Genomic DNA, 124,850 nt, shown 5'->3' on the forward strand with positions numbered 1-124,850 from the left:
TTTTTGGTTGTTGTTTTTTTTGGTGTTTTGTCTACAGATTATATACTGTGCAGTTGTGTCCACTGGGATTTTGTGCAGATAGAGCCATGGGACAGGATGGTATGGTATTGATTTGGCAGACACCCTTTAAATCAGATCCAGCTGCCAAACGGACTCAATTCAGTGTTAAATCAGAGTAAGTACAGTTCAGTTGTTTGAGCATTCACTTTTACAAGGATATACTGATTCAGGCATGTTAATGAACACTGCGAGGATCTACATTTGAGTGTTTTCACGCAGGCCTGAGTATACTTGATGACTACTTTGCATAAGCATTATGTAGAAATAAGTACTTCACAACGCTCTCAACAATCTCAGTACACCCATGGTCAGTTCCCTTTTCACTGATGAGAAGGGCGTTCTTTGAGAAGAAACGTGTGGCATGTTTTTCTATTGAAATCTGGAAGGGGTTGCCTTGTGTATAAGCTCACTGACAACAATAATATCATGGAAATGCACCCACGCTATGCTGTGGTGCACTGAAGCCGTGGGATGTAACCCTATTCAAGAGATGTCACTCATTCACAAATTCCGAGCTTCAGCAATGCAGACCCATAACCACCATTCATAAACTTTTCTCTCTCCCTCTCCATAGAGTTAAAAGGGGACACTGTGCTCGCAATGGATTACAAAGCCCGGGAGATGGCATTGCAATTGGAGGCTCCTAACAAAAGTTGAATGGTTTTTTTCTCTGCTTCAAGATTTATAACAGTCAAGATAGAAGGTGCAATTTTAAAATCAACTGCAAATAAGTATATGCTCCCTTCTGGCGACAGGTGGTGCAAATATGCGCAGTGGAAGAAGGGTGAGCGCAGTTTTCACAGTGTTTTTTTGAAACTAATGAAATCTAGTGAAGACATTAACGACAGATAAATACCAGATTACACACAAAGTTCTCACCCTTTTGGAGCAACGTAATATTGTCATATTGTAATCATATTTTGTACTTTCACATCCTTACCCACTAGCCGAGGATGTGTTAGTTTTTGTATTATTACTACATACAGTATTCTCGATCTCAAGTGATATATTTTCGTTCATTTACTGTATGTGTGTATACTTGTAAAAAAACACACATGCACATACTCTTTATGAATATAAACGTCCTTATTTAAAGAAGGGTTTCTTCTTACCATTAAGCCTATGCCAAGTTTGAAACTTAATGCAATAACCCATGTGCAACCCAAATGTGAGTCCTGAGACAAAACAGGGGAAGTTCAATTATGCGCCAAAATAAATAGAAGTAATGATAATAAATACATATAAAAAACACGAATTGATATCTTTTTCTAATAACTGTGCTCCAGCAGAATGTATATATTCGGACAAAAGCACGATTTCTTACTCACAGTTGTGTAGTGGAGTAACTTGCAGTTGCTGCGTCCAGTGACTCCAGTTATCCTGGCTCCTCTTGCTCCTCTCTGGCTGTGAGCACGCTTTACTTTGTAGTAAAACAGAAAAAAAGTTACAGTACCCCCTCCTTTTAATTGATCTTTAAAAGGAAATTACTAAGTGACGTCATCACCGAGATTCACAGAAAGGCAGACCCTAGGATTCGAGCTGCCCGCCCGCTTTAAAGGGACATGACGTTTTAACAGCAGTGCGAGGCGCCTGTGATTTTTTTAATCATATAGAACAGGACACATTGCAAGAAAAGACCATCTAGCAGTGCGTATTTATTCACTTGTGTTTGCTTCAAATGGACAATAAGAAATGGAAATGGATAAAGTATTAATGCAATGACTTCATTCAGTCATCAATTCATCAATTTGACCAAGTGAGCTTAGGCTAGTCAGACTAAATACAGGTATAACCTTATGGTTAGTGCAATCTAGATGCATCAGAAATTGGTGTTCAGTTACCCCATTGTATGCAGCTGTGCATGTTGTGTCAAATGCAGAGAGAGACAGCAGCTACTTAACAGTTTCATACAGAATAATATAATAATAATTATATTTATGTGTGAAATTAGCTTAACAACATGTACTGTGTTGATACACAATGCGATGCAGCCTTAATTGAAGGATGTACTAAGTTTTAGAGATGTATTTTCCTGAGAGCTGTCACTCCATACTTTGTGAATGTGGACTTGAAAACGTCACTTTAATTACTTACATGTGGAGTCTGTTGTGTGCATATTTTATATTGTTTTTTCTTATAATATGCTAAACAGATATTGACTGTTACACTGTGCTGCACCACTGCTCATTCCACTGCAGATGTAATGCCTGTGTGTCACTACGTTTATTCCTTTCAGTGTTGTTTCTGGCAACATTTAATCATAATTTCAGAGCCGTAGCTGGGCACTGATTGAGAATAAGATATCACATTTTCAGCTCAGCAATCCACACCTGTGCTATGAGTGTAGTGAATAGCCTCCTCTCTGCAGCGTATGTCAGTTTTTACCAGAGTCCCTGTCAAGTTGAGATCCAGTCTTCCCTTCTTTTGTAGCATTGCCTTCAAATAACACCTTGGAAAACAAGATGATTTCATCTGCAAAGGCTTTCCTGGAGAGAGATGTCAACGAACACTGTAAACAAATAATAAAAGAAATTCCATTATTCCCGGAGCCCTTTGAAATCTGTCAATTTTCCACTATAAATAAAAGTTGAACCAAAAAAAAAATGTTGCTAACTCTGCAAACACGAGGTGTTGTGCTATTTAAGTCATAGATTTCCAGCAGGGATTAGTCACAGTACCCTACCAACATGCCATCCGAAGCATCACCTTTGGCCTAGCAGTGTATAGGCCTGGAAACTACTAATTCCCTAAGATCAGGCTTCCTGGAATTCAGAAGGCATTTCCTCCCGGCAGGTGTTATTTTAGTATCAGAATTGTTCTCTTACTGTATTAATAAGGATAATAAATGAGTTTATTGCCTGGCTGCAGTGAGAGGAAAAAGATGATAGGTGGCCTTTTAGTGAATCCAGGATGCTGACTCTGATCTTTGGCCCTGTGCTTTGTAGCTGGATGGCTATTGAGTGTGTCATTGCAAGAGATGAAGGCCTACGGATGCCTCCAGCTATTGATGTTGTTTCTGGATGCATCTGATTTGCTATTTCCCACCTCCTTCTGCAGAAACACGGCTATTACAGACGTGTTTGAAGTGCACTGTCAGTGTGATCGGAAGGCACAGATGAAAGTGTTGGCCCGAGGCTGTAAATACCAGGGCAGTGTGAATAGTAGGGAGCCAGAGGAGGGTATAATTTGTACAATAAACCAAACTCAGAAGAACATTTTATATTGTACACATGTTTAGATGCAGAGGCAAGGGAGATGAGAACAGTACACATCCATGAGCATTCATCCATACAAGATACATACCAGTATTTCAAAATCATATGGTATTGCATTGTGTTTTGCTTTGTGGAACAGGTACTATTTTATCATTTGAGGCAGAGACATTTTCCTATCATATGTGGAAAGGGAGATTTATAGCTTAAAAATAAGAATCTATGTCTCATTTTAAATGCAGGCTAATGACAGGGCCGGGCAAGGGGATGTATGGGAAACAGACTGGAGACAAGAGCAAGAGTCTTGGTATCATCATTGTGCACATAGTGTGGAGATCCTTAGATAGAGAGAGAGTCCTTAAATGGGCATGTCCATCAATCACTATCAAGAACATGAAGGATACTTCTCTTTCAGCCACAGTAATTGCCCTTATCATGTCATCTTTCAGATAACCAAAGTACACATATTGTGGACTATGTTATAAAGTGACAACTAGGCTATAATTCTCAGGGTGTTTTTCAAACAGGGTGTTTACTACAAGGTTGAAATGCCATCATTAGAAAGCCAAAACGTGTAAAATATAACAGAACACAGTATATATTGGGTCATTATCAATGAATAAATTCAAAAAATATTTTCATTAGAAAGTGAAGATACTGTACATGGACAAGTAAATCATCCCCTAAGACTCAGCTGCTCATCTGGACATTTTCATTTACTGTATCATTCTGTCTGTGTCATCTCAGCCATTGTCTCAGAATAAAGGGAAACCCAGAAACCACTTAAAACAGAGTCTAAGATTAGATTACAGACATGACAGGATATCCTTCATTTTCTATTAATCTAGGTCTTGGAATTCATTTCCTCATGTCGATCACTCTACATTTTAAGCGTCCCTTAATAATAATGTTTCTATAGCATTTATTTTTCATTTGTTGATTGGGTATTCTACACAGTGAGTTTAATTTACATTGATTATTCTCTGGGCACATAAATTAGTGCTCAGTGCTTCTTTTACTGGATTAGCACCCGTTTTGGTTGTTACAATCTGTGAAAAAAGGGGAAGACAGGTGATGAGTTGAGATTTGTGAGATGATTGAGGGCGGTTAATGTTATTTTGCCAAAATATCTTCAGATCCTTTGTGCAGGACACATTTAATGACAGGTTTGTGGTACACAAAAAATGCTTTGGTGGCACATACCTGATCAGAAATAGTCTTGTTTTTCAGGAGACAATCCTTCCTCATGAGCCACCCTGGACCTCACCGAGCTTTCCTGCCATTCTTCAGAGCTGAGCCCCTGTGTCTCTGTTCTTTCCTGCCGGGGCCCCTCTGTGCCCAGATACACTGACAGACCGGCCCCAAGTGGGGCCCAGTGCTGACTGACAGTCTGCTCCCTGCCCCGAGTCACATACTAGCTCCTTTAGCACAGACTGGCCCCCAAATCAGTTTCCTCCTGTGCTGTTTGTTCAGCTAATCAAGACCAGGCTTGATTTCTCACTATCAGCATCCTGCCATGTAGCCTGGACCAAACACTCATTGAAATTAATCCTGGAGTATTGGCTAGGGTATGCTAGACTTTCCAAAACATTCACGAGAAGGTATAACTTATTGTATAATACAACTGTCACTTGGAATAAATCATTGTCATCATCAAAGACTGAGTAGTACAAATTTCAATGATGCATGAACTCTATGAGATAAGGAGACTGTCTCAGGTAGTCCTTTAAGCCAGGCAGGCAGCAAAATAAAATTATTCAAAATTAGTACTGGAGAAAAATAGACCACCAGCCAATGTTTTTGACTGTATAGAATAGGGGACAAAATAGAAGTACAAGGAAGAACATAATAGATTAAATTGGAAATCAATTAGATATATGCTGAATTTGCCTGGTTCATTAGCCTGAAAAACTGCCCTCAAGACCAGAAATGATATTATCCCGGTGAGGCACAATACACAAATAACAAAAGCCAGCCCTGGTTTATTAACCTTTAGAAAGTTCCTCTCACTATCTGCACCCCTTGAATTCTCATCCAGAGAACTGGGCTGAGTGGTTACAATAAAAGTCTGTTAATACCCTGTTGTTTCACTACGAATAACATCTCAGTGCAAAACTAGTCTTAAGAATAAATCATGTTCCTTCATTTTTTCCAATGACAACTTAAATGCTGCAAACAAGATTATCTTTCTCTAAAAAGTTTATCTCCCTGATAGTTCTACATAAGGATTATATACCAGCCTTATAAGGGGAGTTAATTGGTTTAATTGCATACAGAAGTGCTGCTGTAGGCAGGGTTTTCTAGCTCTATAGGGATTTAAAGCAGGAAATGTACCCCCCAATGCACTTCACACTATATATATTATTTTCTTCAGAAAATAATTAGTTCTTATTTTGGACTGAACATTAGCATATTGGTAGCCTATATTTATTATTCTTTGTTTTATTTGAAAACATAATAATACTGGAATATAGACACCAGTAACCATTTCCCTAAATGCAGTGTTTTCCTTAATAAACACAAGATCCCTGTCCACACCAATAAATTAAACTTACTTCAACATTTTTAAATTTTATTTTTATTTAAAAGATTTCAAGGGAAAGACCCCAAATTGATGGAGATCAATTTCAAAATCATAAGGAACAAAACATGTAAAAATTAATCAAAATGGTTTTCTAACTTATCATAACACTCCTCCCATTCTTTAACAAAAAATACATCCATTTTTATTAAACATACAAAAAACAAAGCCGGGAAAATTAAGGAGTTGGCTGCAGAGCTGATGAACAAGAACACCTCTGTGCTAAATGAACACGACCAAATCAACACAATTTGTGAAGCAGGGTTACAGGAATCAAACTATTCATGTACCCTTAACAAAACATCACATTGTCCTAGATGACACTCGAACTGTACACCATTACAAATATTTTACAGTGTTTCAAACTCTCCACTTAATTTATACCCTTTAATCTACCGTTATGCACAGCAGAGTGGAATTCACTCCCTTTTTCTCATTCTGTACTCTATATATCCAGCACATCCACGATATTTAAACCTAAATGATTATTGCACAAGCCCTTAATTCTTACTTCACAAGGGGGTGGGGCTCTTTTATTCATGTTAATTAAAGGTCAAAATATGTTCCTTTTAGGAGTTTCATATATCACACATGATGTTGTGGCATATGGTCAAATATATATAGAACGTCATATAAGAGTCCCTTCACTGCAGTGGCTAGTCTCTGGACAGTGCACATCAAAGCAGAGGGATACTGTCGAGCCTGAGAGCCGACTGCGATTCTAGGCAGTCGCCACCATAATACCGCCAGGGGATAAGAAGTGTCTGGATACACAGTAGACTGATATTGAGGTTCACAGCTACGGCAGAACACAGGCACAGGGAGGTCATGTGATGTGCAGGCAGAATGTCCGGGATAGAATTAGGATTTCAGGACTCGTTACGACTGGTAGAAAATGAAAAGTGACACACACAATAGAATGCAAGAAGTTATGTGCCACAGTGCCACTGGTGGGAGTTAAAAGCATCTCTCACTAAGAAGTAACTACCCCATTCCAGGAAAAATACATCCATCATTTAATACATTATATTCTAAGAATCACTGCAATATCATTCCCCGCTGCAAACTAGAATATGTGATGAAGCATGTTAAAAAGCAGAACTACATCAGGACCCCAATAGGCAAAGGAGTGACAATTTTGCAAAACTGCTATGCAATCTAAATAAAATGATACATATAAAAACAGATGGGCACTCGTCAGTAGATCACTCTTGCCATTCAGTCCTAACCTGACCTAAAATGAATTACACTGGATGGCATATTCTTCAGGACGTAGTAGTACTGGACACAGGCCCAGCTGTTGTTAGCACTCTGGGGTAGGATAATGTTATGTTTCCATCAGCCAGGTCTCATAGCAAGTCACACAACAACAGCCAGGTCTTAAATGATCAGTGTTGCAAATACCATCAAAAAATACATTTAAATCAAAAGTAGGAATAGTTACACAGCTTAGCCCATATGAAAAACACATTTCTGTGGATTTATGGTTTTCATTTTAAATGTAGTTGATGTGCAAACTTCTTCTGTGTTGCACTATTATAAATGCCATTTTAGCTAGTTAAAAAAACTAAATCAAAGCACTCTAGTGGGAGTTTTCAAGACAACCCTATTTTTCTTTCCTCCTTGGATTGTATGATCATAACGCTGCATATCAATGGAACTGGCTTGCCCTGAGCAGAATCAGGTTCTGAGACTTTGTCAATGTATTTAAGCATATTTATACCTTTGACCCCTTATCCTCTGACTGTGAGACAGTACTATGTATGGAAATAATAGCAAAATAATCATTATTAGTCTAAAGTTTCAGAATACAATTTCTTTAACTACATTGTAAACATGAGATTCACATTAAGAATCCAAATATGGGCTTCCTTATACAAAATACAAAATCGATATAATTGGACAGCACTGGGTTATGTGAAATGCACTAAATGTCTATCATTTACCATTTATTACATCTTATTGATATGGAGATCAATGTTTCTTTTAACAAGCTACAGAGGACAAGGGTTAAAAGGTGATGCGATTACAGTGGGTCAGCCCACACTGACTTAATTAGTTAGCGAGTGAGGTGCACTGCTGCCCCCTGGTGTAGTGGTAAGGGCAGTGCAGGGCATGGCAGGTGGGCAGAGTTGAGGAGGCGGGGTCTGGCGAGGCGTGGTGCTGGGTGGGGTGAGGTAAGGGGTGTGGCTAATCTAATCATCACAGCCCAGGAGCTCCATGCGCAGTGTGATCCGCTCATGCCACGCCCAGGGGAGGAAGCGCACAAACCGAGCAAAGATGGGTGGCTCGATTTGATTCTTCTTGTGGATGTTATTGTCAATGTTGCCCTGGAACACCTAGGAAAAAAACAAAAAAAAAACAGAAGTGGTTGAGAAAATAATAGGAGCCATTTAGGGAGTTTAGGGAAACATTAATCATGTTACTGAAATACAAATCGTGTTGCAGCAAACAACAAAATACAGAACAAACTACACAATCTGAGGAAGTTTAGCTATTCATATACCTGGGTTTGTTACAACACCGGTCTCTTCTAAAGAACAGACTTTAGAACACTTTGCAATTTGTCTTTAAATGACTGCCGTGAACTTTTACTAGATTTCATTATTTCAGTTTCCAGATATGCAAGTATGGAAAGGCCCAAGGCTGATTCCTGTGTGTGGGTTCGTCCAGAGGCTCGTCTGACTTCTGAGCAGACGAGTGATACAAGCCCAGTCTCTTTCATCCCACCTGGAAGCTGACAAGCCCCAGGACAGTATGGGGTGATAACAAGTTTGGGACAGACGGGGGGTTAAGAGTCAACTTCAAAACGTCAGTGACTGCAGCCTGCTGCCCCTCTCACACAGCTGATCTTTGAAAAGGCTGAAGGGATGGAACAAACTGTCCTACCACCCCTTCCCTCTCCCCCCTTAGGGAAGCTGTGAGCACAGATATCAACTGGATTCTAATCAAGAAGATTCCTTCCCCCGAGTCTCTTTTCATCATCTCCACTGAGCAGGCAAACTAGACATTAATTAGAGTATGTCACAACAAATCAGCAGGAATCGTGACATGGTTCAATTTTGACAGAGAAGGACAAATGCAGAGAAAGCACAGGAAGGTGGAGACAGCTACAGGCGATCTGAACTTCAATTCATGCAGTGCACCGTCTGTCAATCTACAGTGGGATTTTGAATAGAATAGTTAAAAAGGATTTTCGGGAGCCAACCGACCTTGTGGATGGTCATACTAGGTTGTAGGAAGTTTCTAAATAATGGACTGTACAGCAACACAGATTAAAATCATAGGCTGGTTGGATTAAAATTGAAACTAGGTGGATCACCAAACTGAGGAGAACATGGGGAACAAGTAAGATGTACTACTTCAATTAGACAGTAATGATTTTACTGATAAGGAAACAAGCTTGCACAAAATGCACACTAACTTTCTCCGCTCTGGTTTTGTCATCTTTATACACTGTCCAGGACTGGCCATCATCACTGTAGGCAAGCTTAAAGGCCGACACAAACTGGACGTTCCCAAAGTCCTTGGCTCCCTGGGTGATGATCGCCGTGACTCGTTTTGGAGATTGCAAGTCCACCTGTAGCACAGAGAGAGTGAAGGAGATCATGACTGTGAGAGAGTGAGAAAGGTGTGCGATGTACTACATAATAGACTCTCTGTCTGAATATGTAACTTCAAATATCTTTTCATATTTGCTTTAATAGTATGACTGTACAAATGACAGAACCTACAAACTATATATAAATATATATGATGTGGAGGTTGAGTGAGAGATTTATCAACATCCACAGGACAGAGCCCCTACCTGCAGCCACTCAGAGCGGTTGTTGCTAAGTGCCGTCCAGGCGTTGGTCTTGCCCCGCTTGTCAAGGCGGGCGAAGTGGGGATGCCAGGTGAAGGCATCAATGCCCCATGTGCGAAAGGCACTGGAGGCTGACACCTGGCTGTCTGAGATCAGATAGGACTTCATGCCCAGGGGCTCAGAGCAACCTGCCGTGTTTAAATACACTGTGAACAAGACAGTAAAAGAGAGTGATAGACACACAGGGAGCACTGGCACAAGCAAACACAAACGAAAGTGAGTAATGGACTGCGCGTGTGGCATGCGCTGGGGCAACACGGCGAGGCAGGGCAGCGTGGTGCACAGTGAAGCATGCCCCACAGGAAGTCAGCTGTGCGTCTGCAGCAAAATGTCTGGAGTCTTCCTCACACCGAGCACAATCATGGAAGCTGCCCATTGTTTTCAATCCAAACTGGAGTTCTTTGTTATAATATGAATATGCATAATGGTTTTTTTTTTTTTTTCCCAAATTTGGACCCTGTACTGAAATCTGTAATTACTGCAATTTGGACTGAATTATCAAGCTGCCTTTTCACAAAACAGAATTGCTGAAACTTGCCACATTGCTGAGATGTTATGTTATGCATGGATCTGGATTAAAGAGCAATAAGAAACATTTGAAAATGTGCAGATGACACATGGAGGAGTGAAATCAGAAAACCACACAGAATCAGCTGTGAGGGGGTGGTAGGATTAGTGACAAGTCGCAATTGCAGGATGATTTGGTGAGATCAAATCAGGGTAATGTATCGTGCAGTGTAAACAGTGAAGTTGAGCTCTCCTGCGGTTTGTGTATTGCGTTATGCAGAGCCCATCTGTACGGAAATGAGCAGCTTGACACAGAGATAAAATCACAAACAACAACACAAGTACAACACAGAGCAAACACAAACACACCCAGTTTGGGGAGTTAATCTTTGTGAATAACTCAGGGTCTGTTGTAGACGGTCATGCAGAATATGGATATCTATACCACACAGGTGGAAGTATTTTGCACAAAATTGCACAGTACCAAGCATTCAAATAGCAATCAGAGCTGCAGTGACTGTACTGCCTTATAGCTGGCATTGATTTTTCCACATACTCAACAGTTATTACTATTGAAAGCAAAGTAGTCTATATATTTTCTAAAGGCCATAAAAAAAAAAAACAGATTTCCTCAAACTGTAAATCCCAAATTCTATCTGCTTAATTCAGCATTCTGTCAATCCATCATTGATTCTAAATCCCCGGGTGAGTGGGAGAATGTGCTTTTTAATCCACATGTATAAATCTGATCCACCCCCACATGTATCAAATTATAAACCTATCTGTAAATTAGTCTGTCGAAATGTTCTGGGAGTAACTCTCACTGGAACAGAAACAAAGCAGATAGTGTTCTTTCACTTAACTAATATGCACAAAAATTTTAAGCAAAACCGCCGTAGAATCTCAGAACTTTTCCCATTTCGGATCAGCAACAAACCAGAAGCCACAATTCTGCTACCGATTTCTCACACTCCTGAGGGTCAGTGAATGAAGCCCATGTACTTCTACCTCCTTTCCATCCATCCATAACTGCCCAATAAAACTATAACTTTTCCTTACTGTAGGACATTCTCTGTAAAGCACTTTATAACACAGATTAACCTGATTTTTTTGCAACAAAGCAAACGGGTGGTGTTGAACACACCTGCCTCACAATGATCGCTCTCTCACATTTGAAACAAAGGTCTCATCTGAGTGACACTGGAGATTTTAATTAAAAGGGAACTCTACTCTATCCATCCAAGATTGAGTTTTACCATTTAGCTCACAGCCCACAAGCTCCATGCGCAGAGTGCAGGCATGCCGACACACCAACGGTACAATGCGGATGTACTGCGCCACGATGGGCGGGTCAAACAGGTTGGTCTTGGTGCCATCGTTATCCACGTTGCCAACAAACACCTGGCACAGGATAAAAGAGGTTAGTGTTTTGGCTTTTCATTGATTAAAACAAATACTTCGCAAAAAGTCAAGCTGAAAGTGGACTGCTAATGAACTATTTCATAAATATATTGTGTTTAAATTTAAGGATCAATGACACGGCAGCATCAATATGACAATCCTAAAACTTTAATGCGGCACCTAGAAATAAGGATTGAAATTCACAAAACATCTGTTAATTTACATGGACCTTATCTTCAAATCGATCACCTTAGCCTGGCTATTATAATGAACTAAAACTTCACCTTATCTTTCTTCTGCCCTTCGGTCTTGTAAATTGTGTAGGTCTTGCCATCGAAGCTGGATGTCACCTTGAAGGATTTGATGTACTCTGCAGTGCCCATGCGACTGGCACCCTGCGTGATAATCCCAGAGAGACGCATCTTCCTCTGCAGGTTGATCTGGGCACACAGAGAGCAGACGCAATACGATGAAGATTATGCTTCGTGACCAAAAAAAAAACTGTATTTTCCATTGTTTTTCTCCCGTGAATATCACATTACATATATGCCACCCTAAACTAAAATAACAACCAGGTACCCTCACCTCTATCCAGGGGTTCTTATCATGGGTGGCTGAGGTCCAGGCGTTGACAATGCCCTTGTTGTTAAGTCTGGCGAGCTCCGGTCCCCAGCGTTGCAGCCCCAGGAAACCATAGTGCACCGAGGAGGACGAGATCTGAGACTCTGCAATGCCCCCGCCCTCCATCCCCAGCATGGAGATACAGCCTGCAGGACAGATCCACAGACAGAGCACATGGTTGTGACTGGATGCAGAGAAGATATTGTCCAGTTACACCACACCTAACAAAAAGCACATGCCTTCTAAAACCATTGGTAAGAAACCAAGTACATTTCCAAATTTACATTGAGTAACTGGGACTGGGACACCAGCAAAGCACACTGAATCAAACACACCGAGTTGATGATATTGGCTCTAGCTGATGTTTGGAGGGGTTTGGGAGAGAGGTGGTACTCACGCAATTGACAGTTCTTCCCAACGTAGGGTGATGGGCATTTGCACGTAAAATCTCCATCCAGATCGCGACAGGTTCCGCCATTCTTACAGGGTTGCCCTGCACACTCGTTCACATCTAGGGATAAACACCAGCACACGGTCACAAACGTCGCACGCATGTGCTACCCGTCATCCGTCAGGGAAATCACCAATGATCACACCACTCAATGATAACTTTTCATGCCATGGATACAATACATACATGTACACACAACAAAGGTATGGGGACTGCCACTTAGCAGGTGGTTATGCATTTTCTCTGGCTTGGTTAGCAGGCCGATTCTTGAGCTATGTGAAATGAAAAGACGATGGCTTCAGCAGATCTCTTGCAACAGGTAGGAACAGAAGTAAGATTCTGTAACAGCTCACTTTTGAAGTAATAAAAACTACAAATCTCTTAGCACACATTCCTCCCATCATCCACCCTAATCCAGACTCCTCCACAATCCTAGATATTACCTGAGGTTTGGAAATCTGCTTCAAATTGAGCTCACTGGGTCTCACAGAAAACACCCACCAAAAGAGAGACTTTCATTGAAGCCTGAAGCCTGAAGGTTTCTGGCCACTGACAGCGAGAACTGGAGGGCTGTTGTGCTGGTGCAGTCTGCTGGTGGGTTCGATGCAGCAAGAACTTGCTGTGCAAGTTAAATCACGGCCCCCGGCTTGTTGTCTAATTAGTGGAGTGATTGAAGCCTGGAGACGCACAATACTATAACTGTGTGCCTCCCTACCCCCTGTCCTGCCTGCTGCAGGTGCCTTCCTGAACTAACAGAGGTGATGACAGTGGGCTCACCGGGAGAGGGACAGAGGGGAGTCTGTGTGCTGCCAAACATGGAGGGCTAGCAGTCTCTCGGAGCTCCACAGATGCTCAAAGTAGGCCACCTCACAGTACCCTGTCAACCCCGCCAAGGTCAACACACATTGGAAGTGGGGGCTGGCTGATGGGAGGATAAAATTCAAAAATTCAAATCCCAACTCATTTTTTGAAGCTGCCAGGTGGGCAGATGACACACCAAGGCTCTGACAGCCCAGATAAACCAGGCAGGCTGCAATCCTCCATGTATCAGAGAAACCGGCAAGCAGTGGAACTACTCCACTGGGGCCCCACTGTTAGGGGCAAGGAGTGGGAGAGGGGAGATAAAATAAAAGGAACTCTAAAATACCATGTTTAACCACTAGGCCATGCCAAGTTTAACTCAAAAACGACATGAAACAGCACACGATTTAGTATCTGTCTAGTGTATTATCAGAATTAATGTGAACAAAGGTTGCCAAATAACATGTCATTGGAAGATATTTTCTTCTGGTTTCTGACACTTATTTTTGCATGCCTTTGATTTCTCTTTTATCTGCCTATGAGTGGATCTCACCATGTTTTTTTTCCTTTTTGTTTTTGTTTCTTTAACTCCAGGTGACTGACAGTGGCAGGGCAGGCACAGCTGTGTTTGTAGCACCGTGAGGGCTGGGAGATGGTTGTGTAATCTGCTATGAAGGCCTCTGCACCAGCACAGTCGAGGTCTCTCCAGAGCCAGAAAACATTAACAGGAATCCATCCCCCACAGAGCTGTCAGAGGGAGGTCTAGTCAAGTGATCACCCAGACTGACCCCTCTCTTCACTTAAGACACAAGAAGAAGGGCTGCTCCTCTTTACCCCAAACATGGTGCCATCCCAAAATCAATTTTATTTCCCTTTTTAGAATACTTATATCACTAGTAATTAATAGCAGGTCTTGTTGGTTGTCCTCTCCCCAGTATAGCAATTATGTTCTTGTATGAAAATGCAAATTTGTATTTTGTCATGGTTATTTTACATATATTCTAATTTCCCTAAATGACCCAACAGAAAATTCAATGGATCCATCTAGCAGACATTAAAATAAATTAAATTAACCATTCATGCATATATTCACTGCAGTTCCATATCATTCCACTAAGAGGCGCACTTGTCTTCAAAGAATACTGCCACCAGAGGTGACTGAAAATGCTGGCCATTGTAGGTTTATTTATTTTGTACATATTTACACACAATTCAAACAAAAATATACACCTTGAAAAATCATTTGACATATCCACAGTATGCAATTCCTTCATTAAATGCCTGTTTACCAAGTAGTCCATGCATAATTATACCCTATCGGACAGCACATGCTAATTTATGTTTTTATAGGTTTCATAACTATGTTAAGCTTATTTATTAAAATGAAAGATTATTTCCATCTCTACGTTTTAATATCCCACACCACAAAATGTATACTTAATATATATATATATTTTTTTTTAATTTGAGGCTGTAATTACAGTTAACCAAATACTACCTCAATCCTACATACTACCATTAATACTTTGAAAGAAGCTAAATACTTTATTTTTAGAGTTTATTGCATTTTTAAATAGGTATCTTTTTTAAGGCTCTTCAACTTTAAACTTCCTTGAGACACTCATGTTTAGTAATCTGACAACCAGTCATTGTGCATCAACACCAGTGCCTGTTCGCTGCCATTCTGCTTACAAATAAGAGGATTGGTCACCGATCTCAATCCAAACATCCCTCCCTCCCCTCAAACACTGACTCAAACACCATACTTGTAAAGGTATTCAGAGTGTTTAATTATGGTTAGACCAGCATTTTTGTGAGAGGATTATTCCAGTACTAAAAAGTGTACAACTTGCAAAAGGCCTTTAGGCTGTCCTATACAAAAACAGTTGGGAATAAGTGGCTGCGTTAATAATCTCCCAACCCATCAGACAGGAATATTCCTGTGTTTTCAGTACCAGGGAAAGAGGCAACAGAAGGTGATTACAGAGCGAACACACTGACTGGGAGACCAGACTTCCCATTGCAATCTGACTGTGGGCTCCAGGGCTATGCATGGCCTTACCTACTGATCTGTAACATAATTTTCAAGGGAGGCAAACAATGACAAACTGCTATTGATTCGATGGGTAAACACTTTCCAAAATGTGGATCAATACTACATGATACAAGTAGGATGCAGAGGCTATACTGAATACTGGATATACTGAAATCAATACACAGCAAGGTCAGGCTATAAAACTCTGTAGTGCTTTTCCTGACAGGTCTAAAAATAATACTGTAGTGGACTGTATCTGATGAGAACAATATGGAAACAGCTTTTTCAGACCAACTATAAACTCTGCATCTCATTGAATAGTTAATTATTGACCTGAAAAATAAAAAGAATGCTGCCATGAAGCACCCAGCCATGTGATGAGCAGGCGTTACCAGTCAAGCTGTTTCTAGATCATACTGTTCAGAGTCCTTATCAGATTTAATGTTTCTTGGAGTGCCCCTGTCAATCTGTAAAATCAAGGAGGCTAGAGGCCCTCACAATAAACCCTGAGCCCAAATGGATGCCCGAGGCCCAGGGATCAACAAAGGCCTGCTCTGGATGAAGGGTGCAATTCATCTCTCCACACAAAGACTATCCTTTATGAAAGATCAGAAGCATGATGCTCCTCAACAAAGCAAACGCCTTCTATTCAGCATTGTTCCTGTTCTGTGTTCATTTAGATTTTCAATAAACAATTTGCATGTGATGCAATTGATGTAATGGTCAAAACACTAAGAAATAAACCACTGCGGAACGTGGTCATTGAAACAAATCTCAGCCAATATTACTGAATTCACAAATGTTGTGTTTAAACACACAGTTTGAAAGTTAAATAAATGTGTTCTGCATGCATGCCTGAATAATGAAATCATTTATCAAAATAACTGTTCACAAGTGATGAGAATACTGAGAAATTAAGCCAAGAAGAAAGAGCAGGGCACAAAGTGGCCAAGAGTCAGTCAGCAACCTAGACTGGTCATAATAGCAGTATGGTGTGGAGCTCTGACGAGCTGTGAGAAGTGCTTATTCTGTCCCTGGGAAACTGGAGCGAGTTATGCATTAACTTATCCTATACACTGTGGGCAGGGAATGACCATGTTGTAGTTGGAATGAATATGGCATCTGGGAGAACATGTGTCATGCCTGAAACACTGATAGAGACAGCAATCCAACAGGCTGAACTTCGCAGGCCTATGTTTTTCAGATATACACTACCGGTCACAAGTTTTAGAACACCCCCATTTTTCCAGTTTTTATTGACATTTAAGCAGTTCAAGTCCAGTGAATAACCTGAAATGGTACAAAGGTAAGTGGTAAACTGCCAGAGGTTACCAAAAATTGAAAAATAATGTACATTTCAGAGTTATATTCTGTGTTACTACACCCTCTTAAGCATTATTTGGCAGTGTTATGTGCAGCGCCTGTGCATAGAAGTTACACTGTATTCCTACAATGAACACATCGTTAGAAAGTTTATTCTATTGGCTACCAGCACGTTTCATTCTCAAACACATACAATTTAAAGTTTCCGTGTTGCCCACCGTCATTCAGAGCCCAGTGGGTAAACGCGCAGTCTGCTCCCAGGGGGGGAGGGGGGTATCTCATTCAGACAGTGACAGATCACTCAGTTTCGATCGGATTTCTTTGCAAATAGGCTTGTTTTGTTCAGAACAACCTAATGATTAATCCAGTATATAGTATTTGATGTTCTATCAAACGGAGAAGTTCAGAACCCAGGGGGGCAGGGGGGATTGGAGGGGGTTGCAGCGTGAAAGCGAGGGGTGTATAAAAAAAAAAAATCACATCAGAGAATGCTTCACATCATTAGAAAGTGGAGAGTCTCAGCTTTAATGGGATAGCAAACACTTGACAAACAGCAACAGTGAACAGTACACATGGGATTAAAGAGAAGCACACGGATACCAGAGGGATTTGTCAGCTTAAGGGGTTAAATTTTGTTAAAACTATTCCATGACTTCTTTTTTTATCTCCACTTGTTTATTTGTTCTATGCTTTAATTTCAGTGCACATGGAGACATTAAACTGGGTAAATTGGAAAAATTGAAGTGTTTTAAAACTTTTAAACCGGTAGTATAGCTTAACATCAGGGTTAATATGAAGATCCTATGGGCAAAAAGAATGGACATCTTATACAACCAAGCGATTACAGTAAGGGTTTTGCGTGCGGTGTACTGAATGGCAGTTTTCCTGTGTACTGGACACATTACAGTAATGTCTGTGGTGTTTATGGACCGACTCAGTCCGTGTCAGCAATGAGTCAGAGTGAGACACAGGCAGCCCCAGGACTGACTCACTCCCACACTGGAATAGATCAGCCCCAAAGGCCCATGGGTAAGGACTTTGGTCTGTCAGTGCACCACACTTCATTAGCCTGCCACCCCACATCCTGGGCTGGGCCAGAAGTAGTGCAGGACGCACCCAGAGCACAGCACAGAATGTTACGTAACTGACTTCCGAATTAGTATACGTTTTATGGGTGGAAAACATTTAAGCCACCTAAGACCCAATAAACAAACTTGTCTGGGGCTGGATACAGCTGCAGACAGAATTAATAGGTGCTGTTCTAGAACTTGGATATCAATTAGGGAAACTCAGCCAAGCATTGTAATACCAGCCTCTGAAGCTATTTGGATTTTTTCTTTCCATTTGTAATACTATTAAGGCCCCTGATTTGAGTTAATATTAAACACCCTTACAGCTGCCGTGACATTAACAGGATGACTTTAAACAATCCAGAAGAAATATACAAATCTCCTTCTAAGGTTTTATTCAGCCAAGGATTGAAGGCACTTGGAAAGGTACATGATTCTTATTTTATTAGAAATCCGGTTTGAAAAATATTCAGAAAACAAAAGACAAGTTTCTCCAGTTAACCACAATCTTGGTGACAGTTAGCGGTTGTGCCTGTATGTCTCTGGAGTGAAAGGGCATGTGGGGGCATGCATGGGAGCTGCTCTGCCCGTTAAGTAATTAAAGGATTTCGGCTGCTGCTGTGGCTCTATTTATCTGGTGGTTTTGCAGTTCAGAAAAGGGTCACAACAGGCAAGCCATTGTTTTCACGGAGCACCTTTGCGAATAAACGGGTTTTCCCAAGTAAAATCACACATTCAAATTCTAAGGTGGGTTCTTGCAGCTAAAGGCAAAAGTAGTGGCTCCATAAAATCAATCCAGCATCTCTGCACTTCCTTAAATATAGAGAGGGGTGTTGGGTGGGGTGAAAAAGGCAAAAAATAAAACTGGTAATATTTATCTTTTGGAACGCCTACTGAGAGATGAGAATGTTTGAATGAAAGTGTCACTAGGGAAACAATTATTTAAGTTGACTTTTGTTGGTGTTAGGGTTGGGCGATATGACTTTAAAATAATATCTCGATATTTTGGGCGATACACGATATCTCACTATTTATTGTTTTTATCCAATCAAGCCACAAAATAAGACCAAAGACATTCAAACTACAAGTATTTCGTTAATCCTCCAATAAGCAAAACTAACAAATACTACATGCAGGCTGTCATGGTAAATATATGCAGAATGCAACACATTACAGGGCAAGTGTTGTGTGATTACTATTACGTGTGTTATGTTGTTATGGGATATATATATACACACACACACACATATATATATATATATATATATATATATATATATATATATACACTCACCTAAAGGATAATTAGGAACACCATACTAATACTGTGTTTGACCCCCTTTCGCCTTCAGAACTGCCTTAATTCTACGTGGCATTGATTCAACAAGGTGCTGAAAGCATTCTTTAGAAATGTTGGCCCATATTGATAGGATAGCATCTTGCAGTTGGTGGAGATTTGTGGGATGCACATCCAGGGCACGAAGCTCCCGTTCCACCACATCCCAAAGATGCTCTATTGGGTTGAGATCTGGTGACTGTGGGGGCCAGTTTAGTACAGTGAACTCATTGTCATGTTCAAGAAACCAATTTGAAATGATTCGACCTTTGTGACATGGTGCATTATCCTGCTGGAAGTAGCCATCAGAGGATGGGTACATGGTGGTCATAAAGGGATGGACATGGTCAGAAACAATGCTCAGGTAGGCCGTGGCATTTAAACGATGCCCAATTGGCACTAAGGGGCCTAAAGTGTGCCAAGAAAACATCCCCCACACCATTACACCACCACCACCAGCCTGCACAGTGGTAACAAGGCATGATGGATCCATGTTCTCATTCTGTTTACGCCAAATTCTGACTCTACCATCTGAATGTCTCAACAGAAATCGAGACTCATCAGACCAGGCAACATTTTTCCAGTCTTCAACTGTCCAATTTTGGTGAGCTTGTGCAAATTGTAGCCTCTTTTTCCTATTTGTAGTGGAGATGAGTGGTACCCGGTGGGGTCTTCTGCTGTTGTAGCCCATCCGCCTCAAGGTTGTACGTGTTGTGGCTTCACAAATGCTTTGCTGCATACCTCGGTTGTAACGAGTGGTTATTTCAGTCAAAGTTGCTCTTCTATCAGCTTGAATCAGTCGGCCCATTCTCCTCTGACCTCTAGCATCAACAAGGCATTTTCGCCCACAGGACTGCCGCATACTGGATGTTTTTCCCTTTTCACACCATTCTTTGTAAACCCTAGAATGGTTGTGCGTGAAAATCCCAGTAACTGAGCAGATTGTGAAATACTCAGACCGGCCCGTCTGGCACCAACAACCATGCCACGCTCAAAATTGCTTAAATCACCTTTCTTTCCCATTCAGACATTCAGTTTGGAGTTCAGGAGATTGTCTTGACCAGGACCACACCCCTAAATGCATTGAAGCAACTGCCATGTGATTGGTTGGTTAGATAATTGCATTAATGAGAAATTGAACAGGTGTTCCTAATAATCCTTTAGGTGAGTGTATATATATATATATATATATATATATATATATATATATATATATATATATATAAAGTTTAAAAATAACTGGCGTTGCAATAGTTTTAATAAATCTTAAATGCGGGGTGCCTTATCCCTGGGATTTTATATAGAACAATTATCCGGTCAAGGAAGGACAGGAGCTCCCGTCTAAAAACAGTCCATATTCACCGATGTCTCAAAAAAAATTTATTAGAGAAAAAGTGAACATCATAATGCTTACGCGTTTCGACTTATCTTCCTATACATATACACAGTATGATTTACTGTCACATAACAACAATAACACAAGTAATAGTGATCACGCAACACATGCGCTGATAAAGGTTACAGATTCAGGAAGATTTAGCACAGCCGGGTTTATAGTGGCGCATTAACATCTGCTGGACAGAGACATTTCTTCACTGACTGTCGCGTCTCGATTCTACTTACCTATACAGCACGTTAATACAAAATAGTTATAATAATACTAATAATAATACTACTACTACTAATAATAATAATAATACAACGGTTGAACCACTTCACCATCTTAATAAAAAGAAAATGATACTTTCTGCATGTGTTTGCATTGCTTTCCAATTCATTAAAATGCAAACAAACGTTTATTCATTTTATACAAATGATATCAGTCTAAATTAGGGTGCTTGCAGATCGATATAGCATAATATGAAACGATAGACGTTTTTCTATCGTCATACGATATACACTCACCTAAAGGATTATTAGGAACACCATACTAATACTGTGTTTGACCCCCTTTCGCCTTCAGAACTGCCTTAATTCTACGTGGCATTGATTCAACAAGGTGCTGAAAGCATTCTTTAGAAATGTTGGCCCATATTGATAGGATAGCATCTTGCAGTTGATGGAGATTTGTGGGATGCACATCCAGGGCACGAAGCTCCCGTTCCACCACATCCCAAAGATGCTCTATTGGGTTGAGATCTGGTGACTGTGGGGGCCAGTTTAGTACAGTGAACTCATTGTCATGTTCAAGAAACCAATTTGAAATGATTCGACCTTTGTGACATGGTGCATTATCCTGCTGGAAGTAGCCATCAGAGGATGGGTACATGGTGGTCATAAAGGGATGGACATGGTCAGAAACAATGCTCAGGTAGGCCGTGGCATTTAAACGATGCCCAATTGGCACTAAGGGGCCTAAAGTGTGCCAAGAAAACATCCCCCACACCATTACACCACCACCACCAGCCTGCACAGTGGTAACAAGGCATGATGGATCCATGTTCTCATTCTGTTTACGCCAAATTCTGACTCTACCATCTGAATGTCTCAACAGAAATCGAGACTCATCAGAACAGGCAACATTTTTCCAGTCTTCAACTGTCCAATTTTGGTGAGCTTGTGCAAATTGTAGCCTCTTTTTCCTATTTGTAGTGGAGATGAGTGGTACCCGGTGGGGTCTTCTGCTGTTGTAGCCCATCCGCCTCAAGGTTGTACGTTGTAAATGCTTTGCTGCATACCTCGGTTGTAACGAGTGGTTATTTCAGTCAAAGTTGCTCTTCTATCAGCTTGAATCAGTCGGCCCATTCTCCTCTGACCTCTAGCATCAACAAGGCATTTTCACCCACAGGACTGCTGCATACTGGATGTTTTTCCCTTTTCACACCATTCTTTGTAAACCCTAGAAATGGTTGTGCGTGAAAATCCCAGTAACTGAGCAGATTGTGAAATACTCAGACCGGCCCGTCTGGCACCAACAACCATGCCACGCTCAAAATTGCTTAAATCACCTTTCTTTCCCATTCAGACATTCAGTTTGGAGTTCAGGAGATTGTCTTGACCAGGACCACACCCCTAAATGCATTGAAGCAACTGCCATGTGATTGGTTGGTTAGATAATTGCATTAATGAGAAATTGAACAGGTGTTCCTAATAATCCTTTAGGTGAGTGTATATCGTCATATCGCACAGCCCTAGTTGGTGTAATTCAGTGTGCCCTTGTTGAGTCTCTACATTCATAAAGACATTTCTCTAGTGAAAGATCTATCACAATCTCATAGCTTATCTGGACCCATAGCCTCAGGGGTTAGAGGCAACAGAATGAACATTCCTGAACATTTGAAAACACTAACCGTCATCTGTTCACAACAATCTGCTTTTAGGGATGCAGTCACTGAAAAACAGAGACATTTCCAAAACAAAAAGCAGATCCCTATTTAAAGAAAAGATCTCTGAAAACCACCTCAGACCACTTCTACAGCAGTAAACAAGCAGAAAAGCATTATTAAAAAAAAAAAAAAAGATATATATATAATAATCTCACATCTACCTATTTATGTCCTTCTCGGACACTCCCGTTTGATATTCTCTTTATATTGCTTTACTGGCAAACTTATCCACTCTAACATTGTTAGCACTTGGATCGATTTTGGCTTCTGTGTTGCGCAACCCGATGCTGATGACTTGGCAGCTAATGAAAACGCATAGCCAGTAACACAGCTCCGATGCCGAGACTCAAACGACAGAAAACAGGACATGCTCATTGACTAAGCAGAAAGATAAAGCAGACAACCCAGAGTGTTTTAATAATTGCGGATGTGCAGTCTTGCACAATCTCGATGACCTGATGAATGGCACTACAAACATGAGAGCGATTAAAAAGTTAATTAAATCCCCTGATGGAAATCTATGATGCACATAAAAAAGACCATCCTTACTGTTCTGGCAGTGCACTCCAGTGAAGCCCTCAGGACACTTGCAGACGTACTCACTGAACACATCCCCGCGCCGCGAGTGCGCAATGACTTCACAGGGCGCGTTGTTGTGGCAGGGGTTTGGCTGGCACGGGCCTGAAAAGCAACCACAGTATCAGTTTTCCCCTCGCTACAGTTCTATTTAAAACAATTGAATAACAGGCCCTTAATATCACCCCTCCCTAATCCAGGCCCTGCCACAGTGATGATTTACCTGTCTCGGTGGCATTGCACACATCTCCAGTGAAGCCTTCAGAACAGATGCAAAAGTAGGGGGTGTCACCAACCCCCGTCACACAGGTCCCTCCATTTAAACAGTGATTCACCTCACAGTAATCTCCTGAAAAGAACAGAGACAGATAGGAGGTTAATACTCCGAGAACCTGAAAGGAAGAACCTCCCACAGCACCCAGGCATCACTCATGATTCGAACAGCAAATGGCACCCGGTCCCTGGATACTCCTGTCTGGAAGAAAACACCAGGCAGATTTCCCATAAGACAGTGAAATAGATTGCAAGTGGCCCTGGAATCTTCTGGCAACATGTGGAAAAGGAGGCGGTGGTGAGAAAGGCCCCGTTCACTTCTGGATGAACAGGACTACTCTGCTACTGTATAGGGCATCACCCATCACTGTTCTAATGCAAGAGAATAAGAGACCCAAAAGAATGTCCAGCAGCCATCTATACAATTTTTATATCCATATACACTGATCAGCCATAACATTATGACCACCTGCCTAATATTGTGTAGGTCCCCCTTTTGCCACCAAAACAGCCCTGACCCGTCGAGGCATGGACTCCACTAGACCTCTGAAGGTGTGCTGTGGTATCTGGCACCAAGACGTTAGCAGCAGATCCTTTAAGTCCTGTAAGTTGCGAGGTGGGGTCTCCATGGATTGGACTTGTTTGTCCAGCACATCCCACAGATGCTCGATTGGATTGAGATCTGGGAATATGGAGGCCAAGTCAACACTTTGAACTCGTGATTCATTAGACCAGGTCACCTTCTTCCATTGCTCCGTGGTCCAGTTCTGATGCTCACGTGCCCATTGTAGGCACTTTCGGCAGTGGACAGGGGTCAGCATGGGCACCCTGACTGGTCTGCGGCTACGCAGCCCCATACGCAACAAACTGCGATGCACTGTGTGTTCTGACACCTTTCTATCAGAACCAGCATTCACTTTTTCAGCAATTTGAGCTACAGTAGCTGTTGGATCGGACCACACGGGCCAGCCTTCGCTCCCCACCTGCATCAATGAGCCTTAGCCGCCCATGACCCTGTCCCCGGTTCACTGCTTTTCCTTCCTTGGACCACTTTTGATAGGTACTGACCACTGCAGACCGGGAACACCCCACAAGAGCTGCAGTTTTGGAGATGCTCTGACCCAGTCGTCTAGCCATCACAATTTGGCCCTTGTCAAAGTCGCTCAGATCCTTACGCTTGCCCATTTTTCCTGCTTCTAACACATCAACTTTGAGGACAAAATGATCACTTGCTGCCCAATATATCCCACCCACTGACAGGTGCCATGATAACGAGATTATCAGTGTTATTCACTTCACCTGTCAGTGGTCATAATGTTATGGCTGATCAGTGTATATATTATATATTAAGTTCAATCCGTGTAAGATACAGGCCAATGTTTTTTTGGGTTTTTTTTTGTATGAAATGCCCAAGAGCAGATGACACCCCTACAAGATGGTAGCTCAGCTTTTTGCAGCCCCACCTCTATCTGAAAGCTGGAAAGTAAAGCTTGAGAGTCAGCAAGCAAACTTGTTTTCTCCAACACAGCAGAATATCAGAGAGATGCAGCTCACGGAGCGGAAGAAGCTCACTCAGACTGGCTGCGTCAGGGCAGTCCCAGGCGCCAGCTCACTGTGCTGAAGAGCCGAGTAAAAGCCACACTGTCGACACGCAGGTCATGTACAGTCACTCTAGTCTGCTCTGCTGACACAGCTATTTGTGGACGCTGGGAAACTAAGCCCAACTCATACCAGACATTTCTATCAGTATTTGTGTATTGTCTAGAAAGAAAGAAAAAAAAGTGTATCCAGCTTAATGTGAACATGGTAATGGCATATTCAGAACACTTCTAAATAGAAACACTATCAGGTCAATGATTCAGAGAGCTCCTGAACCAAGCTTTGGCCTAGAAGCTGGAGGAGCCTGTCCTTGTATCAACTATGTTCAAATATGCAGACATACATGCCAACTAAAGCAGCATTCTCCAAAGCATTTCCTTATCCTCCAGTGGCATTTGTATGGTCAGAAGCAAATGGCGAGTGCTCGGGTCTTATAAGGAACTCTTAGTGAGACTGGCCAACATTAAGTTCACGGTCCTTGAAGTACAGAAAGTTAGACTCACAAATGCTTCATTGCTAAATTTCCTTTTACAAGAAATGTCCCCTAAAAGCTTGTCCTTATACAGTTCTGCAGTTTGGAGAAGTCCTTAACTTCAAAGATTATTCTTAACCCATTGAAGACTAACATCCTGTTTTGGCCATATAAACAGAACAAAACACTCCCCAGGGCTCTGTTTTGCAGGGAAGGTGAACACAAAGAGCTAGAAAATGCTTCTGCAATATTGTCATTCAGTTTTGGCTGGCACAAACATCTCTTAACCTTATGGACTGTTTTACTTATCTTTCAAGACAGACTGATGCCTCGTTTGCCAAAATCTCTGCTACTTGAAGGCGAAGATCATTTTCCTTCTATTAAGAAAATTAAAAATAAAGATCTGATGTAAGTCAGCTTTAACAACTCTAAAAAAGGTACCCCTTTGGACTGACAATCATGCTTGTTTTATATTTTGTTTTCATATTTTTTGTTGTTGGTTTCTTCTGATATCAAATCATATGGAGATCATTTTTATTTTAGTGTGTGAACCACAGAAAGTAAAAAAAAAACAACATGATAATTAGGCCATTTATAAAGCCTTCAATTAGCAGTATTCCCTCGGGATGCGCGTTTCCACCTCTCACACAGATACACTGCCTCCCATATGCATGAAAATGTTTAGTTGGAAATTAATGTTTCAACACATACACCAAGTTCTGATTTGTGTGAAGCTAAAAGACCATGACCCCAAAAAAAAAAAATATATATATATATATCTAACTTCAACAAGTCAAGGAGTAAAAGCAGTCTTCAAAAATAGATCTGCATTCAGTTACAGGGTTTGTGAAAGGGGTGGGAGTTTGAAGCAAGCAATTTCAATGAACTCGCTGAAGGCATCAACAGTGAAACTTATCATAAAACTTCCCAAGGTCATGAAACTGAGCTTGAGATTCACTTCTGTTTAGAATTAAAAGGTTATGAGCACTGATGCAGAAATGAAACATTGCTTTATTAATCAGAAGTACAGCTTTGAAAGTTGCTTCAATTCACAAAGTCATTTACGAGCAATCCTTGTTCTTTTCAGGAATAGTACTGAAGGGGATATTATATTCTAAAACATGTTAGAGCAGTTACAATCCAACATGACTGATTTACTGGATTCATATTCATAACTATTTTAAAATAGTTGTTTTGTTTGTTTTTTCAGTCTAGTATGAGAAGAATTAAGCTAAAAATTGAGTTATCCAACTTTCGCACAACGCTCAGCTGATCTGTCAATCCGGTCATTGAGATTGCAGTAAAAAAAAACAAAAAAACATTCTAGTCAAATACTTTCTACTCACACAATCTGCACACACAAATAGACAAGCCGATCTGGACCCTCCCTCCAGAAATATTCATGCAGATAAGGATAGTTTAGGTGTACATCATTTAAAAGATATCTTTTCAAAAGGAGCTGAAATAGAGGTAATTAACGTTATCATGAAAAGTTTCTATGACATCACCAGTAAATCCATGTGACTTCTTGGACTACACCCTGACTACCTGTTGGTATTTATAGATTTATTTACTCTCTGAACCCTTATTCAAGAAAGGGTACACCTTTCAATAATCATTTTAGAAGCATTCCCTTTAAATATGAACATGTATTCATTTCTGCTAAGTCTCACTGTCTTCAACACTACAGACACACACCACAACTATTTCCATCCTTATCTGGTGTTCAGAAAACAAGGCTTACACAACATGTGTCTATGATGAGCAGCTCAGGGGGATTTGAAGCACACAGACACTCTGATCTTCTTAAGACTTAACAAGAAAGCAAAAAAGAAAAGAACCCACTTAACAGAATGGACCTGGATACCGCCTTACCCACCCACGAAACCTGCAGAGGCAGGTAGTGGTATTACCTTGGAAAGTGGTGGAAAATATTAAACATACAAAATAATTTTGATAATCTAAACTTTTATGAGAGTGTGATGGTACCACACCATGTTGAACTGCAACCACAATGATGGGGAGCAAGTCTCCATTTACATTTCAATCAGACAGTTATACAAAACTGACAAAAGCAGGATGGTTCAAAAGGAATGGAAAAAAATAGAAAAGCACCACCATGTTCCCTGGCATTAGTTTAACCTCTACCAAATCCACAACATACCGAATCTGGAAGGCCTCGTGCTCAGCACTATGGTGGGAAGGGTCTATCCCAGTTGATGGGCCCGAGTCTCATGCAGAGATAAAGAGGAATTCCACTGCATTATCCTGCCAGCTGATCTGTAAATCATATGGCTCCAGGGAAAGCAAACTCCAGCCAATCATTCAGCCAGTCATTTTTATGATAAGTTCACCATCCTATTCTCAGGATTTTCCTTTCAATTGCTGTGGCTTTACTACCCATTTCAGTTTTTATTCTTCTTTTTGGAACTAATTTATAATATTTCTGGATTAGAAATGCCATTTCTGGGATAAGAGAACATCTGTGGTTTTTATTTTTCTTTAGCAATAACACATAAAGGGCAGTTTTATTTAGAGAGAACTGAAGAGTATTAATTATAAGAATTGTAACGCCAATTTAGAGGAGCAGTACTTCAGAAAGTGAATTACATAAGCCGCTGTTTTGGACCTCCAGCTTGGCCAGGCAGCATTGTAAACAGCGAACCATTTTCAGAGTCATTGAATGAATTGGCCTGTCCAGGGAAGAAAGGATTTTCAGAATGAGCTTAGAAGCCATTGAACCAAGGGCATTAGTTTGTGGGTATGGGAGATGAACAACCTATTTCTGTGTCAACCCTGTGTCAGAGAGGGAAACCTTTCAATGGCAGAGTGTATAATTCTTGAATGCAGTGTGTGCCATTGCAGGGTACTTCCTTTTATGTGCACTAATAATGAATTCTTAAAACCTTCTTTAGTATGCATGTAATACTGCTCAGGAAGTGGGGACAAAAAATTGCAAATGTACTGGATGAGAGTTGATGGGGTACTAGGATACCTGTGGATCTTCCATCTACAGACCTGTCATTAAAGTCACATGGCAGGGACATGAATCAGCCTTATAATCTATTAAAGCAACAGGCAGGCCTATGGATTGGGTACAGGAAAGGCTCCGGGCAAGCTTTTGATAATCTTCAGGCAGAACTCCAGAACAGCACTGCTATTTATTGCTAAAAATAAGCTTGGAAATTTGTCTTAAAATTACTCAGAGCAGCATTTTTAAGGAATCTATCGAAATACCAGATTAAAGGTGGTAATAAAGGTAGATAAGTAACTTCAAAAGAACAAAGCTATGATTAAAATGTATAGTGCCCATAACTGACATGAAGATGTACTGCTTTATATGTAATTGAATAAACAGTAGTTGCATTGTTAACCTCAAAGAATGCGTGCTACATGGCTCACTTACGAACTGCACAACATTTATGTTGCCATTACACCATGTCAGCCACTTGAAAAAGTTGCCCAGAAGAGATTTCTCAGCATGATTTGTTAAACATTACATTACAAACCAGGACGGCCAAAACAAAATCGGTGCAAAACATTCCTAACTAGATATTGCACCAGGTAAAGTAAACAGGGTCAAGGCAACAACAGCTCTCAACAGAAGAGAGATAGAGGGAGTCAGCTTTAGAAAGGGAAAACAAAGGTTATGAACAAGAATAAAAGACCATTCTGCTCATGGTAGCTGGACACAGTCTAAGTGCAGCACCATACATGCAACATACCTTAATATAATAGTTACAGGACAGACAGAATTCAGGAACAGAATGGTAGTGGATAAGAATCTTTGCCCAGTCTTATAATCAGATCTAAGCATACAATCATCTTAAAGGGCAAAAATAAATAGTCAAAACACCAGATGGTATCAGTACATTTAACACCACATTTGAGAAAACGTGCAAGGGGCTATATTGGAATTAGCCGCCACTGGCCAATACAAGCTGGCTGATTACTGTGATATATGCAAGCCCTTCTTACATCCTCCAGATATACAGTAGCCCATAAACATGGAGTTCAATCCCACTTGTCTGACTTGGATTAGTGCTGTCACAGTAAACCCCCCACCTCCAAAGAAATAACAATTCTCAACAATAACATTATGCAACATCAGCTCAGAATCATTATTAAAACATCTATGAAGAAAGTTTTATTGCTATTAAGTAATTCAATATTCCTACCACTTAGCAAAACAACAAAGTGCCTTTACACAGGACTCACCTGATCACTTCACTCTTTTCGTTTTGGCTGAGCTTTTAATTATCCAAATTAATTAACGATCGGACAATTGGATGAATGTAAACTTTTTTCAGGCTTCAGGCCAGTGTTCCTTTCAAAATTGATCTGAAGGTATCTGCCACCACTATGTGAAGACGCACACCGAAAGTCATCCCGTCAGAGCTTGCTATAGGGCCCAATGGTTTGTTTTACAGGAACTGAAAGCGGAATCGAGTCTCAGTCTCAGTTTCTGACCCTGCTGCAGATCTGTGGGGGTTTCCTTACCACTCCCATCTTACTGCAGGAGTAAGAAAGTTCAATCAAAGGTGTGGCAATTTCAATGGATGATATTCAGAAGCCTAACTAAAGAATGGGTGATGAAAGGTTACAAATAAAATGGTAAACTGCACAGAAACAGACATATATACAGACATATAAGCTGCTACACTGGTTCAGGATCCATTGCTGATTGGTTAATTAGACGACTGAGTTTGCTTTTTTAAATAGGCGTGGGATGACAGGGACCAAAATAACAACAACATGGGTGGGTGGTACCTGTGTAGACCCAGTACTTTTGTGTCCCACTTTTTGCTCAAAAGAACAAGTTTAGGAGTAATGTCTGTTGAAATTTCTGGGGTTTATTACGTTTTTAGTGAGCATTTAAAACAATTAATGTGGGCAGTGAAATGATGACAAACCTAAGGTGTAGGCTGCCAGTGTTGGCATGTGTCCAGTCCTGAGCTCCTTAATGCATTCCAGCCTCTGCAGGGAAAAGGGTGGGCGACTGAACTGCAGACTGCAAGCAAAACCAGGACAGGAGCATCTCATTCATCCAGATGTCCTGAGGAGCAGTCGAGTGCCAACAAGTCAACAAAGCGTTGAGCGGATGGCCCATTAACGTGCCACTGTTGTGTGCATAAATACAACTGCATTTTTATCATTCGGTGTCTGCAAGCAGGGCACTCGCAATATTATTAACCCAACTATACCAATTCTTCTCGGTTTCCAAATCCCATGATCTGCATTTATAAGTACACAAGATACGTGCTCACAATATGGATCAAGTTGACGCACACACAGTTAACCGAATTTACGAAAACAACGGGATGTATTGCAATGTAAAACTATAATCTAAGTTAGAGTGCGATCAAAAATACTTAAAATATAGTATCTGAAGTAAGAGTATAGAATAAAAATGCACCGTTTAGGAAAACAAATCTTCCATACTCCACACATGTAGCTCCCACCAAATGTTTATATAACATAAAAGATACAGCCACATACATTGTTGCATTGCATAGAACATTTTTAAATAAATACAATGATGCTCTGCGTCACAAACAAATAAAGAATTTGTAACAAACCGTTGTAATAACAATAACAACTTCAGGCTCCAGCAGTAGTAGTTTAAGTTCAGTAACAAAACAAAAAGAAAAAAAGAAAGGGCGCAGACTTACCATTCACTGTGCAAATGCCACAGACAAACAAAAAGACCAGGACAAGCGGTGGGTAAAGCTGAACAGCGTTAGTTTTCATATTGTGCGGAATCCCGAGTCTGTTTTTCTTTTCTTTTCTCCCACAGTAAGCAAGTTTCAGTGTTTTCTCAGTGGAAACAGATCTGTGTTTGGTCTCCGGCTGAGATTGGAGGGGAGTCACAGCAGCGAGGTCTGCGGATTAACAGCAGCACATGTGTCTGTGCTCCTATCCAATTAGATCCTCTTAGGATAATAAACCCGGCCTTGGGTAGCAGAAAAAAAGCTTCTCGCAAAACGCATCAACGTTGCTGTCAGCAAATACGGAGGGAAGAGAAGCGAGGGGGGCGAAAAAGTGCTTCTGCTTTTGAACTGGTAGAGAATCTAAGATGACACACAAAATATGATGTATTTTAATGTCAGTTTTTGGGATGACAGACTTCATGATTACCTCGTTAGTGTGCTTTGTCATTATGCGGTGTAAACATTTTAGTTTGAAGATTGAGCCTGTTATATTGCCAAAGAGCATGCACTTTTTAAAATGTAATATGAAATGGCATGAGTTTGAAACAAGCTCACCAAAATAAATCCATTATTTTGAATTCCCTTATACTCAAAGGGAATGGATATCAAATTGCGAAAATGTACTCAGTCTGAGAATTATAACCACTTTGATGGAAATTATGATATGGCTGTGTATCATATGACCTAATTTGGGCATGTCTAGCCAGAGTGCAGGGAAACTGACTCCTTCTGCACTGCAGTTGGATTCATTGAAGGGATTTAGGTGTTGCTACATCAATGTATGAAATTAAAATAATTCAACAAGTATTATTTTTTATTTGGTATCCTCCATACAATCTATACAGGAGCCCACAGTTCATCAAACCTCAGGTGGAGTAACTACTGTGCAATGGCTTTCCTGCTGTTGTAGCTGTGTTTTGGAATAAACAGTTGCATGTAAATTACCTTTGGGCTTGGAGTCTTGTTGCATCCACTGGAATTGTTAAGACATGCTGCTGTTGATATGCTTCTGCCCAGGAATGATTGGTTGGGCTAGCATTGCCCAGATGTTAATAATCTTATTCCACATGTCAACACACCATGCTGTTGTTGAAACTCTCTAGCCCTTGTCTTTGAGGCCTTGTTTTCTAAATGTATTCAACTGTATGTTGCATGACATTGCATTCGATCACTGATGCATTTTTCTACAGAATTTGCTGAGCCTACTTTGGAGTAGAGACAGAGAAAGTGCTGGAGACAGAGGTACTCTTCTGCCCCAATAACTACCTCTGTCTCAAGAATAATAATGTTCATCAAACAAAATATCACGGTTGCACTTGTTGATATGGAAATCAGATTTTCATGTTTTTAAGTTATTTGAACAGGTGAGGATTTATTTGTTTGTTTGCTTATTTATTTAATTAATTTTATTTAGTTTAAATTAAGCATAAAACAGTTATATTTGTCTGCTTAAAACTCTGGCATCTGCAGTATAAAAGGTCAAATCCCTGTACTGACAGTTTGTTTGCCAAGGCTAATGATAAAAGAATACATAAGCAAAGATAACACACAAAAAGCATATTGTTCTATCTGAAACAATGAAGAATCACTGTTGTCACATTTTGCATCAGTTTACATCCAAAACAATCCTTGGAGAAAAACTCAGAATCGGAAGTTAAAGGTCAAATGTGGTGAGATCTCAAAACCAATAAACAATCGGGTACATGCAATAAACAAGACTGTATTTAAAAGAAATACATACATAAATAGTCTTGTCTCTGAGAAGGTTGATTGTCCATTGATAGAGTAGCAGCTGGAGAATATATGATGCTACATTTGTAGTGCTTTTTGAGAAATTTCACATTATTGCATCTTATGTTACAACTTGTTTTGGGGAAAAGAAAAAAAAAAGGAGATTTTGATTACAGTGGAGTGTAATGTATCCAACACATTTCACAAACTTTCAAAATACACTTAGAAATGTCTTATCTTTTCCATTTTAATTTCACTCACCTTCAAGAGGTTTACATGAAAAGGTTCTGTCTGAACTAGGAACCAGCAGTGGCACAAAATACATATCATGGTAACATTTGGCTTCTCCTAGAACTCCATAACCTCTTCCATTACTTGCCAGAACTAGGCGTTGTGTTCAGATTTGGGCCTGTGCTTGTTAGAAAAACAAACAAACAAACAAACAAATAGTAATTAGTGGGGACTTGAAACACAGCCTGATCCCGAAGATGGACACTAAATCACAAGAGAGTAGATTGCAGGAACTGGGTGTGGGCCTTTGGGGGAAAAATGAGGGGGAAGAGAAAAATAGGAAAATATGAGTGTTTTTTTTTTTTTATTCGGAAACTCCTCTTTTAATTGCTGATGTGTCACTGCTGTGTCATATGAATAAGAATATAAATATGGGATTTGTTGTGATTACTGACTCATCTACTGTGAGCTATAGCTGTTTTGTTTCTCTCCGAAGCAGTATTATTGTTTAGGGTTCCTACTCTGAGATTGTAGCGACCTGCTCTGAAGTTATAATACCAGATTAAGGTTCAGATTTTAGCCAAGGGGTTTGTTTATCAGCAGCTCACTTGTAAACTGCCCTTTGTGATCAGCAAGGGATGAAGAATAATCTCTTGGGATTCTGGTGTCTCGTTACTATTTCTTTTTAGGAACCCTAAAAGAGTAAGTCACAAGGCAAATCTTCTACTGTACAGACAGCAGTCAGAACTGGAAACGCTTGAATACCTTTAGCTTTCTTTATACTTCAACAGAGCAAAAGCATCTACAACAACTCTGAGAATCGCATAAATTCTTTAATCAAAATGTGGGTCTCCAATTTTATTGAACAGCAGCCTTCTGACTTTATTCCCTCCTCTAACCTCTAAACCAGTCTTTCCAACAATCACGCAGTATTTTTTCAATTTAAACAGAACACCAACAAAGACTTAAATCTGCAAACAAACAAACAAATATAACAACATCATGCGCTTTATGGCTGCACCATCAACTTGCACCCCCACTTTCTTGCTCTATTTAAGACCAGATGCGTGTCTGTTCAGTGAATATTGCCTGACATTTGCTTTTCTTTTATCTGTATGGTGTATCCGGTGGGCAGCAGTCCTTATCATTTAAGATAGCCGCCCATTATCTTCCTTGTTTGTCTCAAGAAAAAACAACTCAGATTGTATTCTTTGCTTCCCCTGCCCTGAAAAGTCACATGACAACAGGGTAAAGAGTTCACCAACAAAAACAAGTTTAACTTGTGTCTCCCTGAGGTATAAAACAAAAAGAAAGCCTGGTATGCAGCTGTATTTAATACTATTGCAAAACCAAAACATATATTTTAATATATACCTAGTGCCAATTGAAATCATACACTGAAACAGACTTGTCTGGACTACACTCAGTCAGCAGTATTACAGAGCTGCTGGGGTGGGGGGAGGCAGATTGTACACAGAGCTGAAAGCCTGCTGGTTGGTCTCTCTGACTGCTGACCTGCAGCTGATGTTTAGAAAGCTGCTCTTTGGGAGTAACTCTATAGGGAATTGCTTTTCAATGATATCTGGGCCCCAGTTTCAGGCTGCGGGGCTGATCCATAGCTTGCAGCAGACTTGGGGAGAGACAAACAGGAGCCTTAAAGTAAAGGAAAGTGTTTTCCATAAAGTTATATATAAAAGGTTATGTATTTTAGAAAAGAATGAGAAGTTGTTCATTATCATACCAGGTGCAGCAGTGTGATTCTGAGAAAGCCTGTAAATTAAGTAAGTTTACAGAAACATTACAAGGACATCCTGGATGGGTACTCTCCCATACCAGTATGAATAAATACTCCTGAGTGTGATCAACAGCAGTGACATCTTCCTTGCCTGACTCTCTCAAACTCTTCAATTCTATGACAAAAAAAATCTAAATTAAATAAAGATATCAGAAGCAGCAACCTTTCCTTTAATTCTTCCATACGATCTCCATCTGTATTGATTTGCTGTCCAAGTTAGACATAACTTTGGACTTAGTCAAGTATCTTTTGATCTACTTTTCTTAACTTTGATTTAATACTGGACACAACAGGTCTTGAAAATACAAACTTTCTTATCATCACTCTTAATTGTATTGCTACAATCATTCTGTCACAAAATGAATTAAAAACATTTATTCAGCATTTATAGATCCTTTGACAGATTTCTAACAACTCAAAGAAAGTTGGTGCAGTTCATGTAATGCATTCTGTAAGCAATTAACATATTTCTAGCTTCTCAATGCCAAAAGATGGCTATGCAGTTATAAATACTGTTATTAAAAAGCCAATAATTTTAGAATGGGAATGTATTCCTCTTAGGATAACATGTACTTTGTACCTGATAGAGAAGGTTGCACTTACAGAAATGAATAGGTGTTTTTATGTCTGTGTGTAAGTGTCTGTTGTGTGTGTGTGTACTCTGTGAAATAAAGCATCTTTAACTGTGTCTATTGCTTATTTAAGAATAAAAATAATTACTGTATAAGAATAGTTTCTGTTGATTCTGTTCATAAGTATAAAAATGACTCAACCGGCTTTTTGCCAAACAGTGCAGGTGGACTCATGGCAAAAACGACATAATGGATCTATAACATGTGGTTAAAGGAGAGTGTTTGTTTAAATGCTCCACCCATGTAGATAACTGACCTACTCTAAACTCTAATTTTAGAAATATTATGTTGTTTTTCAATAATGACCACATCTCCATAGTTTAGAAAGTACCAGTACTGTGGTATTCAGTATAAAAAATTAGATGGCAAACTGACATACTTGCTATGAATTATTGTTTTCTGTCTACTTAGATTTGTAAGTAATTTAGTTGTATTATTTATTAATTATTCGCTCTTTGTGCATTTTAGAAAATGTATTACATTTCAAAGGAAGCAAATTCAGAAAAATAATGTAAAATCTGGCATACTTTCCTAGGCAAGTATGATATATGTCTCGTTTTACTGTGATTTAGGACTGCTTTCACTGTGCCTCTCAAACACAATTATCTGTTTCTATCTCAGTTGCCACTTTTTACATAACAGCATAAATCAAAATCACAACCGACTCCTGCAACAACTTATACATTTGGTATGACATCAGCATATTTACAAATGTCATTACCATTCACCACCAATGATGCACACAAAAGTTATTTTGTTTAGTTACTTTCTAAAATCTGAACATTTTTAACATATCTAAACAGACAAAATGTACTATTTATAAAAAGAATAGAACATACTGTAATTTCAAAGACTTCTCTGAGAAGCAGCTGTCTGGTTTATGTCATACAAACAGCTAGCACATTTGTCCATATGCAAATCAAAAATGTACTAAGGAATGTCGCCTCCTGGTGGCCATTTCTATCTGCGTTAACTCAGCACCACGTAGACTTGAGGTCATATTTATTAGAAAACAATACAAATAAACCAATAAATACCCTTTTCGCTTATCCAAATTATTGAAGATCTTTCAAGAATAAAGAATTGAAGTTCATAATGGGATTAATAGGCTGGATTGGTGTACCATTTTAACTACTAACAATTATTATTATTATTATTATTATTATTATTATTATTATTAATAATAATAATAATAATAACTTTTAATAATAATAAAAACAATAATGTTTTGTTGTTGTTGTTGTTAAATGTTTCTTAAAACAGGAAAATATTCAGTTGATACAGAGACAATTGAGCCTAACAAATAAAAAAGTTCAGACTTCTTATTCTGAAACTTAAAGCACATATCATATCTGATTCTGGGGATGCAAAACGAAATGAAAAACTATTTCCGCTACAGGCATGTAAGTTCAGTGGTACTGAGTGCCTTGTTTGAGGTTTGGATGGGGTATCTGTGAAGAACAGCCCTCAGCAATGCAGGGCAACAAGTCATTCTGGAATGCCTCTTGGGCACCAGAGCCGTCTGCCGAGCATTGACCCTCGTGTGTCTCCAAAAGCTGAGTAGCACCTGTTCCACATACTATAGTGGCAGGTGGTGCTCATATGGTGTCTGCAGGCCTGCAAAGTGAAAAGGCTTAAATTTGCCTGTTCTTATTTAGAATGGTATATTTCTGAATCCACCATGTACATGCATATAGTATACGCTGTATACATATACATATCATTGTTTGTTTATTTATTTTGCTGAAATCTATATTGAAGACACATTCATATTTGTAATGGACATTGTTGCCTATGTTACATTATTTAAGATCAAATTCAGTTCTTCAATTATTCTGACAATGTGTCTGTAGTGATGAGAGAATGAATATATATAATATAAAGCCATATACAGTGGTCATTATTTGTAACAGTCCTGTGTAACAATAACTTATATAATGCATGGCCCAGTGAACAGATTGACCAATGAGGATCACTCTGGTCACGTTTCTCAAGTAACAGTAATTTCTAGACAGTCATGTAGACCGGGCCTACGCCTTCCTTCTACCCAATCACAAGCTAACATGAGCATCTGGGCGGTGATCGGCGCGGCGAGGAGCCAATGGGAGGACAGCACCGGGAAGATGGACAGTCGTGTGTGGTCCAATAGGAGCCAGCAGCCGTTAATGAGCGGGGCTCCTGTAGGAAGTGAGGTCTGTGGTTGCCAAGCATCTGCATGTCTCCGCGGACTGGGAGGAAAATACCAGAAACGGGGTCCAGCAAATGCAATGCACAGATAAATACGGCGCAGAAAAACCGCATGGAAAGACACGGGGTTGTGGCAGGGCAACGGGAAGAAGCAAAGTCTCCACACCGTGAGGGAGGACACGGTATGCATGTGCTGGGTGATTTTTGAATACATCTTGTCATTCTTGTTATTGCTAAATCTCTGGAGTGATGATGTTGATGGACTGTACCTCACCTCACCTCACCTCGACCGTATTTGAATTTAATATCACCATATTAGCCCTAATTGCCTGTGCATCGGTGTGTATTGAACGTATCAATCTGTTGTTCATTTTCAAAGTTCATCCATGAGAAGTTGGCGTTATACAGAAATGAAGCTGTAACCGCGGAAGTCATGAAGAAGAGTCGGGCCTGGGAGAGCTGGGTCTGTCTGTTTAGTGTCTTGCTATGCTTTGCTATTAACGTCAAAGGAAAATAGCATTTGCAAAATTGAAATCATTTGGAAATTATTCTTTCACTTTACAGAAATGCACCCCTCCAATAAACACACGTTTATTTACGTGAAATGACATTTCTAATAAATAACGTCACACACTGAGTGAATATGCACCAATTTGCTGCAGGATACAAAATAAATGCTTTCGAGGATTTATTTTAAGTTGATGTATTTAGCCAATGTAGTCAGTTATCTCCTAACAGACATATCCGTTACAAATGCACCAACTGTGTAAAATACATAAGCAGTGGGAAATGGTAAGATCTTGCAAAATTGGACTGGTTTCCTCTACATTATAAAGACTAGCCCATGCGGATCCCTTTGTAAAACAGACGTAGCTGTATTTTGTACAGTTATATCGTCCCGGGCCAATTTATAACGTCCTGGATATGAGCAGTAGTGTTATTATTAATACTTATTCCCGATGCTGATGATCACGTTAAGTGTCTTTCCTATTTCAATGGGGCGTCAGAGAGGGAATAATAAACTCTTCCTGGTTTTATTCTCTCGCAAATTAAGCAAAATCTAGCGTCGACACCAGCTGACTTATGTTAATATAGACACGGAGACACCCACATACAGAAGCTGTTGTTGTTCAGGTTGGGTGTGGGTTTTATTCTGGCTTTTTCAGGCATCCCTGTTGACCGGGAGTCTTTTCACCAGGTATTGTATTGACGATGACTAGTGCGCACTTACCTGACTGACGCCGAGCAGCCAGCAGTGCTTTTTCTCCCCATCATGCTGGTCGTCTGTGAGTCTGTTTTTGTCTCAGACGTGTACAAAATGGATGCTTATTTTTGTTTAAAAATGTGAAATATTCATTGTGCATCGTTATATTTCCTGTTAAGCCAGTGTTTTTGTGTCCATGTGTGTCGCATGTTATGATTGTTATTCTAAACCAACTAGTAAAGCAATTGAAACTTGATGCCAGTTACCAAAGTTATCGGTAGCATCTTGACTCTTAGGCCTGCCTCTAAGTAAGTGTATTTCTTTTCGATCTGTTGGCTGAATATGCTCTGATGTTTACAGATGTTGGTAATTGAGATGCTTTGAATTAATCAGAGCACATTTAGAATTTAGTATTTTTACTTTTCCTTCAGATTCAATATTGTGTCAGACCTGTGTATTGAAACTCAGTTAATCGTTTTGTTTCTACTACTATCATGTGTGGCTGCCTTTTATCGTACTTTCACCTGTTACTCACCTGAGTACTCCTCTTTTTTTCCACGTTTGACTTTTGATCTTCAGGCTTGACAGTGTTACCTGTTGTACAGTAGTGCCATCACTGTAGTGTGTACAGCAACTAACATTGTTACAGTGTCATTGAACAACAGTGGCTGTGGCTTCATAGTAATCCATTCAAAAGGTTACAAAACCAAAACCAAACAATTCTTTACAAAATGGACTCTCATTTATTTATTTATTGTATGTTTTGTTTGTTAACTGCTTTATACGGTGTATTTGTTATCTTTCTTTAGGATTCATGCTTATCTTATTTAAAATACCCACCAGCCCTTGGAGTTATTATATGTAATATTGATATTTGAAATTCATTAAGGAGTTACTTTACTTTTCAACAAGAAAATAACTTAAAACAGTACATAAATGCCAGGCCTAAGATATATTTATGTAAGGCAAGATGTAGAAGATAATACTTGTTGTTTATTGTCTACTACATCCTATATGTCTAAGCTTTTAGCATTGGATGTTGCTTAAAAGCTGAGCATTGCAGCACTTAAAAATGGAAAGGAGGGTGTTGAATGTGCTTTAGAAACTGTCAATATATCGAAAGGAGTCAAAATGAATCATATTTGCCTGATCAAACGTATTTCCTGCTCTAAAGCCTGCTATCAAGATTTTAAGGAATCCTCCTTAAATATTTAGGCAGCTATACTGACAATCTCATTAAAATATGGTATCAAGATGACAGAAGTGCTTAGAAAATATCTTCAAATATCGAGCATACAGGGGGAGTTATAGGGATTATATTTGTTTAAACTGTTTTCAGTTTTATCAAGTAGACAGCAGGTCCTGGCAACCTAATGTACATATCCCAAACCAAATTCCTTGTTAAAAGTCATCTTTATTCCCAGTACTGTACCAAGATTTGACTACTGGAATAAAGTTGACTTTTAACTAAGTACATGGGTTGAGATATGGCCTTCAATTGATGGCACCTGCTGTCTACTTTCTTGTTGCATGTCCAATTCATGAATTTGAATTCTGACTTTTATTCAGGTCATTCCTCCTGTTTGGGATGGTTGTTATCAGAACAAGTTATAATGAAATGTTTTTATTCTCTCCCATGGATGGGGTAATGTCTTGAAAAGTAGTTCAGACAGGCAGGTTTACATGTGGCTTTTTATTATATTAATTCCTGTCTCTGGCATAGAAATATCATGGACGACTGGGATTAAGGATTTATCTGTAACCTAAAACAGTTTTTCAGACTATTTAATATCAGGTTGACTACAAATGTACTGTGAGAGTCTCTAGGACTAATTATTGAAATCTTATTAGCAGATTTGGTATTTATGTGGATAAGTTGACTTCTCTTTGTTAATGGATCATAATATAATTAGTTAAAGAGACATTTTACACAAACCCGCTTCATCCACCCAGTCCATCTTTGGCTGACTTAATTCTACTTCCCCCAGGAAGGTCTATCCATGTCTGGGCGGTCGCTTGGGTTCCATGTGGTTGAAGCGACTCCAACCCTACAATTTCTGGGATGGCGATGTTCTATATCGTTGCTGGGTTTGGGGTTTTAAGGATCTTCCTTCCTGATGAAACGGTGGGGAAACTCCTCTGCAAGGTCGCTGATCCTCTCAGAGAGAGCGTGTCGATATGATACGGTATGGTACAGCACAGGGGGGGGGGGGGAGTGGGGGGCAGTGTGCTATACACTTTCAGTTTAGCATTGGTGTAGGTGTTGTCATCCCATTCAACTTTTTTCTTTTTCTCCTTATTTTGTTTTTGTCATGCAGTGCAAACATCAGATGTGACAAATGTAATTTGGTGTGAGTGTGTTTGTGCATATGGAGTGAATGAGATCAGGAAAGATCAATGCAAAGATGAGTGAGCTGTACTGTGCCTACAGGATGTTTGAGCCAAATAAAGAAATCTGTCTTTAAAACGTAAACCTCTGTGCATTGAAAACACTGCCTGTGAACACGTGGTTGCATGGAACTGAAGGCATGCAGATTTCCTAACTGTTGTAGAGTCACTGAGTGGAATATTTCTTGCTTGTATGAGTATGGCCTGCCCATTTACATCTGCACACAACAGGGTAACATTTTAAAGCAATTGATTAAATATTCCCTCAGCATATTTGTCTTTCCAACTGTCTCTATTTAAGCATCAATTAGAGAGACCGAAGGAGATGATTAAATATAGATATTAAAAACATCTCCAAGCAAATCTGTGTTTTTCTCCTGAATCTAACCCCCCCCCCCCTCCTCCTCTCCCCAGGGTATTTATAGTCTGACCCAGCTGTTGGAATTGGGGCTGATGTACAGTATTTGTGCTGCCAGAGAGATTAAAGCATGGAGGAAAACAGGGCAGAGGGTCAGAGTGTAGTGGTGTTTTTTTTTTTCTCATTCTGGATGATCAGTTGGCTAGTTATTGATACGTAATGGCCAAGAGCCCTCTTCCTGCTGTTAGAATCCCATATTTATATTTTATATGGTCAATTTTTAAAATTCTCTAATAATAATACAAAAAAAACATTAGACATCACTTGCTCAAAGACACATTACATCAAAACCCTAGATTATAGAAAATACATTCTTTGCAATTGAACAACTTATACTGTTGGTTAATTATTCATAAATAAATAAAATGCATTTCCTATCTTAAAACATTCTGCCTAAGGATAATTAGTTTGGTAGAAGGGTCCAATAAAAAAAGCATGAACCATGAAATAGCAGCCGTTTCCAAAAGAAACATGTTTAAAATTAGATGTACTTTGGTCATTTTCCACTTCTGTCTATTTACCAAGGCGCGGCATTGTTTACACAATGCAAATATGCCTTGTTCTCTATTGAGCCATGCATTGCAGCAGCAGAAGCCTGTGCGCATATATTGAACTGTGGGGTTTTCACACTAACTGAATGCTAAATGAGGAGTTTGAGGTTATATTTTGGAGATGTTGATGTCATACTATAATGGATACATTCCTTGACCTTTTCTAGAGAGAGACTGAAATTTGCTTAATCACTCCATTGTTGCAGCGTCTGTGTAGTGTGCTTGCAACCTGGGAAATCACTGGAACAACAGATGGATCCGTTTCATGGAACAAGCTGTACATAGATCTAAAACACATGACTTCAGTTTATTTACTGTACATTACGGTACTTAATAACTTGAAAAAATAAATTTAAAAAAATGAAATGACTTTTGCCGTTTCTATTGTGAAAATTACTGAGTGGTACTTGACAGCAATCCAAGTTGCAATGGGAAGGAGAATAACACATCCGATTAGGTGTTATGCATTTGTGAATCTCATGAAGGTTTGAACCACAAGATGAAGGATTCTGCAAAAACAAAGAATACTTAAATGCAGATTCTTATTTTTCCAATTGTTGTGAAAACCTGCCTCTTGGCTATGTACAATCAGTCATGACCAGAACCCTAAACAGTATTGTCCTCCAGTGTTCAAGATAATAAATATGAACTTGTGCACATTTTATAACCCCCAATTTGGAATTGGCTGTTAACCTTGGCTAGTTATTGTGATCCTTATACTAAGTATGGGAGAGATGAAGTTAAGGCATCCACTTCATGCTGCATATATTCTAGGCCTTATGTCAATCTTACCCATGAAGCACAAAACCTACAAGTATCCAATAAGCCACTGGGGGTCACAGTGGCATGACAAGCTGTTGAAGAAGGTGGCCAGCTTCTCTCCAGGAACTGAAACTTTTAACGTAGGGACATTCTCAGTTATCTAGTTTTCTGTTATTTCGTTTGTTTTTGTGAGTGTCAGGAAAAAAAAAATTAAGAATAATAAATATTTTTTTGTGCGTAGGTACAATTAGAGCATAACCAAATCCATTATTTCTTGCAGACATTTTTACCTAGATCCAATCTTCTTTAGCCACTTTCCCACTGCACTGTGATTTGTGCACTTTTTTGAAATGCCTACTTCTGACTCGTCCATTTCACATGTTGCCCCCAAAGAAGTTGCCTTGAGGGACACAAGTAACGAGCCAAGCAGGATTTTAAACTTAATTGTCAGTCACTCAAAGCATGTTTCTTTATTTAGAGGGAACTGCATCCAAACATGCTTGTGAAACTAAGTCCATTTAACCTCAAAATATTCTACACATGCCAAGCACACTTTGGTTCAATTTATTTATTGTAAAAAGTGCACATCTTTTAAACAGAAAATGTTTAATTCAGTACAGTGCCAGATAGTTGTGTGCGAAATTGTTTGTCAAGTATATCTTTGAGTGCTATGACTAAGCAAAGTACACCTTAAGTAATGTATTAGTTTCTGGGGAGCAAATAATTTAATTTACACCTCAGATTATGTTGGAATATGGCTTATTGTTATAATTGTACTTCCATAATGCATCTCTAATTTGTAATACAAAAAAAAAAAAATGTCTTGCACTGGGTACAACAGTACAACTCTGATGTTCTTGAAGGTGATACAATAGTACTGTACCTCTCCCTGCTTTCAGCTAGCCTCACCTTAAGTTATTTTTTGCATTACAATGATTATGTAAAGGTTCTTTTGTGTGTTTTACATTGAGGTGATGCAAGATGTAACTGGGGATGCATAGAAACACAGAGTTGACACGCACATTGTGAACATTTATGCCTGTAGTTGTAATTAGTTTCTGTAGCATTTTTGTCTGAGATTATAATACAACCAAATAGCAGTAGGTAGTGGATGGGTAAAGGTTATAGTAGCAGGGCTGTAAGGCTTTTAGGCACGACTTGCAAGTGAGCCTGAAAATGGCAAAAATACAGATTTTTAAGTCAGAGGCATATGTAGAGATGTAAACGGAAAATAGAATAAATTAATCAAGTGCAAAAACCTTTCAGATTTGATAAGAGGAAAAAAAAAAAAAAGCTGTCAATTTGTCCTGTTTTTGGAGCCTATACCTTTAGTTTAATTTTGCTTCTCGTGATGGAGATTTAAAGGCTTCACTTCTAGGGGATTCCACCCAGGAGTAACTGAGGACAGAGCTGATCACAATTTGTTATGCATCAGGGATGTAAAATAAAATTAGAGCTCAATCTCTTTATCCAGGGCCTGAAGTGACCCTCTTAGCACAATTGTTTTTTCTTGCTATTTTTTTTTTTTAATCCGATTCCATATATATATATATATATAATTTTTTTTGTTTTTTGTTTTTTTCAATTTAAGGAATCTGAAAGCTTGACTTGCGGATTATCTTTACTGGTGATTCGTTTGAAGGTTATAGTCCGCGTTGTCCCCTAAACTGCAAATGCTGTCTGTCAGCCGATTACATTATCAGTATGAATAGAGAAGTCATTTTTTTTTTCTTTGTTGATTGCAGATCTGACCGGAACACTGTGACTCAGTAAAATTGCACAAATCAAGAAGACTGTGGGAAAGATAAGATAATATTTTTATATACAGGAAGAAAAGCCAACGTGGTAAGCAAAGTTCAATTTGACCATTGCTGTCCTTGTAAATATTTATTTATTTATTTATACATGACAACAGTATATCTGTGTGTGAGGTCTCCATATTATATTTCATTACAACTAACTGCACTGTTTATAATGTAAATGTTATTTAGAGACTGTAAAAAGCTGTGAGTCTTTTTATCTCATGTTTAGACACAAACAAAGGCATTTTTTTAAGATTACTCTGCATCACTGGAAATTAATTAAATTCTTTCATTGATCTGTTCATTTATTTCATTATATTTGCAATGTTTATCTTCTTAAATACCTGTTACTTTACAGCAGGGGTAGTCAATTATTTTGTGTCAGGGTCCAAATTTCTTGGTAAAGGTATAGTCAAGGTCCAGATATCAGAGGGGAGGAGGTCACACCTTCAAATGACCCTTTCAAATGAACATTTTCCCCTTTGTCCCACTGTGCACTGCACACAATTAATGTTGAAAAATGAGGGCGAAGACGATGGAGTTATTGAGGTGGGGGGGTCTGGGGGTCCCACCCCAGAAGATTTTTACAGTTGGAGAGCTGAAATGCACAATTCTGAGTCATTGCGAAGTCGAAAAACATAGCTAAAAATCTCCATGAATATATAGGTAGATTTGGACTCAAACATATCTTTGCTTCACAACCACACATCGCCAGCGAAAAATCACATCAACCGACATTGTGCAGCAAACTAGACGTGGTTCCTAGTGCTTGTCAATCACAGATCTATGTCGGTGGGTCTCTGTAATTGAAACAGACGCTCTTGCCCCAGTCCAGACCATGTACATCTGTGAGCAATCAACTCACTGACTAACTGGATCACGGGCTCTATATAGGACACCCATATTAATACGTCACATCCTATCGGCTAATAACCATGGAGGGCTGCTATTAGGATCCACACAATAACAAGCACTGAGTGCAACAAACCTCCATAACAATACATTATAAATTAAAAAAATAAAAATCATGATAATAAGCGTTTGGCGGTCCAGATTTGGCCCACAGTCCGCGTATTGACTACCCCTGCTTTACAGTGTACTTTACTGTACATTCCCTGTACATCTCTTCTCCTTTAGATCAACCATGAGTAGCGAAACAGAAGTCGACACAATAGTCCCAGAGATGCCAGCCATGTTTGATGGGATGAAGCTGGCAGCTGTGGCCGCGGTCCTTTACATCATTGTGCGTTGCCTCAACCTGAAGAGTCCGACCGCCTCTCCTGACCTCAGTTACCAGGACACCCCATTAAACCGCTTCCTGCTGAAGTCATGTCCCCTGCTGACCAAAGAGTAAGTACTACTAGCCTGGCCTAAGGCAATCTCTCCACCTGTCCCATCACCCCCTTAAAACACATACATTGGTGCTTATTAATGCCGAAAATGTTGAAACAGGTGTTTTTCCGTCTTTCTTTCTTGTTTAAAGTCTGGAGATTATTTATTTTGTTGCTCTGATCTGCTCTGTATCCCTCAATTTTTATTCCTGCAGCCAGAGTGTGGGAGTTGAGTTTGAGCAGGAGAGAGAGAGAGGTTACTGACCGGCAAGTCTGTTCAGCTGTTTAGGGGGTGGGTGGATGCATGGTCGACGCCAATGCCAAAAAAGAAAACGCATGTCTCTAGGCCTACTTTTTCACTTCCATGCAGAATGTAGGAGTCCATGATTGGCCAGAAAATTTATTTAATCAGCATATTTATTAGTTACCTCAAATTACTATGTAGATGTAAGAGGTAAATGTGAGACTATCTGGTGTGGTAGTGAGCAGCAGAGGAAAATAGTTGTGCCTGCATGTGCTACTGGAGTCTGATTTCATGAAAATCTATTCACAGTGAAATGAGTCAACAGTTACAACTTCTACAATGTACTTTACATGTATTCAAGCAAGCAAGTAATATTCATTATAGCAGCCTCTAAATAACCCACCCTCAATAAGTAGCTGATGGGAAGAATAAGATAGCCATTTTACCCTAGTAAACATTCATATTTTTGTGCCATATCAGTATTTTGTAATCTTTAAAAAAATCACTGTACAAATATTGGAATATGCAGCAGTCAGTGTACCAAAACGGTGGAATGCAAATATTTGATTGAATTATTTTTACTTCGGCATTAAAAAAGCTGTTACAAAAGGTTATGTTCATTCTGCTTTTTTATTTGTATATTTTAAATAAGTGCTATGACAGAACGTCGCATGTGGCAGTGGTGAATTACTGGGCTGTGTTACGGTGGAAATGTTAACCTTATTTGTCTTTATGGCTGTAACAGAGAGACTGGAGGTAATGCCAGCTGTGTAGCAGCCGCTCACATATTGAAATGAATTATAGCTCACGTTTATGAACATAAATTGGAGATCAGATTGGGTTATGTGTTTATTGTAGGGAAACAGTGCTAAATCTGTATCAGAGCACTCTCACTGAATTGGATTTTAGAGGCTGATTTAAATTATCATAAAAATTCAGTTGTTCTCCTGGAGTTTGCATAACCATTCCCCCCCCCCCCCAATTCTTTATTTCAGCTGACATAAACCCTGCTGTTATATAATGTCATTGTTTCCATAACGGCTACTACACTGATTAAGGGCTGCCGGATAAACTGCAGTGATGGAAGCACTGCACTGCAATGCAAAGTAGCTTTTTCAATAATGTCAGGATCCTAGACTTTCATTCACCAGCTGTGTGTTGAGTATAGCACATTTTCACCTGTGTGTTCTGTTGCTTTAGGAGAGAACCTGTGTTTGATCTTTGACCTTGCAGTCTTGGGAGTTGCTGCATTCTAGAAGCATGAAGTCAGGCTATATTCTAAATTTAAATCAAAGTGGCCTAGCCTTGTTGTAATTTCACATGCTCAGTCATACGTAAAGAAAATAGAGTATACAGCTCTTTTCAGGGAGAGTTTTCCACAGAGCTACTGAAGGTGTGTCAACCACACTGGACTCTAGCACAAACAGACGCAGTTGTTTCCTGCTGTGATGCCAGCTTGCTGTCAGGAGGAAATTTCCATAGAAACCATAGTGTAGCAGATGTCTGTTTTAAACTGAAGCCGGTCCAAAGATGTCTTTGTCTACTGCAAAGCTCCAATTAGAATGTTCTGGCGGCGCCTGCTTAGTGAGATCTAAAGCGGGGATCGGGGCTTCTCTGCTCAAAGTGGGATCTGCGAGGTGTATTTAAAGGAAATCTAATTATGGTGTCATTATCTGTTGCTAGTGTTCTGGTTGCTTCTTACCTTCCAGGACTTATTGGAGCTATATTGGGGCTAATCCGTTTCTGTATGTTATGAGACCTTTTTTCTAGGTGTTATTGTGTAATTTCTGACTTGTTGACTAGAAAGCCCTGTTTTTCTGGGCAGTGAACGCCCAACCAAGTCACAAGGTTTCTGGTTCAAGTGATAGTCCCCAACCAGTTAGACCAGGTCTTCAGTCATGCTACACTTACATGACCACTGTGTGCCTTCGGTTCTAGGTCCTATTACAGACTTTGCTGTCATGTCCAGAGCAGCCAAGATGGTGAAAGTGTAAAAATCAAGAGATCACATTACTAAACAGTCTGCTGCAAGTGCTTTCCTGCTGGGATTGCATAACGTTTTTTTTAAATTTGATTTAGATTTTTCAAGAGAGAAGCAGAAATTAAAGCTTGGTTATAAATACAAATATTTATGTGCTGACATTTCTATTTGGCTTTAAAACCAGCATTTGCCCAACTGCAACTGCTTATGGTGAGGGAGATATTTTCTGAACTGCAGCTTGTGATGCTTATTCAAAACAGGGAGTCCAATAGCTTCATGTTATGTAATAAAATGGTTGTGGAGGTTTAAAAATACAGTATAGTTACTTATGTGTAAGTGGGAAACCAGGAGGTATTTTATAACTGTACATATAATCGTGTTTTTTTTTTTCACAAATCCAAAACCCACTGATTTGTAATGGTAGATGTTTGGGTGATTGACATCATAAGGTGTGGATGATGCAGCAACGTTTATCTGTCTAAAAGGTTTTTTTAAGCACAGGTGATTTGATTTCAGCAAATGAGAGAAGAGACAGGCCAGAAGGATGTCAGTGTTTACAGTCCTCTTGATGTAATTGTGAGCCTTGCTCTCTATGTTTACTGTATCAGTATGAGCTGATTGATGGTTTAAATACTGACTGTGCCACCCTTGTCTGTCACTGCAAATGGCAGTGAATCGATCAATTTCTTATCTTCACTTGATGTCAAAGCCCAAGTTCAGGCTATTAATAGGGTAGAGTAAACATAACAATTTCACTATGGAGAGTCCTCTAAAATAATCAAAACATTATCAAGAGTAATTTCCATGTTGAAAACCTATGAATACCAGTGTCCATGTCAAGCGATTTTAGGGTAAAACTATTTTTTTTAAGGGTACTGCCATAGGCATAGGTTTAGGGATGATGGGGGGTTGAGAGAACATTACATTGTCCACCCCAGTAATGTATGTCCGGCTCCATAGGCGTAGTGGATGCTTTCCCCCAATATTGACAGTGTCCCCCCCAATTCTGAAATGAAACCTATGCCCCTGGGTACCGCACACTGTAACTAGAAGTTCTTGATCCTGTTTCATCTGTGTTGAAAAAGAGTACAGTGTGTGTGTGTGTGTGTGTGTGTGTGTGTGTGTGTGGATGTGTGGATTGCTTTTTAGGACAACAACCTTAGACTTTACTTCCTCAGTCTACCAGAATCCCAAAATGAAATAAAGCCATTGCCCAGCTTTTGTTCTCATTGTTTACATTTCTGGCTTTGAGTGTTGTAGCACCTTCCTTAAAGATAGAGCAATTTATTTATTTTTATTTTTAAAGCGCTGGGTGTCCCTTTTGATTTCCCTAGCATCAGGTGACTTCAGAAGGTTCTTTCTCTTTTTAGCAGGATTTAATACTTTATATGTATTTCTTCTTGTGTAAACAGGAAGTGACTGGAACCTACATTTGTGTGCAGTGCTATATCAATCCAATTGTTCACAGCCTTAATCTTGTTCTCCAACCTTCTCTTACCTGTTTGGTTTGGATGGAACAATCGAATCGTGACCACTTTTATTTCAAAGCAAATTCAACAAAGCAATGTGAAATGTAAATTGGTTTTGTTCTCTCTGTCTGTTACAAAGAAACTCTATGAGGTTCAGAAGGAAGATGAAATCATTCTGTTTTTTAGACTGGTGCTGTTACGTAAGTTTAGGGCGGAACCGAAATCTTGCCAGATACTGTGGCAACAGCTGAAGCAACAAATTAATTATGGCCAAGTTAAAGTTCAAAGTCCGTCAATATACTCTGCTTTGCCGTATGCTGATTTTAATTATTTAACCATTGTTGCCAACAGCTTTAACCAATAAGCCGTCATGGGGAAAATGTGTCTTTGTTCATATGCCTGTCATATTTGCCTCTGGCTTTCAAACATGTTTACTCTGAAGATGACAGGGCATTCTCAAATGATAAACGATGAGTCAAGCGGGTGGAAGAACAGGCTGCATTATGCTGTGATGAAAGAATTGAGAAACTGAGAGATCACCGCTTTCTGCATGTTTATTTAATGAACTCGCCAAGACAATGTCATAATAGTGCATTTACTTTCAATAACCATGTAGTCTCCTTTAAACCGGATATATTAAATTGGAGAAATCCCCCAAAGTCGTATTATTATAATATATATTTTTTAAGTTGTGTCCTACATTTTTTGTTTTCTATCAGAATTCTCTCTAAATTCAACTGTTGTTTCCTTTATTCAGGTACATTCCTCCCCTGCTCTGGGGTAAAAGTGGGCACTTACAGACTGCCCTGTATGGGAAGATGGGTCGAGTCAGTTCACCGCATCCATATGGGCTCAGGAAGTACCTAGCCATGCAAGATGGAGCCACGGCCACCTTTGATCTCTTTGAACCTTTGGCTGACCACCGAATGGGAGGTAAGGAGAATATATAGCAGGATTTGCATTCCTCAGTCACCAAGTATAATAAATGCATTGAAACTGTAGCTTGTTATGGAATTCCTATATTAGCCACATGATTGGTTCACTCTGATCCTTCACTGGGTCATTTGCATGATTCATAGACATCCATTTGGGGTGGAAAAACATAGGATTTTGATATTGCAGAGATGTTTGTTGATGTTTAGTTCTTATCTATGAAGTACACTGATCAGTGGATTTTCATTTGATTATTTTACCACTGAGAGTAATTTCTGCATTATATGCAACCTTATCCTCTTGTGATCAGTGCCTAAATATTCTTTAATAAAATAATGAACTTGGGTACTTCTCTGGCTGGAGTGCTGCAGCTCAACTTCACTTTTGTTTGTTATGTTTTTTTATCAGAGAATTTAGATTTGTTTTTTTCATGGACAGATAGAAACCTTGGTCATGTGAAAACTATAACTTTGGTACCCTCATTGAGAAGTTGCTTTACAACAGCACATATCACTGTATTCAGAGGCAGGCCATGTATGGCACAAAAAGACATAGTTGATCTGTGTTAATCTGAAGTACCTCTACCAGGGTGTAGGCTGTCTGGGGAATCTCAGATGAACCTGAACCTACTGTGTCTCCTAGCTGTAGTATGCTGCAGGAACATACTGCTGTTGTACTGTACCCATACCCCACCTTGTGCAGAATTTCACACTTGACTGAAATTAACTTTGTCAGAGCTTTGGAGGGGGATAGCATTAACTTAAATGAATGTTTCTAGAAGCTAGCCGAGGTGTTAAATATACGGCCTAGGCAGTGTTACATAACAAAGTTTTGTATTGTAGGCTTAAAAGTACATGAAAATTTTTAGATTTATTCCATGACTGTCAATGTTGGTTTTTGTTTTACTCTAAATGGTAACCACATAGCAGCTTCTTGTTTTATTCATTATGTTGCCATGCGTCGAGCTCTGACCTTGACAAGTCTAGCAAGCAGCTGCAGAGATTCAAAAGGGGAGAGCTTTTTGGAATGATGTGCAGGAGCATATTTAATTAAATGTTACATTTTATTGATAGCTAATCTGTTTCTTCATGGCAAATATGATATTAGCATTTATGATATTGTATTATGTTGTATAATTATCTTAATTCAGGGCAACAGCCAAGTGTGTCTTGCTTTTGAATGCATGGTTATCAGAATGTTTAAGTTGTGTGCCGTGCAAATTCCTTTCTGTGAAGTCAGAGGTTTGTTTTTCTTCTCAGATGATGTCACCATGGTTATATGCCCAGGGATTGGTAACCACAGTGAGAAGCACTACATCCGCACCTTTGTGGATTACGCTCAGAAACAGGGTTACAGATGTGCAGTTTTAAATCATCTGGGAGCCCTGCCTAACATCGAGCTGACATCTCCTCGCATGTTCACCTATGGTAAGATTCGTCAAAGAGCTTTACATTAGCAAGGGACCCCTCCAAAAGATATCTTTTACTTTCAAATGCGATTATAAGAAGGAGGATTGCTCACTGCAAATGTTAGTCCATTTCCTGCATCAACATTCTTTTATATAAAAAAATGTACATACCAAACATAACAAACCTCCTTAAGCAAAGTGATTACTGTGGCTGATTAAATGTATTTATGTTGTGTGAAAGTAAGTTCTCCACCCAACAAGGAACACAAGTCACTTACTTCCTGCCATGACTGTCCTTAATTCAAGACCCAAGAAGACCGAGGGTTTGCATTACTTTTAAATCAAAGTGGTTCAAAAAAGATAATTTACACAGATGTTTATATTATATTCTGTTTTCTAAATTTCTAAAGGAATCTTCCTTCCTCATTGAGACTAAACTTGGCATTTTGTGCCTTCCTGATTTACAGGTCTAAGGGTACCCAAAGTAAAGGTGGATTTTAACATGCTCTATAAAGCATATGCAGTTGTAGAAAATACCTTTTTATTTTGGAGGGGAGGGCAAATGAATCCATGCTCCCAAAGAAGGGAACTTTTTATTTGTCTCTGTGAAAAGCTGCATTTCAAAAATCTATTTAGGAAGAAAAGATTCAGAAATTTTGAAATAGTCTTTATTCCTCAGTCTTGGGCTGTAAATGACAGGTGGCCGGTCAGCTGAACAGCAGTCGAAATGTAAATTGTCTGTCTGCTTCTCCTCTCAGGCTGTACCTGGGAGTTCGCAGCGATGGTGGGCTACATCAAGAAGTTGTACCTCCAGACAAAGCTCATCGTAGTGGGATTCAGCCTGGGGGGCAACATTGTCTGCAAATTCCTGGGAGAAAACCGCACTAATCAGGAGAGGGTGCTTTGCTGTGTCAGTGTGTGCCAGGGTTACAGTGCACTCAGGTGGGTGAATGCTTCTCTTTCTTTCCCTCGTGTCATTCTGTGCCTGTAAACAACTGGGATAGTAACATTGTCACAGAATTGGTGATCTGAAGTATGACAGGTTGCATATCCTATTTTAAAGCAAGCAGCTCGTGTGAATCATGTTGCCCAGCAGAGGCATTAAACTGTGAGCTGGCCTTGAGGACTTCATCCCCCCCATCCTGTCTAATCTGAATTCCTGAAACCATCCCAGACGTGCTTTCTCTAATCTCTGATGGGTGATTGGTGTGCGGGGGGGTGGCTTCGTTGAGCAAATGCTGAAGACTGCATGCTCCAACTATTTATTTTTTCCCTGCCGGTTAAACTCGGTTACTGGAAGCTTTGTCACGTGCAGGCTAAAACAGTCTGCTTATGTGTTACAGTAAACCTCACAGATACATCATCTGACTCCTTGTTGTGTGTTCTGCACTAGAAAATGTTATTAACATGAAATATATGTGTGTGTGTATATATACAGTGAGGGAAAGAAGTATTTGATCCCCTGCTGATTTTGTATGTTTGCCCACTGACAAAGAAATGATCAGTCTATAATTTTAATGGTAGGTGTATTTTAACAGTGAGAGACAGAATAACAACAAAAAAATCCAGAAAAACACATTTCAAAAAAGTTATAAATTGATTTGCATGTTAATGAGGGAAACAAGTATTTGATCCCCTATCAATCAGCAAGATTTCTGGCTCCCAGGTGTCTTTTATACAGGTAACGAGCTGAGATTAGGAGCTCTCTCTTAAAGGGAGTGCTCCTAATCTCAGCTCATTACCTGTATAAAAGACACCTGTCCACAGAAGCAATCAATCAATCAGATTCCAAACTCTCCACCATGGCCAAGACCAAAGAGCTGTCCAAGGATGTCAGGGACAAGACTGTAGACCTACACAAGGCTGGAATGGGCTACAAGACCATCGCCAAGCAGCTTGGTGAGAAGGTGACAACAGTTGGTGCGATTATTCGCAATTGGAAGAAATACAAAATAACTGTCAGTCTCCCTCGGTCTGGGGCTCCATGCAAGATCTCGCCTCGTGGAGTTTCAATGATCATGAGAACGGTGAGGAATCAGCCCAGAACTACACGGGAGGATCTTGTTAATGATCTCAAGGCAGCTGGGACCATAGTCACCAAGAAAATAATTGGTAACACACTATGCAGTGAAGGACTGAAATCCTGCAGCGCCCGCAAGGTCCCCCTGCTCAAGAAAGCACATGTCCAGGCCCGTCTGAAGTTTGCCAACATCTGAATGATTCAGAGGAGAACTGGGTGAAAGTGTTGTGGTCAGATGAGACCAAAATCGAGCTCTTTGGCATCAACTCAACTCGCCGTGTTTGGAGGAGGAGGAATGACCCCAAGAACACCATCCCCACCGTCAAACATGGAGGTGGAAACATTATGCTTTGGGGGTGTTTTTCTGCTAAGGGGACAGGACAACTGCACCGCATCAAAGGGACGATGGACGGGGCCATGTACCATCAAATCTTGGGTGAGAACCTCCTTCCCTCAGCCAGGGCATTGAAAATGGGTCGTGGATGGGTATTCCAGCATGACAATGACCCAAAACACACAGCCAAGGCAACAAAGGAGTGGCTCAAGAAGAAGCACATTAAGGTCCTGGAGTGGCCTAGCCAGTCTCCAGACCTTAATCCCATAGAAAATCTGTGGAGGGAGCTGAAGGTTCGAGTTGCCAAACGTCAGCCTCGAAACCTTAATGACTTGGAGAGGATCTGCAAAGAGGAGTGGGACAAAATCCCTCCTGAGATGTGTCCAAACCTGGTGGCCAACTACAAGAAACGTCTGACCTCTGTGATTGCCAACGAGGGTTTTGCCACGAAGTACTAAGTCGAAGGGGTCAAATACTTATTTCCCTCATTAACATGCAAATCAATGTATAACTTTTTTGAAATGCGTTTTTCTGGATTTTTTTGTTGTTATTCTGTCTCTCACTGTTAAAATACACCTACCATTAAAATTATAGACTGATCATTTCTTTGTCAGTGGGCAAACGTACAAAATCAGCAGGGGATCAAATATGTTTTTCCCCTCACTGTATAGTACTGTCCAAAAGGTTTCTGTTTCTGTTTCTGTTTCAGATGGTGTTTCAACCTACATATTGAATTGATGATCATTAGCACCTGTTTGGTATAATTGTTTAATCATACACCTGACTATATGCCTACAAAATCCTGGCTTTGTGCAAGTGTACCTAGAAGAATTGATGCTGTTTTGAAGGCAAAGGGTGGTCACACCAAATATGATTTTGATTTCGATTTTTCTTTTGTTCAGAACTGTATATTAAATAATTTAAAACTCCTTTGGACAAAGCAAAGGAGAATGTATGGTACAGCAATCTGTCTAACATTGAATTGGATCAGCTGGTGGACAGAGGCATGACAGAACTGCTGCAAGTCCCGTTTCCTCGCTGACCTGATTGGGTTTTTATAGTGTCTGCCAATTCGCACTCCCCTCGCCATGACCAGGGTATTAAACTAATTAAAACCAGCCCCTCAGCAAGACAGCATCTGTTAGCTGTTCAGAGATTGCAGGAATGCTCAGGAACAGGTCATGTGAGGGGGTGACATCTGGTGAGGGTAACTGCTACATTTTGCAACTAGATGGACAGGTACATACAGATATAATACAGGTTGAGATTTTTTTATGCCAACTGGGACCAGTTTGGTGCTTCTTTAAGGAAGGGATTTTTTTATTATTATTTATTTATTTTTTAATTGCTCATATTTTTTTAAATAGCCTCCAGATCAGTTTGTATCAAGGTAACTCCACAACAACACTGCAAATGTTTTTTCCTAATTATTATTCCGTTTAATTAATCGGTCAAAGTATCTAACCCCTGTAGCACAAAATGCTTCAATGTCTTTTGCTCATACTAGCTATGGGGCAAATTGAACTTTACTACAATACTACAATAGATTTCACGTGGGTCTTATTAAGAAACGACATTGAATACAAACATTGTGGGTAAACCCAGTTATCTCCATTACAAAATTGTAGCCCAACCTATGGTAAATGTTTGATATTGGGATTTAAATATTAAAATTACATTATATTATTTGTAATGAGTGAGGGACTTGAAGAAGGAAAGCAGTCATGATGACCTAAGTCCAGTATTTTGGTTCTGTTGTGGGGGTTAACCAATGCCAGATTACTGATGCCCACTAGCATAGTTCTGGAAGCAGCCAAGTTCACAGTTGGCAGGAATCAAAGAAGCTTCCCAGAGTATAAGCAGACTATGGTGGCCTGTGGGATATGCAAGGCACACACACCAGCCTTTTTATGCACGTCCCCTAGGTCTTTTCTTTCCTGCTTATGAAGAGGAAGTAGGTCATAGTCTAGTCCATTCCTGTTTGGTGGTGGTGGTGGTGGTTGTTGTTTAGACCATCTGTTACATCCAATGCAGGGCTGCAGAATATTATATATATATATAAATATATATGATTAGATGTCTGCCTCATCTCTCTCACATCACTTGGAAGGCTCTTTGGTTTGTTTCAGTTTTTTTTTTTAACTAAATATTTATTTATTTTCTATTCATATTATAGAACAGCTATTGTGCTGTAGGCTGAATAATCTCCAGTGTAGCAGAAAATTAGTTTCCTGAAAAGCCTTAATGTCGTGAACTGAATGCGTCCTTTCATTGAACGGCCTTTCCTGAAATCACAATGCGGGAGAGAAATTGAAACGATCTCTTATTTTCAGATGCCGCATGCATAATTGAGTGCAAGTGTGTTTCTCATTTCTCTGTGCATTAGTGACCCATGTGTTATTAGCAGAATTCCTCTCATAGCCCTTCCTGGTTTTGTCCTGAATCAGGGCCCAGGAGACGTTCCTACAATGGGATCAGTGCCGAAGATTCTACAACTTCCTCATGGCAGACAACATGAAGAAGATCATCCTCTCTCACAGGTACCGAAGGCTTGTGAGACGTTATATTGTTGTTACTTGTACTGATTTGTGGGGGAAATAAAACTCAGTGTCCCCAAAAGTGCAACATGACTCAAGTGTCTTTCAGTTGCCCAAACCTGAAACATGCCTGCAATATGACTAGATGTCTGATTGTAACAATTGATCAGCCATCATTCCAGTCTACTTCCAATGGCTATGAGACACTGGAAATATGATGTACAAGGATAATTCACCCACATGGAAAAGCAAAAAAAATTAAATAAACATCCATATTCATAATACGTCTGTAACATTGCTCAAGAATACAGTACTCTGCGTGTAGAAGTTTGCATGGGAGGGTCAGTGTGGCTATGCTTTGTATAATAGGAGGAAGCTATTCGGGGAGAGCTCCAGCAAGAGACCGAAAATGATGGAGGATGCTGATCTGAGCCGCCTGTATACTGCCACCTCTCTCATGCAAATTGATGACAACATCATGAGGTATGTCCGTCCGAACCCCACCCTACATTTGCTTCACTTCCTTCAAAAGCAAGAAGTCCCTGTTCTCACCTGTATTTGACACATTATTCTGCATTTCTGTTTTGTAGAAAATTCCACGGATATGATTCCTTAAAGGAGTACTACGAGAAGGACAGCTGTGTGCATTATATTCACAATGTGAGTTTGACCTTTTGTTTTTCCCCCTTACTGTGCATCCTTCTAGAAGGAAGCTGCCTCCCTGTGCCGTGACACAGCACCTGTTAATCGGGGTGTATGTGAAAAGCATGTGAACACACAGAAAGCTTTGGGCAGCATCAGTTTGGAATATATCAAATTTGGTTTTGAATTTGAGTTATTGTTTGCATAAAGGGTTGTAATGAAATTAGGTAAATTAAAATTCCAGAAATGTTTGAAGTCTTGTGCACGATCTGGGAAACAAGCATGAGCTTCAATGGTTTGTTTTTCTACTCTTGCTGACTGTTAAGTTCGATATTGACAATTTGGGTTGGAGAGTTTTCTTTTCCATTATTGTGAAATTACCACATCCTTGACCCAAGCCAGGAATTTACACAAACGGATAACAAAATAAATCCAAGCAAGTTTACAAAGCAAGACATGCAGAAAGTAGACAAAACAAAGGGTGATGGGAAAGTCAGGACAGGTTCCATAGTTGTTAAGTATCCTTTCCCTTCACTTTGGATTTGAATAAGGAAAGAAGAATAGTTTGTGCATGTGTATTTTGCTTTGTATTTGCTTATATGTTTTATAATAACTGGATTCACAAGTTTTTCTTTTTCTCACTCCAAGATGTCTCAAAGCAGAGCAAGTAGAATATCAGGACACATTCCTATTTAGAAAATTCTCCAATGGAGACCAATGGCAAATGTAAATGCCTAGACATTTTTGTCTAAATCTACACATTTTAGTAATTTTTCTGTTAACACAAATAATGTGATACTCAAAGATTTGTACATGTTCTGCTTGTCTCAGGTCAATGTGCCACTGCTGTTGGTAAACTCTGCTGATGATCCACTGGTACATCAGTCTTTGCTGACTATCCCTCGCACACTTGCAGGTAAGATACAGCAGATTTTGCAGCAAGTTTCTATATGAAAATTTTATTATTACGATTAATATAGCAATTACAGAGCTCGGGCGTTTAGTGAAAAACAAGACTGAGAATGTTGTATATAATTCAGAGCAGTGGAAAATTAAAAATGGTCTAAGCCTTAAGAACATATTATTCCACTTCCCCGTTTTGGTTACAGTTCACTTGACTGTAATCAAGATATATAGTCTACAGTTCTGCAGAGTACAGGACACAAAAGATGCGGTCACTGTGTTCTATAGTCACACACTTGTCATATCCCAAGATATCAGAGAGTTTCAAAATTTTGACTTTTGTAATATTTGCCCAACTGTATGTATACTATATCCTGTTTCATTAAGTGTTGGGCTCATTTAGCAAGAAGGCTTGTTCAGCAGAAAGAAAAATGGAAATCTGACATGACTACACTATATTTCCAAGGTGAACATAAAGCTTTGCTAAAAAATGTCCATCCCATCACTTTCAGGATCTTTGTGCTGTAGAGAAATCCCTCACTTTCTACCACCTTGTTGTGTCTCTCCCTGTCTCTCCAGCCTGGGGGAGGGAACTGGGCCTTCTTGTTTTGTCGACCTGTTTCTAATTAGAAGGAGCATGCTCAGACACCGAGTCCTGCTGAATTTTTCAGGGCAATACGATACCTCCTGTGCCCTGTTATTTATAGGACTTCTGGGTCTTTCGTCTGAAGCAACATTAGCCCGGCTTCCTTCCCCCTGCATGTCTTGCGTGTGTATAATGTGGTCTGAGCTGGCTGTGGGCCAGGGCTCTGCTCGTTAAATCAGCTTGTGGCATGCAGGCTGTTTGTCTCCACTTCGGGGAATATACATTCACAATTGCTGTGTGTTTAAAGCACAGCCTATCATCATACAGAGCACCTATGTTTGTGTATTAATTAAGCTGAGGGAATTGTCCCAAATGACTCTACAACAAGTGCAAAAGTGCTAGCATTTCACATGGGCTCTAATGACCAGACTTCCCCCTTATGTCTGTTCTGATAATGTGCTATTGCATTAAGGACCTTTCTGCCTTCTTAGCTGTGAACACAACAGTGTTTTTCAACTCTAATAGAAGCCACTGTCGTCCAGTCCTTGCATCCTAGTTTGCAGCATGGCCCATTGGAGCACATTAGGCACATCTGTTGCCTGAGGTCCTAGGCGCTGTGAATACATCCTGATTTCGATGCACCAGATGTCTCTGAGTATTTTATATCATGCACAGCAGAGTGCAAAATAAAATCCATCTTGTGAGCTAATTACAGGTCAGCTGTTATAACTTCTCTACTAACCTACTTGTTTTTACACTAGCTTTACACATATCTAGAGCATAATGTATACTTACGTACATAGATGGATAGATAGATGGATGTTCCTCTTGCAAATTAGTTGCTTGTTAGTTCCTTTTTAATGTTTGTCATACTAAACTTTCCTGTTAGGGAGCAGAAAGTGGAGCTCAGCTGTTGAGTGAAAAAGACCAGGAGTTGGAGTTACGTGTTACTTGTTTAAATTTAGTGCCACTTTATTAGAGTGCTGGCAATTAAAATATTAGTGAGTTCATCATTCTGGTACTGAGCAACAGAAACATAAATGGGGAATGGGAGGGGGGCTGAATGCTGATAACAAGGGTGTAGTCTGACACTTTTACTGTAAGGTAAATTGAGTATTTTATTGCTTTTTATCAAGGTACAGGGTAATTGCCCTGATGCAACTGTCATTTTTTCCCCCCTCATTTGTTAGGATGTGTTCCTTGTCCTGTTTTTCCTCTTTCTTTCTATAAAAAAATAAAAATAAATCTGCACCTGTTGCATTAGAAGGTAGCCTTCAGCTTTTACAGCAGTAGCAGTAACACCCCGGGGTGTATCTTAAGTCTGATGCAGGTTCAGATTGCACTCTAAGCTCCTCCCCTTTGTTTTTCTCCTCACAGAAAAGAAGGAGAATGTGATCTTTGCACTCACACTGCATGGAGGTCACCTGGGCTTCTTCGAGGGAGCTGTGCTCTTCCCACAGCCCCTGACGTGGATGGACAAGGTGATAGTGGGGTACGCCAATGCCATCTGCCAGTGGGAGAAACAGAAACCACCATGCCAAAGTGCGAACAGGAGTGAGACAAACTGCTCAGAGGACAAACCTTAACACATACCTGGCCCTACCCAATACACCTCACTCTTCTCACTGACTACTTTCTTCCACCTTTTCTTCTTATCATTCATTTTTGTATTTGATTTCAAATTTATTTTTGTATCGGCGTGAGAATTTCACTTTTTCTTCCCGTCTTTCTTCCTCTGTTTCCTGTTGGTTTACAGAGAAGAAAAAAAGGAGAAAAAAAGAAAAAGCACTTCAATAGCGGATTAGAAATGTTCCACCGAGGGTAGTAACCACCAACAGGGAGATTAAAATATATGAACATGCTGAAAATGAAGGGATTTTTTGTGTGGTTATGTTTTGTTTGAACAAGGGTTAAAAATCAACATTTCTTGGAAGTCAGAAGGTGCACAGTTGATGCATTGCACTTTAGTAACGTAATGATAGATACATGTAGTGATCAGTTAACTTGGTGGAATATGCTCTGCACAGTAAGAATTCTCCCTACAGTTAATCACCGATAAGTGTAATAATGTGTGGAGCTGAGTCTGCACTGTGCACCACATGAGCACCTACAAGTAAAAACAGGAAAATAATAATTGAAGTATACAGTACATACTATATTAAACCATTGGTTCAAAATGTGTTTTAAAAAACAGGAAATGTTGATTTTAGTTTTCTTGTTCTCTTAACTGTTCTTTCAGCACGTGATCTTTGAACTCTTCCCCAAGTCTATATTTTGCACACTGTGGCCTTGGGTTTGATCGCTATGATGTAGGGCTATGATTTCCTCTCGGGCTGTACATCTCAGTCCTTTTGTGGGATGGCTGTTTGTCCTTTACTAATATTTAGGAGTTTAGCAGGGGTGATGGGGAATTGCTTTAAAAAGTCCTTGGTAAGGATCCTTATATACCACTTCTGTGGGACTGTACAGTTTTATACTAAACACCAGAGGCAAGGATTCCCTCACGCCTTTTTACCCGTTGTTATAGAACAGTTGCGCTTGGCCAGGCCTGTTTCAGCATTTCTTTCTAACAAGGCTGTCTGCCATTTTTATAGTTAACAGGTTTTTATTCCCACATAAGCGATCAAACCCAGCTGGATACACTTGCATTACTACTGTTGCTTGTACTGCAGTTTAGCCCCATCAGCATTTTCTTTTAAAAAGCACTTTATACTTTTTTTTATGCCACAATATTGTTTTCATCATTTTTGTGTAATGGGTTGTTTTTATTTTTTGGGTTCTTAATAATTGTCTTTCTAAGATCTGCTTGATTTGAATTGAATTGAGTTGAGTGGTGGAAATTTAGACGAGGGAGAGTAGTCTTAAGAATTAAGATTTTTTTGAAGGACTGCAGTGAGCCCCTCCCCACCTACCACTCCAAGCTATATTTATGAAAAAAGAAAAGAAAAAAAAAAGGGTTAATTTTAAACCTCTTTCCTTCTCCCCACTGGAACAAAAATTGAGAAACAAGCAACCCTAGCTTTCTATATCAGGAGTTACTTTCTACACAGTCTGCCTTTTAGCAACTGTGCTTGTGTGTCTTATGGGGGAAATATCAAAAAGTTTTGTTTTCCCTAATATGAATGATACAGTAGTTTAAAAAAATAAAATAATGCAGGGAGGTTTTTCTACTACTAATGCAACCAGGCAATATGGATATGTAAGTGTGGATGGTTTACTGTCCATTTGTACTTCACTATTTGTTCAATAATTGGATTAGTTGAGGTGGTTATCTCTGCAATGATCCAGCTGTTTAACAGAGTGTAGGGTCCCATTCCCTGGGAGAACATGCAGAAAATGGTTGTCAACTCCAGTTCACTGGGACCCAGGCTGTTGGTCTCCTGTTATGTTTTTTAATCATCACTAATGGCTCTTCTTGCATTAAGCTCTGAAGTACACTGATTTAATTACTACAGATTTAGATGGATTTGTTTGTTCAGTCCTGTGTGTGCAGATTTGACCGATTCCTGTATTAGGTGAACGTTTGCACTGAAGAAGAAACAACTGCAGTAACGGGGAGCAATTAACTTGCATTTATTAAAAATAACATTATTAGAAGATTTGTAAACTTGAGGTTAGAGGGGAAATACAATTAGCCTTTCGTGGTGTGAATCCATTAACAGTTTCCTGTCAACAAATTCTGTGGGTTGTCTGCAGTTTACAACTATGTTTGTGTTCGTGAAAGTTGACAAACTAGTTTTAGACCTGTTGGCACAGTTCTGAATGTGCTTGATTGCTACCGTTGGTCTGAATGTGGTGAGCGTGCCACCTAGCTGTGTGTGAGTGGATTAGTGGACTAATGGGATGAATAGTTTTGGGAGTGCGCATGGGGAATGACTGATTTGTCTTCCGACTGCACTGGATCCAGAGGGAGGTATGTTGGGATGCATGTGTTGCTTTTGTGCTTTTTTCTTTTGATTTTCTTTTTTTTTTTTTATTGCTGCCAGTCATTATCATTTCTAACTTATTTGTGCCGTGTCATTTCCCTTTCCCTCGTTTCTCTTCCAAACCTTCCTCTGTGCTCCGTGCACAACCGGGAATGGTTCAGTATTGGAAGATGTTTTAATAAAGCGCTGAATGTGTGGTGAAACTACCACCAGTCCAGAGCACCATTTACCTGCTGGAACGATAGATTTCCCTCTCATGACGTCTTCTCCCATTTTCAGAATGTGGTTCTGCAGTCTTGTCTCCCTAGTTGTTTTTATTGGCCAGTTTGCCAATCTGAAGGTTAAATCAGGAGAGGAAAAAAATCTATTGTTTGCCTATTTAAAACGACACGTTTGTATCTTGCTCCCCCATCACTAGGCAAATTAACAAAATTATATAGAATGTACTGAATATATTTGTGTGTGTTTTGGGAGGAGTGAGAGAGAGAGAGGAGAAACACTTTGACAATCCTTAGTGTTATACCAAAAACAATCCACAATGGGTTACTCAAAGTGAAATGCTCTAGATGCCGTGAGCAAATTATCTCATGAGGGAAAGCTCTGGGATTTTACCCATATTGTCTTTTAAAACGAGCTGCTTAAAGACTACTGTGCTGTTCAGCATGTATTAGAGTATTTTTGGTTTTGTTCCGAGTTTTATTTTTACATATGTTTGTATTTGATTTTGAGTACTTTATTACGATCTTGAGGAATCGTAAAATAGTATACATTATAAAAAGGTTAATGTTGAAAACAAAAGTATTGTTTCCAGTACCAGTGAGGAATCGTTCAAAATGGTTGATTATTCTCGGTCAATGCGATCTGAGCAGTGGGAGAGAGCCAGCCTGTTTGGGGCTTGTCCACCAGCCAAATCCTTGCCTCATCAGATGACTATCTTGTGTCTGTTCCCCGTGTCTGTTCTCACCCTTAAAATTTATTACCATTGAAAATCTCAAGTTCATCAACTTAGCCTTCAATGTTATTTTGTCTGTTTAATTAAAGCCACGACAGAGTGACTGCCTTTGCGCATATCCAGCCTTACTTACAGATTTGCACACTCGGTGTACATAGCAAGGGCTCCCTCTACAGCCCTGGAGAGAGCAGGTCTAGTTGGCAGTGTGTCAAGTGGGCATTTCTTAACGCAGGACTAAGGGATATGGCCGATCTTAAGACCATTTGATTCCGACACTGGGACAGATTAATGAAGGATTTTGCACCCAAGTGTAATTTACATTTTTAAAGTAGTAAATTAGTAACTTTCAGATTTCTTTTTCTTTTTCCAGAACTAATGCTTGAGTGACTTAGAGTTTTATTTGAAGCAAAAGTCAAAAGGGATTCACAAATTTGAAAAGGTTTTGATGGGGAAACAAAACTTGAATGCAACCAAACCAGTCCAAATTATTTACTTTTTAACATTGTTTTTGGCAAAGACACCAGCTCAAACAGGGTTCTGCGGTAACTTCCTTTGATTAATATGTTATGCCTTCTTTTTTACTTTTTTCACTTTGTTTTGCAATTGTTTGCAAAATACGTTACTCAATGTAAATCCCAGTTTCAGGCAAGGGAAAAACATGTATTTTCCTCTGACTCTTTTAGTTTTCTATGTTTTTGTATATTTTTGATTTGATGATTATTGTTATTATCATTTTGAGTGGATGTGTGCAAATGGGCGTTTGGGAGTGCTTATGGATGTATGGATGTGCTTGTCTGCATAAAATCGCCACTCTTAGGTATTAAATAAAGGGAGGTAAATGACACCTTAGTGACAACTGCAAAATAGTTAAAACCATGACAATGTAGACATTTAAATATGTATTTATTAGGGACCAGGGGAAGTGTTTGTGGTTGATGGTGGCTTGTATGTTATCTGTAGCTGGCACACATTTAAATCTAATGTTTTTAAAGAAATGGGATGACTGGATCCTGGAAGCCTCTGCTGACTTCCTTGATGAACAATATGTATTAGCGGAGCAATTGTGTACACCAGAGAGATTTTTTGTTTTGTTCTTATAAACAATGGATATTGGCGAATGTGTAAACCCATGCCGTTTCCCCCCCATTTCTTTACTGCGGCAAATGGTTATTGAGAAGACATTTAAAGTACTAAAATTGTTGTTCTTAATTCGTAGCACTTGTTATATGGTCATTATTATTATTATTATTATAATTATTATAATTATTAAATGAAAATACAGCAGAGAAAAGGCTTTCCTTTTGCTTACTAAACCCCCACATTATTTTGAGTAGGAAATGCATTATAAATATACACGTGGGACCACAAAGCAGTAGCTGTTTTCAGGTTTGTTCTAATATTTCATGCAAACAGACTGCTTAGACCAATTACTGGATCTGACATATTATTAACAGATCTTCAAGTTGTATTTTCATATTGGTAGAGGGGAGATGGTATAGTTTTAGGAGGAAAATTGTGATATCAGCTGCTGGTTCCATTAACCATTCTTTAGTTGTTTCTTTCCCCGAAGCAAAAAGGCATGCTGGTGGCTTGCTGGGATTAATAATTCTGCTCAGGCACTCAGCAGACACCTACTGCCCTGTTGACACCAGCTCTCAATGGAAACAAATCCAGTGTCTAGGGTCATTTGGTATGACTAGAGCCAGGTCTGATGACGAGGGACAACTCTTCCACATTCTCCCAGGAGTCATCAGGTGTAGAGCAGAGTTGAGGTGTGGGGGTTTGGAGCAGATCTCTGAGCTGAACGCAAAGAGCGATGTTTCCATTTTTTTTCATGTAAGTAATTAACTGCTCATTCAAGGGTTTACGTTTCGTTTACTAATCTCTTAATTTTTTTTTGTCATGATGATGTAATTTGACATTCTGGTGTTACCACATTTCAGTATGGATTCCAGATCACTTGTGTGTTTTTGTTCAGAAACCAAGGGTGTGTGATGTAATATTTTAAGAAAAACAAATTACAATAATTGTGTTCCGAATTAAATTATTTTCTTGTAATTTGCAGTCTCTTGGGTCTCATTTGTTCCATGTACATGGGAGGATTAAAATCCCAAACCATGAGCATTAATAATTTATCATCACTCCAGATCTTCAATTGTATTCATCTGGACTACATTATACAACACCGTAAGTGTGAAATAATGTGGTACACTTAATGCTGAGCTGTTTCAGGATATTAAATCTTTTTCGGCTCGGTTTGAAAGCCCACCTCTGGAAATGTGACCCTTTATTCACAAGACTCCAAGGTCGGTAAGGAGAGATGGTTTTCAGATCAGGCGAAACTGAGTCAATGGGTCTGTCAGTGAAGGTTGTGCAATGAGGGGGATGAAAATGACACACTAGTGAGAGAAACAAACTTCGATGGACCATAAAGCTCCTCACACTACCAGTAAGATTCCTGTTATTAAGTAAGAACATTCAGACAGCACGTCTAATCTAGAAAGTTTACGAAATATTTCCGTCAACTGTTTTGAAATCTGTTTTTTACCAGTGTAAACATTGACTTGTGGGCCTGGCTGCTCTAGGACTTAAATCCGCAGCACATATTCCCAATGCTTCAATTCAGTCATCCTGCATGGCTACACCACACCTCTTCTAACTCAACACAAGTACTCTTTAACTGCGGAGGCCGACTAGAGACGCCCAGCTTTTCAATTAATGGAAAGCAGACAAATTACTGTGTGAAAGAGGATGAAATGAAAGGTAAGCAGAAAAAAACAAGATTGTGAACTAAGATGGAGCCAGGAGAACCTTGCCTGCCAGTGACCTCTGCATTGGGTACAGAAAAAACAGGCCGAGCGATTTCATGGGGCTTTTCTACACAGCGGATTGCAGTTCTACCCCAATGCAAGCATGCAATTAATCCCAAGTACCTGAGCACCGATCTCCTTCCTTCACAGTTGTCTCGTCATGTCAGAGGCCCCCTGACCAGACAGTCAGACGCACCGTGTCGTCCGCTCTCTCAGACCCCTCGTCTTTCGCTGGCTCTCGGGCTCCAGGATCACCGCTGGAATGTTTATGTTGGAGGAGCCAGGAATTCGTTCCGTTTCTCAAAGCTTCAGATTGCCCCCCCACCTCACCCTCACCCCCACCCCCCAACACACAAAATAGGATATTATATGAACAGTAAAACAAAATACAGAGTTACATTTGCTAGAGGGGAAACTTCCAGATGGCTGGTGTCCAGAATGTGGAACTCTTTGTGGAGTGTGGAATGGCTACCAATTATTTATTTTGGAGACCCAGTAGGTGGTGTTCGTTAGATAGGTATCGCCTTGCCAAGAGTTCCGTTAGTGATGAAAAGCCTGATTGTATTATTTAAAAAAGCAAAGGTGGAAACATTGTTGAGACTTATTATAAAAGGAAGGGGAGGACTATGAAAGAAGCTATTTTAGTCTAAACAGTATAAAAGTCTGTTTAGTTAAACAACATCTATGAGCTATACTAAAGGGAGGGATATGAAATGCAGTTAACACTTGATAATTTAATGAGCATGAGTATTCCCTATAATTAATTTTCGTAAGTGCTGGGTGGTTTTATATAGGGATCTTAAGACTTCACACTCACTGCGAAGCTTGTTCAAGTAGAAAAAAAAATGAACACATCAACTATACCCATTTATAAAGCACCGGCTAATAGTGATTTATGCCTGTCATCAAACTCTACGGCTGAAAGCTCGGAAATATCTCTGCATGACTTCACCGCAGTAACTGTAACTTCTGAAACTGGGAAATGTTGTCTTGATCAGAGGATGAATACTGGTGCTTTATGCTTTACCAAGCCTTAGATTCCTGAACGTGTGCACAGAGCACAGCCTTGTGGCTTCATGGTGTCATACTGTTAGCTTACAGTCAGAGCTTTTTACGGTGTGGTAAGGAAGAAAAGAGAAGTATTGAAAAACCTAGCAACGTCTATATGCAAACCATAATGCACTATTACATCTAACCTAATCCAATTTCATAGCATTATGCATTGTGGATTGTTTGTTATTGTAATGCAGATAAACATCTACCTGAAAGCAATGAAAGCCAAAGCCTCCAATGAAAGTCTTATCTGATTCATAAAGCTAATATACTTGTAGTGTTGGGTATTATTCATAAATGATAAACCGTATCAAAGACAGTCAATATCTCTGCTACATTACTTCATAAGGTAGGATAGATACACTACAGCTCTGTATTGTCCCTGAACTTTGCATATTTACCTCCAAGCCTTGTTTACTCACGTCATTGCCTGTTCGCTAAGTTAACCACCTTAGATTACAATGAAATAAATACTGTTTCAAAATGGGGGGGTGGGGAAACATTGCAGTACCGAAGTTCCATATTGCAGGACATACACAGAGAACAAAGAAATGAGAAACGTGAAACTTAATTCATTTTTATTTTGCACATTTTCAACCTGAACCCATGGTTAGACCTGTTGTTTTTCGCATGCAGCACTGCATAAATTATTATAATTATTTTTATGTTTAATCTGATCCTTCTCTCCTTTTGACAGACATAGTGTGGCCAAGGATGGTACCAGTCTTTAAGTAGATCACTATTTTATTGCTGCCTTCCAATTGGTGTAGTTAATGTTGTGTACATTTCTTTCACAAGAAGAATCTTCATTCGCAAATGTATACTTCAGTTTAAAAAAACTACACTTTCAGAAATGTAACAGTTTAAGAAACTAAATGATGTTAGGTCATTTGCAGCTGGTGAGGTTGGCAGTTAGAGATCAGTGTTTCACATACTAACATATAATTTTCTCAGTTTAGTCCAAGTACACATGCCGTGTACCGTGTCTGAACAGGAAGGAGCTGCACTGATGCTCTCATCTACACATCCATGCTTTGCTCAGTACTCATCTTTGACACTTCATCACTATGTTAATACAGGTGACCGCTCTGTACACAGTGCCTCACAGTGCCCTGTTTATGTTATTTTCTTTAAGGCTTGCAGTGTATGGCTAAATGAAAACAGTGAACTTTATCTATAGTGCAAAATATCAACTGTTTTAAGTGCAAGGGGTGACATGACTACAAGCATAGATCCAAAAAGATCAGTTGTATCCATAATTGCAGCCCCATTCGGATGACTTGGTTTACCTCCTTTCAATACAGCCAAGATGAAAGACTGAGTGCTAGTACATATTCAGGCGTTAAAGGGAATTATCTGGGGGACTGTGAACTGATATAACTCCCCTTACACCAGGGGGCAGTGTAGAGCTGGGGAGTGCTTTTGAGATGGTGGAAGAGACGCTGTGGGTGGGGCTACATCCTCACATGGAGACTGACATATATTAATATGTATATACATTTTATTGTAAACATAGTTTCCATCTCGTTTTCTTTTTAATGAAGTTCTTATCTACATCAAATATGTGATTTTAGTTTTTTCAATCATCATCATCCAAAAAAAAAAAAATCCATTAAGCTTTAACGTCTTTCAATTTGTGTCTCCATTAGTAGCTGATTAAAGCAGTGACTGCCTTCTCCAGGTGGCACAGTAAAGCATAAACAAAGCCTGTCGGGCCAGGTCAAAAGCTGGGGCCAGCCAGATCTTCATCAGCCCAAGTGATTTTCTCAGAGGCATTTAGCAGCTCTCAAAGCAAACCACACCAGCAAAACCCACAGCAAACAGTACCCCCTACACATTGCACGTCCCATTTATCTGTGTTTCCCGCTGTCAGCAAAAAACACTGTTCTTAAGAAATCACACTTGTGTTTGTAGTTTGAATTCATTATAAGTGTTATTTTGTTGTTTGGGTCTATAATAACAAGGAAACTATAATGCAACACTTCTGATCCCTCCAAATACATTGTTAACTGACACGGTTCAACTGCCTGTGAACTAATCCCTGTCAAGACAACGTGCTTTACTCACTTCATATCCTGCTCTTATGGCAGCATTGTTAACTCCCGAACCAATACCCCAGCCGTGTCACGAAAACCTTTCTAATGCTCTCGGCACTCAGCTTCTATGTGGGTTCATGACAGTTAAGTCAATCAACACTGTAGTAATAGTCACAGATAAAAAGTTCTGCTTTTTATGTGAAAACATCCCCTCATCCACCTTCTATCTTCTACGAGTCTATTCCTGGGCCCTGACCCACTTTAACAAGCCATTTAATTGCTCTTTAATTACAGGGACTGACTGTGAAGGGGGGGCTGTAATTGCAGTGTGGTTTGTTTTGCTTTGTTTGGTGCACGGTTTTAATTAGCTACTGCAAAACAAAAAACAAAAAACAAAGAAATTAAATACTTTCTTAAAATAAGCTCTAAAGCAATACTCCTATTTGTTTGTGGTTGTGTTTTTTTTCTTTCTTTCTTTTTTTCTTTCTGAAGTCTATGCGTGTCCCAGGTCTGCCCCGCGTCGCCTCGGGGGTTAGAGAGCCGTGTCTTCGGACTCACTGCGCGGCCCGAACAGCTTGTCTGCAGTAGCCTTGCCGTCGTACTTGGGAAGCTTGCCGTCAAAGTCTGAGGGCAGGATTTCAGCGTCGATCTCCTTGAAGAAGCTCTCTAATTCATCGCCGTGTACAAACACCTGGAGACGAAGGGACAAAGGGACAGAGTCAGCACAGAAAGAAGCTGGGCTTTCTCCCGAGGTCACATGACTGGTGTTTACAAAGTTGTGTGCTTTGACGTTAAAAAACCTGGCACCTCCTACCAAGTCAAGCACTTTTCTTAAGACCTAGTTTTGTGCTCTCTATAAATCAACACTTTTACTACCTCCAACCAAAGCTGGGTCCTCTGTATTCGTTCCAGAATTCAGAATCCGGCTTGTCATTAAATAATTAAATATTCATTTATTTAAACCTTTTGAACTATTAAGAGCGGTATAAAGTCTGATTAAGTCCCCCCTGCTCCTCCTCTCCTCACCCTCTCCAGCAGCTTGCTCTTCATCAGGGGCTTGACCACGTTGTAGGTGGTGGTGAAGTACCAGGGCTGGTGAATGAAGTGGACGGCCTTGAAGCGGGCTGGGAAGGAGTCCTGAGAACATGGTGAGACAGTAAGTTTTCAGATTACATTCAATTATTAAAGAGTGAACCATTCGTTTTCTCTGGGAACAGTTCTGTTGATCTTCTAAAATTATTAATGCTGTTTAGAAAAAATATGATCAGTGTCCACTAAGGACCAGTGCGTCACGGGCACTACAATATCTCAACATGCTTCTACCTCCAGCTGTGATATTTTCAGTTGTACACCAGCAGATCTCACCTGCAGCATGTCCACCATCTTCTTGAGCTCGGTGGGTTTGATCCCTGAGGCCTGCTGCATGGTGAAGCCCTTGAAGTTCTCGATGATGCAGAAGCCATTGATCTGCGTCTCCTCATTCTCCAGCAGCCTCTCCAGAATCACGCAGTACGCACGCAGGATCTGCACAACACACACACACACACACACACACACACACACGCACAACCATTTAGTCCCTTCAACACAGCACCTCCCGCAGAACACATTTTATTATTGATATTAGATACTCTGCTGCCTGAAAACTTGGAAGGTATTGTGAAGTACAATGAAGTAATGATTTCATGCTGTTAAGTAATTGCTGGCATCTGTGAAGTGAAAACAAGGGAGCCAATCATTTTCATGTGGATACGAGGGCAGAATATGTAGATAAATCTTCAAATCAATGTGGCCCTCTCTCTTACTCTCACTGTGATTGCAGACACAGCCCAGTGAGCCGAGCCTCCCCCATGGGAAGGATGTACCTGTGTTACAGTGCTTTATTCTGCGCCAACCCTACGCTGCAGGTGTATTTCTGACCCTTGGCAAGCAGAGAGAGGAGTTGTGGTTACCTCATCAAAGGTGATCTCTTCATAGTCCCAGTTCTCGATGTTGAAGAGCAGCACCACGCGGCCATACTTGTCCCTGCTGGACAGAATGCCAGGGTATCCAGCTTCTATGGTGCTGCGCACGGCCTCGGGGGTCAGGTTCTCGAACAGCTCGGGGTACTGCTCCCGGAAACGCACGTATCCTGCCCGACACACAGCAGCACAGCACCCTCATTAGTCAGACATCTACACTGGGCATTATTATTATCTGTATGTGAATCTCAATCTCTCCACACGAACATCACACAGCTCTTAGTGGGCCTCATCACATGCAATCACCTGTCGCCTTTGATGTATTGGTTGGTTAGAGGAATAAAAACAGCCACAGGTAGTCTACACCCATAACTCTAAATAGTCCAGATAAGCAATACGATGCACAACTGTGTTAAACAGCCTGCAGTATTTTGTCCCCTCCTGTTTGCAGCTCCAGTATTTTCACATGACAGACTGCCATGTAGCAACCAAATACAATAATGCCTCTGTTCCATCCTGCAGTGAAGTGTTTGCTTTTCTAGTTTTAAGACTTTCTTTCAAACTCCAGCTCTTGATGCTGGAGAACCAATTAGCATCCCTTTCCCCCCTGGCGTGGCCGCAGGGGTTTTCACTCCGAGCATCTCTTTCTCACACAATGAAGCCATGTGTGGAAGAGGGCAAAAGGGCAGCAGTGTGTGCCTGTGTGTTAGCCTGCATGTGTAGAAGCATAAGCTATATATAGTGGATGAAAAAAGGCACAACAAAGCAAAACCAACAGACATTTGCTGGTGGCTCCCCATTTTGTCTGTCTCTCTGGCCCTTGAGAGAAGAAACCTTGCCCTGTTTGTACACAAAGAGCTCTTTTGTCACCAGAGGTTTGGGCACTATGGGCTTAAAAAGGCCCAATTAAAGGACAACATTGTTTTTTTATTCACCCTGATAAGCAGAGGGGAAAATGCAGAACAGAAGATAAAAGACAAGATTTGACCAATTAAGTGGTCAGAGTGGAATGCCACTGCAGGCCTGATAATGACAGCCTTGTGATAAGCCTATTGCCTGGCAGACTCTGGCCCTGATTATTTCAGCAGACATTGTGATAAAAGGAGTGTAACCAGAATGTCAAGCAAGAACCTCTCTAACCAACAAGTCTCAGAGTTCATAGACTGCAGTAGCCATAAATATCCACCACTATAAAAAATCTGTCACATTATTTACTCAAGCAGGGAAAGGAAAATCTTAAACATATCAGGACAATGACAGTTCGCTCTACATAGAAATATAGAGGAAATCAGCTAATCAAACACTGAATAATTGGATCTGTGAAACTGTGTAAAGCCATTCTCAGTGTACAGGACTAATAGGATTTGCCTTCACACGGGCACTGCCCAGCCCAGTTCAGAGCTGCAGTACAGACAGGCCCTCCCTCCCACCTTTCATGAGATCGTAGGCACGGGCAATGTCGTATTTGCGAGCGCGGATGAACCTCAGCAGCATCGAGTCAGACTTGTCCAACATGCGGTCGGCCACAGACTTGGCCATGTCCTCGCCCGCGTCCACCTTTTCCTGGGCCAGCGCCCGCAGCTCCTTCACCGCCACCACGCGCTTCTCATCTGTCTCGTTCATCTCGTCCTTGGCCTGCGGGGGGGGGTTGTGAATTTTGTGATTATTATTTTTATATCAAAAGCATACAGTGAGCACTTTCTAAAGGTCTTTAACAATTCAAGGGTTAAGAGTTTTATTGTTTATGATGCTTACATGACCCACTTAACAAGACCACCAGACATAGTACTGTAAGCAAGGGTCAGAATCAGTAGCATCGAAACAAAGAAAACAAAACAAAAACGATGCTTCTATCCGCTTTTATCTGCTACTCCTGCAAAAGGTCATTAAATCTCCTGTCCGGACCAGATATACATTATGAATCATTATATCAGGAGAACCAATCAGAACATCAAGTTCATTCATATTATTCTATGTACTGATCCCTAAGAATAACAAAAGGGTCTGCCACAATACGGTATGCGTAGCTGTGTAAGGATACAAGAGAAAACATTACATGAATTATGTTTTTCTTCAAAATTACAAGGCAAACTGTAAAATAAAGTCAGCAGTCCCAGAGCCATGGGGTGTACCTTCTGCACAGTATGGTCAGGCAGCTTCTCGCAGATCCCAAACACGGGCCCATGGTCCTTGACAGTGAGGCGTTCCAGTTTGGCGCGCAGGGCCTGCTCCTCTTCCGACACCATTCGGAAAGTTCCGGTCTGGACAGAGACACACAGTGTGTTGTGACACAAACTCCGCACTTAGTGTCTCTCATACTGACCATAACACACTGCAATTCACTCATAAAAGAGGGAGGCAGACTATTTTTTTAAACAAATTTTACACCTCAATTCTAACAGCAGCTGTTATTACAATTAAAACATGGTTAGACTAAGAACAGTGCAGATGTGGTGTAATTAACATGTCAACGCACAGTTTCAAAATCACTGTGCAATGGATCATTTCTTTGTGACAAGTTTTTTTAAACCTAAACTATTACTGAAGATTAAACTGAAGTGTATAATGTGCAGTGTTTCGTGGCATGAATACAATGGCACTTCAAGAGTCCATTGTGAAGAAGGGATCACAACTGCCCTCTAAGCTCTGAGTCTAACAAATCAAATCAACCAGACATTGTATAAACAAAACTAAAAACCATAAAGCACCTTGCGGTTGTAGCCAAATTGCAAAAAAAAAACAAAAAAAAAACAGTTCAAAACAAACTAATCTCTAGCATATGCTGAAGGAGGAAGGGGCCCTCTTCAACAGAAATGAATACACACCACTGTGAATGACCAGTAAGCTCCCTCACATGACTTCAGAAAGCCTGGTAAACCGTTCTGTGAAACACCAGATTAGGAGCTAATCCATTGACTATCTTCTGCTAACAATAACTGCCTTTGGGCCAAAAGGTGCTACTACTATCAAAAGGGAAACAGGTCTGAGATTGATCATTTCTGAGAATCTGAAGAGCACTTTTCTTAAGCCTGCTTTTTAAGCAAATATGTCCATTCCCTCTTCAAAATACTTTTTTTTTTGTCTTTAACACACAAAGGGTGGCAGTAGGTCTACAGCTGAGCATTACAAGAAGAGCAGCAGAGTGTTTCCTCAATCAGTCAGCTGTTTGACCTCATAAGGAGTGCACACTAGCTGTTGTACACGTAAAACCTCCCACAGGTGCTGGACAGTCAGTAGATATTAATCCCTATGCATCATATACAGTCTGTGTGATGAACAGAAAACTGCACAACCTCTGGACTGTGTTTGACAATCTACATCCACGATAAACAATGACTATAACATGTATTATTCAGCTTTTCATAATCCATTTGAGATGTTATGTTCTACAATACAGATCATGGTGAGAAAATGAACAAGAATCAATACTCACAATCACGGCCATTTCTTCAGGTTCTTATATGCTGGAAAACAAAGAAAGAGATTTTATTTTCAAAAAGTCACATTCTGTTTGAATAAATCAATCCAATACGAAACAGTTTCGCGAGCAGGAATCTAAGAAACTGCTAGCGCTGTATCTCAAGGTGCCACTCCTGTCCAGCCGTGGTGTGGAGTGTAGTGTCAGAGGTCGCCGTTCACAGCTGAAACCAGACAATTAACTGGATCCATGAATTTTAAAGTGTTGTAGGATCAGGGGGGACCTGTGATAATCCTGTTACAAACACTTGCCCCGGATTACTGGTACAGGGCAGCAAGAGTGGGGACGGGGTGTGGAATTAATCTAATGCGGCAACAGAATTTTTGAAAACACGAGAGGAAGGAGATAGATCTGAAGACAGCTTGCAGAAGAAAGGTTAAGGTTTTCAAGTGATTCCCACTACATTTCATCCAGATTTTCAATGTTTATCAGGGGCTTGGATCTGGGCTGCCTGGTCCCCCAGCTCACTTGCAATGCTGCTGCAGTGTTTTGCATAAGTATCATTAACATACATATTTATCTACACTGATCTACAGAACAATTCGCTTTTCACTTTCACTCCACTCCCATCAGCTATTGGTCACCATTCTGCTTTTTTATTGGCCACTGTGCAATGTTTAAGTGCATTGGCTGAATTACTGATACATCTTCTTCCTAAACAGCTCACACCAACCAAGGACATTAGCACCAGATTCAAAACTCTGTATATCCTTCTTATATAGCTCACTGCACGGGCCAGCCCAGTCCGTATTGGAAGTAGTGGAACAGTGCACACAGGAAATGCCGCTGCTAATGAGGTTACTGTGGATTAGCACAAGAAACGACACAGAGCAGTTTTCAATCTTACACCCCGAAGGAGTTTCACAGTGCCACCAGATGCCTCCCAATGTGAAGTCAGTTTTATGCAGTATTTAAAGTCAAATTTCATGAGATATACAGATATATTACAATGATTCTAGCCATTGAATAAGAGTTTGTTAAACATATTTTCAATAGTTCAAAGGCTCACCAGAAAGTCACCAGTCGAGAGAAAGAACTATATTACGCTATAATTGAATTTACCTCAGACAACTACACCATCAAAGTCTAGATAACTTTCATTATATTATCCACAAACACTGTATTGTAACACACCTCAGACACCAAGGATAACTTTCTATAGCTGCAATACTGCTACAGGTGCACAGATGCATGCAACTCCAGGATGCTGTGCATGTCTACAAGAGTGGACAAGCAGGTAGTGTTACATCACAAGCAATCTGTGAGTTGACAGAAGTCTGTTTTTCAGCTGCAGCCCTCACCAGTCTGTGGTGCGACCTTACCTCGGTGGTGCTGTGAGGACGGTGTGTATCCCACACGACTGCAACCAGCGCTGCCCAGGGACAGAGAGAGAGAAAGAGAGAGAGAGAGCGCTAGCAAGGCACAGAGGAGTGTCCAAGGAGGGGACGAGTGGCTGTGAGGAGCAGAGCAGCTGAGCAGAGTGATTTGTAGCGTCACCGAGTGCGGGATTAGCCTGTCACATGGTATTACTCAGAGCAGATTTTTTGAATTAATCAGCACAAAAATGACAATGAGAGGAGAAAAGGGGAGGAGAGTGACCGAAACCCAGTTAACAACAAGGAAAAGAGCTGCAGTGTTGGGGTGTTAGATAAAAGAGTGTGTGCACAAAGGGGGGGTTCATTTAGCAAGAGGGTATTGACTGGTTGCCAGCGCTTATTAGAGCACATAAAGAATAACCATTGTTGCCCTTGCAATGTTTTGCAACGTGAAAAGGAAAGGAAAAAGCCTTTTGGTCCACATTTCACTCGGCTCACATGTAAGGGCATGTTTATGTCATTTCATTCCCTGTTCTAGTGTTGCCAGTGCACTGCGGCCATCCGGCAACAACAGGTTTGCCACCAAATTTTGGAAGATTCACTTGAGAAAAAAAAGACATAAGCAAGAAAGTAAGTAAGATAAAAAAACATTTATTTTAATTAATTTTACATACATTAGTTGCTGACCGAGTCAAACAAAGATGTGTGTGCTGTAAAAATCTATTAATTTAAGCAGATGTGCTTTATTGTATTAAATTCATTTTTTCTAGCTGTATCGGGATAAACAATTATTATCATAACACCTCAAAAACAATCGGAAACTTTATTCTGAACTTTCATCCTGCATTGCAGTGCCTTGTATGATATCAGCAGGTTACTTGCACTATTTTAGGCCCTAACAACATCCTGAACCCCACCCATCCAAAACCACAATCTCAACCTCGGTCCATACAAATCTACACCCGCTTCAGGTAACTCTGTAGAAAAGCAACCCAACCTAAATCAAAGCCTGTTTTTGCTGCAGACTCTAACCCTAAGCCCAGCCTGGATCAAAACAGAACTCTAATTTGATCACTTAACTTACTTTAATGCAAACCTTTGCAAAATTACACCAAATAAGGCTTCAACCTTATGTAACCAGAAGAACATTCTTACTGTAAGGGGAAAATAAGGCTAGACATGATGGTCATTGAAATTAGAAATTTGTTCTAAAGATTAAACAAAAAATGACGAGGCCCCTGGGCTCTCGGCATCACATGTCCAGAACTGGGGATTCATGATTATACAGAACTTTTTATAGACCAAGAAGGGAACTGATTCCAATTAACAAAAATGAAGAAAGGTGATGAGAAGTACACATGAAAGCAAAAAGTACATCATTTTGTGCACCTGGTGACCGCTAATAATGTTACACTCACTCCAGTACATTCTGTAGTAATGTTAACCCTTCATTCATTCATCCTGTTGGCAAATGCATAAACATTTTATTTATTATTTATTTATTTACTCATTGGGAAAAAAAATAGGTATGCCTCTTACACAAAGCTAAAAAGTGCTTATTGATACAGAACTAAATATCAGTCCCCTCACACACTGAACTCTGAACACACTGGCCACTATGCTCTGTGCATCACCTCACCTTCTCCAACCGCAACTATTTTCACTACGTTCACCTGTATCCCTATTTAAGCTTAGCTTGGACAAAATTAAAAAGTTCTGATATTCAGTTTTATTTTACACTTTATTGTGAAACTAGTGTAACACCTATCTAATATTCAGAATCTTTATTCTGAATTGTTAACTTGCATTGCAGTGCAAAAATGAAAATCCTGTCAATAGAAATAATCATATCAATAGGTTTCTATGCTAGCCAACACACACATTTCAAGCTAGGTTCATACAAATCTACATCTGATTAAGTCAGCAGAAAAGCAACCCTAACCCTGAATGAAACCCAAAATGTAGTGGGGACTCTTATCCTAAACCTAGCCAGGACCAAAATATAAACCTCATTTTAACACTTAATTTTAATGAAAAATGTAACTAAATCACTTATAGTATTGCTCCCTTAATTGTAACCAAAAGACCGTTCCTACATTCATCTGTATCTTTAAATAACACTATTTGTAAAACTTTTATTCAACATCCAAATCTTCATTTTATACATATGTGGTAATGAATTAGACGTATACCTAAACAAAATACAGAAATACAGAAACTGAACTGTATACTGCATTGCAGTGTAGAAAGGAGAGATCTTATATTTCATACCAATGTATTATATAAGTAGGTTACCTGGCCCTAATTCAAACAGATACTTAGGAAATTGTCTCATTTCAGGCGTGCCACAGAATTTTGGAAAAGACACACATGAGAAAAATAAAATCAATGTCATCATTCATACAGGAATTACAACGCTCTGTTCATCGGGACAAGCTCAGGTCTCTCAGTGAAAGTTTAAAATTGGGTGGGAGGGAAGAAGGGTTTTGTGTCCTGCCCAAAAAAATATGTTAAGTAGGTGTGACTTATGTGGGTGTCCATAAATAAAACAGGTCCCACAGCTTTACACATAGTGAATGAATAAATGCCCTTTGAACTGACAGGCTAATGACCTGAACTTCTCTGGAGACACCTGGAAAGGCAGAGTGATCAAATCAGGTCTTTTTAGACTTCTCATGAACAATACAGAAATTCTAAAATGACCTGAAATCAGTCTCTGGTCCTCAGCATTGAAATGCAATATGGTTTGAAGAATTTGGTTTCCCGAGTGCTGTAAAGGTTCCACATAATCTGTGTTTGAGTAACATTTATTATAACGTCGGTAATTATGGGAGCAGAGAATGGGCTGCATTTCCCAGTGCTACAGATTACAGAGCTTTTATGTGTGGTGAAATAGGAGGACACTATCTGACCGCAAATGTGGTCATCTGAAAGAGTGAACCAGCCATTACAGTTTAGCTGTAATTTGTGTATTTAGTAAGAAGTGCCCTCTCTCCCAGTATCATCACTCAATCACACTGCTTCCTCAATCCCTAGTAATTACACCACACCCCAGCCTCCTCTAGTCTAACTACTTCTCCACTCTGCCTCCCATTGCCACAGGTGTCAGTCCTAGATCACATTGCCTCCGGCTACCTCAGTCCAGGACAGGCCGTGCTGCCAGCTCACACTGAGAGTATTAGAATAAAGTTCATTGATAGCAGTGAGCATGCAGCTGCCAAAACAGTCAGGCACCTTCCTGCCAATGTTTCTGAAGATTACCTTTTTGTGTGTGTGTTAAATCTGCAAAATGAGTGATGTTTTTCTAATGTCTAGTTTCTGTTAAGGCATGTATAACACCCCCCCACCTTGCCCCCCAAAACTGGGTGCATATCTTTTTTCAAAGCAAAGCAGTGTGTGTGAGATGTATACATTGTACCTATAGTCAGTGGTACCGGACACAACACAGAAACAGAAACCGGGCATTAGGAAATCTGTTGCTACTGATATCATCTCCCAGTCCCTTGGGTGCTGATAGTGCACTGTCTACATCTCCACGATTTCCTTCTTGTATGTTGACCCATAGCGAGTTTAATCTCTTAAATAAGGGCTTTATCCCCTCAATGAGAGCCTCTGTTTGACTAAAGAAGCTGGGAGCAGCAGCACAATACCTGGCTCTGTGCTCTCAGGTTCAGCCCCAGCACACGCTCCTGAGCTGCCTGGGGAAACTAAATCTCCAGACGTGTGGCTGTGGGCAGTGGGCGGCGGAAGGGGACTCTGCCCAACGGAGCACAGGCCCACAATCGATGGCTATCAATGGTTACAATAAGTGAAGTTAAACTAAATTGTACCATAAAGTGGAACTCGAAATTGTACTGTAACCTCCCACGTGAAAGAGAAAAACCATATCCTAGTGAAAGATTCTCACAATGCGGTATTTTTCAAATAATCTGTCTATTCCAAGCAAACATCTAACAAAAATGTCATTGTACGGAACTTTTTTCAGCAAACAGCATTTAGGCTAAATACTTCCAAGTCTTCTTTCTCAGACAGAAAACCTCTCTCTCAGTCTGTCCACAGGTACAGCGCTACACAGCTCTCACCTCAGAGCACTTTTTTTTCCAAGCTTCTTCTACACACCATAACAAGGTGCTGAAGAAGGATGGATCTGAAGGTGCGATGACCTCATATTCAATTCGAATGTTCTATTTTCGCTGCTGTGTAAAGGGTCAATTACCTAATGTGACTGATACAATGGCCAATTATCTAAACACCCGCTAACACTGTTTGATAACAATGAAATCCACAATGACGTCTGCATGTAGCATGGCTTTTCTGTGATTAAAAACAGCTGTGGGACTCCTAAGGGCTGCCTTCGCATCAATCCCACAGGAGTTTCCAGTCAGAGGGGAAAGCTACCCCCTGTATGACTGCTCCCCTAGTTTAAGGAAAAGAAGGACAGCTTGTTAACAGTTCCTAGACCAAACTCCCCAAGAAACGTTTATTAATTAGATTTGGCCATATTCAATGGGACTAGGATCTCATCAGCTGTGATATATGTATTGGAGCACAACCCCAGAACTTGATTGTTAATGTTGGAAACACAACTGAGCTAAAATTGAGGGCTATTTCACTATCCTGCACTGATATGATCCTTCAGTGTTCATGTTTTTAAAATGCATTAAATTAATTATATTTCCCTGCTTACTTTCAACAAGTCCAAAGGTTTGCTGTGAGGAACTAAAAGGTCCTTGAGGCACCCAACTGCAAATGCAACATCCCTTAATTACAGCACAACTGAATACCTCCCCCACAAGCACCAACACTGACAGTGCCCCCTGGAGCTGCCAGGTTACACACACACCATTATCCTTCTCCTGACAGCCCTCATTAGTGGTGGCTTGTTTTACAGCTGAATAGTTTTTTCTCTTCTTGGTTTTTGATATGAAGGGAGATAAGCAGCTCTCTTATCAAAACATCTGTTCTTCTGCAGTATCAAACCGAACAGCACAAAAGGATGACTGGAGCAGATGTTGAATAAAACCCTGAGAAAATGTGGTATTTGGTATTAACTAAATATGAATGGTTTTCACAGTAATTGAGTTTGTTTGATTTCAACAAATTGGTTGCTTGGGAAAATTAACATGACCATTCAAGAAGTGTACTTTATACAGCTAACATCATTTCTAAAGAATTAAGTGCTTTCTTTAAAAAATACTGGAGAAATTGTCAGCTATATTATAATAGACACACAAACAATGAGTTAACATGTCTTCCAAAAAGGCAGACAGTTTGGCTCATTGCCTGCATTTCTGGTGGATTTTACGTTTAATTAATGGTATCTTATTAAATGCAGGGTTTTCAGATCCAGGCAGAAATACAGTGGTGTGGAACAGAAGATTTTGCACTGGAAGCACACAATTAAAATACTTTTTATTGTGCCACCGTTATATTACTGGTGAAGTTTCCAACTCTTACCCTGTGCTCTGGAAATAAAAGGTTTCACTGAAAAAAAAGAACAGTACTGCATTCCCAAACAGGAGTTCACAGGGAAAGAAGCAAAGGTGTCTGCTGTCTTCACTGATGCTCTCTTGTAGAGAGAGCAGTTAAACACACACATCAAGCCAGAGAGCTCAAACTCAGCCAAGCAGGTCAACTTTGCTGCAGTGAAAATAGTGATGTTTCCCACAGTGACTAGTGTAGGACATCTCCCTGTTTGTGCCCAGAAGAGACCAGGCAGAGGAACAGTGACAGGTCCAGTGGTAGTGCGGGAAATGTTGCCTGGAAATTAGAAATTAATCAAACTCCTCTGGTTATCACATCCTTGTCTCACACTGACACCAAGTGGTGTGAAGCCCACACTGCCTCTGGTGACAGGAGGCTCTCAGGAAATGTCAGATAGCGGAAAATGTAACGGTCAGTTTCCAGTGCATGCTGAAGAACAGGCAGACTTTGAAGCAGCAGAACAAGGAGGGTCTTACTGAGGACCGTAGCACCGCACAGACCCACAACATACTGGCCTTTCTCAGGCAGGGAGCCCCTCAACTGACTCAGAAATTGAGAAGTTCAATTACTTTTCTTCATGAATAGATTCAGTTTCTTTATTTTTTTTTAAATCATATCTAGGTGGGTGTTGAGTGTTAAACTAAGTTCATACTGGTAGGGAGACATTAACCCTTTCCTTCTGCAACTACCAACGATACTGGAATGTCATCTTGCGATCCTTCTTTGAATAAATTGATCAAAGCAGGTCCAGGTTTATATATGAAGAAAGAACATTTTATTACACAAGCAAGATTGCACAAAATAAGACACTGTGAGCATGTAAATAAGTTAAACTTTTAATTTCATTAGACATGAATAAGTTACTTGGCAATTCAGTCCTGTTCAACCATTATCTCAGTGCACTGCAGACTGAACAGTGGGATCAGTCCCAGACACAGACATGGAGAGAGAGAACATTTCTGTCCATCTCAGTACATCCTGCACAAGTCAAGCAGGACCAAGCGTTTCAGTTTAGGACTGCAGTACCATGGACTAGGCACTGTTTATGTGAACAACAATGCATTTTCACAGAACCCACATCACACAAAGGACAGATGTGATCTTCCTAGACCACAGTTCGAGTTTCACAATCCCCCTTCACCAAGAGCTGCATGTTGGGAGATTCTCATCATTGTGCGACTGATTGGAAATAGCAGAGACCAAGGACACAACCCTCCTCCACACAGAGTACTCCGAGATACAGATTGGGAGCGGATGAGGTCAGTAGAACGTGACTTTTTTAAAGTCATTTTAAGGCCATAACACTTAAAAATAATTACTTGCAGTTAATCTTTTCACTGTCAAATGCAACAGTATTGTACAGTGAAATCTGCCAGCAGGGCCTCCTGGAATATCCTATCTGAAGAAGTTGTGGGATAAAAGCAGTCCTTAATGGAACTCTTAATACTTTACAAATGCTTGATGGAAGGATTAACAAACCAATCAGCAAGATTGCAATAAACTAATTTAAATCTGTATGAAATACAGTCCTGCAGCACTAAGGCTATTTGGACATAAAACCATTCCGAGCAACAGGAGGAGCTGAAGAGATCGTAAGGCAATTATTTAAAGTTCACTTGTCTTATTTTGAAGATGGCTTTTGGTTGCACCAAAATCATAGGGATTCTTCCTTGCTGCAGATACCAGGATCGTGGTGGACCTCAATATTTTTAATACAGCGAGTTGGAAAATATTTACACCTTGATCACATTACTCTGTTAAGAGCTACACTTCAAACCTCTGCAATAAGATCAATAAAACAAGAGGAACTCAATACCTGTTATAACAATAACTTACACTGCATATCACCGATTCGATCTTGCGGTTTGTTTTCAAAATACTGCACCATACTGCAGTAAAAACATGAATTGTCATGAATTGCCTTATGGTCCTTAAATTGTATGCACCATTTACATAAAGGGGCAGCTCTCAAGGAAATTATTTTAATATATAAATATTTTTAGTATTTACTACAGGTAGCCTAGCTTGACCTACTTTATAACGTCCAAGGTTAAAATGCCATTACAATTCAGTACTTGTGATAATAAAAGAATAATAATAAAGTGTCCCCAGACACTGATTCAAGTACAACACCACTAGAACTCATTAGGCCACCGTGATCCTAATGCCACACACACTATGGGAGAAGCACACTGCTCAGAGTAGAGGTAGATATCCCACAGATATCAAAACGATCAGATCTGCGAATAAATACCAATTCTTCCATCCAAAACTATGCTCCACATTTCACTTGGAGTCTTCACTGAGGTCCTCTGGCCAATACTGGTCCTGCATGTAGTGGCTGGGGGAGGAGATAGGCTCAGGGGTGGGGGTAAGGTCTGTGACTGACAGCTTGGCCTGGTTTTGGAGTTCCCACTCCGCTTCCACCAATCTGTACAGATCCATAGCAGCCATGGCGTCTTCTACTGAGCTGTGTCCAGCTCTGCCCACCTGAGGATGACACAGTGACACAGTGTGAAGACAGCTGGCTAATACTTAAATACAGACCACATTCTCTAGCTTTGCATCAAGTCAAGTAGTGTTTCATTTCTCCTTTGAGCAAATATACAAAATTAAAATTGTGTAAAATAAAACGAGTTAAAAGATTCTGCATGAAGTAGAACACAATAATTATTGAGATTTATAAGTTTAATTAAATACATCCATCCAAATACATTATTTTACAAAACCATAGCCAACTGTCTTGAAAACCGTGTTTCCGGGGGAAAAAGCAGTGTGAAGAGCTGCAAAGTGATGGGCTGTAGTTTAAAGACTCACTCAGCTAAAATCCCTTACACAAGCCTGCCCTCTGCTGGGCTGCAGTCTCAAAGTAGCCTCACCTGGATATCCCTCTTAAGGAGCTTCTTGGCAAGGTTCTTCAGAGAAACATTGTCCTTGGTAGGAAGGCTGGCTCGTTGTCTGAGCAGAGGCTGGTGGCTGGTGTCTCTGGTCATGTGACGAGGGTGGAAGTAGCTCAGAGTCCAGAAATCATTGTGCAAGGCATGGCCAACCACTATCTTCCCTTTCAACATCTTTAAGATCTGAAGAGAGAGAACAGGAGAATTAAAAAAAGAGAACATTGTGCATTAGTCAACACTAACGGATACCTCCAGAAGAATAAGCTGCCTCTACCTGAGATACAGCTACAGTGCAGGTAATCCTGATTATCTGGCTGCAAATTATAGAGCTGGACATCCATTGGTCCCAAAGAGCAGAAGGAATTCTGAGTCCTTTGTAAACTAGCTCACTCAATGATAAGGCTTCTTAAGAGGTCAAAATAACAATTTATTTGCCAGAATCAGAGTAATGTTGGTTTACATACGTCTACAAACACCACTCCAAGAAGCAGTCTTCCCTGTCAATAATAGGCTGCTAACGCAGATTGCGCCAGAGGCCCGTATCCTTACCTCTCTCTGCGCCTCTTTGAAAGGTATGGCATGTAGCAGGTGATGTCTGCGGATGCCGCTCCAGCGAGTGCGGTAGTTCGTCACAGGCTGCAGGGGCTGGATGTACTTGTCATAGAGGACGTCTCCATAGTAACCCACAATGCTGCAGCGGGCCACCTCGCTGCAGCGGCCTTTTGGGCCCGTGCCCACCATCTCACAATCCAGGGCCACCAGTTTGGACGGGCCGAAGCAGGGCGAGGCGCAGGGAGAGCTGCGGCCACTGGCAGTGGGGCTGGCCTCTGAGGAGAACCCGCTGTCGCCCTCCCATTTATCACCAGCTAGGGGCAGTGTTCTCTCTTTCTCCATGTTAGGGCTGTGTTTCCTGCCACTGCCTGCCAAAAGGTCTGTCCCTGGCTTGACAGAGAGCTGATCTGACCCTGACAGCTCTCCACTGGCCCCGCTGGAACAGACACTGCCGCCTCTACTACCCTGGTCTTTGTTTTCGTGGCTGCTGTTCCTCTTGAGAACCCCAGCCTTCTCCAGCACAGCGCTCCTCTCCAGCAGGCGCTGCCTCTTGCGCAAATGTCTCGTCTTGAGGCCTGGCTTCCCCACTGGCCCGTGGCATCCAGGGCTTTGGCACAGCACCTGAGACTGAGGTGTGGCACCAGAGACTGTGCCTCTGGGAGGGTTCAGAGGGCCCCAGGGGTTAACAGGTGAAGTTCTATCCCCCTTCATTGAAGAGCCTGCTAATCCACAAACACCAGGCATTCCTTCTCCGATGGGCACGTTAGGTGTTTACATCTATACCAGGCAAAGAACCACAGAATGAGAAAAACTATGCAAAGACATCCACCTCAGAAATGTGTATTGATTTTTTAAGAGCTTGAAGAATGTGGTTTAAATTTAAACTCCATATCCAAAAATATAATTCCCAGTGTACAATATGGTACATTACACTACTTGTATAAGGCATTATCTGACTACAAAAGGCATCTTTAATAAGATGCATTTTTTCCTGATTTGTGTTTGTTTTCAACACAAGGGGTTTCCCTACCCACCCAGCTAGGTTACACAAGGCACTGTGACATCCCAATCAAACAATGTATAATTATGCAGACATTTTATTCCAGCACATTCATTTCATTGCTAGGAGACAAGACATTAGAGCAAGAATACAAATTAACGCTATTCGTATTTGTATTTTAACACAGAACGATATTAGATATAAATACACAAGACGAGAGATTTGTATATATGTAAATTTATATATATATGTTCACATTTAATTGCAATTACTGAGTATGTATAAATAGTTTAAAAAGTAAATAAACACTTCAATTAAACCGTATGCACGCACAAGTCGTTAAATACAATTACTGAAGCGAGCACATTCATGTAGATTAAAACAAACTGATCGATCCGGCTGCGGAGTTTCGACATTTAACATCTATATCCTTCCAATGCCCTCCACCCATATTCTCAAATAAATAAAATAACCTGTATGAACGCCATTCCTGTCCACATTATGACCGCATTTAACTCCGAAATAACTCCCTTACCTGGCCTACACGTGGATCCTCTTGCTGTGACATATGCCCGGACTTGTTCCAGTCTAGGAAGTCCTGATTGGCTCAACAACGTAGAAGTCCCGCCTACAAATGGTTATGTAGCCATAGACATAGCAAACCGCTCCTTCCGATTAACCCCATCTCGCCGCTAATTGGTTAAGTAATCTGTCACTCGAAACCTAGGCTGCATGCATGAACCATAGATATAAGGAATTTGTGGCAAATGTAGATACCACCGCCACCTATCGGGGAGTGACGGGATGCATTGGTTTGATCAGAAAAGCTTTTTTAAATGTTGACAATGGCGTCTAATAGAAGTGTGCGATTTCACATTTTAAGTGAGTATTTGGTATCAAACTAACATTTAAAACCTCTATTATCGCCCAATCCAAAATATGCATAAGCAAATTGATTAAAATGTTAGTTCACATTTAACATCTTTATTTTAACCCCAAAATGAAGGCCCTGAAAATGAAAGGCAATTGCATGGCCTACATATTGCACATTACTTGCTGCCAACAAAATCTTTCCAGGGTGATTGCATATGGTGCAAATTATATAGTTAGGCTTCTCCAAGCTTTTCCCTTATACACTAATCCATCATTAGGCAAATCTAATGCAAGAGTAATGGTGTATTTTGCCGTTGCCATGCCTGCAATTTCCCTGTGGTAAGAGGTGATAACCCTAAAGCACCAGTGTTGACAATGTGCCTGGAACAGACCATTATAACACACCCCAGGGGACACCAACACATTTGCTAGGAACAAGGCATGTTTCAAGTGTTGCTGATATTTTGAGAGTGGAGTATCTGCATTAAAGAATCCATCATGTACCTTTAAAATGGTTAGAGGCCCAGTCAGAAATAATACTGAAGAAAAAGAAAAGGTTGGGGGGGGCGGGAGTGGTGGACTCAAAGGGGAAAAAAATAACTTAAAACTTATTTAATGTACGTCATACAAACCCAATTGTATTTCAGGATTAAATCAGTCAGATTGAAAGTTATTGTATAAAGGACAAGGTAAAATTATAGTAAGAGCAAGAAATCAATTTGTATCTTTACATATTGAAAGAGGCAAAAAGGAATTGGTTTTGTGGGCCTTTATTACTTTAAAGTCTTCCAAATGTACAAAAAACAAACTGTGGTACAAAACAAAAAAATCCCCCCCTCCCCCAAGAACTATTACATTTTAAAGAAGTGGGAAAAAAAAAGCCAGTTTCTGGAATGGGTCTCAATCAGTAAGTGCATCTAACGAAGGGACAGGAGGAGTGAAACAAGAAAAAAAAAGAAAAAAAAAGGAAAAGAATTGTCCCCTTCTGTCCATTAGGCAGAGCTTCTTGCCACACGACCTTCCTCGGTGTTGTCAGAGCAGCTTGTCCCAGATCGGTACATAATCACCTGGGTCAGGTCGTTCTGCATTACTCTACATTTTGGACTTCATTTAAAAAAAAATATTCCGATTTACACTTCCTTTGATGGATTCGCTACTCCACGGTTTACAATTCAGATTTCTTCTTCTTCTTGGGTTTCTTCTCATCTTCTTGGACCACTACGGGATTTGATGCCTCTTTCTTCAGATAGTCGATGAAGTCGTTCACTTCACGTCCTCCCTGTGAACAAGAGACCAATGACCGGTGAGCACTGAGAAAACCTGGGTTGTTGACAGTTTATACACAATCCATTAAAAACACCTTTCCAAAAACAGATTAGAGACAAACCCTTATTACACACTGTAGAAAATATAAAAGCTTCTACGTGTGTGGTGCCGTGTAAGAAATATCTGCATGCAGGCAAATCACATTCAAAATGAAAGTAGATACTATATAAACTGCTACAAACCTCATATTTCTTCGGGCTCTGCTTTTTCCCAGCAGGGGAGAAATAAATGGTTGGGAATCTGCAAGAGAAAGGATGGAAGGCTTCATTAGACGAGATGTACAGCACTTTGGTGACTGCAGCACTTTCTATAGCCTGTATAGTTACGTCCCAGTTAAGCCCTTTACTAGAGAACAGGGTTACATTCCGGATCAGAGAAGTGTCCTTACCCTCTGACTTCATATGGAGAGGGCACGTCATTGGCAGTGGCATCCATCTTGGCAATGACAATGTTGGGATCATCAGCCAGCTGTGAAAAGACACGTTTTTGATTAATGCTTGTTGATGCACTTCCCCTCAAGCTCAATTCAATTTCGCCTCAGTCACCTCAAAATAAGTGTGCCTCCCCAAATACCTTGAAGCATAGACAAGTCTGGGAAAGCAGGCCTCCCGAGTGGCTCAGTTGATAAAAGCACAGACTGGGCTCATGTAATTTTCCGACTGCGATCGGGAATACTCAGTGGCAGCACCGCCCACACTAGAGAGCGCCAAATCGGACGGGTCTCATCTCGTCGCTAACTAGCATCCCCTGCCAGCTACCTGGGCCGAACTGAAAACCTGCAGGTACCAAGAGGAACATGCCTCTCTTCCTCCTCCGGCGCTGAACCTCTCATATGGGCTGTATAGCCTGCAGTGTGTAAAATGACAGGTGGCTCAAGGGCAGCTGGGATTGGAGGATCCCAGTCATACTACTTCACCCTGCCCAGTAATGCATTAGCACAAATCAGCAATTCCCCCCCCCCCCCCCAAAAAAAAAAAATGTAGGGTCAGAAGATAAAATTGGCCATTCCAAATTAAAGTGTGGGAAAGCAAACCACACCACTCACCTTCTCGCCAAGTTCCTTGTATTTGGGCTCAAGGCTCTTGCAATGTCCACACCAGGGTGCATAGAACTCAATCAGCACATCTTTGTCATCGTCATTGACAATTTCGTCAAAGTTCTCTGCCACCAACACCTGCAAGGCAAGAAAGCATGGGTTTCTATAAATGGAGGTGAAGGATATTACACAGCTCTGTCCTTGCAATTAAATGTTTTTACACGATTACGAGAAACAGCGAAAATGTTTTTACTTCATGATAGTAAAAAGCTAAAAATCGAGCAATGCCTACTTAAGAGTTTCATAGGTCTAAGCTTGCCCAACCTCACCTTGACTGGCCCATCATTGTTCTCAGGGATTGGCTCAGACTTGAGGTAACGTTTCAGTTTGCCATCAAAGTAATCCTGCAGGAATCGCTCCAGTGCTTTACCATCACGCCTGCACACCAAACAAAGGTCTGGTTAATAACCTAGCAATGGCTTTCACACAGGAATAGTTTTCACTCCAGATCAATTTATGCAGTCATACTCTAACCGGGCTCCTCAAAGAGACTGATCCTTTCCTTAACTCCAACACAACCAGCAGTACAAGGTCCCTATCTGGGGTACTTACGAAAATTCTTCCTGCATGACATATTTGTCACCATTGGCAGTTCGAATGCCCACAACTGGGAGTTCTCCACTGCTGGCATCCAGTCCAAGCTCAGACACATCATGGTTGAAGGAGTTCCTGTTAGCCACAGCGAAGCTCAATGTCTTTCCTTGGTCCAGGAAGCTCTTGGCCACCTTCATTACCCTGCAGAGAAGGGAGAGGCTGGTGTCAGTATCATGAACACCTAGTCTCACTACAGAAGTGCGTGAGCAACAGGCCTATATAGTGTACCTGTTTCTCCAATAGTTGGAGCCTTTGGGGTTCTTCTCATAATCAACATCAAAGTAAGCCACCAGCAAGTCCTTTCCCTTCAGCTGGTCCTTGTTGTCCTCCGTCATGTGGGGGCATATTCCAAAGCTGCAAGGACAGGTGGAATGTGACTAAATGCTCAAACATGTGCTTCAAGATACATTAATGCCTTCAAATCTCAAGCAGTTAAGTACACTGATTAAGTAATTTATCTAACAATAGTACATTAACTTGCCCTTTCTGAAGATCTTGGCTCAATCTCATTAAAAATGGGCACACAGACACACTTCACTCACATGTTGTCCTGGATGAACTTCTTGATCTTGCTGCTAGTATACTTGTCCTCACTGAACTTCACACTGGCCTCCTCAAACTTGTTGCTCAGACGTGGTGGCCGGAAGAGAATGATTCCTCTGCAAGAAAAAACAATCAGACCCACTGCCTATTGGTAACGCTTTTGAGTGAAGTCACAAATCTAAGTAATGTCAATTTGTTAGCAGACAAGTTGTGCATTTTAGTTTATTTTCCTGAATCATGATTAGAGTATGAATTTCAGATTTTAGCCAGGTGGAGCATTTGTGCAGGAGATCTGGAAGGCAGACACCTACTCTCCCTCGACGGCGTGTTTCTGCAGCAGCTCCTCAGAGTTTGTGTGAGCGAAGCGGTACGACTCTCGCAGGGCACTGGCAGACTTCAGGAACTCTGTCTGAGACATGCTGCTCCCATCAGCAAAGAATCCTGGAGGCAAATGGACAGTTCAGCAAGGTCCATTTATATTTACAACAGCTCCCACCCCAGAGAAAAAAAACAAAAAACAAAAAAAAACAATAGTTTCTGAATCACTGAGGGATCCAGCATAAAACAAATTGAATATTTTTGAATGTACCAACTTACCAACAACGCTGGCATCCCGGTCTCCAATGTACTTCTCCAACTCAGCTGCAGTCTTGATCTCCACAGAGGCAGGGCCTGCCTGCTTCTTCAAATGGCTCACAATCCCATCTGGAACCACAAAGGACTAAGAGTTAGACTCCATACCAATACACTGAACTAACCAATCAAGTCTGGACAACAGAGGAATCTCCTGATTTCTGCCCAACCAATAGCCAGAATTATTCAGAGATCTCTCACTGAAGAAAAGTTTCAATAAAAGATACCTGCAGTGCGAGGACCATCATATGCACCAGCATCCTCTCCATCCCTGAAGATCTTGAGAGTGGGGTAACCACTGACCCCAAACTTGTTACACACATTGGAATTTGCTGTGCAGTCAACCTAAGGAAACAGAGCCATGATGAGATTCATTTTCCACAAACCTGTACAGACTCAGAGCATTTACCAGGTCACAGGATATTGATCAGGCATCTAATTACTTTAAAAATAGAAGACCTGATTTCTAATTGTCACTCTCCAAGACTCTAATCTATAACAAGGGAGGGGACAAAAACTACAATATCTGCACAATGAAAATGTTTGTTTTGTGAAAAGCAGCATACATATATCAGATGGCCATCAGACAGGAGTAATGACTGGCCTTCACAGAACTGTGTGTTTCAGGCACATGCATTTTTTTTATTTATTTTTTTTGTCTGCAAGATAGTCAAAAGCAGACACTGCTGTACCTTTGCCAGCGAGACAATGCCTTTGAGCCGTGTGGCAGCAGCCTCGTACTCCGGGGCCAGCCGTTTACAGTGGCCACACCTGCAAGACCAAAGAGAAACGTCACTCAGCGGGACAGAGAAGCACGACAATCAAGGGGATCCTTTACATCAGCACTGCTCAATTTGAACACAAATCACTTTATTGTAGAAGTCAAGAATATACCGAGAACTACAAGCTGCCCTTTTGAATAGAATGTCAAATCACAGAGAAATTAGTGACAGCCAAGAATGTAAAAGATTTTAACAAATGGGCAATTCCAGGTGTTTCCTTCAGACCAGGAAGAGCTGATGAATCTTCAAATGTCAGGGTCAGTCTATTCCTCAGAAACACCGCAGCAGAGGGCAGCACTTTGAACTGTCCACCTCTTATTAACAACCAATCACATAGGGACACCAGAACTCTGTGAGCCAATCAGAACACGACAACAGTTAGACCACGCCCACCATTTCCTCATCAACCCAGCGCAGCCACGGGAACTGTAGTTCTTCTGCAAGCCTTTCCTCTTCAACAGAGACCAGGGAAAGTTAACTAGGAAAAGTTCATATGCAGCGGTATCAAAGTCCCTTTCCAGCTTCAATTTAAGCACAGGATATTTAATGGCAGTTTATTTTTCAATGAAGTAATACTAGGACAAAGGTGTAAATGTGCAACCGATTATATGGACTCGTCAGCACCAAATTGTTAAATCAAATAACTAATAGTAATAGATACGTAGTGGCATCATCGGATCAATCGACCAATAAGAGTTGGCTGCACAAGTCACCTGAATACCCGCATGCACGTTTCTTCACTCGGCCGAATTAGCACCGCCCGACACAATGTGTATTAATATTATTAATATCAGCTTGGGGGATCGTTTCTTTTCAAAACTTGTAAACTCCCCCGTTCACTGCTAAACCGTCACTGACACTTGTTTGAAGCTTCTCGTTAAACAGGACATTTAGTCTAAAGGCAGTCTTCATCCAGCATCCAAAAGGCGGAGATGGCAGCCAGGCAGCCTCAGCCCAAACACCGCCAGCACGACCCTGTTCATCTCTACTGCCCGGGGAAGAAACTCACATCCGGGTTATGCGCTTCCGCCTGTGCCATAATACAAGTTGTCTGCATCTTTTCCACTTCTCACCTAGGCAGGGAAATGTGCATCCTGCAAGAAGTGCGATGTACATACAAGCGAAATACAGAATAGCAGACTTGCAACTGTAGGTGGTCCAGCTAGGAAAATGCAATAACTGAAGCGGGTTGAAAAACGAAAGTGGTGTCTAGCTTGTGGAGTTAGGAGGCGGGTGTCGAAAACGAAAGCATTTCCATATGAAAATGTGAACCTTTTGAAAATATTGTTCTACCCCACACCCGGGTCAATCCATCAATGCCTAACCTACCGAGCCTCCCTCGAAGAGCACATTCAGCAAACAATACCCAAGGCACGGCTTACACGAAACACAATCAAAACCAAACAAGATGGATTCTGTGCGATCACAATGAACTCACCAGGGTGCGAAAAACTCCACCAGAATCATGTCATGCTCTACAATTCTGCTGTCAAAGTCGTCATCCGTGAACTCTAGCACATCACTGGCCCTTGCAGCCCCGGCGAGAAAAGCCAAGAAAAGCAATTTAAACATTGCTGGGTGTTATTCTGTGGGTCTATGGAAGTAGATTAAAAAATATAGAATATAGCAAAAATCGCCCCCGATGTGCACACCCCTGCGTAGGTCGGACAGTGCAAGAAGAGACTTCTACCCTGGCTAGGCCCAGCGCTACAAACAATGCTCAAATAAGAGAGGGCAGGATTTTCGCAATGAAAAGGATGTGCAGTACCGGGGCTTCCCAAAGTAACCAAAGTGTGGCACCTCACCATTGGGTTTTTACCAGCGTCACGTGTCCCTGCCAGCCAATCAGCGCCACGCACACACGCGTTGCGGGCTTTAACGCTTGCCTCGCTGACTGCACACAGAGACAAGTCTAGTATGACTCTGTCCTTTTTTAAAACTATTTTTTTTGTGCTTTCCAAACGCTAAAACTTTTGATACGTCATGCCTCCCTCCGTGCACTACGCATGGCCCTGCGTGTGGAACTGTACACGTAAATAAAATAAAAGTTCGGTTTTATTGTATGTTAAAGATAGCTTGCTTTTATAGTGTGCTTTTTCCAAAGGGCACAGAGAGGTATTGCAATTCAAACAATACAAAACTACTACGTTTTAATGTATTCTATTATGATGTTTAAACTGACTTATTTGTCCCAACTGGAGCCCTTACAAGAGGATGTGAGAGGAAACCCCCAGTAATATCCTAGTACTGTACTCTCTGACAACCCCTTCTGTTGATGCCCCAAAATATAGATATCTATAAGCTTGACATGCTTATAATATGGATTAATATGTCAATATTGGCAGTTTCTTACCTGGAAAGGGTTATAATGCCCTTATCTCAAGAAAGTAGCAACAGTTTGATGGTTCCACTTAAGAGTCATTATTTTTAGATTGTATGTTTTATTATTTTAAACCCTCTTTATCAAACATACAGAGCACACAGAAACTGACATATCCAGGGTATAGAGATGAAATATCTAGTGTTTGCTCTCAATACATAACCTTGTTTGTGTATGAGAGGAGGTGTGTCCCTGTCAAGCATGATACCATAACATGCAGTAGTTGTTGGTTATCTGTTTTTAATTGGATACTTCCAGTATTATTGTTTTTGTTTTACAAGAGTTATAAAATACAGTACTACTAACAGCAGGCTTTCGCCCAAAGGTTCCGGTTCCAGGTTCAGGTTGTATGATTGCAGTTTGTATAAGGAGATTACCTTGCTCATGTCTTCAGTACAGACAGGTTTCCATGGGAAAAAAGCTCTTTAGTCCATACACCCATATTTGTATGTTTTAAAAGCCTCTCTTTTGTAATTCTACTCCACTGTAATCAGGCAGTGATCCTTTAAAAATCACTGCAGGTGAACCAATGACAACGGAACACACAGGCATATGTTTTATTCACCTGGCAGATACTGTGTTTGAACTGGAGGATTAACAGTGTTGCTCATTCTTTTGACCTACCATATACTTACATACAGTTTTAATTCTAACCAAGTTCTACTTTTACTTGGCGATGTTCAGAGCTTTTTTATTTTTTTAGTTTTCCTATAGTAAAAATATATGTAAAAATGCCAATCTAGCTGAAGTAACATAAGGATGCAAATTATACATTACCCAGAAAGCTTTGCAAATAAGTCCTGTTACTGTCTTGTGAAATGAACATGCCTGCCTCTCTGGTAGTGACAAAACATGGGAGATCTTTACCAGTGGTGTTCGGGCGCAATACATGTCACAGTGATGAAGGATTGGGCGGTTGCATATTGCAGATCAGACTTTGCTCAACAGCTCGTGAGGTTTGAGAACGCTCCGCAGCAGAACAGCATCATCACCAAGGAGCATCGCAGGTGCAGCCGTCTGAAGAACCAGTGTGCCAAGTACCCACCCCTCAACATGTGGGCACAGTGGGTCCTGGAGAGTATCCTTTGTCCAACCATCCAAGAGCTGACAGCACACAAGTGCCCCCTTATAGACTGTGTTTCTTTGTGTTCCCAAATCCATAGCTTAACTACTTTCCCCATCCACAAGTTGAGCCCTTGGGTGGATAAGAAGCTAGGCTGGGGTTTTTTCAATTCAAAGATCTATGACAAAATATGCCTTAAATTAAATTCTCCGCAGGTAAGATATTCACCAGGGCTATTCTGTTCCTCACCATTCTGAACACCATTGTACTGGGCATTCAGTCAGGTAGCTATGACCAAACCTTATTTGCCACTGTTCAAAATCTTTTCCCTGTGGGTTTATTTTCTTCAGTGAATCGTCAGTCTACTTCTAGATTAAACATATGAATAAAGATGACAAATCATCTTAAATCCTGGCTTTACACTAGTTACTCTGATCTGACTCCTGTCATATAATTTAATTTATGTCCAGACTCACCTTCCATTGCCTACGTTCTTGAGAAGATGGGTAGCTGCTGTCCAATCCTTATGCAAGTTGCATTTTATTTAAGTAAGGCAGGTCAGAGTAATAAACCATGTGTGAATGGTGGAGTAAACGAGTCCCTGTGTGTGTTCAGTAATCAATAACAAGGAAGTGGTAATCATTGAATGTATTAGAAGTAATCTGACTTATTCTTTATAGATCAAAACAGATGGTTCACTACTGTATGCAAAAACTACTGTATTGTTTTCTTACATGTCCTTTATAAAACTTTATTTTATTTTATTTTCAAGAGTTGTTTAAAAACCAACAACAAATGAGTATGCATTGTCCTAGAGTGAAACGGTGTTGCTACTTATTTCAGGAGGATGTCCCAACAGAAAATTACTTGTGGGTCAGAATGTTTTCTGTATTCTGTAAATTAGTTATTTTCAACATTTTTACCCCAGTACCAGTATAACAGCATTTTCCATTGTATTTTTTCTAAATAAGTGAGACATCATTTTGTATCTTCTAAAAACAGTGGAACTGAAAATATGGCAACAGAGAATGGGTATTAAATATAATTACAAAAAGTAGGATGTAGGACTGCTTCATATACACTCACCTAAAGGATTATTAGGAACACCTGTTCAATTTCTCATTAATGCAATTATCTAACCAACCAATCACATGGCAGTTGCTTCAATGCATTTAGGGGTGTGGTCCTGGTCAAGACAATCTCCTGAACTCCAAACTGAATGTCTGAATGGGAAAGAAAGGTGATTTAAGCAATTTTGAGCGTGGCATGGTTGTTGGTGCCAGACGGGCCGGTCTGAGTATTTCACAATCTGCTCAGTTACTGGGATTTTCACGCACAACCATTTCTAGGGTTTACAAAGAATGGTGTGAAAAGGGAAAAACATCCAGTATGCGGCAGTCCTGTGGGCGAAAATGCCTTGTTGATGCTAGAGGTCAGAGGAGAATGGGCCGACTGATTCAAGCTGATAGAAGAGCAACTTTGACTGAAATAACCACTCGTTACAACCGAGGTATGCAGCAAAGCATTTGTGAAGCCACAACACGTACAACCTTGAGGCGGATGGGCTACAACAGCAGAAGACCCCACCGGGTACCACTCATCTCCACTACAAATAGGAAAAAGAGGCTACAATTTGCACAAGCTCACCAAAATTGGACAGTTGAAGACTGGAAAAATGTTGCCTGGTCTGATGAGTCTCGATTTCTGTTGAGACATTCAGATGGTAGAGTCAGAATTTGGCGTAAACAGAATGAGAACATGGATCCATCATGCCTTGTTACCACTGTGCAGGCTGGTGGTGGTGGTGTAATGGTGTGGGGGATGTTTTCTTGGCACACTTTAGGCCCCTTAGTGCCAATTGGGCATCGTTTAAATGCCACGGCCTACCTGAGCATTGTTTCTGACCATGTCCATCCCTTTATGACCACCATGTACCCATCCTCTGATGGCTACTTCCAGCAGGATAATGCACCATGTCACAAAGGTTGAATCATTTCAAATTGGTTTCTTGAACATGACAATGAGTTCACTGTACTAAACTGGCCCCCACAGTCACCAGATCTCAACCCAATAGAGCATCTTTGGGATGTGGTGGAACGGGAGCTTCGTGCCCTGGATGTGCATCCCACAAATCTCCATCAACTGCAAGATGCTATCCTATCAATATGGGCCAACATTTCTAAAGAATGCTTTCAGCACCTTGTTGAATCAATGCCACGTAGAATTAAGGCAGTTCTGAAGGCGAAAGGGGGTCAAACTCAGTATTAGTATGGTGTTCCTAATCCTTTAGGTGAGTGTATGTACACTACCCTTGTAAAAGTATGTTCTAAGAGATGTTTAATGCATAACCAAGATTCCTGTCCCCTTATTTAAGGTGAAGCCATGTATAAGATTTCAGAGTACAAAAGTTGATAGTCCTCACTGACTATAGCTTTTCCCATGATCTTTCAGCGATTCACCTGATTTACCAGTAGGGGGCACCACTGATTCACTACACAAGATTCCTGAAGAGACAACCGGAAAAGAAAACATCAGCAGGCAATCTGTGGCAACAGAAAAGGGTGCGCTTTCACAGGGCTTGAAAAGTATCAAAGGAACACCACAGCCTTTTAAATAACTCCAGTGATAAACACTAACGATGTAATGCCCAAAAAGCAGACAAGGTTCTTTCCTGAAAACATTTAGAAATGATAACTGCTTTGACTCCACTGCACTGCACAGATGTAACAAGCTGCTTACACTTTAATTACCCCTTAACAGCATGTTGCTCATGTAATTTATTTGACAAAATAGTACATTATATTAGATACCCCCTATGCACGCATCAAAATAATAAATTTAATATAAATTGCTCTAAATTGCACTGTGCTGATCTATGTTCACGGGCTTCGTTTTAGCTGCCTAAGATCCACAGTGACAAAGAAACGAAAAGTAGATGCAAACGGAATTTTAATGAACCATGGACCAACGAATACTTCTGTGTGCAGGTCAAGGACTTAACGCTTTGTCTGATCTGCCAAGAAAAGATCGCCGTGTTCAAAGACTACAATGATAAACGACATTTTAACACCAAACACGAGGACAAATCGAAGGGAATGAACTGCAGAAGAGGAAGGAAAAATTGGAACATCTGAAGACAAATCCCTGTTCCCAACCAGGCATCTTTGTCAGGAGGCATGAGACAAATGTTTTGTCTCTCAGAGCCAGATATGGAATCATGGAGCTAATCGCCGAAGCAGGGAAGCCTTTCACCAAAGGGCAGCTGATCAAGAGATGCATCATGAAAGCAGTGGACAAGGTTTGCCCAGAGAAGAGACATATTTCAAGCAGCAAGTCTCTCAGTTAGCACTGTAACCAGGAGTGTAGAGGAGCTAAGTGACAATCTGCTATCACAGTTACGACGCAAGGCACAACATTTTGAGGCTTACTCCATTGCTTTTGATGAGAGCACTGACATTGTGGATACAGCACAGTTGCTTTGTTTCTTTGTGGAACTAGACAATTAGTTGAGGTTATGAAAGTTGTGGTTTTAACACTAAACTTCATTCGTTCACATGGACTGAACCATCAGCAATTTCAAAGTTACTTGGACTTTGTACAGTGAAATGGAGCTGTGCATTGAAATTGATACATTCATGGTTAAAAAAGGCAGACCTATGGAAGAACTCTCAGATGGTGAGTGGCTTTAGAAACTTACAATGCTAACTGATCTCACCCAGCACATAAATGACCTCAACATCAAACTTCAGGACAAGGAAAAGCTCATTTCCAGTATGTATAGTTATGTGAAAGGGTTTGAGATGAAGCTGCAGCTATTCCACATGCAGCTAACTGAGGGCAAACCTGATAATTCCCAGAGTGTGCAGCGCTGAATCAGAATGGAATCATGTGTGGGACACCAAGAGAACGGTACAGGCCTGACTGCTAGACCCCTATAGTGAGGTTCTGTTATGCTGTGGGGGGCATTTTCCAGGCATGGTTTGGGTCCACTTGTCCCCTTAGAGGGAAGGGTTACTGCAAATCATTACAAAGTTATTCTGAGTGATCACCTTTCTATCCTGATGGGAGTGGTCTTTTCCAGGATGACAATGCCCCCATCCACAGGGCACGAGGGCTCACTGAATGGTTTGACGAGTATGAAAAGTATGTGAATCATATGCAATGGCCTACACAGTCACCAGATCTCAACCCAATTGAACACCTACGGGAGATTTTGGACCGAAGTGTTAGACAGCGCTCTCCACCACCATCATCAAAACACCAAATGAGGGAATATCTTTTGGAAGAATGGTGTTCATCCCTCCAGCAGAGTTCAGACACTTGTAGAATCTGTGCCAAGAGCATTGAAGGTGTTCTGGTGGCTCGTGGTGACCCAACACCTTACTGACACATTTGAATGTTTTAAATTTGTCAACCGTCCGTATATAGATTATACACACAAGATAACAAAATAAAAATGCAATCCAGACTAACTGATGGACTTCATGCTGGCCTGCGTATTGTGGTCCCCAAACTTCACTCCTGACATCACTGGATTAGTCAGCCAAAAGCAAGCTGGCAATCTCACCATTTTGAGTCTGGCCCTGGTAGTTAGTAATTTATTTGGCCCTCTAGTAAAACAAAAAAAGGGTGGGCACTCCTGCTTTAGACAGTTGAAGTAAAACTCTATAAGTAAATTAATTTATCAATAAAACTAAATGTTTGAGATGCCTAGAAAACAGTAATTCACTGGATGCCTTTGCATTTCCCAAAGATTCATTTTAAAATCTGTAAGCTAACATTTTTTTCTTGAAACATGGATTTTACAATAAAGACAACAAATGATCGCTGATCTCCTGTGGTACTAATGTGGCATGAGAATTTTGATCTGATTAGAACATGATCATAGATCATAAAAATGGTTTTGTCCATGCATTTTTAGTTCCACTTTTGCTTTGTTACTTTATGAAGCTTTGTGGTCTCCACGTTTACATGGTTATTGGCAAATAGATATTATTGCAGCCTTCTAGAGATTGCACCAAGTGGAAAATGTTTTACAAAATCGTTAAATCTTTAAGTCTTTAAATTGTATAAAAAGTTAAATATACTGTAGTTGGTTTAAAAAGGCTTCCATTTGTATGTTTTTGCCTCCACTGATTTGTGTTTCCCGATGGAATTTCACACTGCTAAGCCCGATTGCTCTGGCTCTGAAGTTTGTGCTGGCTGGGACTGGAGTAAACTGCATGCATGTGGAAGTGCAGCACTGGGTCTCTTCCGCTCCAGTTCGCTGTGGTCTCAGCCCAGGAAGCACAGGCCGGCCATCACTGTGAACCCCAGCAGGATGAAGACGACCTTGAGCAGCTGCCACTGAGGGGAGTTGAGCTCATGTGGCAGGATCTCCAGGAAGGTGATGTATATGAAGGTGCCGGCTGCCAACCCCTCCAGCACGGCCTGAATCAGCGCGCCCGCCGCCAGCTGTGCCTCTATCACGCCGATCCCCACGGCGATGCCCAGGGGTGACATCAAGGCAAACACTACCACATAGGCCGCCACCCACAGGGGCCTGACAGCGCTCTGCACCAGCTTCACCGACAGGCTGAAGACGATGATGCTCTTGTGGACCAGGATCGCAGTGCAGATTTCCAGCACCTAGGCCAGGGCCAAACAGAAGAGCAAGATGGGTCATTTCAATTGAACTATCAATGGGACATTTCAACATCAGTAAAGCATTAAATATTGTGCTTAATAGTCAGTTTTAACACAAATGTTTCATGAAATTAAATTGCAGAGGATAAAAAAATAAAGATACACTCCACTTCATTCTTCCATTTTTTATGTTGTTTTGGGGGTTTTATTCCAAATACCTGTTGCTAAAAGAGGCTGGTTTCTTTGGTGTTTGGGGTTTTAATATGAATTGGCAAAAGATTTGGTGTAATTTCCTGATATTCAGAAGACCAATGACTTGTAACACCTGACTAAGAAACTAACCTTTGAACCTCTAAACCCTAGGGAACAACCCTGGTGTGTAGCAATAAAAAGCTTTACAAATTTGGCATGAGCACGACTCGCCTACAAAGTGTCACATAGCACTGACTCATGTGATGGTGTTTGTAAAACATGGGAGGAGCCTCTGAAGTTGTACTTACTTTAGACTCGGTAGTCTGAAGCCCGATGGCCAGGCCCTCGAATACAGAGTGCAGCGAGAGGGACAGGAACAGCATGAAGGCCCGGAAGGAGGAGTGTGCGTGGAAGTCAACGTGCACGTGGTGCCCGCTGCTCTCCGGGTCACCGTGGTGGTGGCTGTGGGTGTGGTCTGCAGAGTGTATTAGGGGAGTGGTCTCCTCATTTCTCTGCACACTGAAGTTCAGGACAAGCCGCTCCAGAATCAGTACCAGGAAGAAGCCTGACGCCATGATGAACTCAGCCAAGGGGAAGTTAGACTAAAATGATTTTGAATTGGTACATTTTTGTATAAAACGTTTCCTACACGAAGACTGAAAATGCCAGACATCAAACACTGGGTTTGTAATTTGCAGTTGGTAGATGGGCTGAAGTTTTGATTTAGTCTGGACCTGCTTTCACAGTTTAAGCCAGAACAGAGATGTATGAGAAACCTACATAGGAATGCTGATAACAAAAATCTAGCCACCCTCACTAGCATGAAACACTTTTAAACACAAAGAAAATAAATGCTGTCTTTCAAGGTTTTTAAAGTTCCGTATTACATTAAATGATCGTACTACACAAAGTATTATGATGACTGAATTATTTAAGCAATGCAAGTAGGCAAATTATAAATCAATGGAGACTTACAGTGAGGGAAAAAAGTATTTGATCCCCTGCTGATTTTGTAAGTTTTGCCCACTGACAAAGAAATGATCAATCTGTAATTTTAATGGTAGGTGTATTTTAACAGTGAGAGACAGAATAACAACAAAAAAATCCTGAAAAATGCATTTCAAAAAAGTTGTACATTGATTTGCATGTTAATGAGTAAAATAAGTATTTGACCCCTTCGACTTAGTACTTGGTGGCAAAACCCTTGTTGGCAATCACAGAGGTCAGACGTTTCTTGTAGTTGGCCACCGGGTTTGCACACATCTCAGGAGGGATTTTGTCCCACTCCTCTTTGCAGATCCTCTCCAAGTCATTAAGGTTTCGAGGCTGACGTTTGGCAATTCGAACCTTCAGCTCCCTCCACAGATTTTCTATGGGATTAAGGTCTGGAGACTGGCTAGGCCACTCCAGGACCTTAATGTGCTTCTTCTTGAGCCACTCCTTTGTTGCCATGGCTGTGTGTTTTGGGTCATTGTCATGCTGGAATACCCATCCACGACCCATTTTCAATGCCCTGGCTGAGGGAAGGAGGTTCTCACCCAAGATTTGACGGTACATGGCCCCGTCCATCATCCCTTTGATGCGGTGCAGTTGTCCTGTCCCCTTAGAAGAAAAACACCCCCAAAGCATAATGTTTCCACCTCCATGTTGGACGGTGGGGATGGTGTTCTTGGGGTCATTCCTCCTCCTCCAAACACGGAGAGTTAAGTTGATGCCAAAGAGCTGGATTTTGGTCTCATCTGACCACAACACTTTCACCCAGTTCTCCTCTGAATCATTCAGATGTTGGCAAACTTCAGACGGGCCTGTACATGTGCTTTCTTGAGCAGGGGGACCTTCACGGCGTAGTGTGTTACCAATTGTTTTCTTGGTGACTATGGTCCCTGCTGCCTTGAGATCATTAACAAGATCCTTCCGTGTAGTTCTGGGCTGATTCCTCACCGTTCTCATGATCATTGAAACTCCACGAGGTGAGATCTTGCATGGAGCCCCAGACCGAGGGAGACTGACAGTTATTTTGTGTTTCTTCCATTTGCGAATAATCGCACTAACTGTTGTCACCTTCTCACCAAGCTGCTTGGCGATGGTCTTGTAGCCCATTCCAGCCTTGTGTAGGTCTACAATCTTGTCCCTGACATCCTTGGACAGCTCTTTGGTTTTGGCCATGGTGGAGAGTTTGGAATTTGATTGATTGATAGCTTCTGTGGACAGGTGTCTTTTATACAGGTAACGAGCTGAGATTAGGAGCACTCCCTTTAAGAGAGTGCTCCTAATCTCAGCTCGTTACCTGTATAAAAGACACCTGGGAGCCTGAAATCTTGCTGATTGATAGGGGATCAAATACTTATTTCCCTCATTAACATGCAAATCAATTTATAACTTTTTTGAAATGCGTTTTTCTGGATTTTGTTGTTGTTATTCTGTCTCTCACTGTTAAAATACACCTACCATTAAAATTATAGGCTGATCATTTCTTTGTCAGTGGGCAAACGTACAAAATCAGCAGGGGATCAAATACTTTTTCCCCTCACTGTAAGCTTTCCTCTTTCAAAATATCTTCCAGTCCCAATTTCAAGGACACGTCTGTGGAAAAAGCACAGCACTCACATCCACTCTCCTGGCCTCCAGCTCCACACCGATGTCTGAAAGGTAGTCCGGGATGATGTCCAGGAGACAGGCGGACAGGAAGACACCTCCAGCAAAGCAGCTGATCAAGCTCAAGACCATGCGATGCGTTTCTGAAAAGGTGGAGGAAAATCAACCTATTGTTAGATAACTGTAACTGATTCAGGACACAAATCTCAATAAAATGGAGACAAAGTACAGGAAAAAAAAAATTGCATTTAATCTTCTATAATAAGAAAGATAAAATGATACTTATAAGTGAATGTGTTTTTCATTTCATATGACAATGTTGGAAAAAAATTATAAAAAAGAACTGAATACTAATATTGGATTGTTAAAGAGAGGTATTCACTCCTCCTTGTACTGAATCAAGCCATTGTAAGCCACACACTCACAATCAATTAACATGGTCATTTGACTGCCTTGTGGTTCACTGTGTTCAGCATTCAGAGAATTGAATTGGTTTAAAGTGCTGCACCACAGCACCTAATAAACTGCAGTAGAATAATCTATTCTAAAAACCTTTAACCAAATTAAGAAAAATACAAAGATTGATGTAAATGCAGTTTAGCCCATTCATGTAAACATTTCTGATGTACCATTTTACAGCTTGTTTTCACCAAATCACAATATTATTATTTATTTATTAGGAGACACCCTTGTACAGGGCAATATAGATAAGAAAGAAGTGGGTACTAGATTTATTGATGAATCAATAAGTCACATGCATACTTTCATTGGTAATCATGTGATTCACTGCTGTGTGTATAGGACATCATGTCGTAAGTACTATCGGGGAAAAAGAAAAGAAAAAGAAAAAGGCAGTAGTACCTACCAGGATCTTTGACATCTTATTTCATACATCATACCCTCACAATGTGTTTCTAACTAAGATATACATTACACAGTAGATGCTGGTAGCCATCAAAAAATCATTATCCAAAGGTTGTTAATAAGAGAAAAACATTATTCATATTGCAAAGGACTAGTTCCCGTAAAACTGTTAATAAATGAACATTGCCTTTCAGGGTTGCTAATAAGTGGAATTTCCTGTATGTTGTTAGAGACCATGGGATATGTCTGTTCTTCATTTTGATATCTCAAAATAAAAGCCTTAAGATCTCTGAGGGAAAAGTGCATCATGAATGAATTAATCTAGATCAGAGATTTGACCTCAGTACTTCACTGCTAGGACTCTGAACGTGTGGCTGCACAAAAGATATGCATGTGCCCCTCATGTCTGGCTGAGGGGGCCTCAGTGCACAGATCACGGGACCGATGGCTGAGGACTCCCTGACATGACATCTTGGAAACCTTGTACATGTCAATCCCTGCTCACATACACCATTCAAAAACCAAACACCAACTGGCTTTTGACCACCATGGCCCAGCAGTCTTAAATGTAGAAACAGCCATGGTGAAATAAATAGATAAACTATAACAATTTAGTAAACCACGATACAGAGAGTACAAGAGACAGCAGTTACTTATTACTTTGATAATACTATACATTATATATTGTATTAAGCATGTAGTGGGAAAACTTACTTTATTTTCTTTATATTATTAATGGTTTCATGTTGCCCTGTTTCTGGTTAATTATTTCTTGGATTCATTTGGTTAATTTTATCAGCTACTGTCTTCAAAATTAATCAGTCAGCCACTGCCTTCTAAGATATTCAGTCAGGTAAAACATTATAAAGATTGTGTGTTTTGGGGCACAGGTATTTGATTAAGGACTTAAAACAATGCCTTTGATAAACATCTGCGGTCTGAAGAATGCTGACCAGCACCAATCAACTCAACACTTCAACAACAGTTACAGACTTAGGACTATGTTAATTATTATGCATGTGGTAAACTGTTTAGTAAAACTATTTTATGAGATGTAATCCATTCCAATAGACAAGACTGGATAATGAGAACTGCATACTTAAAATATGTTCCAGCCTTCAGTGAGTTTTTTACCACTAGTAATTTCTATTTTAAAAGAATAACCTCAGTAAAACAGAAGTAGCAACTACACATGTGAAACATAGTCACTCAGTTCTTAAAAATGGCATAAACCTTTTCAATCTTGCCGTATGTGCTTGAGAGTTATTCACTACATAGTCCACGCATCCTGGGCATTTGTGCAGCAATGGGGTACAAAATACACAGAAAATCACAAGATGTGCTCCTTTCACTGAAACACAAACTGATTTAAAACATCACTGTTTCACATATTAAAGCAGATCTTCAATCAACAAACTTGCAGTGCCTGTCGGAGGACCCGTGCCCCGGCCTGCAGGCGGCATTGATTTCAGGCTCCTCAGTGGGTCCATCCTGCACAGTGAGCATGTGATCTCAGAGGTGAAAGGTGAGGAGATCAGGAGGCTCACCTGTCCCACTCGTGTCTCGGAACCACTTCAGCCGGGCCGGGATGAAGCCGCAGACCAGCGTGAGCAGCAGCAAGCCCACCAGGGCGCCCACCTTCACCCGCAGCAGGTACTCCATGCCGGCTGCAGGAACCTCCTCAAAGTGAACTGGAAACTTTTAAAATGATGCCATCCTGTCACACATTAACCGGCATTTAAACTGGGAGCTGCGCTGTTATTGACTTGTTGTTAAACGAGTAAACAGATATTACTTCCATGTTTAAAACCACTGGCTGCACAGCGATGACTTCGGCGTGTTGCGTGCCGTGCGGCGGACAGCGCTCTCCTGCGGCCGCTCCAGTCCCGCTGCTCCGCGCAGCCTCTGACCCTGCGCTGCGGTTTGTGTTTAAATCCCCGCATGTCATTCCCCGCCCGCAGAGCTCGGGTCGCCGGCCCCACTGCGGGACTCTGACTGCGATGAGGCGGATTGGTGGGCTGGCCTTGGGGGGCTCGGTTAGGAAGCGAGAGGAGTGGCTCCCGACGAGCCTGCTGTACCGCGGCGGAGCAGCGCCTGACTCCCCGCCATGTGACCAGCGTGACCGGCGCCGAGTCGAGCCGAGAGCCGGAGCGGCGAGCGCGGGTTTCAGTGACATGAACCCCCCTGTTCAGCTGCGAACAGAACAGGCATTTCGCCGAAATAAATATGCATTGTGTAGTGTTTATTATTATTATTATTATTATTATTATTAATCTCCTAAATATTGGCATATTCATTCGTTTTCTTTTTCATTGTAAATGTTTCTGTAAAAGAACGTCAGATCTTGAAATATCTATTGCTGTTTGTGAGGGGGGTCCCCTGGGGTCTCCACGAGTATCCCCCTTTCAAGCACCAGCACCAGGACCAGGACCAGTCTTACTCCAGACAGCGTTTAGTGAAGCTGATACAACCGGTTTACAATAACTATCCCGACTCACACACGGAGGAGCAGGGGAGAAAGGAAAGGGACCACACGTTATTTCCCTGCAGACGCCATTTTGTGTCCCCATGCTCAGCTACAGCGGCCAGTTTCCCACTCCAGAGCAAAACACAGATCTTCACACTTCCTAGCTTCGTGCGCGATGCCCAACTTGACACAGCTAAATATTATTATTATTATTATTATTATTAATATCGATCCAACTAATCAGACTCAGGAGTCGAAAGGGCGCACATAGACATGGTGGCGTCGCCCCAGGTGTGCGGGGGAGGCGAAGGAAAGGAAGTGCCGAAAGGAGGAAGAAGATGAGAGAAGGAGAACAGGGTTGCAGGACACAGACGGGGAACAGAAGAAGCACAGAAAGAGGATGAAGAGTATGGAGGGGAAAACGGAGAGCTGCGGCCCGGCAGCACCGATACACCCCTCGTTTAGTAGGCGGGACAGTAACGCAAATGGTTCTGCCTTTACATTTACTCATTGACTCGGATATTAGAAGAAGTATATTTCAATTATTTTGGGTTATACATCTTAATGAGACAGGGACCCCACCCATTTTCTTTATAATGAGCTCTATCACCTTGGTATAGATGGGATATGAAGTTATTATGCTGAGCTTCTCAATATTTCAGCGCCGTGTGACACTACATAGTCGCCATGGGCTCAGCGACGAGGTCAAAGTTCATCTGATTTGAACTCCTCTTTGACGACCTCCATATTTCTGCACAGCACAGCTCTCTGAGTTTATGGATGTCGCCGGGCGAGGGGCTCCTCTAGCGGCTGCAGCTATGGTGAGATCCCGGTCTCCCAGCTTGGTGGTTTAACTTGCGTTTTCGGCCAGAATTGCAGGGCCGGTTTTTTTCCTCCAGGGGCTAAAAGAGTCGTTGCAATACAAACAATACAACACTAACACGTTTTAATGTATTCTATTTTAAAGCTGTAACTGCCTTCATTGCAGGAGCCTCCATCCATCCCCAGCCCTCATGAAGAGGAAGAGGGGGCAGTCCAAAAGGCTCTACCTCGGGCTGACATAATCTGCCACAAAGTTATTCTGAGCTTGTCCCAACTGGAGCCCTTACAAGAGGATATGAGAGGAAACCCCCAGTACAAACCCAATGATATTCTAGGTACTGTACTCTCTGACAACCTCTTGTGTTGATGGCCTGAAATATTTTAAGCTTATGTTAATATTGGCAGTGCCCCTTATCTCAAGAAAGTATCAAGAGTTTGATGGTTCCACTGAAGCGAATGGTTATTTTTAAATGTTGTGCTTTATTTATTTTAAACCCTCTTTATCAAACTAAAGCATACAGAAACTGACATATCCAGGGTATAGAGATGAAAGATTTACTGTTTGCACTCAATACATAACCTTGTTTGTGTATGAGAGGAGGTGTGTCCCTGTCAAACATGATCCCATAACAGGAAGTGTTCTGTTTTTTCTTTAGTTTTAGTTTTACAACAGTTATAAAATACAGTAATACTAACAGAGCAGGCTTTCGCCCAAAGGTTCCAGTTCCAGGTGCAGGTTGTATAACTGTTTCAGCAAGAAGTGCGGCGAGGAGATCACCTTGCTCATGTCTTCAGTACAGACAGGTTTCCATGGGGAGAAAGCTCTTTAGTCCATACACCCATATCTGTATCATATTTTAAAAGCCTGTCTTTTGTAATTCTACTCCACTGTAATCAGGCAGTGATCCACACAGCTTTAAAAATCACTGCAGGTGAACCAATGACAACTGAACACACAGGCATATGTTTTATTCACCTGGCAGATACTGTGTTTGAACTGGAGGATTAACAGAGTTGCTCATTCTTTTGACCTACCATATACCTTTGTACAAACCTTTTTTCCTATACTAAAACTATATGTACAAATGCAAGAGTAACATAAGGATGCAACCCAGGAAGTTTGCAATGAACATGCCTGCCTCCATGGTAAAGTGATGAAACGTGGGAGATCTTTACCAGTGGTGTTCAGGAACGGTAACTAACACTGTAGGCTGCATTGTAATTTACTGTAGCAGTAATTAAGGATTGTCGGTTTTATATTGCAGATCAGACTTTGCTCACCAAGCTGATGTTGAAGGAGTCTCAACAGCTCGTGAGGTTTGAGAACGCTCCACAGCAGAACAGCATCATCACCAAGGAGCATCGCAGGTGCAGCCGTCTGAAGAACCAGTGTGCCAAGTACCCACCCCTCAACATGTGGGCACAGTGGGTCCTGGAGAGTATCCTTTGTCCAACCATCCGAGAGCTGACAGCACACAAGTGCCCCCTTATAGACTGTGTTTCTTTGTGTTCCCAAATCCATAGCTTAACTACTTTCCCCATCCACAAGTTGAGCCCTTGGGTGGATAAGAAGCTAGGCTGGGGTTTTTTCAATTCAAAGATCTATGACAAAATATGCCTTAAATTAAATTCTCCGCAGGTAAGATATTCACCAGGGCTATTCTGTTCCTCACCATTCTGAACACCATTGTACTGGGCATTCAGTCAGGTAGCTATGACCAAACCTTATTTGCCACTGTTCAAAATCTTTTCCCTGTGGGTTTATTTTCTTCAGTGAATCGTCAGTCTACTTCTAGATTAAACATATGAATAAAGATGACAAATCATCTTAAATCCTGGCTTTACAATAGTTACTCTGATCTGACTCCTGTCATATAATTTATGTCCAGACTCACCTTCCATTGCCTACGTTCTTGAGAAGATGGGTAGCTGCTGTCCAATCCTTATGCAAGTTGCATTTTATTTAAGTAAGGCAGGTCAGAGTAATAAACCATGTGTGAATGGTGGAGTAAACGAGTCCCTGTGCGTGTTCAGGGATTGTTCAGAGATTGTGCAGTGATATTATGGACAAGGGAAGCAGTGATGTTTGGGCCACTTACAGTGTCTGTGTAATTGAGTTCCCCACAGCACATTTAGGCAAATCAGAGTTCTTGGGCATTATCTCCCTAGCTAATGCCATGCCTGAATAGAATCGTCAGGAATCCGCAATATCATCCATAGTTAGCCGAATCTCAAAAGTGGAGGCCTTTTCCGATTTCTTTCATGCTATTTTTCTTTCGTTAGAGGTGTTTGACAACATGGACCCTAGCCTGGTGATTCTGAAGTTGATACTGAACATCGTGGACTGGAGCATCGTGGCCATCTTCCTGCTGGAGATCCTGCTCAAGTGGATTGATGATTTCTTCATGTTTTGGAAGAATAATTGGAACATCTTTGACTTTATGGTTACTATTCTGGTGAGAAGCTTAGATTAGATCCAAGATTAGACTGTGCATCCTTTTTATACATTGACATATATGCATACTATTACTGTGAAAAGAAGATGAAGACCATTTTCAACAAAATCAATATCAAATCTATTGAAAGCATAATGCTCTATCCAAGGGAAATGTCTCAATCTCCAGAGCAACTGTCTATGAGTGATTAGCGATGGTGATATGAAGTTCTGTTCAAAAGTGTTTTCAAATACCCAGTTCTATACCAGAACCTGTTGTGGGTTAGTTTCAGATGTAATAGGGTTTAATCTGCGGTTTGGCACATATATTTGAATCATTCATTTTTAACAGTTGATCTGTCCCGTCTCCCTTAGTCCATCCTGCCTGAGGTCATCAAGCTCTACCAAGGACAGAATACCTCTGGTCTGGCATTTATGAAGCTCATCCGGATGTGTCGCATCCTCCGCACTCTGAAAATGTTCAGCAAATTCCCAAGGTACAGGGTCCTTGTGCTGGCCATCTCCGCAGGAATCAAGGTAAGAGGTGCAAACTTAGAAATGCTGTCAGCTAATTAACTAACATAATGACTATGCATGCCTTGTGCTCTATTTAATGTTTATTTCTTCTTTTAGTTTTTTTTTTTCAAGATCTTAAATAAGTGATATTTCAAATAGCATTTTCAGACGTGCAAAGCGGCTCCTGGAAACACGCACATACCCCGTGACACCAGAATATTAATTTTGGGTTACTGACTTGTATTTGAATGAAAATACATGCTAATTTCTACAGTTTGCCAGGTGGAATTGTTCTATCAATTTGGAAGAGACACTTTCCATAGCATGGGTCTTAATGCTGACATTTTTCTCTTTTTGCACAATAGCAGTTGCTTGCTCCTGTGATGAGAGCACGTGCATTTCTCTTTGTTTCAGGACCTGTTTTTTATCTTCCTGCTGCTCCTGGTATTTGCATACATCTTTGCTGTCACCGGTATCGTCCTCTTCCAGAGCTACACCGACTCTGACCAGCCTGATCTTGAATACAAGCAGAGCTTCAAGTGAGTAGGTTCTTGTCCAAAGCCACTGGGCTAAAAATCCCGACGGGTTAGACAGACGTTAAGTGAGTGGTCCTGGGATTAATGCCAGGGGCTGCAGAGTAAAGGGAGTAAAAAGTCGCAAGTCTGAACTACAGTACAAGCAGCACGTTCAGTTCCATGTACTGAAGGACAGGGTTTGTCTCCTCTTTCCTTTCTGCAGGGATATTCCCAACTCCTTAACCACCCTCTTCATAATCTTCACCATGGATCACTGGTACGAATTGATGCTGGACACATGGAAAGTCGCAGAGCTGGACAAGACAATCTCTAGCCTCTACATAATCATCTGGCTGCTAATTAGCTCCTTCATCTTCAAGAACATATTTATGGGGATTATGGGTAGGTACCTGCTGGAACTAAGACTCAGTCGTCTATCAGTGACTTCCCTGCAGGGGGGAGATCAGCCTTATAAATGGACATACGCACAACTCCTCTTCATTTAAGTTATTCCTCACAGGCACTCATTTAGTGTTAGACTGATAGACCCATTTCAATTCCCTGTCTCCTTCTCAAGTGAACAAATTCCAGGCCATTCGGCAAGACATGTTCCAGGAAATGCAGCAGATTCAGATCCGGCAAAATATAGACCTCTTCAGAGCGGAGAACATCAACAGGTGAGAATACGGATGTGTTATCTTAGCCAGGTATGCTTGTAGACAGGTAGGTTTATGAACGAGTGAGAAGACGGGCAGAGCGAATGCCCAACACGGCTCTGAATGACAACGGTTTCAGTTTAAAGATTCAAAAATCTTAAACACAGACATAACAATTTCAACTGAACCAGACTAATAAAGTAAGGAAGTGGTAAACATTTAATGTATTAGTAGTAATATGACTTATCATACTTTATTAATTAAAATCTCTTTTTTTTTTTTTCCCCCCCCCGAAGACAGAGGGTTCCCTACTGTATGCAAAAAAGTAGTTTTTTGTTGTTGTTAAGTCTCCTTAAATATATTTTCTTCTCAAGAAAAAAAAAGACATGAGTATGCATTGTCCTAGAGTGAAACGGTGTTGCTACTTATTCCAGGAGGATGTCCCAACAGAAAATTACACGTGGGTCAGATTGATTAAAATTGTTTTTAACTTTTTTTTTTAACAAGCTCCCTGTATTCTGTAAATTAGTTATTTTCAACATTTTTACCCCAGTACCAGTATAACAGCATTTTCCATTGTATTTTTTCTAAATAAGTGAGACGTCATTTTGCATCTTCTAAAAACAGTGGAACTGAAAATATGGCAACAGAGAATGGGTATTAAATATAATTACAAAAAGTAGGATGTAGGACTGCTTCATATATGTACACTACCCTTGTAAAAGTATGTTCTAAGAGATGTTTAATGCATAACCAAGATTCCTGTCCCCTTATTTAAGGTGAAGCCATGTATAAGATTTCAGAGTACAAAAGTTGATAGTCCTCACTGACTATAGCTTTTCCCATGATCTTTCAGCGATTCACCTGATTTACCAGTAGGGGGCACCACTGATTCACTACACAAGATTCCTGAAGAGACAACCGGAAAAGAAAACATCAGCAGGCAATCTGTGGCAACAGAAAAGGGTGCGCTTTCACAGGGCTTGAAAAGTATCAAAGGAACACCACAGCCTTTTAAATAACTCCAGTGATAAACACTAACGATGTAATGCCCAAAAAGCAGACAAGGTTCTTTCCTGAAAACATTTAGAAATGATAACTGCTTTGACTCCACTGCACAGCACAGATGTAACAAGCTGCTTACACTTTAATTACCCCTTAACAGCATGTTGCTCATGTAATTTATTTGACAAAATAGTTCATTATATATTTTCTGCGAAATGGAAGTCACCCTCGCTTATGTGATAATAATCTGCACATACAGCACATACAGTACACACACAGCATTGCAACCTCTGTCCAGGCCAGATTGTGTGTCAGCTGATGAGGACCTGTGTTGCCTCACAGACTGGGAGACATACATGGAGGAGTATATACAGGTGATGCAGGAACAAGAGGAAAATGACAATGTGACATGGCCACAGGACTCACTCTTCAAGTACTACGAGTACCTGCAGAAGCTGCAGTACAACCTGGATGAGCGCAACGCGCAGATGATTGTGGGAGGTGAGCGATGAGGCCTAGTTTTCAAAATGTTTTTCCTTCACTTTCCATATTGCTTTATTTGTCAGTAGAAATTCTCAAAGCATTAAGACAGGACAACAATCCAGGAAATCTCCCAGACCTGGAAAACCTACATTAAGGAAGTGTTGGAATTCTATATTAGAAATATGTAATTCTAATATATGCAGCACCTTTTTACTGAAAGTTGAAGTCCATTTTAAATGTCTCTGCAAATTCTTAGATGCAGATATGTTTTTCTGCCAAAGCTTAACTGTGTTCTTGATTCAATGGCTTTCACTCCTTTCATGTGCTTTGGTCTATTGCAGGTCAGGCTTTTGCTGAATTTGAATGATTCGGACAAAGAATTTGACACAGAATCGCCCCTTCTCTGCTCCCACGGGATCCTATCTCGTCAATTCCAATACATAGTAAAGAAAAGAAAAATCTGAATTGAAATATTTTTCTTAACTCGTTTAAAATGTAATCCTTAAGAGCTGCCGTGTTTGTTTTGATGGAGACATAATTTATACCCGATCAGAGATTCACTTTAGACAGTTACTGAAATATCTCGGTAAGTAAACCAATAAATCACCACTGATTTTGGAAACAAAATGTTTGAGACACCTGGAAAACAGCAACTCCCTGGATGCCTTTGCATTTCCCAGAGACTCATTTTCAAATGTATAAGCTAACAACATATTGCTTAAAACTGATTTTACAATAAAGACATCAAATGAACTCTGATCTCCTGTGGTACTAATGAGGTGGAAGGTAAGTTAGAAATTCTCTCTCATACCTGTTTTACTCTCTTGTATACTTAAGAAAGATAAGGTCAAGCCAGAAGGACAGGCCAGAAGGAAGCTTGATTTCTGTTTGTTATTACGATGAGAATCTTGGAGACAATGTCAAACAGTATGATTGAAGTGCCTGCTCCCTAATCCATGTGTTGACCTATGAACTCTGTCTTATAATGATATATATTCTGCTTAGCTAACTCTCTAAGATAATATAGTAATGACTTTTTGATTGTAACCAGATCTTAGTTTTTTGTGTATAAAAGCCTCTGACTTTTAAAATGAAGGCAGAGCGACTTTGGGATCTTCTTGATTCACTGTTCCTCTACAGGCTGTGTGTATTAAAGGCATTGCAACTAACGTCCAACCTGATTGAAGATGATTGTTCTTCCACACATGATAATTCTGATCTGATTAGAACATGATCATAGATCATAAAAATTGTTAAGTCTATGCATTTGATTTTTAGTTCCACTTTTGCTCCACTAGTTGCTTTATGAAGCTTTGTGGTCTCCAGGTGTAAATGGTTATTTGCAAATACATTTTACAATCTTATAGAGATTGTGGAGCTGATGGATGTAATTGGAGATCTCACACCAAACAGCAGATCTCACATCATTGCCAAGATTGCTCCATAATATATACATGGAAACTCAAGCAAACTTTTAGTTGAATTAACCTCTAGGATTAGGATACAATTAGAACATACTGTTGAACATATATTTATGCTCATATATATATATATATATATATATATATATATATATATATATATATATAACAAGAAAAAAATATATACTTTTGCATCCAATGCAGGGATGTTTGCTTTTGATTAAAAAAAAAAAAGTAAAGTAAGGAAAACTAGTTGTCAGGTACTCTTCTACAACCATACTAATGTGATTAAATCAGTGTTCATCAGAGGCTTGCACTCACTCTTTGGGATAACTTAATTGTGAGTTAATTCCCAATTCACTGGTACTTTCAGGAACCTGAAGTGGCTGCCAGGCTAGTCCTGATACAATGGAGCCAGACTGGAGAACATGTGTCACAGTAGACAGACCAATTCAGACCAAATGTTGATCTCTAATGGAAGGAGTATATGACGGTTGTAGGTCCAGTGTCAGATGGTTCAGTCAGGTTTTTTCTCCCACGTTCCTTATTTGTTTTGGCAGATAATTCAACAGAGTGTAAAATCACAATATAAAAACAAATATTAGAGGCTTACGATGAATGTCAGTAAATACACACTAATATATCCAAACCCAGCTAAATGTCTTCTTTCTTACATTGTACCGAGATCAAATTGTTCTTTCCAATTGTATTCACTTTTGTCCACTTTAATACTCCTCTTAAAGTGGAAAATGTTAAAAAAAAAAAAAATCTATAAATTGTATAAAAAGTTAAATATACTGTAGTTGGTTTAAAAAGGCTTCCATTTGTATGTTTTTGCCTCCACTGATTTGTGTTTCCTGATGGAATTTCACACTGCTAAGCCCGATTGCTCTGGCTCTGAAGTTTGTGCTGGCTGGGACTGGAGTAAACTGCATGCATGTGGAAGTGCAGCACTGGGTCTCTTCCGCTCCAGTTCGCTGTGGTCTCAGCCCAGGAAGCACAGGCCGGCCATCACTGTGAACCCCAGCAGGATGAAGAGGACCTTGAGCAGCTGCCACTGAGGGGAGTTGAGCTCATGTGGCAGGATCTCCAGGAAGGTGATGTATATGAAGGTGCCGGCTGCCAACCCCTCCAGCACGGCCTGAATCAGCGCGCCCGCCGCCAGCCGTGCCTCTATCACGCCGATCCCCACGGCGATGCCCAGGGGTGACATCAAGGCAAACACTACCACATAGGCCGCCACCCACAGGGGCCTGACAGCGCTCTGCACCAGCTTCACCGACAGGCTGAAGACGATGATGCTCTTGTGGACCAGGATCGCAGTGCAGATTTCAAGCACCTAGGCCAGGGCCAAACAGAAGAGCAAGATGGGTCATTTCAATTGAACTATCAATGGCACATTTCAACATCAGTAAAGCATTAAATATTGTGCTTAATAGTCAGTTTTAACACAAATGTTTCATGAAATTAAATTGCAGAGGATAAAAAAATAAAGATACACTCCACTTCATTCTTCCATTTTTTATGTTGTTTTGGGGGTTTTATTCCAAATACCTGTTGCTAAAAGAGGCTGGTTTCTTTGGTGTTTGGGGTTTTAATATGAATTGGCAAAAGATTTGGTGTAATTTCCTGATATTCAGAAGACCAATGACTTGTAACACCTGACTAAGAAACTAACCTTTGAACCTCTAAACCCTAGGGAACAACCCTGGTGTGTAGCAATAAAAAGCTTTACAAATTTGGCATGAGCACGACTCGCCTACAAAGTGTCACATAGCACTGACTCATGTGATGGTGTTTGTAAAACATGGGAGGAGCCTCTGAAGTTGTACTTACTTTAGACTCGGTAGTCTGAAGCCCGATGGCCAGGCCCTCGAATACAGAGTGCAGCGAGAGGGACAGGAACAGCATGAAGGCCCGGAAGGAGGAGTGTGCGTGGAAGTCAACGTGCACGTGGTGCCCGCTGCTCTCCGGGTCACCGTGGTGGTGGCTGTGGGTGTGGTCTGCAGAGTGTATTAGGGGAGTGGTCTCCTCATTTCTCTGCACACTGAAGTTCAGGACAAGCCGCTCCAGAATCAGTACCAGGAAGAAGCCTGACGCCATGATGAACTCAGCCAAGGGGAAGTTAGTCTAAAATGATTTTGAATTGGTACATTTTTGTATAAAACGTTTCCTACACGAAGACTGAAAATGCCAGACATCAAACACTGGGTTTGTAATTTGCAGTTGGTAGATGGGCTGAAGTTTTGATTTAGTCTGGACCTGCTTTCACAGTTTAAGCCAGAACAGAGATGTATGAGAAACCTACATAGGAATGCCGATAACAAAAATCTAGCCACCCTCACTAGCATGAAACACTTTTAAACACAAAGAAAATAAATGCTGTCTTTCAAGGTTTTTAAAGTTCCTTATTACATTAAATGATCGTACTACACAAAGTATTATGATGACTGAATTATTTAAGCAATGCAAGTAGGCAAATTATAAATCAATGGAAACTTAAGCTTTCCTCTTTCAAAATATCTTCCAGTCCCAATTTCAAGGACACGTCTGTGGAAAAAGCACAGCACTCACATCCACTCTCCTGGCCTCCAGCTCCACACCGATGTCTGAAAGGTAGTCCGGGATGATGTCCAGGAGACAGGCGGACAGGAAGACACCTCCAGCAAAGCAGCTGATCAAGCTCAAGACCATGCGATGCGTTTCTGAAAAGGTGGAGGAAAATCAACCTATTGTTAGATAACTGTAACTGATTCAGGACACAAATCTCAATAAAATGGAGACAAAGTACAGGAAAAAAAAAATTGCATTTAATCTTCTATAATAAGAAAGATAAAATGATACTTATAAGTGAATGTGTTTTTCATTTCATATGACAATGTTGGAAAAAAATTATAAAAAAGAACTGAATACTAATATTGGATTGTTAAAGAGAGGTATTCACTGTATTCACTCCTCCTTGTACTGAATCAAGCCATTGTAAGCCACACACTCACAATCAATTAACATGGTCATTTGACTGCCTTGTGGTTCACTGTGTTCAGCATTCAGAGAATTGAATTGGTTTAAAGTGCTGCACCACAGCACCTAATAAACTGCAGTAGAATAATCTATTCTAAAAACCTTTAACCAAATTAAGAAAAATACCAAAAATAAATACCTGAAAGATTACACCACAATCTAAATGGGATCAATGGGAGGGCTTTTAATTATTAGATTGTTAGGCACACAAATCCCTCCCTTCAACAGCTTCATTAGCTCCTCACATGCATTCCAGGAACCATCTTAATCCTACAATGCATGTTATTTAGCTTTAATATAGAAACTTTGCAGGTTAATATAAATTGTTATTATTATTCATTTATGCATTAGCAGACACCCTTGTCCAGGGCGACTTACAAAATATAAGAGCAATACAAAGTGCAATAATACAGGATAGTAAATGCACTGTTTTACTCAATCATCATGTAAACATTTCCAATGTACCATTTTACAAATCACAATATAGATAGATACAAAATAAGAAGTGGGTACTAGATTTATTGATGAATCAATAAGTCACATGAATATTTCACTGGCAATCATGTGATTCACTACTGTGTGTATAGGACATCATGTTGTAACAGCTAGAAGGAATTCCAAACCAATTCAGCATGAAAAATACTGAATTGAAACCTGTATGCATCAGCAGTTCCTCTAATAGTCTAGATGAATCATATGGGAACTTCGTAATCTTCCCAGAATTCCCATAAATATGCATATATGCAAGTACATTGCCAACAACTCCATAACCTAACCATATCTTATTTAAAGTTCAGTGTTGTTAGATGGCTTCCTTTGTTCAATGTGTTTCACTAATGAATATAAATGTAAAAGAGTGTGTTGTGTTTATAATAAAAAAATAAGAAGGCAGTAGTACCTATCATTATCTTATTACTGACACCCTTATGGTGTCATACCCTCACATTGTGTTTCTCACTAAAAGATACATTACACAGCAGATTTCTGCTGGTGACCATCAAAAAACTATGATTGTCTAAAAGTTGTTAAAAACATTATCAATTTTGGAAAGGACTAGTTCCCGTAAAACTGTTAATAAATGAACATTGCCTTTCAGGGTTGCTAATAAGTGGAATTTCCTGTATGTTGTTAGAGACCATGGGATATGTCTGTTCTTCATTTTGATATCTCAAAATAAAAGCCTTAAGATCTCTGAGGGTTTTGGTTTAATTGAATGAGAACTGCATACTTAAAATATGTTCCAGCCTTCAGTGAGTTTTTTACCACTAGTAATTTCTATTTTAAAAGAATAACCTCAGTAAAACAGAAGTAGCAACTACACATGTGAAACATAGTCACTCAGTTCTTAAAAATGGCATAAACCTTTTCAATCTTGCCGTATGTGCTTGAGAGTTATTCACTACATAGTCCACGCATCCTGGGCATTTGTGCAGCAATGGGGTACAAAATACACAGAAAATCACAAGATGTGCTCCTTTCACTGAAACACAAACTGATTTAAAACATCACTGTTTCACATATTAAAGCAGATCTTCAATCAACAAACTTGCAGTGCCTGTCGGAGGACCCGTGCCCCGGCCTGCAGGCGGCATTGATTTCAGGCTCCTCAGTGGGTCCATCCTGCACAGTGAGCATGTGATCTCAGAGGTGAAAGGTGAGGAGATCAGGAGGCTCACCTGTCCCACTCGTGTCTCGGAACCACTTCAGCCGGGCCGGGATGAAGCCGCAGACCAGCGTGAGCAGCAGCAAGCCCACCAGGGCGCCCACCTTCACCCGCAGCAGGTACTCCATGCCGGCTGCAGGAACCTCCTCAAAGTGAACTGGAAACTTTTAAAATGATGCCATCCTGTCACACATTAACCGGCATTTAAACTGGGAGCTGCGCTGTTATTGACTTGTTGTTAAACGAGTAAACAGATATTACTTCCATGTTTAAAACCACTGGCTGCACAGCGATGACTTCGGCGTGTTGCGTGCCGTGCGGCGGACAGCGCTCTCCTGCGGCCGCTCCAGTCCCGCTGCTCCGCGCAGCCTCTGACCCTGCGCTGCGGTTTGTGTTTAAATCCCCGCATGTCATTCCCCGCCCGCAGAGCTCGGGTCGCCGGCCCCACTGCGGGACTCTGACTGCGATGAGGCGGATTGGTGGGCTGGCCTTGGGGGGCTCGGTTAGGAAGCGAGAGGAGTGGCTCCCGACGAGCCTGCTGTACCGCGGCGGAGCAGCGCCTGACTCCCCGCCATGTGACCAGCGTGACCGGCGCCGAGTCGAGCCGAGAGCCGGAGCGGCGAGCGCGGGTTTCAGTGACATGAACCCCCCTGTTCAGCTGCGAACAGAACAGGCATTTCGCCGAAACTATACAAAATAAATATGCAATAATATGCATTTTGTAATGTGTTAATAATAACAAATATTGGCTAAATAATCAATGTATTTGTTATTTATTTATTTCTTAGCAGACGCCCTTTTCCAGGGATTCTTTTTAAATGTTTCTGTAAAAGCTCTGCAAAACTTTAAATGTTTAATGCAAAGTTTGAACTAGTATCTGAATGTTCAGTGATACTCTGAATGCCCATAATTAGACCTAACCCATTTTTGTCATGGCTGAGCTATCAGCAGGATCCTTCTTGTTTTCTGCTCTGCTGTTAGTGGGCGTAGGCATAGCTGGTCTATATGCTTAATCATCATATAGCAGTTGTTCTACCATATAAGGTTATATAGTACATAGTACAGGAGGTATCAGGGACATTTTGTGGTTTTCTGAGCTGAAAATACATTTTTGTGTTTTTCTGGCCTAGATCGGCCGTAAATTTTGTTGTAGCAGGTGACACAGGAACAGACATTACACATATACCACTGCTGGTAGTCAAGTCAAGCGCCTCACCAGCCTACTGCATGAAACACATATATCCTGAACCTTACACTTATCTCACTGAGTTTCACACATCAAGCACTTCACACTTGCAACAACTAACTATGCAATAATATGGATACATTTCAGCATCCCCTCTGACACTTAGTTGTCCCCTACCACTCTTTTTTGCTCCAGTATCACATTTTGTAGTCCCATTAAACACTTTATAGGCACATATATCTTTTTTGTTCCCATATGACATTTTGTGGGTTGTTTTGCATTCATATAACACTGTATTGGTCACGTATGATATTTTTTGTTCTTGTATGACACTTTTTGTCTGTCCTGTACCACGCTTTTTTTTGGTAATTTGCTTACTGGACTCATATTTGCATATTAAAGAGGTTATGATGTAAAAAATGCTTAATTTGTCTTGAGGGCTTGTTCCATTGTATGATCAGTTCAGCTGTAGAAGAAATACTGCTATCAGTTCTGTTTTATAGTACTGCAGTTTTGTATAATACAGTGTACTGTACTGCAATACTAACATCACTGCTTCTGACATACATATACTTCATCTTACGAACTATCATACTATCATATAACAGTAATTACAATTATTATTATTAATATTATGATAATGACACACACACTGACGGGCAAACGAAATACAGATGGGTGTACTGGAAAATAAAGATATTTTTGCTGAACACACACACACACACACACTCACACACACTCCCTGATACCTTTGGGCTTGTGTGCAGTAATACCATCAGAGTATATAACAATATATTATAATACAGTTTACAGTATATTACAGCACAATACAATATATACTGTATTACAATATAGTGTAGTACAGTGGTGTAAAACTGCATATTATAGGACCGATGAAGTATGGTCAACGAGATGAGTCAAAAGGCAAGGGAAGATCGGACAATAGTTAATTTCTGGTACCAGGAAGTCAAGCCAATCACACAGAAGGAGAGTTCTGAATATGTTGAGCGACCCCCCTGGTTATATGCTTATTCAATCTTCAACATATAGCAGTTGTTCTACCTTATGAGGAGTTAAGTTCTAAATATGTGACAGTTCACTTCATAGTACAGAAAGTGTCAGGGACATTTTGTGTTTTTCTGAGCTGAATATACAATTTTCTGGCCTAGATTAAGCATTTTGTGGTTTCTGAACCTTTTTGTTTTCTGCTCAGCAACACTTATTTTCGAACACACAGAAGCTGCTAGAATACCAGGTGACACAGAACAGACATTACACATATACCACTGCTGGTAGTCAAGTTAAGCGCCTCATCGGCCTACGGCATGAAACACATATATCCTGAACCTTACACTTATCTCATTGAGTTTCACGGATCACTACAATACAGTGTAATGCAGTACAGAATATAAGATATTGAAGTCGATAGGGGGCAGTAGGGTTCACAACAGACTAGGCAGTAAATAATGACTTATCTATGCAAATAATAATGATGTATTACAAGCACTTTACCAAAACTTGCAACAAATAACTATGCAATAATATGGATGCATTTCAGTGTCCCCTCTGACACTTTGTTGTCCCCTACACTTTGTTTTGCTCCTGTATCACATTTTAGTCCCATATAATGCTGTTTAGACATTTATTATTATTATGATTATGATTTGTATTAATTATGTCCCTATTTTCAGTAACCTATTGCCTTAAAATAGTAATCTAGTGAAAGCTAAAGGTGTTAGCGGAGCTAGTGCAGCCATGTTGCTGTAGCAATGCAAGCACAGGGCTGTATTCAGTGCGCAAAGAGAGACGGCAGGCTAAGGTGTTGAGTTTCTCATTTAATATTACTGCGGCTAACTGAGACCTCAGCTGCTGATTGACTGCCGTTCCCTGTGGCATCAATTATAAAAGAGAACGTTATTGTTGGACTACGGGCAACAGTAACACAGGATTGAAGGTCTTGGGGGGGGGGATGCTTTCACTTGCCCCGCTCGGGTTTCGGGCTCCGCAGACAGCACACAGACGCCAGAGAGATGACTTCTGTGTCCCACTGAAGGGCCTGATTGTCCCTTCCTGGTGTCAATGGGCTGTGTTTTGTGCCCTGACAGCTCCAGCAGTCCTGTTTGATTTCTCTGTGTGTAAAGCAATCTTTCCAAGGACACGGCTTGCCCAAAGTTACTAGCAGAAACCACACATTGTAACTGACTGAGAAGTCAGGGCACAATGGAAAATATTGTTAACCACCTCTAAGTAAAGTGTCCAGATTTCAATTTTCGTCTTATTTTGTTTTGTTATTTATTGATTAATAAAAATGTTGAAGAATACAGCCATGGAAGTAGATTAAATAACCCCAATGTGCAATGCCTAAACTGATATGAATCTTGTAAACAGACATTAATTGTTTAGTTGAATCCAGTACCCTTTACACTGAGAGATATATTTTGCTGTTGTGTTTGCCTAAGACTTACTTAATGAAGACATTTTCAATGCCATTAAATAATTCTTAGTGCCCTTTCAATATTTCATTCTCTGGGCCCTGGGCCCTTCCTCTCTCCCTCATAGGGCCCGTCTCCTCCTGTACTGTTCATGTCAAAGCCAGGTGGCACATGGAGGTGTGATGGAACTGAAACCTGAAGCTGTGGCCTTTGTGCTTCCAGATGGAGATTGGAGACTAGAGGAGAGAGAGAGAGAGAGACAGAGAGAGAGAGAGAGAGAGAGATAGACAGAGAGAGGCAAAGACAGAGACTGTGAGAGAGAGGAAGAGAGAAGCCCTACCTGACAGACCTGGTACTGAGGTGCTTTACACTCAAAGAGTGAACATTTTCAGAGGAACGTTGCACATCCGAATATCTACACTTCAGTGAAATTACTGGAAGAGTTTGACAAAGACAACAAAGGATGATTTGGTGATCAGAAAAACGGTGGAAAAACATTGTGGACTGTAAGTATTTAATTTGCTTTTACATTTATTATTTACATGTTGGATTGACTGTATGCAATTTGTCAGTCCTTTTGATAAGCAAAGTTCAAAAGCAGTTCAGTTCAAAGCATTTCAATATTTTCTCATCACAAGACACGTAATGTAATTTAAGTTTTCAAATAAAATTAAAATTTAAGGAACATTTTACAATTATAGTTGTATCTACCCAGTTGTGTGTGTGTGTTTATATATATATATATATAGTCAATTCATATCAGTTAATTAATAACACTTGGTTTGTGTATAGCATACATTAGTAGTAGCTATAATTCTAATCAAATCTTCCCCAGTTGGTTATTTGAAAATATTGTATTTGAAATGCTGGGTATTTCAGTAGCTTTATA

The 124,850-nt window shown here is 40.6% G+C and overlaps 9 protein-coding genes across 15 annotated transcripts in view; 2 read left to right on the forward strand and 7 right to left on the reverse strand.

The window, feature by feature from the left end:
- The window catches only part of hapln3 (hyaluronan and proteoglycan link protein 3), a 9,755-nt gene extending 7,280 nt beyond the window's left edge, over window positions 1–2,475 (reverse strand). Inside the window, exons 1-2 of one of the 2 annotated variants that reach the window (XM_066701590.1) lie at window positions 2,391–2,475; window positions 1,389–1,480 (exon numbers count right to left, since the gene is read on the reverse strand). The gene's annotated coding sequence lies outside the window, so the exon portion shown is untranslated. Of the gene's footprint in view, window positions 1–1,388; window positions 1,514–2,390 lie in introns of those variants that run through there. The other variant, XM_066701591.1, reaches the window with a different exon arrangement.
- A 3,352-nt stretch (window positions 2,476–5,827) lies between these two features.
- Window positions 5,828–31,435, reverse strand: LOC136748110 (lactadherin). 3 transcript variants are annotated; one of them, XM_066701593.1, is made up of 11 exons: window positions 31,182–31,435; window positions 30,423–30,565; window positions 23,389–23,514; window positions 23,139–23,270; window positions 12,645–12,758; window positions 12,212–12,393; window positions 11,911–12,066; window positions 11,482–11,626; window positions 9,662–9,846; window positions 9,278–9,433; window positions 5,828–8,192 (listed from the first exon to the last, which is right to left on the reverse strand). In XM_066701593.1, exons 2-11 carry the CDS (start codon window positions 30,550–30,552, stop codon window positions 8,049–8,051), a joined length of 1,470 nt encoding a protein of 489 aa, XP_066557690.1. In that variant the 5' UTR covers window positions 30,553–30,565; window positions 31,182–31,435; the 3' UTR covers window positions 5,828–8,048. The 3 variants fall into 3 exon arrangements, with proteins under 3 accessions (XP_066557690.1, XP_066557689.1, XP_066557691.1); XM_066701592.1 differs by having other exon boundaries at window positions 9,662–9,864; XM_066701594.1 differs by lacking the exon at window positions 30,423–30,565 and having other exon boundaries at window positions 9,662–9,864; window positions 31,182–31,434.
- Window positions 31,436–37,785: 6,350 nt separating this feature from the next.
- Window positions 37,786–66,245, forward strand: abhd2a (abhydrolase domain containing 2, acylglycerol lipase a). Of its 3 annotated transcripts, none has more exons than XM_066701595.1 (11): window positions 37,786–37,978; window positions 44,865–44,964; window positions 46,059–46,271; window positions 50,704–50,879; window positions 52,139–52,306; window positions 53,046–53,229; window positions 57,089–57,181; window positions 57,548–57,661; window positions 57,769–57,838; window positions 58,652–58,736; window positions 60,687–66,245. In XM_066701595.1, exons 3-11 carry the CDS (start codon window positions 46,066–46,068, stop codon window positions 60,893–60,895), a joined length of 1,305 nt encoding a protein of 434 aa, XP_066557692.1. In that variant the 5' UTR covers window positions 37,786–37,978; window positions 44,865–44,964; window positions 46,059–46,065; the 3' UTR covers window positions 60,896–66,245. The 3 variants fall into 3 exon arrangements, with proteins under 3 accessions (XP_066557692.1, XP_066557693.1, XP_066557694.1); XM_066701596.1 differs by lacking the exon at window positions 37,786–37,978 and adding an exon at window positions 38,820–38,994; XM_066701597.1 differs by lacking the exon at window positions 37,786–37,978 and adding an exon at window positions 39,013–39,082.
- Window positions 66,246–68,611: 2,366 nt separating this feature from the next.
- On the reverse strand, window positions 68,612–76,990 carry rlbp1a (retinaldehyde binding protein 1a). Its single transcript, XM_066701598.1, has 8 exons — window positions 76,848–76,990; window positions 75,481–75,511; window positions 74,180–74,308; window positions 73,478–73,682; window positions 72,039–72,217; window positions 71,452–71,610; window positions 71,113–71,223; window positions 68,612–70,777 (listed from the first exon to the last, which is right to left on the reverse strand). The coding sequence occupies exons 2-8, from the start codon at window positions 75,490–75,492 to the stop codon at window positions 70,619–70,621; spliced, it is 954 nt and encodes a 317-aa protein (XP_066557695.1). The 5' UTR covers window positions 75,493–75,511; window positions 76,848–76,990; the 3' UTR covers window positions 68,612–70,618.
- A 6,155-nt stretch (window positions 76,991–83,145) lies between these two features.
- On the reverse strand, window positions 83,146–87,396 carry LOC136748115 (apoptosis-enhancing nuclease). 2 transcript variants are annotated; one of them, XM_066701601.1, is made up of 4 exons: window positions 87,310–87,396; window positions 85,772–86,551; window positions 85,205–85,405; window positions 83,146–84,815 (listed from the first exon to the last, which is right to left on the reverse strand). In XM_066701601.1, the coding sequence occupies exons 2-4, from the start codon at window positions 86,516–86,518 to the stop codon at window positions 84,612–84,614; spliced, it is 1,152 nt and encodes a 383-aa protein (XP_066557698.1). In that variant the 5' UTR covers window positions 86,519–86,551; window positions 87,310–87,396; the 3' UTR covers window positions 83,146–84,611. The 2 variants fall into 2 exon arrangements, with proteins under 2 accessions (XP_066557698.1, XP_066557697.1); XM_066701600.1 differs by having other exon boundaries at window positions 87,248–87,319.
- A 1,005-nt stretch (window positions 87,397–88,401) lies between these two features.
- On the reverse strand, window positions 88,402–94,387 carry pdia3 (protein disulfide isomerase family A, member 3). The gene is made up of 13 exons (XM_066701599.1): window positions 94,060–94,387; window positions 92,532–92,610; window positions 92,067–92,184; window positions 91,804–91,911; window positions 91,518–91,647; window positions 91,206–91,322; window positions 90,892–91,017; window positions 90,622–90,804; window positions 90,339–90,447; window positions 90,019–90,147; window positions 89,362–89,441; window positions 89,156–89,213; window positions 88,402–88,926 (listed from the first exon to the last, which is right to left on the reverse strand). Exons 1-13 carry the CDS (start codon window positions 94,191–94,193, stop codon window positions 88,813–88,815), a joined length of 1,485 nt encoding a protein of 494 aa, XP_066557696.1. The 5' UTR covers window positions 94,194–94,387; the 3' UTR covers window positions 88,402–88,812.
- Window positions 94,388–98,788: 4,401 nt separating this feature from the next.
- On the reverse strand, window positions 98,789–107,539 carry LOC136748118 (zinc transporter ZIP1). Its single transcript, XM_066701603.1, has 4 exons — window positions 106,888–107,539; window positions 104,489–104,619; window positions 102,190–102,483; window positions 98,789–101,692 (listed from the first exon to the last, which is right to left on the reverse strand). The coding sequence occupies exons 1-4, from the start codon at window positions 107,000–107,002 to the stop codon at window positions 101,339–101,341; spliced, it is 894 nt and encodes a 297-aa protein (XP_066557700.1). The 5' UTR covers window positions 107,003–107,539; the 3' UTR covers window positions 98,789–101,338.
- Window positions 107,540–108,038: 499 nt separating this feature from the next.
- Window positions 108,039–114,991, forward strand: LOC136748117 (cation channel sperm-associated protein 2). Its single transcript, XM_066701602.1, has 12 exons — window positions 108,039–108,628; window positions 108,796–108,964; window positions 109,895–110,068; window positions 110,269–110,337; window positions 110,913–111,085; window positions 111,439–111,600; window positions 111,994–112,118; window positions 112,318–112,496; window positions 112,672–112,771; window positions 113,607–113,716; window positions 114,098–114,256; window positions 114,580–114,991. Exons 1-12 carry the CDS (start codon window positions 108,584–108,586, stop codon window positions 114,603–114,605), a joined length of 1,491 nt encoding a protein of 496 aa, XP_066557699.1. The 5' UTR covers window positions 108,039–108,583; the 3' UTR covers window positions 114,606–114,991.
- On the reverse strand, window positions 112,952–120,972 carry LOC136748119 (zinc transporter ZIP1). The gene is made up of 4 exons (XM_066701604.1): window positions 120,357–120,972; window positions 118,234–118,364; window positions 117,496–117,789; window positions 112,952–116,998 (listed from the first exon to the last, which is right to left on the reverse strand). Exons 1-4 carry the CDS (start codon window positions 120,469–120,471, stop codon window positions 116,645–116,647), a joined length of 894 nt encoding a protein of 297 aa, XP_066557701.1. The 5' UTR covers window positions 120,472–120,972; the 3' UTR covers window positions 112,952–116,644.
- Window positions 120,973–124,850: the final 3,878 nt, after the last annotated feature.

The sequence above is a fragment of the Amia ocellicauda genome, chromosome 4 (genome assembly GCF_036373705.1).
Source record: "Amia ocellicauda isolate fAmiCal2 chromosome 4, fAmiCal2.hap1, whole genome shotgun sequence".
Taxonomy (NCBI): domain Eukaryota; kingdom Metazoa; phylum Chordata; class Actinopteri; order Amiiformes; family Amiidae; genus Amia; species Amia ocellicauda.

What these genes read in the sequence shown, in the direction of transcription:
- LOC136748110 (XM_066701592.1), bottom strand. Translation starts at nt 30,552, where the DNA reads ATGAGATGCTCCTGTCCTGGTTTTGCTTGCAGTCTGCAGTTCAGTCGC. An exon ending in AAGGGCAGAAGAAAGATAAG is followed by an intron (nt 11,627 to 11,910) that starts GTGAAGTTTTAG and finishes ATCCTGTGCCAG; the next exon opens with GTGTTTGTTGGCAACGTGGA. An exon ending in ACCGCTCTGAGTGGCTGCAG is followed by an intron (nt 9,434 to 9,661) that starts GTAGGGGCTCTG and finishes TCTGTGCTACAG; the next exon opens with GTGGACTTGCAATCTCCAAA.
- abhd2a (XM_066701595.1), top strand. Translation starts at nt 46,066, where the DNA reads ATGAGTAGCGAAACAGAAGTCGACACAATAGTCCCAGAGATGCCAGCC. An exon ending in TGTCCCCTGCTGACCAAAGA is followed by an intron (nt 46,272 to 50,703) that starts GTAAGTACTACT and finishes TCCTTTATTCAG; the next exon opens with GTACATTCCTCCCCTGCTCT. An exon ending in ATTGATGACAACATCATGAG is followed by an intron (nt 57,662 to 57,768) that starts GTATGTCCGTCC and finishes TCTGTTTTGTAG; the next exon opens with AAAATTCCACGGATATGATT.
- rlbp1a (XM_066701598.1), bottom strand. An exon ending in CTGACCATACTGTGCAGAAG is followed by an intron (nt 73,683 to 74,179) that starts GTACACCCCATG and finishes CCCCCCCCGCAG; the next exon opens with GCCAAGGACGAGATGAACGA. An exon ending in AGATGGTGGACATGCTGCAG is followed by an intron (nt 71,224 to 71,451) that starts GTGAGATCTGCT and finishes CCATGTTCTCAG; the next exon opens with GACTCCTTCCCAGCCCGCTT.
- LOC136748115 (XM_066701601.1), bottom strand. Translation starts at nt 86,518, where the DNA reads ATGCCTGGTGTTTGTGGATTAGCAGGCTCTTCAATGAAGGGGGATAGA. An exon ending in TCAAAGAGGCGCAGAGAGAG is followed by an intron (nt 85,406 to 85,771) that starts GTAAGGATACGG and finishes CTCTCTCTTCAG; the next exon opens with ATCTTAAAGATGTTGAAAGG. An exon ending in TCCTTAAGAGGGATATCCAG is followed by an intron (nt 84,816 to 85,204) that starts GTGAGGCTACTT and finishes TGTCATCCTCAG; the next exon opens with GTGGGCAGAGCTGGACACAG.
- pdia3 (XM_066701599.1), bottom strand. Translation starts at nt 94,193, where the DNA reads ATGTTTAAATTGCTTTTCTTGGCTTTTCTCGCCGGGGCTGCAAGGGCC. An exon ending in TGATGGTCCTCGCACTGCAG is followed by an intron (nt 91,912 to 92,066) that starts GTATCTTTTATT and finishes TTGTGGTTCCAG; the next exon opens with ATGGGATTGTGAGCCATTTG. An exon ending in ACAATGATGGGCCAGTCAAG is followed by an intron (nt 90,148 to 90,338) that starts GTGAGGTTGGGC and finishes CTTGCCTTGCAG; the next exon opens with GTGTTGGTGGCAGAGAACTT.
- LOC136748118 (XM_066701603.1), bottom strand. Translation starts at nt 107,002, where the DNA reads ATGGAGTACCTGCTGCGGGTGAAGGTGGGCGCCCTGGTGGGCTTGCTG. An exon ending in CCGAGACACGAGTGGGACAG is followed by an intron (nt 104,620 to 106,887) that starts GTGAGCCTCCTG and finishes CCACCTTTTCAG; the next exon opens with AAACGCATCGCATGGTCTTG. An exon ending in TTCAGACTACCGAGTCTAAA is followed by an intron (nt 101,693 to 102,189) that starts GTAAGTACAACT and finishes GCCCTGGCCTAG; the next exon opens with GTGCTGGAAATCTGCACTGC.
- LOC136748117 (XM_066701602.1), top strand. Translation starts at nt 108,584, where the DNA reads ATGGATGTCGCCGGGCGAGGGGCTCCTCTAGCGGCTGCAGCTATG. An exon ending in CAAACCCAATGATATTCTAG is followed by an intron (nt 108,965 to 109,894) that starts GTACTGTACTCT and finishes TTTATATTGCAG; the next exon opens with ATCAGACTTTGCTCACCAAG. An exon ending in ACTTTATGGTTACTATTCTG is followed by an intron (nt 111,086 to 111,438) that starts GTGAGAAGCTTA and finishes CGTCTCCCTTAG; the next exon opens with TCCATCCTGCCTGAGGTCAT.
- LOC136748119 (XM_066701604.1), bottom strand. Translation starts at nt 120,471, where the DNA reads ATGGAGTACCTGCTGCGGGTGAAGGTGGGCGCCCTGGTGGGCTTGCTG. An exon ending in CCGAGACACGAGTGGGACAG is followed by an intron (nt 118,365 to 120,356) that starts GTGAGCCTCCTG and finishes CCACCTTTTCAG; the next exon opens with AAACGCATCGCATGGTCTTG. An exon ending in TGGAGGCCAGGAGAGTGGAT is followed by an intron (nt 117,790 to 118,233) that starts GTGAGTGCTGTG and finishes AAATCATTTTAG; the next exon opens with ACTAACTTCCCCTTGGCTGA.